The sequence below is a fragment of the Schistocerca americana genome, chromosome 7 (genome assembly GCF_021461395.2).
Source record: "Schistocerca americana isolate TAMUIC-IGC-003095 chromosome 7, iqSchAmer2.1, whole genome shotgun sequence".
Taxonomy (NCBI): Eukaryota; Metazoa; Arthropoda; class Insecta; order Orthoptera; family Acrididae; genus Schistocerca; species Schistocerca americana.
The window spans coordinates 425,003,714-425,147,892 of record NC_060125.1 but is presented as its reverse complement, the minus strand read 5'-3'; the positions used below and the strand labels follow the sequence as shown (position 1 = coordinate 425,147,892).

General features: G+C 42.0%; 1 protein-coding gene across 1 annotated transcript; it reads right to left on the bottom strand.

Annotated features, from left to right (window-relative positions):
• Positions 1–61,606: 61,606 nt before the first annotated feature.
• On the bottom strand, positions 61,607–141,879 carry LOC124622366 (sialin-like). The gene is made up of 9 exons (XM_047148044.1): positions 141,781–141,879; positions 123,401–123,585; positions 119,931–120,164; positions 119,764–119,851; positions 111,211–111,455; positions 94,323–94,478; positions 94,105–94,234; positions 81,342–81,583; positions 61,607–63,063 (listed from the first exon to the last, which is right to left on the bottom strand). Exons 1-9 carry the CDS (start codon positions 141,812–141,814, stop codon positions 62,908–62,910), a joined length of 1,470 nt encoding a protein of 489 aa, XP_047004000.1. The 5' UTR covers positions 141,815–141,879; the 3' UTR covers positions 61,607–62,907.
• Positions 141,880–144,179: the final 2,300 nt, after the last annotated feature.

Below are 144,179 nucleotides of genomic sequence, written 5' to 3'. Positions count from 1 at the left end.
CCTTCCTCTAAGAAAAGAAAGCTTACAAAGAGGGAAGGTGAGCAGATTCCGATTAGATAATGTAGGAAGAGAACAGATCTGCAAGGGCATAACTTGTTGTAAAAGAGAGTGTTATCCTGTTGGAATATGGTAAAGGAATTGTGGAGTGTTGTTACAAAAGTTGATGTTTGAGAAAAAAAAGGGTGTTAGTTAGCATTTGATTACTAATGGATAGCGAGTAAGATGATTTTGCATGAAGATGCATGGTCATAATGGAAAATGAATCTATCCCAAAAATGACATGAAATTTACCGGAGGTGACTAACAAAATAAACCGATACAGACGACAACCAAAATATTACTAATACTGATGTTACCAGGTGTGAAAGGTAAGAGTGAACAGGCATATATAATGGATTACTTTTGAATGCATTACGGGAACAGCAGTGATCAATGTCTTATAAATAATTACTATTAAAAACAGTCTTGATCACGATTTATTTAACAAGGTGACCGGTTTCGACCACTACTGTGGTCATCTTCAGACCATTGAGTAGGAACCTCTTTCTGTTGGAGAATCACTCCAACAGAAAGAGGTTCCTCCTCAATGGTCTGAAGATGACCACAGTAGTGGTCGAAACCGGTCACCTTGTTAAATAAATCGTGATCAAAACTGTTTTTAATAGTAATTGTATATAATGGATTTTGTAAATAGTTATATGAATTTGAATTTTTTATCTTATGTGATTTTGAAGTCATGCTCAAGTTTTGAATTTGGTGTATTATTTGCTATTGTAAAAGACTTCTTAAAAATTTTTGAAGAAGAAATCATAAAGTTAAGCGTATTTATGGAACCTGATAAAAGCTGACATAAAGACTTTGCCATAGTTGTCAAGTTTTGAGAAAAGATTTAGTGGATAGGGAATAATCAGAATTTATCCCAATTAAGTGATTTCAGTGTATGCCTTCAATAGCAACGCATTATTTTGCTGAAGTAGTTAAACACTTAAAAAGAAGATGCAAATTTTCTAGCAGTTCAAGAGTTAATTGTTCTGTTAATTTGCTTTGAATAGTTAAAATATGATTAATTAAAGAGTATAGAATAGGAAGAACAATTTTATACTATGTGTTGAGATGGTTATATATATTAGTAGCTTAGACCAAACTATGTTTTGTAGGTAAAAACCACTGTACAATATGGACTGGCCTGAGAGTGGACCAATGTGCAATGTTATGGACGCCAACAAACCAAGGTGTTGTGACATGCTAAGAGAAAAATCGTGAGGTAGAGGACACTTATGCAGTGCAACGTGTAAGGTAGGAGTGATTTCATAATTACACCAGGACTCCAATCAAAGTGCGGGTGGAGATTCAATGAAATATTGAGTTCATGTAAATAAGAGCAAGTAAAAGGCGAAAATTTAATTGTAATGGACAATAACTATTTTATGTAAAGTCACAATTTGTGCAAAGTTTCGTTTTGAAGGAAAAAATTAATTAGTTCAGTTGTAAAGCGTTGTAAAAAATCCTAAAAAAATCAAAAGTTTTGTAAAATATTAGACATAGTTAGGCTAGTATGCCAAGTCTGAAGTAAGAATTCTGTAACTTAGATTTCAAATTTCACATTTGTTTTTAGAGTAGCAATGTAGTCAAATTATAAAAAGTTGTTTTCAACAATTTTAATAATTACAGAGGGAGTGAGGCATAGTGCCTTTGCATCGCTCCTGTCACTTGTTAGGACGATATCGTTATAGGCCTGAGTCATCGACAGATGTCACCAGCTGACATGGACCTGAGTTACAGAGCTGCACGTAGTTGTACTAGTAGGCGGCAGAGGTCAGCAGTTGACGGACAGTGCTAGCAGTCGTAGTCAAAACAATGTTGTAAAGTTATGTTTGACTAATATTTAATGTATTTGCATAATTATAATTGTTTTATATGTGTAGTAATTAGCAGTGTGAGTGTTGTATGAGTGAAGAAGAACAGAAGTAAATGAAAATTGTTTTGTTTATTCACGAAGTACCAGTTAAACTACACAAGGGATTTACTACAATTAAATGTGCAGTCAGTTTATGGTACTAATAAATCGTGAGTAGAACAAAAATTAATCGGTAGTTTCGGAAGGAGTAATTTTATATTTGATACTTTTCTAAATGTATTTATTTAGCAATTGCCATAGAAAGAAATGATTTACTATGATTGGTCATGGAAGTAAATTGCGGGTTAGCGCGGGATAATACTGCAACCTGATTTGCTGTTTGTGGTATCAGCCAATCAGAAAAGTGCAGGCTCGCGCCAATCCATGCTGGGGACAAAGCCTTTGGTGTGATCTAGGTAGGTCGGGGCTGAGGGTTCGAACTAGTAACACGTCACTGAAAGCAGCTCCGACGAAAGTACTATAAAATCGCGGAAAATTGCTAATTACGAGTTCGCGAAGTAGTACAAAGCGTATTTAAGTGAACGGTATAGTGGAAGTCGTGTGGAATTTCGGACGGAATATCAAAATTATTGCTTTTGACTGTTAGTTAAAACCGCGTGGCGTGTTGTGCGATCTAAGACTGGAACAGGTATTACATGTAGAGCAGAGTGCACAACATTTGAGCGAGCATTTTCATAACTAAACGATCCAGTGAACTCTATTAACTTCGGTGACGGGTGTAAATACCATAAACTGGCTACGTGTGTGATTGTGGTGTGTGTGGGAACTTTACATTGTGTAGCCACTTAGTACGGACTTGGCAGTATTAACTGTGATCTTTATCGTAAAAATACACCTGAAAATTTACATTGCCAAGTTAAAACTTTTATTTCAGTAACTGGCTACATCCCGTTTACCGGAAAATTCTATGTATGTTGCGCCCTGCAGTAGACAGTAGTGGTCTAGTATTTTCTACTACAGCTTTTAGCTAGGCAAATGAACATTGCTGGACACTGGCAGGGCAGTAAAAAGAAACGTGCAGCGCCGCATGATGACGATATCCTCCTGAGTGGTCCCCACTCGAATTTCCGAATAGGGGCTATTTTACCTCAGAGATATTTCACTCAAGAGGACGCCATCATCATTTAACCATACAATAGAGCTGCACGTCCTCGGTAAAAATTACAGCTGTAGTTTCCCTTTGCTTTCACCTGTTCACAGCACCAGCACAACAAGGCCATTTTGGTTGATGTCTCAAGGCCAGATCAGTCAGTCATCCAGACTCGTGTCATGCAACTACTGAAAAGACTACTGCCTGTCTTCAGGAACCACACTTTTTTTTGTGTGGCCTCTCAACAGATACCTCTCCACGGAAGGAAGCCGAACCAGCAAATTTATTTACATATTTATCAAAAACGCAAACCATTTTATTAAAACACAGAAAATGACGCTAGAAAATCTTTGCAGCTACCCCCAGGATTAGTTAAATTGACTTCTAAAGACAACTCTTAGTAGATATTGCACAACTTTCAGAAATGAGTGAATGAAATTTTAAGAAATGTTTTTTGAGAACAGCATTAAGTTACAAAAAAAGTTGATAGATACTTAGCATAGAGATCTAAAGAAATCACAGGTCTATAAAATTAACCTGTGTACTCCACATTACAAGTTTCAAAAAACATATTGATAATAGCTAACAGGTCATCAACATCAGCTATCCACTAACACATGACTGTTTGCAGATAATTAGAAGGAAGACCACTGGTTCCAAGCAAGCAGAATAACCTGACAACATTAAATTGAAAGTGTGATATGAGTGGGTGTTGCAGAGCCATGTGATTTCTCGTTCTTCATTTAAGTGTGGGTGGCGATCGCCAATAGAGGGATAGACACTCTCAGTGAAAGTACTTATCGTAAACAGGCCTCTTTAGCTGGTCCCACAACATAAACAACGGATACATGAAGCTTCTCTGTGGCATACGAACTACTTACTAACAATCTGCATTTGCAACACAAATAGACACTATAAACACACTTGAAAAAGGCGAACGTCGCGCATTAAGCACCTGATTCCAAAATAAACGACAGATTTCAATTGTAGGGGCAGACAAAGCTTGTCAAACAGCTCAAGCACTACTAGTTTCACAGCCCGCATCTCGTGGTCGTGCGGTAGCGTTCTCGCTTCCCACGCCCGGGTTCCCGGGTTCGATTCCCGGCGGGGTCAGGGATTTTCTCTGCCTCGTGATGGCTGGGTGTTGTGTGCTGTCCTTAGGTTAGTTAGGTTTAAGTAGTTCTAAGTTCTAGGGGACTGATGACCATAGATGTTAAGTCCCATAGTGCTCAGAGCCATTTTTTACTAGTTTCACAGAAACGCAACTTAAGTTACATCATTCAAAGTATTTGTGAATGACGATGTTTACGTGTCGCGATGGATAACCAGGATGGTGAGTTAGAATGGCCATTGGGCGACACAGCAGAATCATGCACACGGTAATCGAACACTCACAATAACTTCTTGCCGATCGAAACGCATGTTGAGAACTGCACGGCCGAGGGTTTCTATCAAGTAGGTGTTATGACGAGTATAGTAAGAATCAGAAACCAACGGGTGCAATTCATCAGATGCTGCTGCACTCGCTTCTTCAAGCTGCCAAACAGTAACCCAACGCGGTACCACAATGGACACAGGTTTCTTGCAAGTTCAAATGCTGAGAGCAAGTCGGATTTCGTGTATTGTGCAGAGATAGCTTTTTCAGTCGCCTGTCTTATGGCACAAGTTGACACTCAGTCCCACAGAACCCACATAAACGCAACTTTTATCAGTGGGCCGAAGACACTGTTGGCCATGACGTCACAGCTTTTTCTCCAGCCGCTGTCAAACGCACCGCTCAACTGCCTGTCACTTCGAGAGCGCCTCACGGCCGCGACAGCACTTAAATGCTGACATGTTGACCTGCCCTCTGCAGGCGAGAAACTACTTGAGAAGCTACTGTGGCCAGAGAGGCTAATAACGAGCGGGAACTATCGCTATCAAAACGTGTGCGCACGGCACAAGGGCCTTTAACATTTTCTTGGGGAATGTCATGTATCACTTCTGGTTTAATCGATGACTTTACGTTAGGTGTTGCTAACTGTGGCCTTTCTGACAGTAAACCACGAATCCAGTCGCACAACTGCTATGATATTAAATGAACAGGCACTTTGCTTATAAGCCACTTGTGGGGAACGGTATCAATAGCCCTCTGGAAATCTATATGGAAAGAAAACTCGCTACTGTGTTTCTCAGACCACTCTATCACGCTCTTGGCTTTGTGACATAGTGCATTGCCTAGTTGAAAAATCCCACTGCCGTCAGGAAATGTGATCGGTATGAATGGGTGTACGTGATCTGTAATCAGTGTACGATACTCCTTTGCCATCATGGTGCCTTGCACGAACTCCACTGGACCTGTGGGTTCCCAGGTGAATGTACTCCACAGCATAATGGAGCAGCCGCCAGGTTGACTCCATCTACAGTACAGGTGTCAAGGAGCTGTTCCCCTGGCAGACGATGGGTTCGCGCCCTCTCAGCGGCATGATGAAGAAAGATTCGGGATTCATCAGACCATTCAACGCTCTGTCACTTTGCCAATGTCCAGTGCCAATGGTCAAGTGCCCATTTTAGTCATACTTGCTGATATCGTGATGTTAACATTGGCACATGCATGGGTCGTTGGCTGCAGACGACTATCGTTAGGAGTATTTGTTGCACTGTGTGTTCAGACACACTTGTACTCTGCCTAGCATTATAGTCTGATGGCAGTTCCACCATAGCAGCCGCCTGTCCTATTTTACCAGTCTGAACAGCCTACGACGTCCAGCATATGTAAGTAGTGGGACAACCTTCATCCCACCTCACGTTGAATTGTTGGCAAATTTACTCAAGATGGTGGATCCAAGATGGCGGCGATAGATATAGCAATGTCGCAGTGACATCATGGCAGGAAGTTCAAATTTTGGTGGGAAGATACATCAATTGGGCTACCTCCACTAAACCAACCCCTCCTCTCCCCCCTCCCCCCTCCCTTCCCCAAGAAAATGGGTAGAAGTTCAAATTCCAGCATAGTTATGCAACACACACCAAAACTACCACTAATCTAAGAAAATGACGGGAAAAGAGGTCACTTGGGCCACCTCCACTAACCTAAGTCATCCGACCGCCGTCTCTTCCTAGCAACTGGCGGGGATAGGACACAGCCTGTGCTGGGCTGCTGAATAGGAGGGATGTAATTCTTTATTTTGCATGCAATGTTTATTGAAACAATTTGAGGCAGTAGCTCCATCCATTGTGTTCACCTTGAGGTCTGGAGATCAACCGACCTAGTACACAGCACTGCCACCATAGGGCACTGTCGTCCCTCCCATGACATAATCCAATATGGTGGTCTGGGGTGGGGAAAATGGCAGCAGAAGAACTCAGACTGTTCTGGGCTGCTGGAGAGAGGAAGGAGTGTACTTTATTTATTTTGTAACAATTTATTTATGGACGGATTTCACATAGTTTACTTACTACATTGATACAAAACACTCACCTTGCCGTGCTTCAGGTCGCACTAAATAGTGTACAGACCTGCAAACTACTCGTAAATCACCGAAATAATGCAGTACACCGATGTGCAGAGATGCAAACAACTCGTAAATTGTCAAAATAATGCATGTAAAAGGCTCTGCATACATGTTTGCTAATTATCAGCTGTCGAAATCATGCATTACACAGCCTGCACACCCATTCACAAAATAATGCAACAGAAACGAAAACAACTCATAAATTCTCAAAAGATAATGCAAGCATAACGCTTTGCAAACATGCTCAAAACCCTTAAATGGCGGAAAATAATGCAGTGCACAAACATTCATTGCACATAAAAAAACGGACTGTCGATGTATCAGCGAACTGCCCCCCTACAGAACTCGAAGGGGCGCACACTGGGCAACGTGCTCACGCTGGTCCCATACACAACATAAGCACATACACAGAAATACAGAAAACAGAGCAAACACGCCGCAAATATGGAATACGTGGGGAGGAGGCGACTCGATGCAATTGAGTACAGTGTTATACTACGCCTCCCGACCAGTGCATTTGCGCTAGGGGTTTGCAGCTATACTACATTTACAAGCAATTTTAGAACATGGGAAGAGACATCATGTCATGATTGCATTGGTTCTAGTGTCTTAAAAAATCGATAGAATTGCAGGAAATATGTATAAATTGAGAGAAAATACACTGAAATGCAGGGAAATTGAGGATGTACTTGTGTGTCTTCTGGTTGGTGCAGAAGAATTCTTGTACTTGGGAATGAGTATGTGACAGCCAGAGGAATACGAGAAAACGTTGACATGGAAGCACTGGGAACCAGGGAAACCGTCATTTTTTCGTTGAGGCAGCATGCTTCTGTATGTCTATTGAGGTAATAGTGACACACATGAGTTGACTGCTGTCTTTGATGCTTTCCTGGAAAATTAGATAACCATCTACCTCTAAACTTACATGCATCTGCCTTAAAGGAGGACGTAGAGTGGTTGGAGTGGTTGGTTGAGATGGAGTTGTGAGGAGGTACGATTTAATGGTGAACTGTTAACGCATTCTAGAGAGAGAGAGGGAGAAGTTGCTGCAGGTCATTTGATCATTTTTTCCTGATGTTCTGTCAGGAAGCATCAGTTGTGTGACATAGCCTGTATTTTACTCGTATACAACTGCATGTTCTGTGTGGGTCTAAGAGCAGTGTCTACTTGCAATCATTAACAGTGAACCTCTTGGTCATCAGAGGACTTCCACTCCACGTGTGATGAAACGTGAGCATCCTGTTTAGACACATTCCTCTAAACGAACGAAGATTTATGTGATGTACTCCATTCCCCTATCGCATTTGGGTATAAAATCAAGACTTCAGGTTCATAACTAAGATGATTTTAAGTTTGTGATAGGTGTTTTTGAGGCACTGCAATCCCTGTGTACGCATTTGCTTGGCAGATGTCCTGTTTAAAGAGTTAGTGGTGGCATGGCGCGTAATTTCACATGTTGGACGCCACTGCTACACGTTTATCTGTTTCCTTGCAAGAGGTATTCTCCATTGCTAACGATCATTTTATATGGGACTGATGTGGGCATAGTATAATTTCTGAACCATGATCGGATATGAACAGTGGACGCTATACAGCTCTGGAAAGCTATATTGTGCATGTATCACACAGAGTTGATGTTCTAAGAAAGTAGTTCTTTCATTTTACAGTTTACCATAGATTATCGTAGAGAAGCCTGCAAGAAAGATATATGTCATGCGCTGGAAATGTATTTCTTACATTGGAATATTGAGAACACTGCATTTCACATGACTGATAGATCTGAAACTCAAGTGATCCAACATTATAACCTGTTTCAAGCGCAGAATCATGTAGCTTTAGGATTGCGTGTGTTTATGTTCTCTCTTATCAATACCGTCCTGGTACTGACCCCAGACACTAGCACAATACTTTAAAATTGATAGCTTAGTTGATTTGCATAAAATGCTGCGAACTCCAGCCATCTGGAGCTCCATCACGCATAAAAATCATCCATTTCTTGTTCTTGTTAACCATCTGCTATTACATAACAACACTGGTCAAAGACAGTGTGAGGGGTCTCTAATTTTATCATAAGACTGAGAGAATCCTCTGTGACTCCCATCCACATGGAGATACTCGTAAATTAAGCAGAATTCCCAATATGCTACAAATATGTAGATGGCTGTCAGGTATACATTGAGGATGTATATGTTCGGGAATTAACATTGAATGGACGTACTGCACAGTCATCTATCTACATTCGCAATGATACTCATAAAGTAGAGAAGGGGCGAATTAGCAATGATACTAAAATTGGGAAACATGCTGTCGCATCGTCTGTCAGTGTTGAAATTACTGTAAAATTGCTAAAACATTTCGCACTATCGACTATGATGCTTATTATTACAGTACATCAATGGTGTCTTTTCCATCCCATCTGTCCACTGGTATGCTGTTGATTACCACATAATGATTGACTAAAATCACTTTTTTGAGATGGAGAAAGAGATTTGGTGGAGGGGCAAAACCCTCTGGGGTTGGCTAGCACCAAAGCAGTGATCGAGTACATGACTGCAATATGAGGAATCAGTCAAAACAGAATGCAGAGCCATCAGCTATTCCGTCACTGTGACAGATGATTTAAATGTAGAGGTCATCAGTCACCTTTGGACAGCAGTTTGGAAACTCTCCACAACGCCACCAAACTCTTCCAGTTCCTTTATATTGTAACTGTCTTTTATTTAAAATCATCCAGCATCTGTGGTGTGTTAGGGTAGCAGCAGTAACAACATGACTTACAACATGCAATGTCTAGTTTTCTGTGAGAAGCAATGGATCAGAATCTGTTAATGTCAGTTTGGAACCTGACACAGACCTCTTGGCCATGGCAGGTAAAACAAAATGTATGGCACTGTACAAAGTGAGTTACTGCAGAAAAAAAACTGTTTCAAACAAGGATGCATGGTCACAGGTAGGGTCTCTTCAACTTATAGTATAGTTTGTGGAATACAGTCATCCTCCTACAGTACAGTCGATGCAACTTTACACTTGTCCATGCAGTGTATCAATAGCTGTATATTTAATAGGATTGTCACATGTGCTCAATGCCGGCACACAGACAGTATTTGTTTTTGATATATGGGAGGAGAGAGATGTGGTAAAATCTTATCGCGTTCTCTATCAGATGAAGTTAGTGGAACTTTTGTAGTTCGCAATTTTTCTCTGTTGGATGTTACAGAATAACGAAGATAGCATGTTGGGGTGATAGACGTGAATGGGCCCTGAGGGACATGGCTCTGCTTCCGACAGCAGTACTTGTATGTAGTTTGTGGATGCACTGCAATGCAGTAGCAAAATCCTCGTCCTTCCCCAGTTCCCGTACTGTCATTTATGAACAGGCTTCATTTGGCACTGACCTTACACATTGTACACTGTTGGCAGAACTATGACTACATGTTCCCATTTCCACCAAATGGTCAAACCAAGTCTTGTTGCATTAACTCAGGTCACTCTGTTTCTACACGTGTTGCAGAAGGCTGTGGATATAGCTCTCTCTGACTTCTGCACAGTTCTGATTTAAATTGGAACGATCACAAGCGCAAAGTTGCAGAAATAGCAGCAGTTGCAGAAGGTATCGGGACCATCTAAAATTTTACTGTAACAGATAGGTTCGAAAATGGTGACTCGTTTCAGGATATGAGAGTGCCAGAAATATGATTCACTAGTGGCTCTATTCATTAAAGGACTTCTCCATAGGATCCAATGCAGTTATGTGGTTGAATGGAAAGACTTGATTCCAAATCCCAGACATCATTCCCACCAGAGAGCGTAACACTAGATATCTGAAGAGCTAGTGTACATTTCTTATGACCTCAATCAGCATACCATCTACTGTTTGTGATCCTCATTCAACCATCACCTATAACCCAGTCGATATAACACTGAACTTCTGATGTCGCATTGAGACAGAATGTATTACAAATACAAGAGGAATATCTAGCTGTGGTGTGAGGGCGTTGCAAGTACCACCTCTATACCACATTCCTTAGCCAAAACAATTTCTAAATTCAGTGATTTTATCATGAGGTTGCACCATCGGCGATGTGTAACCACACTTTTGGTCTGATACTATACACTCCAGCGATCACTGTCTATATTCAGTGTCACGGTATTTGTCTGGAATAACCACTTCATTTGGAGGTAATGCCATACCTCGATTCATAAAGCTGGTATAGCTTTTAACATGGATTCTTGTGTGCTCCTGTAGAACCAAGACCGATTGTGATTGTAATATGGTCGTTGCGATCGTGTTTTTTTAACATCTGGCGGTTTGTAAGACGATTACACCTTTCTTTCTAAGGCACAGTGGTACCACTCGGAAGAAAAACTTATCAGACATGTCCACCCATCGCTGATTTTCTCTCAGTATTATTTCGTATCGCCAGCAATCAATTATTGGCAAAGAATTATACTTAGTTGTAGGGGATGCATGATAGGTTTGCCTTGAGCATCAGGTTTATAAAGTATGTGTGTGTGTGTGTGTGTGTGTGTGTGTGTGTGTGTGTGTGTGTGTGTGTTCCGACATGTGCAAGGGAAATGACTATGTCCAGTCATAAGGAAGGTATGGATTTGAAGTGGAGTACGGTGACAGCAAAGGGAAGAGTATGTCAAGTCATAAGAATGGTACAGATATTTCTATTTCCAGAGCCACAGCCATCAGCAGGGTGTATTTCAGATACTTCGCTCATTGTCGAATGTCGTCCAATTGAGACCGCGATCGTAATATTTAATTGTAAATCTAGTGATATGTGGCCTAGGAGGATTCTATCTATGCATGCTTGGTGTGCAGTGCTGGTGACCTGTGGCGAGAATGATTCACATTTCCGGCTAATGGTACGAGCTGTCCAAGTGGAGAGGCCTGTTGAGATACAGTAATGTGGCTGACTTAACTGTGTCGTCCTCTAGACGGCTGAATAGCGAACTAATACTTAGTATGTGTTGGACAGTTTCCGTGATCACTTGTAAATTTGAGAAGATTCAATATGGACATGTGTTTGTGCTGGACCATTATTCCCTTCCAAGTAAATTGTCCGATTGACTGCTTCTGCACATTTCGTGCCTTTATTTAGTTGAGAGAACATCTATTGTGCGCATCTAGCAGTGAAAGACAGGTGGAAGGCACATTTGCTGGTTCTATAGACATGAGAACCACCTTAGTTGACCTTGTAAATTATAAGAATGATTTGGAATCCGTTATGTCACTGACATTGGTAATCGCAAGTGGAAATATAAGTTTCCTCTATTTTTTTTTTTTTTTGGAGTTCTCACATAAAGGTCTTTGCAGACGGAATATGTTTCTATTTCGTCAGTGGTTCACAGCACGCTACCCCTAGCTTAAGTTTCAGGTTTCTAGAGAAATAATTTCCAGTCTATATCTTCGGAATTATTCTGTGCAAGCAATACTACTGCAATGCAGCGATATTGCTGTGTGCTTGATATCGAAAAGTATTGCATAAATGGTATGATATTCTGGCAAACCATGTGAAATTACATATGTTCTTGTAATCCCAGAATCTGGAGATGGTGTAGAAAGCAAGCAAGCACACAGGTCGAAGCCAGAAACAGTAATGCCTTTGTGCCAAGGGGAAACAAGCCCATCTTTGTACAACAGTTTAGAGAGAGACTTTGGTCCACTGAGGGCGCTCTGGTCACTTGTCAGAAGTGGATGACTTGCGACTGCCCGACCTCACGGGAAATGTCTAGTGCTGTCTTTGCGGTATATGTACGAGTGTATGGCAGTCGATAGTTATATGAATGGTGCCAAAGGGGCGAATTTGTGTGGCGCTGGAAACGAAATGTATGTTTACTACATCGACATGGTCTACTCTGATATATTGCCAGATTGGAGATCAGTTTCACACTCTAATATTCAATCTTCCACTCTCAGTGGCAGAGCAGTGTAATTGCATCCCACAGTGCATGTGCTATTGCTGTCTGTCTTTGCATTATATGTACAAGTATCTGGCGGTCAATAAATATATGAATGATGCAAAAGGGGAGACTTTGCATGGCACAGGATACGAAGTGTATGTTTACTACATCGACACAGTATGCGGTGATATACCGTCGGATTGGAGATCGGTTACACGCTCTAATACTCAAGATTTTGTCCTCAGTGGAAGAGCAGTGTAATTAAGTAAGAGTCTTTCCGTATTTGACATTCTGCAGACCAATTTGCATGGTTTAACTGTCAGTGCAATATGGCGATCTGTACAAAATTGTTTTCCCATTGAAAGTCACGTCTGCAGAAAGAAAAAGGTGGACAGTGCTCTCACACCAGCAGCATGAGTCATTTGGCGGGTAAATTCAGTAAAAGCCAATCAGAATGTTCCATTCATTCATAAGACATCCTTTGTGCTGGGGCATAGTAGCCTCTATATAGTGGTGAGAACATCTGCATTTTGGAGATGTTTGTTGAAAGCAGGACTTAACTATTTCCAGGAAGGGTAAAACATGATGGACGGGGTGCCTCGTTAGGACCATCAGGAGGAATGCATTCGGTGTTATTCTGGGCTATTTTCGTAAACAGGTTCTGTTAAGACAAGTATTTCCATGCGGGCCATCTGAGACATTATGAAAGCTCCTGCAAAAGCGACCGTTAACTATTTCTGTGAGACTTTGCAATTTCCGAGAGGTCGACTTGGCACTTATTAACATAGTTCTGTGACGTCAGTATAACATTGAGAACCTTTCAGATGTGCCTGCAATAGTGAGTTGCTACACTAACATTTCACGGTGGTGTGTCAGCTATGCTGGGCAGGTAAATACATGTACAGCTAGATGCAGCTCACACGTCCCATTAGGATTGCTAGGAACTATGCACCCTGTGCTATTCTGGGAACCATTGGAACAGATTTTTATAGTGTGACCTGTGACATCGGCATCGACAGGTAGAGAGGCATTGCATGAGCAATGATAAACATGCACACGTGTCCAAGAGGCATCTCGTGTATGGGACTGGCGTGAGTGCTCCACCCAGCTTGCGCCCCTTGGAGTTCTGTAGGGGGGCAATTCGCTGATACGTTGTGGTTGAGAATAGTACAAAAGCATATTTTATGTGCAATGAGTATTTGTGCACTGCATTATTTTCTGCTGTTTCAGCATTGTGGGCATGTTTGCGTAGCATTATACAAGCATTGTCCTTTCACAAATTACGAGTTGTTTTTGTGTCTGTTGCATTATTTTGGGTACAGGTGTGCAGGCTGTGCATTGCATGACTTCGACAGTTAACGATTAGCAAGCGTGTTTGCAGAGCCTTTTACATGCATTATTTTGACAATTTACGAGTTGTTTGCGTCTCTGCACATCAGTGTACTGCATTATTTCGGTGATTTACGAGTAGTTTGCAGGTCTGTATACTATTTAGTGCGACCTGAAGCACGCCAAGGTGAGTATTTTATATCAGTGTAATAAACAAACTATGTGAAATCCGTCCCTAAATAAATTGTATGTATTATTTCGACAGTTTATAAATAGTGAGTGTGTCTGCACATCAGCGAACTGCATTATTTCGGTGATTTATGAGTAGCTTCCAATTCTGTAGGCTGTTCAATGGATTATTTCAACAGCTTAAAATTAGCAAGCGGGCTAGCAGAGCATTATACATGCAGTATTTTGACAATTTACGAGTATTTTGCGTGTCTGTACATCGGTGTACTGCATTATTTCGGTGATTTACGAGTAGTTTGCAGGTCTGTAGGCTGTGTATTGCGATCTGAAGCATGTCAGAGCGAGTGTTTTGAAACAGTGTAATAAATAAACTATGTGAATCCGTCCCTAAATAAACTGTTACAAAATAAACTACACTCCTTCCCCTCTCCAGCAGCCTGGCACAGGCTGCATCCTTTCCCTGCCAATTCCTAGGAAAAGGTGGCGGTCGGATGACTTACGTTAGTGGAGGTGGCCCAAGTGAACATTTTTCCCATCATTTTCTTAGGTTGTAGTAGTCCTGTTGGAATTTCTACTTTGCGCCATTTTATGGGGTTGTAAGGGGGAAGGGGAGAGGGAGGGAGGGGGACAGGAGGGGGTTGGGTTAGTGGAGGTACCCAAATTGACCTATTTTCCTGCCAAACTTTGAACTTCCTGCCATGATGTCATTACAATGTTTTCACATTTATCGCCGCCATCTTGGATGCGCCATCTTGAATAAATTTGGCAACAGTGCAATGTGTGGTGGTATGAACGTTGTCCCACTACTTATGTAGTGAGGAGTGGCTGACCAACCCATGACATCTGGGCATATTTTCGAAGTCATGCAGTTTCTGAAATGCTTGTCCCAAGTCACGGAACCATTACGATCTCCTCTCGGTCAAATTCGGATAGATCGCACGCATTCCCCATTATACATATGCACAGCACACTCACTGACACCAACAGTAATTCTTCGCTAGGTGACGCTCCTGTCGCCTGGACGTTTTTATATCGATAGTTTGTCAGCGGTCGTAATATTCAGGCTGATTATTGTTAAAAAATGGTTCAAATGGCTCTGAGCACTATGGGACTTAACATATGAGGTTATCAGTCCCCTAGAACTTAGAACTACTTAAACCTAACTAACCTTAAGCACATCACACACATCCATGCCCAAGGCAGGATTCGAACCGGCGACCGTAGCTGTCGCGCGGTTCCAGACTGAAGCGCTAGAACCGCTCGGCCACCATGGCCGGCGTTTCGGTTTTCAGTCTCACTACAACCACCACGTGGTCACTAATCCCTAATCCACCATGATGCTAGTATCTGCTCAGAAACATTTTGTGTCATCCCTCTCTCCATAGGAAGTTAGCAGCAGTCAGATAGAGAATTACCGTACCATACATAGACTGCCGTTAATATTGCAAAAACGGCTACCTTTCGAATTTTTCTGTGTTGAATCGCTATTATGCACTATCGTTATTGATCCTACTTGTCGCGTATCGCAGCGATCTGGCGACAGATCCCATTCTTCCAATGTTTTGGAGAGGCAGCTCGGGGTTACTCCTAGCGTCATTGTGTGGGAATCATGGGGTGTGATTTCAGGTCATGAGCTGGTAGTGACTAAGGGAATTCTGAAGTCACGGCGGTACACGACGGACATCCTACTTCCTCATTTGTTAGCTCCCATGCGATAGTATAGTGGTATCGTTTTTCCACAGAACAATGTTCGTCTACAAACGGCACGCATATCTGTGGCCAGGAAGATCCCAAAACCTGTCCTCGACAGAACATGTGTGGGTCCAGTTCCTTCCGGGTGACAACGATCTCTCAAAACAGTTGTGGAATATCCTGCTTCAGAGAGGACATAATGGATCACTGATGTCATTCGCAATCAGAAGAGCGCAGCCAGGCCAGAGAGGGTGCAACGTCAACTGAAAAAGGAGTACATACTGCCAAGTTGTTTATAAAGTGGACTCGATGTTGTAATGACTGATAAAACGTCACATATCCCCTCAATCCACAAAGTTTCATTTCTTTTCCCCATCCTCGTCTGGGTGCTTCACTCTTTTTGCTAGTCAGTGTATTAAATCAAAACTGTCTACACTCCTGGAAATGGAAAAAACAACACATTGACACCGGTGTGTCAGACCCACCATACTTGCTCCGGACACTGCGAGAGGGCTGTACAAGCAATGATCACACGCACGGCACAGCGGACACACCAGGAACCGCGGTGTTGGCCGTCGAATGGCGCTAGCTGCGCAGCATTTGTGCACCGCCGCCGTCAGTGTCAGCCAGTTTGCCGTGGCATACGGAGCTCCATCGCAGTCTTTAACACTGGTAGCATGCCGCGACAGCGAGGACGTGAACCGTATGTGCAGTTGACGGACTTTGAGCGAGGGCGTATATTGGGCATGCGGGAGGCCGGGTGGACGTACCGCCGAATTGCTCAACACGTGGGGCGTGAGGTCTCCACAGTACATCGATGTTGTCGCCAGTGGTCGGCGGAAGGTGCACGTGCCCGTCGACCTGGGACCGGACCGCAGCGACGCACGGATGCACGCCAAGACCGTAGGATCCTACGCAGTGCCGTAGGGGACCGCACCGCCACTTGCCAGCAAATTAGAGACACTGTTGCTCCTGGGGTATCGGCGAGGACCATTCGCAACCGTCTCCATGAAGCTGGGCTACGGTCCCGCACACCGTTAGGCCGTCTTCCGCTCACGCCCCAACATCGTGCAGCCCGCCTCCAGTGGTGTCGCGACAGGCGTGAATGGAGGGACGAATGGAGACGTGTCGTCTTCAGCGATGAGAGTCGCTTCTGCCTTGGTGCCAATGATGGTCGTATGCGTGTTTGGCGCCGTGCAGGTGAGCGCCACAATCAGGACTGCATACGACCGAGGCACACAGGGCCAACACCCGGCATCATGGTGTGGGGAGCGATCTCCTACACTGGCCATACACCACTGGTGATCGTCGAGGGGACACTGAATAGTCCACGGTACATCCAAACCCTCGTCGAACCCATCGTTCTGCCATTCCTAGACCGGCAAGGGAACTTGCTGTTCCAACAGGACAATGCACGTCCGCATGTATCCCGTGCCACCCAACGTGCTCTAGAAGGAGTAAGTCAACTACCCTGGCCAGCAAGATCTCCGGATCTGTCCCCCATTGAGCATGTTTGGGACTGGATGAAGCGTCGTCTCACGCGGTCTGCACGTCCAGCACGAACGCTGGTCCAACTGAGGCGCCAGGTGGAAATGGCATGGCAAGCCGTTCCACAGGACTACATCCAGCATCCCTACGATCGTCTCCATGGGAGAATAGCAGCCTGCATTGCTGCGAAAGGTGGATATACACTGTACTAGTGCCGACATTGTGCATGCTCTGTTGCCTGTGTCTATGTGCCTGTGGTTCTGTTAGTGTGATCATGTGATGTATCTGACCCCAGGAATGTGTCAATAAAGTTTCCCCTTCCTGGGACAATGAATTCACGGTGTTCTTATTTCAATTTCCAGGAGTGTATTTTAATTGAACGTTGCACTTTGTAATATTATTGCATGGCTTCGGTACAAAGGGCATATCGATGTCAATTATATGGATATCTGTAATGAACTTTTCGGAAAAGTAGTTGGAAAATGTTGTGAGAGTGAAGCATGTCGGTACGGTGCAGTTTCATTTCCATTGCCTTTTAATCGCTGAATGCCGTATATCTTTACTTCTTGTAATTAATTTCATTTTGCGATAAGGAATCACCAGCTCAGATGAGATACGCAAGTACTTGATAGCACTGGATGCGATATCACGAGATGTGATCGGAACATTCCATTGTATCTCGTAACTGTATTCGAATACAACCGGCTAAGTACGTACTAGTAAAATCTACAAAATCGAGAACAAAGAAAGTTGTTACAAGATGTTGATGCATGTGCTGCGACAGGTTCCCACGGGTGCAAGATATACACTGAGGTGACAAAAGTCATCGGATACCTCCTAATATCGTGTCGGACCTCCTTTTGCTCGGAACGGTGCACAACTCGACATGGTATGGAATCAACAAGTAGTTGCAAGTCCCCTGCAGATATAATGAGCCACACGGCCTCTATACCAGTCCATAATTGCGAAAGTGTTGCCGGTTCAGGATCATGTGAGCCAACTGACCTCTCGATTACGTCCCATAAATGTTCGACTGGATTTATGTGAGGCGATCTGGATGACCAAATTTTTCGCTCGAATTACCCAGAATGTTCTTCAAATCAGTCGCAACCAATTTTGGCCCGATGGCATGGTGCACTGTCATCCATAAAAATTCCTTTGCTGTTAGTGAACATGAAGTCCATGAATGGCTGCAAATGGTCTCCAAATATCCGATCATAGCCATTTCCAGTCAATTATCGGTTCAGTTGAACCAGGAAACCCAGTTCATTCCATTATGAAGTTACCACCAGCTTGCACAGTGCCTTGTTGACAACTTGGATCTATGGCATTGTGGGGTGTGTGCCACTCTCGTACCCCACCATCAGCTCTTACTAACAGAAATCTATACTCACCTGTCAGGCAATGGTTTTCCTGTGGTCTAGGGACCAATAGATATGGTCAAGAACTCATGAGAAAATTTTCAAATGTGTTTGAATTCGTAAGGGACCGAACTGCTAAGGTCATCGGTCCCTAGACTTACACACTACTTAAACTAACGTAAACTAACTTATGCTAAGAACAACACACACACCCATGCTCGATGGAGGACTTGAACCCCTGGCGGGAGGGGCCGCGCAATCCGTGACGTGGTACCGAAACTGCGCGGCCACTCCGCGCGGCGGAGCTCATGAGAAGCGACGGCGTGCTGTTAGCAAAGGCACTTGCGTCGTTCATCTGCTGCCATAGTCCATTAACGCCCAATTTCGCTGCACTGTCCTGACGAAAACTTTCGTCCTAAGCCCCACACTGATTTTTGAGGTTATTTCACGCATTGTTGCTTGTCTGTTAGCTCTGACCTCTCTACGCAAACGCCGGTGATCTCGGTCGTTAAGGGAAGGCCGTCGGTCATTGCCTTGTCCGAGGGGAGAGTCGATGCCTGAAATTTGGTATTCTCGGCACATTCTTGACACTGTGTGTCTCGGAATATTGAATTCCATAACGAATTCCGAAATGGAATGCCCCATGCGTCTAGCTCCAACCGCCAGTCCGCAATCATAGCCTGTTCATCCCAATCGCGTGGCCATAATCAAGTCCCGAACATTTTCACTTGAATACAAATGAGAGCTCCACCAGTGCAGCACCCTTTCATACCTTGTGTATGCGATATTACTGCCATCTGTATAAGTGCGTGTCGCTGTCCAATGACTTTTGTCACCCGAATGTATACATCAACGCCAGTTTCTTATTACACACGCAGTACATCCGTCGGTTGAAAAAGTATATACAGATCACATAGTAGATGGTAATATGTAGGGATTTCAGTAAATAAATTCCACTTGTCGTTCCACGTTAGGACAACTGCGCAACAGTAGCGGCGCACCGTCAGAAGAAAGTTAATGTTCCAAGTTCCTGCAGACACAATTCTCTTGTGTTAGAGGTAAGAGGTACATCATAGTATAGGAGTGAAATGGCGCTGCAACTGGCAAAGTACTCCAAAATGAAGTACGCGGTACAGTACGATTTCTGTAGACAAAACGACTAAATTGAACACAGTCACCGTGAACTTTTAGTGATTTGTGGACCAAATGCTATGTCGCTTTCTGACGGAGTAAAATGGTGTCAACAATTTTAGCAAGATCGCACAGACGTGGGTGGTGCCGATCGGGAACTCCAGATTTTTCACCATCTTTTCAACACACTGAAAGAACGTCTGGAGTAAAACAGAATTTTCAATTATGTAGACATTCACATCGCCGTTCTTGAATGGCTCCCTGACCAAGGAGCGGATTTCTGTTGTCGAGGAACGTGATGACTGCTAGAATGTTCCGACTGTTGATTACACAGACTTCCTGATTACGTTGAAAAATAGCGTCATGTATCGTGTCATTTTGAGCGGTAGTGCAACACTTGGCCTGTTAGAATAATGTGTAATCGTTACATCATTAAAACTCCAACGAGAACAATTACTTTAGATTATTAAGACCAAAAGATAACTTGTTCTGTAATTATACTGTGGCATAATGTTCCAGTTAGATGTTTTCCATCAGGTAAAAAGTAAGAATCAATTGAAGATATGCGCAGAAAAACGGGCTAAACCTCAAACAAAAAAATTAGAGATAAGTGTTGCCATCTGTTGCTGGGTATTGGAACTATCAAAATTGGCATTGGTCTCACCCGTAAATATCACTTATGGATGAGACCAATGTCAATTTTGATAGTTCCAGTACCCAGCAACAGATGGCAACACTTATCTCTAAGCTTTTACATTTGAGGGCTACCCTGTTTTTCATGCGCTTATCTTCAATTGTATATATATAGCACTCCGTCTTCAGGCCACAAGTGGCCCATCGGGACCATCCGACCGCCGTGTCATACTCATCTGAGGATGTGGATAGGAGGGGCGTGTGGTCAGCACACCACTCTCCGGGTCGTTATGATGGTTTTCTTTGACCGGAACCGCTACTGTTCGGTCGAGTAGCTCCTCAATTGACATCACGAGGCTGAGAGCACCCTGAAAAATGGCAACAGCGCACGGCGGCCCAGATGGTTACCCATCCAAGTGCCGGCCACGCCCGACAGCGCTTAACTTCGGTGATCTGAGGGAAACTGGTGTATCCACTGCGGCAAGGCCGCTGTCCAATTATATATATGGTGCCCCAGAAAACTTTCCCACTTCACATATTTCCAAAATGAAACAAAATGTGAAAAATGTAGTTAGCCAGACTGAAGCGACTAGAACCGCTCGGCCACAAAGGCCGGCCAATGGGCAGGAATTCACAATTCCTACAAGTAAATAAACATCACTTTCAACAGAGGTACAATAAGTGATGGCAGACTTGGATTCACTGCTCTAAACCTAATATCTTCTGAAATACTTCGACTTTAAATAATGGAAACGGTGTCACAGTGTCTGCTCTCATGCTATAATGCCGTACTGCCGGCTGTCTACACTGTCGTCAAGTCTACTGTATCCAACCCTTGCTCTGCGCAGTTCCTATCCTTTGAAGTCTACATATTTCAGAAGGTATGAGGTTTAGAACAGTGTTAAGAAGTCTGCCGTCACTAATTGTACCTTAGTTTTCGTTTTAGCAGAGAAAACATACATGTGCCCTTTAGTGCATTTCCGCCCATGTGTGAACCCCTATCATAGAGGCATTCCTGGTCGTCTGTATTTTTCACATTTTGTTTCGTTTCGGAAATATATGTGGTGGCACAGTTAGGCGGGACACCCTGTATATCATCTAAAAACGGTCAAGGGTATTTTGTCTAGTGTTACAGCAGATATTAGCAATTTCGTTTCTGCGATGTGTAGCTAGAGTGACCACAGACAATTACTACTCATTACGTCATCCATGAAATACCCAGGGTAAACAGAGGGCGTTGGTTAGCTTCCCATTAGAAAGAAAACGATTTTTAAAACGGAATTTTACGTTCCTATGTGAGGGGGCACACATTAATCTAGTGTGACGTGGACATGTACTAAAACGGACTGTAAAACACAAAGGATAAACAGTGTTCCAGCAGCAACTGAGCAGCGCTGCTTTATGGCGGCAGAGCCAGCGCCGACCAGGACACTGCTGTCGCTGCTGGAGTACTGCTTGTTCTCCATGTTTTATTGTCCCTGTTAATACATATCGATAAAACGAATATCGCCCTAGACTAATTTGGGACCACTCTATCGAACGAGCACGTAAAATTCCGCTTTAGGAATCATTTTGATTATAACATGAGCCGGCCGAAGTGGCCGTGCGGTTAAAGGCGCTGCAGTCTGGAACCGCAAGACCGCTACGGTCGCAGGTTCGAATCCTGCCTCGGGCATGGATGTTTGTGATATCCTTAGGTTAGTTAGGTTTAACTAGTTCTAAGTTCTAGGGGACTAATGACCTCAGCAGTTGAGTCCCATAGTGCTCAGAGCCATTTGAACCATTTGATTATAACATGAAACAAACCACTATTTTCCATTGACATTGGGAATCGTATGAAAAATATAACGAGCGGTACTTTTGTTAGGGCTGACTCCCGCTGCACACGGTAAAAACGAAACTGCATTTGAGAAAAAGCGCCACATGACTCTTAGGAAGGACATCCTGTGTTAATAAAAGTATTCTACAGCAGCGGTAGTTCGGACAAAACAAAAAAAGAAAGTCTAATAAGTTGGCCTCTAAAATCGTTGCTTCTGTGAGCATTTTTTCATCTTCGCTACTTTGAAAATATCTGCAAGTTCTTTGCTTTTCTTACTCTGAGCGGTGATAGTATGAAGCAAAACAAGAAAAAAATCCAGTAAACATCTGCTCTGAAATGTATACCTTAAGAGCTGCGAGCACTTCTCAGGAATAAAGATAGCAGCAAACATGAACAAGTGCTCATAGTTCCTAAGGTTTGCATTCTAGCGCTCATGGCGATTGCACATTTTTGTCTTCTGTTGGTTCACGCTCGCTACGACATCTCAAAACTTGGAACACTTTGTTAACATCCTGCGTAGGTATAGCATCACTATTATTGCCTAACGGGTCTCCGATGGAAGAGAGTTATTAGTGCAGCTGTTTTTAGATATTGTGCTGGTATTTGGTGGTAATACTAATGGGAAATTGGCGAATCAACTTGCTTATTGTGTTGAGTTGGGAGGTCTCTGATGCGTACCCCGTAGCAATGACCCAGGGAGTTTCTGCGAGCATAGCGTATTGCGATAATAGTAAATTCGTAATAGTGAATTCATGCGGTTTGATTGCCTTGGAGTGCCCCAAAAGAGATTTTCAGCCGCTCGTTTGCGAATTCTTTCTATTGGGCACCCTTTGGCAATTTTCATGTTCTTAACTTACCCCGGTAATCCTACCAGTAAAATAGCACCTATACTTTAATGTGGATCTGAAACACCTGTCGTTCCTAGCATGCTTCATACCCTTGAGAGCTGAAAGCTAGCGTAAAAAAATTTCTTTCTCTGATGAGCACTTAATCCCACAAACTTAGAGTGCGCACAGAAATAATGTGTTATTCCTGTACAGAGGGGGCGGGAGGGGGGGGGGGGACAGCATGAGGCGACTTGAACCAGTGCAAAAAGTATCCCGTTGCTACCTAATGAGGCAGCAAACAAAGGCAGTCGGGTGGCGGCGTCAACTGGCGCTGTCTTGCGGCTGACAGCAAGCCGTAATGGACAAGACACTATTTGCCTGCCCTCAGGGAGATGCAGTCCTAACCATAGGCCTCCGCAGCCGACAGCCGACGGATGTGCCAATGTTAACAACACAACATCGGCAACTACGACTGAAATGGGTCATCCGCATTGGGCACTGATGCATTGGCAGCGCGTTGCATGATCTGATGAATCCCAATACCTTCTTCATCATGCCGATGGCAGGGCGCGAATGTGACATCTTCCATAGCTCCTTGACACCTCAACTGTGGGACAGGGACAAGCTGGCGATGGCATCTCTTTATGCTCTGTAGAACACTGATGTGGGTATCAGTGCATCCAGAGGAACTCGTGGAAGGCACCATGACGGCTAAGGAATATTGTAAAGTGGTTGCAGACCACATGCACCCCTTCATGACGGTCATGTTCCCTGACAGCAGTAGGATTTTTCAACAACTTGATGCGCCGTGACACAAGGCCAGGAATGTCATGGAGCGGCGATTTCCAATAGATGTGCTGGTCCCCTACTCGCCATATCTGGGATGTGATTGAATGTGGCATCAGAGCTTATCGCCCCTCTCCCTCACCTACACCTCTGTATGTAGATGTGCTGCCAACCCTCTCCAGCGACTTACTAAGGCCTCAGTGCTTCCATGCCACGGTGCTTCGCCGCTGTTATCCGTGGCAAAGGTGCACATATCGGCTATTAAGTAGGTAGTCATAATGTTCTGGTTAATCAGGGATTACTGTACACCGCCTAACAACAGAAGCGAAACACCCAGAAGACATGGTCGAATGTAGCTGTAACTTCGTACAGTACACATACCCACCATAGGCGGGTAGATAAATGATTATAGCTCCAATTCTCTCTAACACGTAGAATGGCCACGACAGTACATTAATGTGGTTCGTATTAAGGGTTGTTACCAGGCTTGGCAGTCTGCATAACGATCGCGATCATCGTCAGTTGTTGAGTGAAGACCGCGCTGATGACACATATTCATGTGATGCAGCGTTATTAGTACTTGACAGACTTTCAAAAGGGGCTCGTTAAGGGTGTCCATTCGTCCTGCAAGTAGAATCGTGCAATGTCCAGATGTGACAGTGGCCCGATGTTGTACTGCATGGGAACGTGAATTCAGGCACACTGGTTCACAAATTACAGTCGACCACATCTGACCATGATAGAAGGTTGTATACATGGAAGAACCCTGGAGATACTAAAAGGTATCAGATAGATTATATAATGGTAAGACAGAGATTTAGGAACCAGGTTTTAAATTGTAAGACATTTCCAGGGGCAGATGTGGACTCTGACCACAATCTATTGGTTATGACCTGTAGATTAAAACTGAAGAAACTGCAAAAGGGTGGGAATTTAAGGAGATGGGACCTGGATAAACTGAAAGAACCAGAGGTTGCACAGAGTTTCAGGGAGAGCATAAGGGAACAATTGACAGGAATGGGGGAAGGAAATACAGTAGAAGAAGAATGGGTAGCTTTGAGGGATGAAGTAGTGAAGGCAACAGAGGATCAAGTAGGTAAAAAGACGAAGGCTAGTAGAAATCCTTGGGTAACAGAAGAAATATTGAATTTAATTGATGAAAGGAGAAAATATAAAAGTGCAGTAAATGAAGCAGGCAAAAAGGAATACAAACGTCTCAAAAATGAGATCGACAGGAAGTGCAAAATGGCTAAGCAGGGATGGCTAGAGGACAAATGTAAGGATGTAGAGGCTTATCTCACTAGGGGTAAGATAGATACTGCCTACAGGAAAATTAAAGAGACCTTTGGAGATAAGAGAACCACTTGTATGAATATCAAGAGCTCAGATGGAAACCCAGTTCTAAGCAAAGAAGGGAAAGCAGAAAGGTGGAAGGAGTATATAGAGGGTCTATACAAGGGCGATGTACTTGAGGACAATATTATGGAAATGGAAGAGGATGTAGATGAAGATGAAATGGGAGATACGATACTGCGTGAAGAGTTTGACAGAGCACTGAAAGACCTGAGTCGAAACAAGGCCCCCGGAGTAGACAACATTCCATTGGAACTACTGACGGCCTTGGGAGAGCCAGTCCTGACAAAACTCTTACCATCTGGTGAGCAAGATGTATGAAACAGGCGAAATACCCTCAGACTTCAAGAAGAATATAATAATTCCAATCCCAAAGAAAGCAGGTGCTGACAGATGTGAAAATTACCGAACAATCAGTTTAATAAGCCACAGCTGCAAAATACTAACACTAATTCTGTACAGACGAATGGAAAAACTAGTAGAAGCAGACCTCGGGGAAGATCAGTTTGGATTCCGTAGAAATACTGGAACACGTGAGGCAATGCTGACCTTACGACTTATCTTAGAAGAAAGATTAAGGAAAGGAAAACCTACGTTTCTAGCATTTGTAGACTTAGAGAAAGCTCTTGACAATGTTGACGGGAATACTCTCTTTCAAATTCTAAAGGTGGCAGGGGTAAAATACAGGGAGCGAAAGGCTATTTACAATTTGTACAGAAACCAGGTGGCGGTTATAAGAGTCGAGGGACATGAAAGGGAAGCAGTGGTTGGGAAGGGAGTAAGACAGGGTTGTAGCCTATCCCCGATGTTATTCAATCTGTATATTGAACAAGCAGTAAAGGAAACAAAAGAAAAATTCCGAGTAGGTATTAAAATCCATGGAGAAGAAATAAAAACTTTGAGGTTCGCCGATGACATTGTAATTCTGTCAGAGACAGCAAAGGACTTGGAAGAGCAGCTGAATGGAATGGATGGTGTCTTGAAGGGAGGATATAAGATGAACATCAACAAAAGCAAAACGAGGATAATGGAATGTAGTCGAATTAAGTCGGGTGATGTTGAGGGTATTAGATTAGGAAATGAGACACTTAAAGTAGTAAAGGAGTTTTGCTATTTGGGGAGCAAAATAACTGATGATGGTCGAAGTAGAGAGGATATAAAATGTAGACTGGCAATGGCAAGGAAAGCGTTTCTGAAGAAGAGGAATTTGTTAACATCGAGTACAGATTTAAGTGTCAGGAAGTCATTTCTGAAAGTATTTGTATGGAGTGTAGCCATGTATGGAAGTGAAACATGGACAGTAAATAGTTTGGACAAGAAGAGAATAGAAGCTTTCGAAATGTGGTGCTACAGAAGAATGCTGAAGATTAGATGGGTAGATCACATAACTAATGAGGAAGTATTGAATAGGATTGGGGAGAAGAGAAGTTTGTGGCACAACTTGACCAAAAGAAGGGATCGGTTGGTAGGACATGTTCTGAGGCATCAAGGGATCACCAATTTAGTATTGGAGGGCAGCGTGGAGGCTAAAAATCGTAGGGGGAGACCAAGAGATGAATACACTAAGCGGATTCAGAAGGATGTAGGTTGCATTAGGTACTGGGAGATGAAGAAGCTTGCACAGGATAGAGTAGCATGGAGAGCTGCATCAAACCAGTCTCAGGACTGAAGACCACAACACAACATCTGACCACCACAAGGGAGGAACGCTGTATTACGCACCAGTCACATTTTAACCCTCTGACAGCTGGAAACAAGTAATGAACTATGTGGCAAATTCTGCGTCATGCTGCAGCGGTGGCCAGAGATTAGCAGCAGTCTGATGTGGGAATTGCCATCCCATTTGTAGAATGCTGTTAACACCACAATACAAAAGGCAGCATTTGAGTTGGTACTGTGACCAGGAAAGTATGAATTGCTAATGAATAGCGTCGTGATGGATCGTGGTTCTACACTACTGTGGATAACCGTGGCAGTTGGCTAAGGAGGTGACCTGGAAGAAACCCTATACTTCCATTGTTTTAGAGAGGCACAGCGGTGTTATTCTTTGCGTCATGGTGTGAATAGCCATTGAGTATGATTGAGGGTACGGCGCAAAAACATAACCATACCTCCAGAACGCTCTGCATCTTCATGTGTTACATCTTATGTGACAGTATCGTGGATTAGTCCCTGGATGTCAACCAGAGCAACAAATCTATCAGGGACATTTCAACCCTTTTAAAGGTACACGAATCAGTTGTTGGTGATTTATTCATGAATTGGAAATGCAAAGGAACAACCACAGTTAAACGAAGAACAGGCAAACACCAAGCACAGATGGACAGAGACTGTCGAGCATTGTGGTTGATGACTGTGAGAATTCACATCAAATCAGCAGAAGGTATAGTGCTTCAGTTTCCCCTCAAAAGCCACACATTTCAGCTGTCAAACGCTAAGTGACTCTTGATGTGTTGTAAAGAGTGACACCACCGGATTGTGGTTGACTGGAAACGAATGATTTGGAGTAATTAATCATGCTATATCCTTTGGTAATCCAACAAAAAGTTTGAGCTGTGGCTACTGCCTGGAGAACGCTACCGGCAATCACGTAATATATAAACAGTGAAGCCCTGACGAGGTGTTGATGCGGTATGAGACTGTTATTCATACTTAGGGGGTGGTTTCCTTCTACCCCTTAAGAAAACGTTAAATGCGGAAGGAAATAAGCACAATTCACCGCATTTGTGCTGCATAATAAGAGGAACAGTTTGGAGGCAATGATTGTTTCAGCATGAGTATGCATCCTGTCATAGGCAGCAACTGTGAGGCTATGGTTTGTGGACAGTAAGGTATTTCTGGACGTGACCTAATTGAACACTTTAGAGGTGACGGACGTGAACGGCAACAAAAGCTGGCGTAGAATATCGTCGACTTACTGCTGTGTTCCTAGGGTGCCGCGGGTGACCATCAAACGGGTCCTGCTTTGAAACGAAATGGCACACAGATCATCACTCCTGGTTGTCAGGCTGTAGTGATTTGATTTGATTTTAACGGGGAAACTAAAAATGGTTCAAATGGCTCTGAGCACTATGGGACTTAACTTCTGAGGTCATCAGTGCCCTAGAACTTAGAACTACTTAAACCTAACTAACCTAAGGACATCACACACATCCATGCCCGAGGCAGGATTCGAACCTGCGACCGTAGCGGTCGTGCGGTTCCAGACTGAAGCGCCTAGAACCGGGAAAACCAAATCAGCTTAGGTCTAACCCGCCACTGTCCGCACCGAAACTATCTGTTTTCTGTGAGGAAATACTTGTTTGTTTTTTCTGAATATAAGAATATCATAACAGTCCCTTGGAGAACAGACGTGGCTACTAATTTTTGCTGTTTTTTCGATAAAAGAAAAATCTGAATCATTTGGAAGGTAACTGCACCGTGGCACAAGGAACTTCAAGTCGATAGTTTCAATGTTACCACTCAGGTTTTGCAGGTACTTCATAAGGCAGAGAACAGCTTTGATGTTACGGTTTTGATCGTCGCATGAGTCAGAGTACTTGATAGTATGTTTGGCGATGTTGTCGTGGACAGTCACGTGTTTTATTAGAGAAGATGTTATTGCCTGCGAACCTCTTGAACTTCGAGTTTCAGGAAATGTGTATACTTAAGATTTTTCGTTATTAAACACATGAACACCAAAATCATTGAGCCGTGGCTGGCTCGCGCTAATGCCATTTCTCCTTTTGGGCATTTTGTCACCATCGAGTGGCGTCTTACTCTTCCCTCAGTTACTATCTGAACGAGTTGATCACTTGCCTCCATCAGTGGCAGCAGCAGCGTTTATCGATACTAGTACTGCTTTAACTTCTTTGGTGTGGCAGTTATATTTTTGTGTCATGGTGTGTGTGGAGTTGGTCGGTTGCGGCGGAGCAGCGAGGAAGTCTCCGTGGCGTGTAATCAAGCCAGGTCCGCTGGCGGCGTGCACGGTCGGTCGGAGTTGTGTGGCACTAGCTACGAGAACTGCTAAGTTTGTCGCCCACCGCACCTGCATGCTGGACTGAGTAATCAGTGAACCTGTCATGAAAGCTCAGCTGTCGTGACATCTCTTCGTTCATTGCTGGTTGTTGCATCCTGGTCTGTCCCCGCAATCACCAAAGTGATGTTCTGTTAGAGTCAGCAAAATTTCTCAGCTGTCTCCCTGTATTGTGTTTAACCTTTGAATGACTATAATTTATTAGTGAAGTGCACCAGCGGTATCTTCTCCTCTCTATTTTATGTTTAGTATAATTATGGCCTTCAGCCGAACTTCATAACAACTTAAGATTGGGCCTTCAGCAGTGGTTCATTTCAAATTCTTGTTGCTATGTATTCAGGCCGTCAGCCACGTTTGTTTCAGAATCTGTGGCTTTAATATGGCTTGTTTGTAAGGTTTATCTTTAATTATCTTGAATTCTTGAAATGGCCTTCAGCCGTGTTCTGTAAATGCTTATCTTAAGGTTGTCTTTAATTATTCAGTCGACAAGATACTTCAAGTTTTCTTAAGTTGTTTTTCTGTTGTACTGTGTAAAAGCTTATCTTTAAAGCCTCTCTTTTATTACATAAAAAAAAATTATTGGGCCTTCAGCCGAAGAATTAACTTGAATTTCCTTAATATGGCCTTTAGCCGGTATTTGCAAATGTGTAGCTTTTAAAGAATTTCCTTAGCTGATCTGAAATACTATTTCGGCCTTTAGCCAAGAAGATATTGTAATTTTTCTCAAGTAAGGCCTTCAGCCGTTACTTTAAATCTTGGTGTTTTAAAAGCAATCTTTTAAACTTATTCTGGAGAAGTTACTTGGGGCCTCAGCCGTAAATTGATCTTTGTTGTTTTAAAGAGAAAACTGTGCATTGATTTGAGGAATAAAGCTGTGTGTGGTCTTGTATAACTAACAGTAATTGACCTTGGCCCCCTTTCCACAATCTGATCTGCCTGTACTGCGAATCCAGATTTCAATCACAGACATACAAGTTCCGTTTGTAAGCCAACTTAGGAAAGCCTAAGCTTTCTGTAGATCGAAAGTTAACACATAGTATTGAGCAGAGCATCTACTCCGATCTTCTTTTAAACGTTCTCGGACCTTTAGTGCCATTCTTATTTGCAGCTCCTTCTCAGTTCCAATTATTTTCCTTTCTTCTGGAAATTTGTTGTAAGATCTTATGGGACTAAACTGCTGAGATCATCGGTCCCTAAGCCTAAACACTACTTAATCTAACTTAAACTAACTTACGCTATGGACAACACACACACCCACGCCCGAGGGAGGACCCTAACCTCCGACGTGAGGACGGTGACAAGGCGCCCTAGACCGCGCGGCTATCCTGCGCGGCTTCCTTTCATCTTCGTTTACCAATAAAAGTATAATTTGGAATCTGTCGCACACTTGGAACGTTTCTTCACCCGGCCGTTAAATTTGCATATTGAAGGTAGTCTAAAATATTTGGTATTATAGTTTCCCTTTTACAAACGGTTTCTGCTTTTCGCCACACCATAACGCATATAAATTGTACATTTTCTTTATAGTAAGGTGTGAGTTCAGATGTTTTCTATTAGGTCCGTGAGTCCTCGTCTTGTTGCTGAAGTAAGCAGGAAATGATTTTATGTGGTTTACAACATCGCAAATGCCATCTTCATTTGATGCGATTGGCTTTCCTCTTCCATCCATAATACAACTCAAGTCATCCTTAATGCTGCAATTATGAATTCGACTGTAAGACAATTGGAAAGCATGCCCGAAGTTCGTTTTCGAACAGCTTCTTTCTTGATTCTGTTAAGAAATGCAAAACTTTGGCTTCTTGGACGTCTCAGAACACGTCTTGATCTGATACAGCCAATAAATATGTTTTTCTCAGTCTCATCTCTCGAACTGTAAAATGATTTGAAAAGTGTTTACCACTCATCTGTCGATGTTTTGTCAGTGCGTTCACTTGCACTGCTACACTCTTAACCATTGAAGATTTTTGCAGCGACTGCATTGCCTGATCTAGTTATATGCTCTTCACCAAAAAATCTCTTTTTCTTCGCAGCTGCCCACTTCCTACTATGAGGGTACCTTTTACGTTTATGGCCTCTAATAGGCACCAGCATAGGCCCAGCCTCAGTGTCTGGAAAAGCAGAGTCACTGTTTTGCTTATTTAAAATGTTTAGTTTTCGACGTCATTGCCATGAGGACTTATCAGAATTTTCATCTAAATCTGAACCGTTTCGTCATCAAAAAATACCCTTTAGCTGCTGTTTTCACTCATTGTAGCCTATTTCTTGATCGGAATAGAAAAGAAACATAAGAAATACCACGCACAGAAATACTGTAAGGCTTGAAAACACAAAACAGTGCCAAAATTATAATCCAAATTCAGTTCAACATCGGCTGTGGTGGAGCCATGAAGTTGATCACTTTGACCGAGCGAGGTGGTGCAGTGGCTAGCACACTGGACTCACTTTATGGGGGACGGCGGTTCAAACCCTATCCTCATTTGGGTTTTCCGCGATTTCCCTAAATCGCTTCTGGCAAACGCCGGGATGATTCCTTTGAAAGGGCACAGCCAACTTCCTTCCCCATCCTTCCTTAATCCGATAGGACCAATGACCTCACTGGTTGGTCCCCCTCCTCAAATCAGCCACCTAAGCAAGTTAATCACAATGGCCACTGAAACCACTGGTAAAACGTTCCGTTGCCACAACAGATAGCGCATTCTAACGACAAAACACTAAACTGTGGAGTTAGTCGTTGTGGTCACTCACTACGATTGCATGTGTCACATCTTTCGAAAGTCAAAAACCGAATTTTGGAAACCGTATTTTGCTGTTGTGTTTACATGTTAAGCTCTGAAGCGGATTTGCTAGCCCGATTCCGACTTAGAGGGCACAGTCGCAATATCCCTTCACTTAAATATTAACGGCAGACAGCTTCATTCTCAGTCTGATATTCCTGTTTCACCTTCATTGCACACTAAGCCACAACTTCCGTATTAGTCGAATATTTTGGAAACAAGACGTAACTTGACAGACCAAGCATGTTTCAAAAACAGTTTTGCGTTTACGTGGGAGAGAAAATCGATTGTGGAAGTGGAAAAGCGAATGTCCAGACTCGATTTTGGAGTATTTACTTGACCAACCAGAAGCGGTGTTGGTAAATCGGTTTGCGAAATCCGGTTTTGGAAGCACATGTAAACATAATGACTCCAGTGTATTCAGTGATGGAACCCAACTATGTTGTTACGCTTTTTCAACTGTTGGCGTTAGTTGGCTTGGCTTCTAAACGCTTCATATACAGGGCATCCACGAAAAAAAGACAGACTTTAAGGAAATGTTCATTATACAGTAATAAATAAACAATGTCTAGTAAACATGGGCTCTAAAATGCGTAAGTTTAGAGGTATGAGCACTTATTCATCTTCAATACTATAAAATTTGTGTTCTACTGCAAGGTCTTTGCTTTCCCTATTTTGGCAGGTTGAATTCTTGACAAAAAAAGCCTACTAAACATGGTATCTAAAATCCATGGTATAAGAGTTATGAACACTTTTTCATCTTCGCTTGTGTGAAACAAATCTCTACTATTGAAGAAGTGCTCATAGATCGTAAGCCATTCATTTTAGAGCCCACGTTTACTACGAATTTTTTCTTGTTTTGGTCCATACTACCTCCTTCCAAAATATGAAAAGCAAAGAGCTTCCAGTAGAAGAGATGTGTTCACAGTATCGAAAATGAACAAGTCTCAAATCTCTTCAGGTAAACGCTTTAGAGCCGTTGATTACTATACATTTTTTCCTTGTTTTGGTGCAAGAAACCTGTCCCTAAAGTTTGTCGGTGATTTTCTTATGACATCATGTATATCTGTGTGAAATGCACTGGCGGAAAAAAAATCGTAACACTAAGAAGTAGTTGCGCGACATAAAAGAAAGTTGGTAGGCGTGTTTCTACATCTGGAAGATTATGTTTATTCAAATTTCGTGAAAGTCGCATAACAGTGGTGCTAGTGGCGCCATTAGGAGGATGTAAATCAGGGCGGTTTTAAATACAGGCAGTAACAATCATCAGTATTAGTTACCTTTCAGACTGGACGTGGTAAGTTGATGTTAGTCAAGAATGCCTTTAAGGCGACAAATACGCCGTTATCAACACTTCACTGACTTTGAACGACGTCGTGTAATAAGGCTACGAGAAACTGGATATTCCTTCTGCGATATTGCGGAAATACTTGGCAAGAATGTAGCCATTGTCCGTTATTGCTGGTAGCAGTGGTCACAAGAATGTACGGTCACAAGACGACGGGGCTCCGGTTGGCCAAGTGCCACTACCAAGAGGGAAGACCATCGTGATCGACGTATGGTTCTGGCGCATCGTACTCCATCTGCAGGAGCAATTTGAGCAGCAGTTGATGCCACAGTGACACAATGAAACGTTACAAATCGGTTACTTCAAGGACAGCTCCGAGCCAGACGCCTTATAGCGTGCATTCCACTGACCCTAAACCACCGCCATTTGCGACCTCAGTGGTATCAAGCGAGAGCTCACTAGAGGGTAGGACGGAGGTCCGTTGTGTTTTCAGATGAAAGATGGTTCTGTTTAGGTGCCACTGATGGCCGTGCGTTGGCTAGAAAGAGGCCAGTTAAGGGCCTGCAACCAACCTGTCTGTGTGCTAGATGCGCTGGGCCTACACCAGGCGTTTTGGTCCGGGGTTCGATTTTGGATGACAGTAGGAGCACCCTTGTGGTTACCCCACGCGTCCTGACTACAAATATGTAGGTGGATCAGGTGACTCGACCTGTTGTGCTGCCATTCATGAACAGCATTCCAGGGGACGTTTTCCAACCTGATAACGCTCACCCACACACAAATGTTGTTAACCAATATGCTTCAAAGAGTGTCGACAAGCCTTGGCCTGCTCGATCCACCAGATCTGTCTCCAGTCGAGCACATAAGAGATATCATCAGTCAACTCCAGCTTTATTCAAAAACAGCACTAACACTCTTTGCATCAACAGACGAAGTGCAACAGATATGGAACTGCATCCCACAAACTGACATCCGGCACCTGTATAATACATTGCATATACGTTTGCGCGCTTGACTCAACATTCTGGCGGTTACACCGGTTATTAATGTACCAGCATTTCACATTTGCAATGGCTGATCTACAGCTTATATTAACCTATGCTCTGCAATTTTAATCACCTACATATGTTGCATATACATTAATTATATTTTGGTGTTGCGACTTTTTCGTCAGTGTATGTGTGACATTTGTGCACCCAGGCAAAGCCCAGGGTGAACGCTTATGAACTTGTACGCTATGTGATCAAAAGTATCCGGACACACCTACAAACATACATTTTTCATATTAGGTGCATTATGCTGCCACCTAATGCCGGGTACTCCATATCAGCGACATCAGTAATCATTAGACACCGTGAGAGAGCGGAATGGGGCGCTCCGCGAAACTCACGGACTTCGAATGTGGTCAGGTGATTGGGTGTCACTTGTGTCATACATCTGCACGCGAGATTTCCACACTCCGAAACATCGCTACGTCCATTGTTTCCGATGTGGTAGTGAAGTGGAGAAGTGAACGCACACTTACAGCACAAAAGCGAACAGGCTGACCTCGTCTGTTGACTGACAGAGACCGCCGACAGTTGAAGAGGATCGTAATGCGTAATAGGCAGATATCTATCCAGACCATCACACAGGAATACGAAACTGCATCACGATCCACTGCACGTACTATGACAGTTAGGCGGGAGGTGAGAAAACGTGCATTTTATGGTGCAGCGGGTACTCATAAGCCACACATCACGCCGGTAAAAGGCAAACGACGCCTCGTTTGGTGTCAGGAGCGTAAACATTGGACGATTGCACAGTGGAAAAACGTTGTGTTGAGTGACAAATCACGGTACACAATGTGGCGATCCGATGGCAGGGTTTGGGTATGGCGAATACCCGGTGAACGTCATCTGCCAGCGAGTGTAGTGCCAACAGTAAAATTCGGAGGTGGTGGTGTTATGAGGTGGTCCTGTTTTTCACGGAGTGGGCTTGCACCCCTTGTTTTGCGTGTCACTATCACAGCACTGGTCTACAATGATGTTTTCAGCACATTCTTGCTTCCCACTGTTGAATAGCATTTCGGGGATGGCGATTGCATCTTTCAACACGATCGAGCACCTGCTCACAATGCACGGCCTGTGGCAGAGTGGTTACACGACAACAACATCCCTGTAATGGATTGGCCTGCACAGAGTCCTGATCTGAATCCTATAGTACACCTCTGGGATGTTTTGGTACGCCGACTTCGTGCCAGACCTTATCAACTGACATTGATAGCTCTCCTCAGTGCAGCAGTTCGTGAAGACCGGGCTGCCGTTCCCCAAGAAACCTTCCAGCACCTGATTGAACCTTGTCTACGAGAGTGGAAGCTGTCATCAAGGCTAAGGGTGGGCCAACACCATACAGAATTCCAGCATTACCGATGGAGGGAGCCACGAACTTGTGAGTCATTTTCAGCAAGGTGTCCGGATACTTTTGATCAAATAGTGTATTTCTGCTCCATTGGATCCCTGTTACTTCAGTTCCATCCTGTCAGTGGCATCGCAAACGTCTCAAATCTGCTAGTAGTTTGCAGCAAGGAGGAGCAGCGTGCGTTGATTGGATTTCTTTGGTAGGAAGGGGTGAACGTGACTGAAATTTATCGTAGAATTGTACAATACGGGGACGTGGTGTGTCAAGTAAAAGTGTTTATTTTTTGATAGAAACGCTGGCAAGTGGCAAGACAAGCGAGAGACGTGAAAAGGGAACAAGACACCCATCGACGTCCACCATGGTCCAAAGATTCACTAAGAGCAAAAGATGATTTCAGGTGCATTACCATCGCTATTCTAGCCTACTCTTCGGATATCAGTCATGATTCTGCACATCAGATCATCCGTAATGAAGGACTTCCATAAAGTTTGTGCACGATTGGTACCAATACGGTATATACAAAAACTCAAGGCCCGACGTGTTGACATCTGCCAATCTTTACTCATCATTTCACCAGGCAAGGAGGCTCATTGGTTGGGTTGTTTGGGGGAAGAGACCAAAAAGAGAGGTCATCGGTCTCATCGGATTAAGGAAGGAAGTCGGCCGTGCCCTTTCAAAGGAACTATCCCGGCATTCGCCTGGAGTGATTTTAAGGAAATCACGGAAAATCTAAATCAGGATGGCCGGACGCATGATTGAAGGGCGGCTCGTTGTTGACCAGGATAGTCAGCGGTGATGATATGTGGGTTCACCACTATGAGTCAGAATCAAAACGCAGAGCATAGAGTGGAAACACCAAGGAGACAAAAAAATTCTGGACTCTACCATTGGTCAGGGAAAGGGTACAACCATTTTCTGGTACGCAAAAGGACTTGTACTGGAAAGTACAGTGCAGTGTCAGAAAATAAGCTATGAGCCAGTAGTTCACAGCAAACTACATCTGTTGTCAAAGAGAGTGTAGCTATTGCTTGACATTGCCCACATGCACATGGCTCGCCACACCACTGAAACCGTTAGTAAAGTAGGTTTTGAGCTGCTAAGGAACGTTCCCTATAGTCCAGATCTTGCTATCCCCGACTTTCCTTTCTTTGGAAGGCTCAAGTATGCTTTGCATGGTGGTCGATTTTTCTCAGATGTGGGGATGCAGAAAACGGTGCAAAAGTGGCTATGGAACTAGACGAAAACTTTCTTCTTGGCAAGACTACTCGAGCCTGTGGACTACTTCACCCAGCGCATGAAGAAAAAAGAGAATGTCTTGAAAAACAGTGCACGTAACAAACCACCTTTTTCTGTAAATACGTTTCGGAATGAAAAGCGCAGATAATTTTTTACCCTCGCTCATAGGTTCTGAATGGTATCGAGATGACATCCTGGTACATATCATAATATGAAATATATTCCTTTCCATTTCTTGCATATAACGCGTATTTCCTGTGAATGAGAAAACAACGTCCTCGAGTGTAGACTACGATACACAGCACAGTCATGAGAAATTAACAGTCTTGTATGAGACACTGTTACGCCACAGTCTTAACAACTATTCCAAACGATCAGTATTCGCCTATGAAAACGACCCAGATTCATATGGTCCTATTTCTAGCCTATTCAAACCAAAACGTGAGCAAATTCATGCTACAGATATTTTTAGATTATAAATGGTATCAAAAATACAAGTACGACCTGTTAATTATATGATGTAAGGTATCAGTATTGTGACTGGTATGAATTCATCTACTTCAATTCATCTACTTTAATTCATCTGCTTCAATTCAAGAACAACAGAAAATATTCGCCAAACTGAAGCACTCTAGGGTAATAAGTGATGCTAAGAAGTTCCTTTCATAAGCCAATGTCCAAAACAAAAATAGAATTCAGAATGAGATTTTCACTCTGCAGCGGAGTGTGCGCTGATATGAAACTTCCTGGCAGATTAAAACTGTGTGCCCGACCGAGACTCGAACTCGGGACCTTTGCCTTTCGCGGGCAAGTGCTCTACCATCTGAGCTACCGAAGCACGACTCACGGCCGGTACTCACAGCTTTACTTCTGCCAGTACCTCGTCTCCTACCTTCCAAACTTTACAGAAGCTCTCCTGCGAACCTTGCTAGGTCGTAGCCATGGACTTAGCAGAAGGCTATTCTAACTGTCTCTTGGCAAATGAGAGGGAGGCTTCGTCCGTATTGTCGCTAGCAATGTCGTCCGTACAACTGGGGCGAGTGCTCCATCGTATATCGAGACCTGCCTTGTGGTGGCGCTAGGTCTGCGATCACACAGTGGCGACACGCGGGTCCGACATGTACTAAATGGCCCGTGGCCGATTTAAGCTACCACCTAGCAAGTGTGGTGCCTGGCGGTGACACCACATTCCTCCCCCTCAAATCGGCGAACGGTCGTGTGATAAGGCTTCCGCCCGCCGTGGGGAGGACCCCATGTTGACGTATGCGATGAGGTGGGGAGCCTAACAACAGGCGAGGCTGTGCCACCCGCACCCGGCCATTCGGTCCGAGGGGATCTAGGAAACGCCTGAAAATCTAGTCCAGGGTGCACGTCAACATGCGGGGTATGCGCCCGTAATGAGACAGGAGGGGCCGAAGGGTCGACCTCCATTGCATCGGGGTACCCGACGCGCGATGACGTCATGTGGTCCGGAGCGGGCAAGAGGTCCATGGCGGAGGACGGCTGGTCATGGGAAGCGATCGGCGGCGCGTGACCCAGGGAGGCGCTTGGCGGCTGCAGCGAAGCGTCGAATGCGGGCGGCGCCGGCTGGAGAACAGGCGGCGGCGGCGGCGCGTCGCCATGGGGCAAAATGGAAGGCATCGTCGGTAACACCTGGGGATGAGGCGAGCCAGTAGATGGGTCCCCAGGGCGCTGACCGGACGGCACCGTCGCTGAAAGCAGACGGGGAGCGGCAGAACCCGTGCGACGACAGAGGCGCAGCTGATTGAGATGTCGACGCACCTCACCAGAGGCCCCCAAAACCAAATACATCGCGCGGCCGAGGCAGCGAAGAATGCGCCCTGCGAGCCAACGCCGTGAACCTCGATAGTTGCGATAAAATACAACGTCGCCTGGAGCAAAAGCAGGAGTCTGCCGCTGCACAGGAACCTGATGCGGCGGATACAGCAAAGACATCAAGGTGCCATGAGGACGACCGTGGAGCAACTCAGCCGGCGAGCGACCATCTCGGGGCTGAGAGCGATACGAAGACAAAAAGAGCAACAATGCGTCCTCCCGAGAATGCGACTCTTTCAGTTTCAACATCTGTGACTTGAAAGTCCGGACCAATCGTTCAGCGGCACCGTTTGACTGAGGCGAAAACGGCGCGGATGTCAGATGTTGAATACCATTGGCCTGGCAGAATGACTGAAATTCTGCGGACATGAATTGTGGGCCATTGTCGGAAACAATAGTCTGCGGAAGACCTTCAATGCAAAAGATAGCAGACAACGCTTGGATGGTGGCGGAGGACGTCGTGCAAGACATCCGGACAACAAAAGGAAAATTACTGAAGGCATCGACCAGAACCAACCATCGAGCATTCCAGAATGGACCAGCAAAATCAATGTGCAAGCGTTGCCAAGGGGAAGTGGCTTTTGGCCATGCAAAGACTTTCCGCGGCGGTGCGGATTGTTGTTCGGCACACGCCATGCAAGAAGAACACATATTCGTAATCGCAGCATCGATTCCGAACCAAGTACAGTGCTGACGAGCAAGTTGTTTCGTTCGCACTATACCCCAATGTCCTTGGTGAAGAAGCCGTAAAACAGAGGACTGTAACGAACGTGGTACCACGACTCTAGACTGATCATTATCAGAACGCAACAACAAAACACCACGTCGAACAAAAAGTCTCCTTGTGAGCAAGAAATCGGCGAACCAACGGATCCTCGATCCGAGACTTTGACAAAGGCCATTGCGTAGCAACAAAACGCAAAACAGTAGCAAGGACAGGGTCAGCAGCTGTGGCTGTAGCTACACGACGAAAATCAATCGGAAACGATTCGACCACTTCATCGGTTTCCGAATCAATGAACATGCAAGCAAGATCGGAAGAATCGAATGCTTTATCCTCAGCAACAGGCAAACGGGACAACGCATCGGCGTTTTCGTGCTTAGCCGTGGACCGATACAAGATATCGTAGCGGTACTGCGAGAGGAAAATAGACCAGCGAATGAATTTCTGCGCTGTACGTGGAGGTACAGGCTTGGTCGGATGAAAAAGTGACGTCAAAGGTTTGTGGTCTGTGATGATGGTAAAGTGACGACCATACAAGAAATCATGGAACTTAGTAACACCAAACACGAGAGCCAAAGCTTCTTTCTCTATCTGCGAGTAATTTCTTTGCGCAGACGAGAGCAATTTTGACGCAAAGGCAATAGGGCGATCATGGGAGCCAACTTTGTGCGCAAGCACAGCACCGATCCCGAAATCCGATGCATCTACTATCAACAAAAGGGGTTTCTGGGGATCGAAAGGCGTGAGGCAAGTAGTAGAAAGCAACGCCGATTTCAACTGGCGAAAGGCGCGTTCGCATTCCGTCGTCCAGACGAACGGAACACCTTTACGGCGTAAGCGATGAAGCGGAGCTGAAATGGAAGAGGCATTGCGCACATATTTATGATAATAGTTAATTTTACCCAACACACTCTGTAGCTGCTTCACATTTTGAGGGGAAGGCAAATCTTGTATGGCACGGAGGTGCTCTGGACTAGGATGTATGCCTTGGGCATTGATGACATGGCCCAGGTACGGTAAGTCACGAGCAAAAAACACACATTTGTCCTTCCGCAAGCGAAGACCATTTTGTCGCAAGACCTGAAATAATGTTCGTAGGTTCGCAAGATGATCTTCTGTCTGTCCGGAGATCACTATATCGTCCAGATAGTTTGCTGCAGTAGGGACCGACGCACAAATAGTTTGTAAATATTGCTGAAACAATGCAGGGGCGGATGCACACCCGAACGGCAGTCTTTTGAACCTGTACAATCCAAGATGCGTGTTAACCACCAATACGCGCTGGGATTCGTCGTCCACCGGTATTTGCAAGTACGCATCGGCTAGGTCCAACTTTGAAAAATATTTTCCCGGGCACAATTTAGCAAAAAGATCTTCCGGGCGGGGCAAAGGAAAAGTAGCAGTCACTAGTTGTGGATTCACTGTGGCCTTGAAGTCCACGCAAAGTCTCAATTTTCCGGAAGGTTTTGGCAAAATTACTAAGGGTGAGGCCCAGAGAGAAGCTTGCACACGTTCAATTACACCCTGTGATTCGAGATCGTTTAATGTTCTTGCGACCACATCACGCAATGCGTGGGGAACATTGCGCGCTCTGAAAAATTTCGGTTGCGCGTTTACTTTCAGTTCCAAACGTGCTTCATAGTTTTTAGCGCAACCTAAGCCCGGTGCAAAAATGTCTGCAAATTCGTCACACAGGCGAGAAACACTGTCTGTAGGCACAGTCTGATTCACTGATAGGACCTGATTTACTATAGACATGTTAAACAATTGAAATAAGTTCACTGCAGTAGAGGAACGAAGAACGTAAAATGACAAGTTTTGTTTGGCCTTTGTATGTGGCAAGAAGGCTGCACTGTCCTAACACAGGTATATTCTGTCCTGAATAACTTTTTAACTGAACATTTGCGGCACGCAACGGAGGTTTGCCCAGTTGTTTGTACGTGTCGTGATTGAGCAACGAAACTGCAGCTCCGGTATCGAGCTGGAATGGTATGATCTTGCCATTAAAGTCCAAATCTACAAAAAGTTTATTGTCCTGCTGACGACAACAGCGACTGTTTTGGGCAATTTGAACAGACACTGGTACAGAATCACTTGCTAATTGACGATTTCCGGAGACGTCGACGCACAGTTTTTGTGGGACGAACACAGTCACTGTTAGAGAAAGTGTCACTGGACGAAGTGGAATTAACTACATGAATGTCCATGGGCGAAGGTCCACGAGCCTGAGTGTCCTTGGATCGATTCCGGCGTGAAGCAAAGGGCCTGGAATGGTTGTGATTGTCTGAACTGAGCTTTTCTGGCAAACACTTTGAACATGTCCCTTCCTATTGCAGAAAAAGCAAATAGCTTGGCGTGACGGACAACTTTCACGCGAATGTCTAGTAGCACACCGCGGGCATGATCTCACTGCATTTGTGTGCTGGCGCGGCACACCTGGCTTAAAGCGCGGCGGCAGCTGCTTCGACGTGCGCGAGGGCAATTTACCGGGCCGCGCAGCTCGCCCGGCGGGCCGGTTGATGTTACACACGGCTGGCGAAGTTTCAAAAGATTCCTGAGCACAGTCTAGTGTGTCTTGTCTATCCAATATGTCTATCACTTGTTGAAGGGAGGGATTTACTAGTTTCAAAATTTGCTCCCGTATGCGAACATCAGAAACGTTCTGTGCAATTGCATCACGCACCATTGTATCTGAATAAGAAAGGCCACAGTCACAGTCAAAGGCACAGTCCCTAGTAAGTCCTTGTAATGTTGCTACCCACTCCCTATTAGTTTGACCGGCCGTACGTTTCGTACGAAAGAAAGTATACCTTTTTGCAACCACATTAACTGTTTCTTTGAAATAGGCATCTAAAGCAGACAAAATTTCTTCGTAGGACAGAGTTGCTACGTCGCGTCGGGGAAACAATTTCACTATCACACGGTAGGTGGACACACCGACACAAGAAAGCAAAAACGGCTGCCGCTCATTACCTTGAATTCTGTAGGCTGCTAGATGAAAACCGAACTGTCGGGACCATTCCGTCCACGACTCGTGTGCCGGGTCGTAGTGCCTAAAAGGCGGTGCAACTGCGAGTTGTGGCTGCGGTAGCGGTGAAGCGGCGGCTGCCGCATCGGTTTGAATGGCACGTTGACCCTGGACGAGCTGTCCAAGGGCATCCAATAACGCCTGCGTCTGCTGATTCTGCAAGCGATAAAATTCGGACAGTACATCTGGCGAAGCCATGACACAAGTAAATGTAAGCAATTAGAAAGAACTCTTTACTCGTCGCCAATCTGTTGTGACGTAACAAGACTGTTACGCCACAGTGAAGTAGCCGAAAGAAAGGCACGCGTACACACACGCCGACTGGCGTCAAGTCTGGAACAAGATACGTTATGACTGCTATCAAGAAAATACGTAGCTTTGGAATATACTTAACTTTATTTACTCCTTGTGATACATCTCTCTGGACTATACAAATGAGACTCGTAAGATACATGCACTGTTGCAATTGGCGCCTTGCTAGGTCGTAGCCATGGACTTAGCAGAAGGTTATTCTAACTGTCTCTCGGCAAATGAGAGGGAGGCTTCGTCCGTATTGTCGCTAGCAATGTCGTCCGTACAACTGGGGCGAGTGCTCTATCGTATATCGAGACCTGCCTTGTGGTGGCGCTAGGTCTGCGATCACACAGTGGCGACACGCGGGTCCGACATGTACTAAATGGCCCGCGGCCGATTTAAGCTACCACCTAGCAAGTGTGGTGCCTGGCGGTGACACCACACTTTCTGGTCTTTTCAGGTCATTAACATGGAGTGGCAAGTCCACACGAAAAAGCAACTGTGACACCTTCTGCTTCTTGCGTATAATCGATGTGCCATAGCCCCATAAGTTGCTCCAGAGTTCTGTGAAGTAGATGCCAAAGAAGCGATACCTCTTAGGACTGCTAAAAGTGGTTTAAGCAATTTCAAAGAGCAATTTCGACCTCAAGAAAGACATGCGTGATCTACCTCGAACTGCTAGCTCGGGACGAAGGAGTGAAGGCGGAAATTTACGTCCAATAACTGCAACGACTCAACAAGGCTATCTAGCAAAGGCCTGTGAGAATATCATAGTCACGAATCTGAAATTGATGAACAGATGATATGTTTTCTTGACGGTGGGCCAAATACGCTACCGTAAAATGGATGAAAACACTTTCGTATTAAACTCACCATCAGCATTATTTGCCTGTAGTCCCTTTAATTTGATGTTATCGTAATCTTTTTACCCTCGTTTTCTTCGTTTTATCCGATCTCCGGCAAATTTATCAGACCGTCCATTCTGAGACTACATTTACATGAATACTTTCACTTACTGATAGTATAGACTACATGTAGACCTGCTTATTGACAGTATAGTTGCAAACAAAGGAACATGTTGTAATTACTGTGATATAGTTTACTCAGGCTCACATTTTTTTAAGAATAAAACTAATAATCTGTAAGGTTACATGAACGTAATTTGCAAATATATGACAATGTAAAATTTTTGATAAGTCATTCTGTGGGTGGCTGGTTTGTGGCAAAAACATTTTTCTGTATTTAGCGCTTTTTTCGCAATAGTTGGTATTCCACACTAAACTGCTCTTACTTCTCCCCCCCCCCCCCCCCTTCCAATCATTTTGTGCGAATAACTATTTCTCTGATTGATGGAAAGCAACGAAAAATCATACCTAATAGAACAATGTTTGGTAAAGCAGTATGCTGATTAAATCAAAGTTTTCCTTGATAACTACTTTATTTAACCAGGTTGCAGCATAACACAACATTTACAGGTGGTCTGTTCTATTTATGCCTACGATATCTTGAAGAATTCTAACGTATATAATGTTTGAGCTTTAGATCGAAACCTCCGTGATTTTTTTAAATACATGTTTCTTTTCCATTAAAGTTTATATAAAACAAGTGTTCAATTTTCCTCATTTTGTTTATAGAGTAAATGTAGTAAGTCTTATTCTAACGATTATGCTTCGTTTAGCGAATAAGAAAAATTTTCGGTGGCAGAGTGTTGTGCAGTGTTGTGACAGCGCAGTGTCGTTTTTAGAATGATCAAATAAAGAGATGTTTCGAGAGCCAGATGATTGGTAGAAAAAGCGGTGAAACAAATTTGAATGCTTAAAATAAAAGATTGTAGGTATTAAAGTGGAGCAAGATAGTATAAAGAGTGAATTAGGCAGAGACAGTATATCATATGTATGTACGAAAGGTTACAATATACTAGAACAATGCCAACTGAAAAAAGATGTGTGGAAGTCTGTCAGTGATGGTAAATGAAACAGCCAGTAGCAGCCCCTCGTCGTAGCAGACGGTTGGATCGGAGCCCAAAAGGATGCCAGAAATGGTGGAGCTGTAACGGATATGTTGGCTTGGAGCTTGAGTGCGTTGGCGTCGTAGTAAAACCTTTCAACAATTTAGCTGATCAAGGATGTTCATCATGAAAGACATTGTACATGTTGTTAGTTAAGTATGAGTGCGGAGGTGTAATCTGCCGAACTTTCAGAAACTGATTCCGAGTTTCCTACTTTATACGGAACATTTCCAGTAGGAACAGTGTTTACTCACTAGCTACGAAATCCTGTGAACTTCGTCGTGGCAGTAGTGTAGAGCCTATCATAAAAAAAGGAGCTTGGTGAAAACTATGCATGGATAGCTTCACAGTTTATTTCAATAGGTATTGTTTTTTGTATCTATGGTGGACTGTCCTACTGAGATAGTATAGGTGTCGACTGGATATAGAATGCATTTTGAATTGAGACGCACCCACATGCCTTGCTCATACTGTGGCATCAAGCAGTCAGGCCTGCAAGATGAGTGGTCTGCCAAGCGAGTGGATTCATTCTTATTTATCCAGTAACATGAACTCTCGTACTCACAATTAAGTAACAAATTATCCTCATGTATGAATAATACGCAACGGAAACGCATATCTGACTATCAGTGATTTACAGAACTCTGACTGTTCACTACGCACTGGCAATACCACATTTTCTTTCTGTCTTTTATTTAACGGCTTTTATCAAAACGTGGCCACCGCACTGAATATGAATGGCGCACACATTATAAGTTCGGGACGTCATGACAACATACAATTCGAAGGAAAAGTCCACCAATCTTTTTCTTTTCACTACCTTATTTATTCCGATAAATTCTATAACCTAAACACACAAATTCTATAACCTACAACAATAACACATGAGAAATTCCGCCCAGTGGGCATGGCTTTACATTGGTGAATCTCTATATTATGGTCTCGTAATTATTTAACGCTACAGTGCACTTTCTGGATTCGATGGTGGATCTTTTATTATATCTCACACTTCGACTCTCACAATCATCATCACGAAACTTTCCTCCAGATCGAGCGGTACAGAAGGAACAAGCATAATCCACTAATCTTTTGAAACAACCTTGCTACTCTCCCATGCAAACCACACATACCCGAATTACATGACATACATCACACTACAACATGGAATACAATACACTAAATAGTCACAACACTATCACTTTCAGCTTTCCCACTTCAATTAGTATTTATCCCAGTTTCACACGACACTGCCCCACTTTGTAGTTCTACTTTCCTACTATGAACTCTGGAGATATATGCACGTCTTCCTGTGCAATGCAAGCCAAGTGGCGTTGCTGGATAGACGGCCGACTCACCTTGCTTCTCTCTCAGAGTTTGAATCTAGCGTCACACGGAATCATATCACGCAAAGTAATATTAAGAACATATTCATCACACACGCGAGTCCTCAACTGATACCATGGACGAGTACTTCTCTTTATCCTTTGTCTCATACACAGATTGAGACTCACACAGTACTCACCACGTGGAAGTACTCGTCTCTAATTTCAAGTCCTGCACACGCCATTTCTTAGATATTTCAACTTATGGTACACACGCTATTTCTTAAATATTTCAACTTATTGTACACACGCTAGTAATTCAGCTCAACTTAAGCACACGGAAGTATTTCAACTTATTGCTACACGTGGTTTCATTGTGACCGTTGGTCACTTCCGAAGATTACTACAATCCCATTAATATTACCTGCCTGACATTTAATTCTCCCCACGAAAGTTCCTAAAATAGAGAAATTATTATTTCAAACTACTCTTAAATTTTCCACATGCATACCATGTCTCCACTCTTTTGTCTTTACGGAGCACAACTAAAACAGGTCTTAACAGCACAAGATTCAGTGGCAGAGTGCTGAAACATTGCCGTTCTTGTGGACCTCTCGCACCTCTGCTGAAGTGGGGGAGCACCTTGCTACCGTATTGGTCAGCCACATTTCAGGCGCTCAAAGCTCAGGTAAATTTCATCTCTTTGGTCCCACCAAAGGTGGCCAAAGGATCGACTCAAAGATGATCATATATTCACATTCACTATCTGCGGTTAGCAGACGACCATACATTCATTCATTTCACAGATCTCACCAAACTGGATGTAGGGATTTACTTTGTGGGAGTGCACATGTGATCAGTTAAATAAATAAATTGTCATTCTTTCCCACACTGGTATCCGGCTTCGCTGTATTAATTGAAATTGAGTTATTTTACAAAAAAATGTGTTGTTCTGACAAAAATAATGAAGTATTTTGTACCTATTTTCAATGTCCGGCGGTACTGTACCCTTTCAAAACCGGCTACCCATGCAGAAAAAAATGGCACGGTACTATCCTGCAATGCGAGGGTACTTCTGAACATTTTTTTAAGAAAGCTGTATTAGAAGAAACGTAGCAAGTCATCAAAATACCCAGGAGGAGACCTTAGCCCCTGGTGACCTCAATCAGACGACCAAATGCTGTTACTTTACCAAATTATTGACACAGTTGTTGCATTATTGTACTCTCCACAATGTGGAGTAACGTACACATACAAATTTACAACAATCCACATGACAAATAAAACATTACATCATACAAATAAAAAATAATGTTGAGGTAAAAATTTGCTTAGTTTCTGGGATCTTCGTTATTTTTATGAGTAATCCAGACTTCACTAATTCTATGACAAATAAAAAAAATACTAATTGTACTCATGAAATTTTAAATAGCTCACTGTCCAACCACAGAGCAAGTAATCTGACATTCATAAATTGCGTTGTAATAATCTTTTACACGGCAATGTCTAAATACAAAACAAAATCAACAAAAGAAAAAATTGCGTACACTAGTTCCACGTATAATGTCAGGCTCCATACCATTACTCTAAAATATACATCAAACCTACAGAGAAATAAAACTGAGAAGAAAAACAATGATATATACCACAAGTTACATACTGGTTACGTAATATAGTTCGTCTAAGACATCATGTCATACCTCATTAACTATCATCACCTAAGCAATTGCCACAACTACTCGACTGTGAGTTTAACCTTATCCTTGTCCACCAGTACAAATACCTGCTGCCGGCCGAAGTGGCCGTGCGGTTAAAGGCGCTGCAGTCTGGAACCGCAAGACTGCTACGGTCGCAGGTTCGAATCCTGCCTCGGGTATGGATGTTTGTGATGTCCTTAGGTTAGTTAGGTTTAACTAGTGCTAAGTTCTAGGGGACTAATGACCTCAGCAGTTGAGTCCCATAGTGCTCAGAGCCAACCAACCAAATACCTTCTGCTGAGCTAGTCAGTCCATCAACTTTGATCAATACACGCTATAAATAGTTAGCAATAAGTGCTTGAATCCACCAGTAGCTCTCGTATCTTACTCTACTGCTCATTTCTCTATTGTTACACATTTAGACGACAAGAACTTGCATTTCGACTACCCTTCATTACACTTTAATGTGAAATATCACCACTGTGATAATGAAAATAAGTGGCTTCAGTCAACACACCAACAAGATCATTACTGTCCACGACATCAAAATGCATCAGTTAATTCCGATATTTGTTGTGCAATGCAAACCCTTGTCCCCTGTGACAACCTTACTGATCAATGCTACAAGAGCCGCTACGTTAGTATTACGCCACTGGCTAATAATTAAAGCATCATTGTACCAAATATTCTAATAAACATGCTACGTGAACTTGACAACCCAGAACAAACAAACAGAAAAAACACTATCTGTTCTAAACACAAATGTTAATGAAATAAAATTACACTTGCTGTCCCTTCAGGAATGAAACATATAAAAAAAAAAAAAACATTTACGCAATTACAAGTACAAATACATTATTCCCTATCTTGCGAGTCACACGGAATCATTTCATTCTGCCCGCATCTCGTGGTCGTGCGGTAGCGTTCTCGCTTCCCACGCCCGGGTTCCCGGGTTCGATTCCCGGCGGGGTCAGGGATTTTCTCTGCCTCGTGATGGCTGGGTGTTGTGTGCTGTCCTTAGGTTAGTTAGGTTTAAGTAGTTCTAAGTTCTAGGGGACTGATGACCATAGATGTTAAGTCCCATAGTGCTCAGAGCCATTTGAACCATTTCATTCTGTGATTTTTCATGGGGTCTAAAAAGTTGCTGACAGGTTCCCTAAAAACACTGTCTCGGTGTCAAAGCTCTCCCATGGTTACCCAGACGAAAGTCTTTAAGTCACTCAAATTGGCATTTTGAACACGCACTGAACAGTAAACAGTATCTCACATTAAACACAAATGTCATAGTCACTCTCAGCGTACCATCCACACGAATCTGGTCGTCCAGAAATGGCCCTACAACTACTATTACCCACGGTTCTGTCCTTTCAGTTCATGGTGTAATTAAAGGTCGTAAGTTCCAACAAACAGCACTTATTCCCGCACCAATTCAAGAAATGTCTCCTACTACAGACGCAAATGTCAATGTCCCACTCTAGTTTCTTGCATTCATACAATAATTAGTCACCAATCGACAACTGTCCTCTTTAAGTATACCAAGCGTCCCACATGCAATTCACAAAGCACACTTAACAAGTCACTGCCAAAAGTTTATGGATCCCACCGTTCAGTGGTCAAGATAAAACAAAACGATCGTCCTTTCTGCTAAAGACAAAATCTTTTCCACCACTCACAATGCGGAAACACCAGTCCTTCACTTTCCACCTTATGAGACATACCAGCAGTCATCTTGTTTCACGGCTCCACAGTCCACTACTAGTTAATAGTTGCTGTTACAAAATGCCCGCCAGACTCTGCCGTGCGTCGTTCATTCTGCCGTCGCTCCGCCGTTGAGCAGAAGAAACCACCCACTGTTGCCTTCGCGGGATACTTTCCCCAGTCGTAAGGGTGGCAGAACTTACGAATGGCCAGTGGTACGTGCGTGTCGCCCCAGGCCGTTGACCTGCTGTAGCGGGCGCGTGGAGTGTACCCCGACCGGCAGTGGAGTGGGGAGTGCCGCGGCTTTGTCACCTCTCCCATGGCGATGTCAGCTTCGCCCCGCTAGCGGTATGGGCGTTACGACACCCAATCAGTCAGACCCTTCCGTGCATCTCGCAACATTACAGACAAAAGGATGTTCTTACAGTATTTAAATACTCATTGATTACACGTATGATCTATTAGATACATTGGTAATAAAATAATCTTTGTTCTAAAAAACATAAAATTATACACCCTAGTTTTCTACACATACAACATCAACATTTATCTCTTTTCTATATACAGCCCACACTTGTGCTATTGATTGTACCTGTCGTCCCTCATACAAAACATGAAAGTGTTAAAAAAAAAAAAAGGAATAAGAAACAATCTATACAACTCATAATTACAATATAAAATAGTAGACTACTCTAACATCCTATCACAGTGGAAATATTAGAAACTGTTGATTCTAAAACTACAATATACAATGAACCTTTGTGCTTGTGACAGACTGAAATTAATACCCCTTGAAAGTGTTCTAACAAAAAAATAAGAAATAATCTACACAGCTCACAATTACCTACCACATGTTATTAAATATTAAACTACTTTAACATCCTAACACAATAAACATTTTAGAAACTGATGACTCTAAATCTACAACATACAATGCACAGACTGAAATTAGTATCTCTTTATATATTTTACCTTTTTATTATATTATATATAACAAAATTTCTAGGACATGTATGTACCATCCACACGATGCCAGATCCTGACCTGCCATCGAGATTCATCCAAATCAAACAATAACACAATAGTGTTTTAGTTATGGATCGGTAGCATCCCCTTTACAGGAGTGTGCGCATTGATCACACTACTCTACGACTCTCACTCACCAGACATCACATTTTCCTTCTCATTCAATCCATTAATACACTAACAGAATAGGTCTAGAAGTCAGCTAACCTTAACACCATCACACTCACGACAACATACCATACCTTTGCTCCCTTATACTCAACCACATAACACATGAAGCTGTTTCGGAGATAGCTTTCCAGTCTCTGAATTCGTCCTTTCACTCTGGCACCTCTCTCCATCAGCTTACCTCTGCATTCACTTTACCGATTATTCATCCCGCTAAATATCAACTTAGAATTGCGACATTTCATCTAAGGACAAGAACAAAAAATACACAAATTATTCATCCTGCAAAATAACTGTACACATTCTTGGTACCGTTTTGAATAGTTATACTGGCACCAGGCTTCAACAACAACAACAAAAATTACTTTTTTTCAAGTTGCAAATGTTATGGTAAGAATTAGATTTACACTTATATTACATCTTACGTCAGTATTCCACAACGTTCACCACCTGGATCTCATACTCCTTTTATGTCCCTTCACGCTGTGCAGTTGTCCTCATCTCGTGATTCGTATTTCGGCTCTCCGTCCGTCCACTACTTCATCATTCCCTGGTTTTCCTTCGCCATTGGCATCAATCTCTATGCAGCATACACAGGCCTCTCTGTAACATACATCTAAGACATCTCCACATTATAAATTCTACTCACCTTTATTTACCACTGTCTCATCACGTCGAATCTCTCTTTATTAATCACACTGCTTCACGTCGATTCTCTCCTTAAATATCACCTTTATCCACTACTATTTATCACGTCGCTTCTCTATCTACCATCTTTATCCACTCATTAATCATCACGTCGTTTCTGCTTGATCCTTATTCATATGACAAAAAATACGTACATACACCACCTTGTCGACTCCTGTTCATCACTCATTCGACCAGTCTATTCCGTCATACTTCCTGACATCCCGCCTGATAATTGTTATGTTCGATTTGACCCTGCACAACGTTACACACCACAAATAAATACACTGACTATCTATCATAAATTGCCTACTTTAGATCTATCCTTAACTTTTCCATAATTTGATGTTAGAAATGTGATGAAGCCCACGAGATTGTTTTCCCTTGATCGTCTCAATCAGTACAGCATTTTCATGGACAATCCGCCTCACTCTGAATGGTCCACTATACACCGTAAAGAATTTGCTAGTTAGGAATCTGTGCTTCTTTGATAATCGATGAGTTTTAATTAGAACCTTGTCTCCTACTGCCTATTCGATCTTACGGATCTTTCCTTTCTGCTTCTCCTGCCTATCCTTAGCTGCTTTCTTAATACGCTCTATCGCAACCTTGACAATTTCTGTGTGCCTCTGCTTTCCTGATCGCGGAAAATCTACTAGCTCCCTGACTCGATCTGGTGGTGGTTCATTCTTTAGTACCGTAATTCGTGATAAACCAGTTGCTCCATGTGGTAGCTCATTGAGGATGTCCTGAAAATCTTTGAGAAAAATACTCCAACTTCTGTGTTGCCTATGGCAATAGAGCTTACACAATTTTCCCAGTTCTTTTACCACTCTTTCACTGGGGTTACTTGCAGCATGGTATCGGGATATGAACACCGGTTTTATCCTTCTTCTCTTCAGTGTGGTTAGCCATTGTCTGGATCTATATTGTGGTCCATTGTCAGCTATGAACTTTTCTACAGTTCCTACTTCTCGCAAAAAGTTTTTAACGATCGCTGCTGCCACTGTCCTTCCCGTCGCACGTTTCAATGCGGTAAAAGTCACATACTTTGACACCAGTTCCACTGCTACTAAAACATATCTATATCCCTGCACTGACTTAGGTAGCGGGCCAAACAAATATGTTGCTCCGAATTCCCTCAATCTACCTGGCACTATCGGAAAAAGCGGTGCTTTGCATGAGATAGTTAACGATTTTACCTTCTGGCACAATTTGCAACTACCAAGCGCGTTCTTGATCCTCCTCTCCATACTAATGAAATAAACTGATTCCCTTAACTTCTTACAGCATTTCCTTGCCCCGTAATGCCCGTAACTTAGGTGCGTGTACCAGATCAACTTGTTGACTATTTCAATTGGTATACACAACACCCAGTCCTGTGTGTTCGGATTTCTACGGTAGAAAAGGACCCCGTTCTGAATTGTATAAAAGCGCGCTATATTGGCATCTAGGTTCGCTCTAACTCTGTCCTTCACCATTCTCCATGACGCGACTTTATCCTTCTCTTTCGCGATGTTTGTGAGTACCGCCCCTATGTATTTCTCGAACGGCACGCCCTGCATATACAATATATCATATCTGTTCTCGTTTACCTCCTCATCAAAGCATTGACCATGACCTACTGGGTTCCTTGACAATGCATCTGCCACTATATTCTGTGGCCCAGGAATATACATGACCGAAAACTGAAACTCCTGTAAATAGAGTGCCCACCTAGCGAGTCGTCTATGGTTAAGTTTGGCCGACATCAGAAACTGTAGTGACTTGTGGTCAGTATAGATTTTAGTATGCCTCCCATACAAATAGTATCTAAACTTACTAAAACCCCATACTATTGCCAAAGCTTCAAGCTCAGTTACCGTGTAATTTCTCTCAGCTTTGCTAAGCACTCGGCTCGCAAAGGCAATAGGTTGTTGTATTACTTCTACTCCTTGCTCTTGCTCTTGGAACAATGTTACCCCAAGTCCACAACGGGAACTGTCCGTGGCCATACAAAACTCTTTCCCTAGGTCTGGATGCCCGAGAAGAGGTGCCGATAGCAGTGCCTTCTTTAACGCCTCATACTCTTCCTGTGCGACAGGGTCCCAATTCCATACCGTTTTCTTTCCAGTCAGCTGACATAGTCTGGGTGTCGCTGCACCCCCAATCTTAATGAACCTCCTGTAAAATTTGATTAATCCTAAATAACCCCGTAGCTGACGTTTTGTTCTTGGCACCGGAAAATCTCTGATTGCTTCGAGTTTGTCTGGATTTGGTCTTATTCCCTCTGGTGTCACAATGTGACCTAGGAACTCGATTTCTTTTCGTCCAAATTCTGACTTTCCCAAATTCACGGTTACCCCATGTCTCTCCAATGCACCGAGCAATATGCTTAACGTTCTATTGTGGTCTTCCCAGTTTCTTTCGGTTATCAGGACATCATCCACGTACTGTGTTACCTTATCTTTTATTTCATTAGGAATGACAGTATTTAGCGCTCTGATAAATGCCGCGAATGATACATTTAACCCAAATGGTAGTTTCCGGAATTGATACGATTTCCCGTAGCACAAGAAAGCAGTGTATTTTCTACACCCCCTATCTAACTCCACCTGCCAGAAACTCATTCTCAAATCAACTGAGCTGAGAACTCTGATCCCGTGGAACTTTTGTAGCAATTCGTCAAGTGTCAGCGGCCGATCTGTCTCTGGCTCTATTATCTTATTAATCCTTCTTGCGTCCAAAACTAATCTAATTGATCCATCCTTTTCTTCAACACAAACTAAAGGGCTGTTGTACGGACTGGATGCTGGTTCGATAATCCCTTGTTGTAGCATGCTTTCGATCTCAGCTTCCACTCTTTCTTTATACACAACAGGTATCGGGTACACTTGGACCCTAAACTGTTTATGTGGCTTGACCTTGAATCTATACACAAAATTTCTTATTGTACCCGCAGCATGTTTAAATACCTTTCTATCCTCGTATAAAATTTTCTGCAATTCCCTGTAGACCGTGGTCCCTCGTAAATGCCAGATTTTCTCCCTGATCTCCTCCTCCAAACATTTATGAATTTCCTTCTTCTCTTGTTCGAACCCCGTATTCTGTGCCTGTCTACCGGACTTTACCGCCAGACATAATGCTAAGTGTGCGTTATCTTTAGCATATAAGCAATCGTCGAATCTTAATGTAATTTCCTCTGAATCTCGTTTCAACTCCATCGAACCATTTCTCATGTTAACGACTGCTTTATATTGGTTCAAAAAATTAACGCCTAATATCCCTTCAACAGTTAGAGATGATAAAATCATGAACACTGTACTAAACCTCTTCGCCTGGCACACAAAGTCTACCTGCGCTTGTAACTTCACCTCAATTCCCTTTCCTGTAATTGCCCCTCTCACTGTTGTCCTTTGCAATGGCAGCGTTGGCCATGGTTTTGTAAGACTACAACACATAAACACATCTTCCCTCAAAACACTCATTACACTGCCTGTGTCGATGACACAAGGTACGATTATATTATTTATTTCTACGCTAATTATTGGGTGGACATCACTCCCCATATCTCCTACCTCCTCTAACAGATTCTCCCTTAGTTTTCCGTAATCGATATACCTAATATTTACATCATTAATAGTCCTGGTTTGTACCCGTCTATCATGTAGTCACCTTCTTGTCCCTCCGTCATTGTGACAGTGATTGTCCTGTCGTGAACCCAATGACTGCCTATCCTCTCTTCGCCCATCATTTTCATTTTCCCTTCTTCTTCCATCTCTGTCCCATCTTCTATTTTCCCGGTTTGCTGGTTGATATCCCCATGAATTCTGCCCCCTATTTCCTCGCCATCTTCCATTTCCGTCATTCCTCTGATTCCATGCTCTCCTGTCAGTCTGATAGTTTCTGCCGTTCCTATCCTCAACTCTGTCTGACCTATGAGTCGTGTCGCCGTTCACAATGTTGCTCTCATTACCCAGTTCCTGTAATAAGTGCTGAAATGACGCGGAATCGTCTACGCCTCTGCCTGCTATCACTATATCTCTGCGCAATCTCACTGGCAACTTCGTTATACAGATCCTAATGAGCTCCCCAGTTTCGTATGGCACATCCAAATACCTATTTCGTCTCAGCATTTCCTGATAGCACGACACTGGATCTCTTATACCACCTTCGTTACAATTTGCTATCATCAATATGCTTTGCTTAACCTGGTCCTGCTTACTTTTCGACCAGAATTCATTTAAAAACTTGTCACAGAATATCTTGTAGCTACTACAGTCTTTAATAACTTCCTGCATTTTCGCTCTAGCCTCGTCCCTCAAATGGTTACACACAAACTTCATTTTGAGGAGCGGTCCCCACGATGATGGCAATGAATCTTGAAATTGAGACAGCCACAGGCATGGATGTTGGTAATTATCAGGATCCGGAAAACAAGTGTACGTTTGTACCGACACGAAGTGCCTCCTACATTCTTCTTCCGCATTTATGTTTTCCGACCTTGGACTATACGCAGTTGGGTTTGCCACCTGTTTTATCCGACACAACCGTTCTTCTAACTCTCTGAGTTCGTCTTCCTCTTTCTGCCTATTTTCGTTTTTTGAATTTATCTCACTCTCCCTCTGCAGTCTACCTGGTGGTGTTTCACCTTCACTTCTGCATGCTAATTGCAACTGTGCAAGTTCTTCCCTATGTTTCCTATTTGTTTCTAATTATGCCTCTTTAAACTGTAATAGTGATTGTATCTCCTCCTGGTCGGCATAAACCTCTCGCTGCGTACTGTCAGAGCCTGTTTCGCCTCTCATACTGATCTTTTCTACATCTGCACTAATCGTATTCATTCTGACCACTACCTCCGCAACTTCATCCCTGTGTTTATTTAGCGCCACTTCCTGCCGGGTGACTTGAGCTTCCACGCTGTCTAATGCCCCTTGTTTATCTGCAAGTAAGTCCTCCACTATCTCTTTGATTCGCTCATCCGGCAACACGTCCCTACGTTCTGTAATATCGCTCTCTATTGCACTTATTCGTACCTCCAAATTACTGGCTTTTTCTTTCACGGCATCACATACTTGCTTCAACACATCCAGATTCATCTTCCCCTCATCTAACCGATTATTAACTGCGAACAGACGCTCATCGATAACTGTGTGTAGCTTCCTCATTACCTCTTTATTTCCCTTATCCATTGCCTCCAGTCTTTCCTTATTTGCTTCCAATCTTTCCTTAGTCTCCCTATCTCTCTCCTTATTATCTCTATCCATAGCTTCCAATCTTTCTTTATTTGCTTCCAATCTTTCCTTATTCTCCCTCTCCATCGCTTCCAATCTTTCCTTATTTGCTTCCAATCTTTCCTTACTCTCCCTATCCATCGCTTCCAATCTTCCTTATTACCTCTATCCATCGCTTCCAATCTTTCCTTATTTGCTTCAAATCTTTCCTTATTCTCCCTATCTCTCTCCTTATTATCTCTATTCATCGCTTCTAATCTTTCCTTATTATCTTTATCCATCTTCTGTAAAAACTGCAGTCGCACATTGCCATTTGCTACTTTCGGTGCACTCACCTCGTTCGCCTGAGAAACCGTAGCTTCGCTAAGGGTAGCTGCACTTTCACTGCATACCTGACCTAGTCACGGCTCGCCCACGTCGTCGGGAAAAGCCCCCGATTTTGAACAAAGCCCGCCACTCAAAGGATCACCTAGCAGCGGTCCACTGAACAATTCAGCCCCTTCCGAGTGTTTGCCGTTCCCGCTCATTAGCCCATGGTCGACACCTACTTCCTGCTGCACTGCTACGTTCACCCCAGAATCGCTATTCTCCATGGTGACTACACTTTTCGACTGCGACCTAGTTACTATGGACATTACGCAAAAAAATTATACAACGATCTTCCAGCCTTGGACGATATAGCAATTAATTACATAAAAAAATAAAAAATCCTCACCAATCCAGAAAGAAATGGCAAACAAAAATAATATTACTTCTTAGCGCTATCACAATATATTCCATCAAAATAAAAAAAATCTTAACAGAAAACCCTAACAGCAAAATATCCTGGCAGGGTCGAAATTATGAGAGGCACCCACATGCCTTGCTCATACTGTGGCATCAAGCAGTCAGGCCTGCAAGATGAGTGGTCTGCCAAACGAGTGGATTCATTCTTATTTATCGAGTAACATGAACTCTCGTACTCACAATTAAGTTACAAATTATCCTCCTGTATGAATAATACGCAATGGAAACGCATATCTGACTATCAGTGATTTACAGAACTCTGACTGTTCACTACGCACTGGCAATACCACAATTTCTTTTTGTCTTTTATTTAATGGCTTTTATCAACACGTGGCCACCACACTGAATATGGATGGCGCACACATTATAAATTCGGGACATCATGACAACATACAATTCGAAGGAAAAGTCCACCAATCTTTTTCTTTTCACTATCTTATTTATTCCGATAAATTCTATAACCTAAACACACAAATTCTATAACCTACAACAATAATACATGAGAAATTCCGCCCAGTGGGCATGGCTTTACATTGGTGAATCTCTATATTATGGTCTCGTAATTATTTAAGGCTACAGTGCACTTTCTGGATACGATGGTGGATCTTTTATTATATCTCACACTTCGACTCTCACAATCATCATCACGAAACTATCCTCCAGATCGAGTGGTACAGAAGGAACAAGCATAATCCACTAATCTTTTGAAACAACCTTGCTACTCTCCCATGCAAACCACACATACCCGAATTACATGACATACATCACACTACAACATGGAATACAATACACTAAATAGTCACAACACTATCACTTTCAGCTTTCCCACTTCAATTAGTATTTATCCCAGTTTCACACGACACTGCCCCACTTTGTAGTTCTACTTTCCTACTATGAACTCTGGAGATATATGCACGTCTTCCTGTGCAATGCAAGCCAAGTGGCGTTGCTGGGTAGATGGCCGACTCACCTTGCTTCTCTCTCAGAGTTTGAATCTAGCATCACACGGAATCATATCACGCAAAGTAATGTTAAGAACATATTCATCACACACGCGAGTCCTCAACTGATACCATGGACGAGTACTTCTCTTTATCCTTTGTCTCATACACAGATTGAGACTCACACAGTACTCACCACGTGGAAGTACTCGTCTCTAATTTCAAGTCCTGCACACGCCATTTCTTAGATATTTCAACTTATGGTACACACGCTATTTCTTAAATATTTCAACTTATTGTACACACGCTAGTAATTCAGCTCAACTTAAGCACACGGAAGTATTTCAACTTATTGCTACACGTGGTTTCATTGTGACCGTTGGTCACTTCCGAAGATTACTACAATCCCATTAATATTACCTGCCTGACATTTAATTCTCCCCACGAAAGTTCCTAAAATAGAGAAATTATTATTTCAAACTACTCTTAAATATTCCACATGCATACCACATATCCACTCTTTTGTCTTTACGGAGCACAACTAAAACAGGTCTTAACAGCACAAGATCCAGCGGCAGAGTGCTGAAAAATGGCCGTTCTTGAGGTCATCTCGCACCACTGCTGAAGTGGGGGAGCACCTTGCTACCGTATTGGTCAGCCACATTTCAGGCGCTCAAGGCTCAGGTAAGTTTCATCTCTTTGGTCCCACCAAAGGTGGACAAAGGATCGACTCAAAGATGATAATATATTCACATTCACTATCTGCAGTTAGCAGACCACCATACATTCATTCATTTCACAGATCTCACCAAACTGGATGTAGGGATTTACTTTGTGGGAGTGCACATGTGATCAATTAAATAAATAAATTGTCATTCTTTCCCACACTGGTATCCGGCTTTGCTGTATTAATTGAAGTTGAGTTATTTTACAAAAAAAATGTATTGTTCTGACAAAAATAATGAAGTATTTTGTACCTATTTTCAATGTTGGGCGGTACTGTACCCTTTCAGAATGACTGCAAACTGTTCGCTCCATTTTCGATCTGCTGGTCAATATCCCAAACTCATTCCAAAGCGCCATTTCAAAAAAACAGAGTAAATGAACGTCGAAAAGTAAGGAGTTTGTGGGAAAACGGTATGCAGTAGACTCTATCATTGAGGTTACTACAACATAGAGATCACCATAAGTTAGTAATGTCCATCAGATTAGGAATAAACTGGCTAGTGATCGGTGAGTTAATACTTAGTGCATCAGTTTATTCACCTAATACCTCGCTACAGGTTTAAAAACTGAGGGATTCCAGTTTCTGTGAAAGAATTCCATCTAACTGAAACTCATTTTATTGCTTTAAAGATCTCAGTAAATAAAATAGGCACTTCAATTGCTACAATTTTGAAAACGCTTGTGAACTACACTCTTTGTCTGTAGTTCTGTAGTTACGTTATAATCTGTTCATATGCATGTATGTCGTTCTAGACTTTTTCGAGTCTGGAGATTGGTTTTCAGCATTGATACTTCTCCAGTGAATTCGAGAAGTATGGAGTACATCGTGTCGTTACTGTTAACAGAATTATGAGTGGTATTAGTTTTGAAGCCCAAACGATTAACTGGTCAGTCGTGCCCATGACTGCTTGAGGGACTGAGTTGTGCGGAGGTCCGAGTCTGGAGGCCGTCGCCACTATTGAAATCATCTGGGGGGAGGGAGAGGGAGTGTAGTGGAGGAGGAGCCATAAAACTCATACATGTCAAGCAGCAGGAGGCCGTCTGGAGTCAAACAATGCGTACACACTGGTGGCTGCAACAGCGTTTGTAGACGTCCTGAACTGAGTCATGCATAAACGCTGTGTGTAAACATTTTAATCTAAATCAATTGCAGTATCGATAGTATTCGTACTATCCATGACTTCGATTTCCACACAACTTATAACGGCTTCAATGATCTGAGTGGAAACGATGACAGAATCTTGGCTGAATAATAGTAAAATTAACTGAAGTATTTCAGAATAAAAGGAGACTTGGTTGCAAACTTATTTAATATCAGAAACGTGTTTCGCCCTTTTGGGGCATCATCACACGTCTATAAAACAATCCTTCTTTTAATTTCAGTTCTTGTAATTTAATTCACTAAATCTTAAAAAATTCTTTTAATTTTAATGCTTCATTTAATTAGGTCCCCTTTCCATTTTACATGATTTTATGGTGGATGGGTAACTTATCCAGTTGCTTTTGCGCCCAGTTTATGACAGATGAGTTACATTTCAACTACTTTTGCGCAAGTTTCTGTTATATTTTGTTTATTCTATCTGCACAGTCGTACAAGATAGGACCATGAACCTTCCTCTATTTGTTTCTGTCAGATTGTTTTCTTATTTTGTAGACAGCCTGAAGATGCCCCAAAATGGAGAAACACATTATTGATATTAAGTAACTTTGCAGTCATGACTGCTTTTATTCTGAAATAATTCAAAATGGTTGCTGTACCACACTACCATAATGGAATGGACACTTTTCTTACAACTTTTAAGTCCTATTAGCTAAGAAATATCAGACTTGGGTATCCGTTACATTATGAAGTTGGTGACATAGCTGAGTACAAACGGATTAGTGGAACACAGGAAGATTGATGATTCTTTAACTGATAACTATAAAATGATAATACAGTAAACAGAACCAGTTAAAATTGAAGAAATGTTGCATTTTCCTTTAAATGTTAGTGGGATAAGAAATATATCACAAAGAAGCAAATGAAAGTCTGTAGATAATAGTTGAATGGCTTGTTAAGAATTTGTGCTTTGTGTACTTCTTAACACTACAGTTCCCTCCTTTATAAGAGTAAGTATATGTTTTTGATCTCAGTAACATTTTGTGTTGTGAAGTACTCAATTCTACAAAGTATTGGGAAAGAACAATAGATGAAAGCATTATGCTGGCTTAAAAATCTATTTTCATAGTTTTGTTAGGATAGTTATTCAAACTCCAATAATCACTGTCATAAACACACTCTCATATCATACTATGGCAGTTGTATTTATGCTTTTGAGACTTTTTGCTGTTTACAAGATTCAATGTTATTGTTACAATGAAACTGACACTTTGAACAGTTCGCTTATATGCAATATTATATATAATTTATCCATAGAGAGCAGAATAATCAATTTTTCAAGTCTATGACGCACAGAAAACTCCATTTTGGTAAAGACAATAAATCGATAACTTAGGATTATTTGTATTCATATAAATAGTTCATTATTTTTAAAACTAAAAAATAAATATCATTCTTTGTAAGTCAGTTTGTCTGCAATAGCAAATATAGTTTTTACTATCAACATTTCTTGAAATGACAATATCTCAAATTAATAACACATTAAGAAAATGTTAATTAATATTCACATTTGAATTAAATATTAGTACAGTACACTGCACAACAGTAAATTTGGCAATTTGTTACTTTTAAGATTATCATAACGGGTAACAAAGTGACGAAATTATGTGAGTGTTATTGGGCATTTAAAAATATTTTGTAAATAACACACACTCTTACTTATTTACTAATCATGCCAAAAATGTCTAGTCTTGAAAGTCATAACGAAATTATTGTTTACAGAAGAAGTGAGTTACGCTAGTGCATATAGGCAATCCTATGCTGTCCTTAAACTTGCTGCCATTGTTTCCAGTGTCATTCAATAAAACAAAAAGGAGAAATCTTGGAGGGATGCAGATATATGTACTAGTAGGAAGACAATCAAAATTGAGGTTTTCGTTAATCTGTTGACAATCACTCTGAACTAAAAACTTATATACTGAAGCACTGAAAGTCACTGAAATCATTTAATTATCAGATAGATGACATGCATTTATACATTTATAGAGTCCGTTAAATATTCGTACTGTGGGTTCATTACATGTGATTCAGTTAGACGACTGTTTTTGTTAAAAGCAGGCCATAGACCTCAAATCCTGCAATATTCTGTTTTCACAAGTCTGCAACTTGTGTACTGCAGCACAAAGCTTTTTTAAAGATATCTTACAATACTGAACATCAAAGAAAAGAGAGAAGTGACTAAATTGTAGACTTCATTATAAAAATTAAATAATTAATGCTCATTAAGGTAATTGCACACTCATGACAATAAACACAAGGGTAACCCAGGTTTTACATTATTATATGGCTATAGGCGGTTTCATTATAGATAGTGAAAGACTTGAAATTCAGATTATAAATGATATCAAAATTTTTATGCTCTATCCTCATTGATCAGTTGTTGCACTACTCTGTCCCAGTCAAGAAAGAAACAATCTCTCTCGAATTTTAAGAAGGTGGATTCAGCTACGATATTCGCAATGCAGAAGAGATTCTCATAGCTTTTCTTACAAATATATCAAAAAAACATAACATTAGATTTTTAATAGAAATTCGGGAACATTTATTCTAGCATTAATAAACATGTCAGAAGTATTGGTGTGTCAATAGCACACATTCTCCTCTCTCGCTTCTTAATGCATTCTTCTTGATCTGTTCACGTCGCTGCTAACTGACTGGTAGAACGAAAACACGACATAGACTGACACAAACAGTTGCTTTCCATGTGCACTGATTCGTATTCAGTCACCCAGCATTGACTACGTCCTTGTGACGTGATTTAATTGCATCTCGGCAGAAGTACGACCAGTTTCTTATTGGTTTAGGCTGCGTTTTGCTACCTCGTATGTACCACACAGCATCAGCACAATTCAGAATCATACTTATTGGCCCAGTTTCTGTTTCCTCTTCTTCTCTCTGCGCTCTTCCCATTTAATTTCCTGGTCGTCAACAGAACCAAAAATGAGGAACACGAAATACGGTATAACTGACAGTGTCATCGCCACGTAGAAGACGTATTTCCACTGCTGTATTGTTTGCTGTAACAGAATTACAAAACAAATGTTCATTAATGCTTCTTGATAAAATAAGGCATCTCAGGTAAAATGCTAATCGCAGTTGCATAAGATAACTCCTGAAACTGAACAGCATAAGTTCAATCAAAAGCAGTAGGTATTCAAAGAAGGCGATGTGCAATCGTCAAGGCAGTAACAGTTACAGAAGAAGAAAAATATATATGTGGCATAGATAATAAATATAACTGGACTGCAAGAACTGAACTGGAATATGACAAGCAAAGGTTAAATGCAAACAAGGGAAAAAACTACACGAAAATTCAGTGCTATAGAGGATATAAACTCGGTAACATCTTACAGAAAAGAGGTAATATTTCACTTCATCTATTATGTAATAAGACACAATATAAAATACAGAGACTGGCTGGGAGATAGCATTGATTTAAATCTATAGGCTAAATCGAAAATCTATGCCGGACAGGGATTCGAACTCAGGTCTCCTGCTTACTAGTGAGAAGTGCTGACCGCTGCTCCCTCCGTACACAGTAGTCATCGTAACAGCACGACTTAAATCAATGCCCACTGGCAGCCAGCGTCTGTAATTCTTATGTGTCTTAATTTGTAGTGGCTGCTGGATCAATTTTTTGTCCAAAGGAAAAGACACCACCCATATATGTATAACTGAGGCGAGGGAGTCAGTGATCTCTTCAGAGCACACCAGGCCCGAACTCACACGGGAAATCGATGAAATATGGGAGAGGGGCACTACAACAGTGGTGTGTGGATGAGTCGAGAATTTGGGTCTGGTGGAAGGTGTACTAGGGTAGTCCGATTGCTACGATGACCACTGTGTCCGGACGCACTGTTCTGTGCATCAGAATAGTATGCAGGATACTTGGGTTCGAATCCTGATCCAGCACAAACTTTCGACTTCCCCAATGATTTAAATCAATGTCCATTTGCAACCAATGTCTGTAATTCCTTTGTATCTAAATTCATAGTGACTGCTGGATCAAAATGATTTCTATTATTTTGGACATGTGTAAAAGAATAGACACCGCAGTCATGTATTTATGTAAGGACTGTGGTAAACTACTCCTACATGGAAACAAGGTTACTTTAACATGATGAAAGCTCTTCAGTTTCATTTCGTCTTTGTATTACTGTAAAATAGAAAGAAATAATCATGTGTAGTTTATAAAAAAGTTGATGTAGGTCTGCAGTTTCAGTTAACAGCTACAATCGATAAACGTGTGCTCTAAGAAGACTCAGCTAGATGTCTGACTGAATCGATGGAAATCGACTGACGCCAATCAGAATCAACAGCTTTGTGGTCGTCGCCAACGCAAGCTATGAAAGACCCATTGCTTTCAACCTGAACACAACGTTGAGCTGCTACTGTGTGTGGGTTCAGGCAAAAGATTATTATACTTCAGTTTCTTCCCAACGACAACATGCGGTCATGTAGTGATACTACAATGCAAAATGATACACTGTGCGTACTCATGTGAGCATGTTATATAGGGTGTTCCAACTTTAGGGAGAACAAAATGTACTGTTTAAATATTAGAGCAAGAAACGGTGGCGCTTCAGAAGGATCATTTCAATACTTAAATATGATCTGGACGTTGACAGACTGACTAGAAAATTAAACCCGCATTGTTTCAGTTAAGCTTTACTCATAATTTGTGTTGTCGTGCAATACAGCCCGATGAGACGCAGTAGCAATTGATACCTCATGTATAACGAGGGGCATTCGGTAAGTAATGCGACTCGTTTCTTTTTCTGAAAGCAGGTTGGTTCCATTCAATATTCCGATACACCATATTATTTCCCCCTCTTTTGGCTACAAAACCATATTTTTCAACATAATCTCCACCCTACTAAGAGGGCCTGAATGCCCACATGGTACCACTCTACTGGACGACGTCAGCGGTAACATCTTACTGCAGCAGTAACCTCCACACATCCACGTGCTGCTTCCTGTGGCCAAACAGACAAAAGGATGACAGTCGGAAGGCGCGAGATGCGGGTCGTATGGTGGATGTGGAGCAACAATCCAATAAAGTTCTGTGAACTCTTCTCGGGTGCGCAGACATGTGAGAGGTCTTGCATTTTCATGGAAGGAGATGTCGTTTGTATTTTTGTGGCGACAAACACGCTCAACCCTTACTTCAGTATCCTGAGGGTAGCACAATACACTTCAGGATTGATAGCTGCACCATGAGGGAGAGCATAAAACAGAATAGCCCTCTCGGAGTCTCAGAAGACCATCTCCACGACTTCACTGGATGAGAGTGCGGCTATCAACTTCTTCTTTTTCTTCGGAGGAAGGATGATGTGGCGCCACTCCATGGATGGCCGTTTTATTTGCGGTTCGAAGTGATGAACCCATTTTTCATCTGCTGTGACGATGTTCGACGAAAAATTATCGCGAACAGCCTCGTAACGTGCAAGCAACTATGAACAGATTGTCCTTCAGTCCTGTTTTGGTCCTCTGGCGACGAGGAACACAGATGATAAACACCTTTGAGCACCCCAACTGGTGGACGAGTTTGTCAGCACTATCAATAAAGACGTCCAGTTATACAGCGAGGTGTTTGATTGCTATCCGCCGATCATCTCGAGCGATAGTGTCCACACATTACAACACTGCAAGGGTCACAGCTGTCTTCGAGAGATCAGACAAAATTGCGCGAGCTTCTTGCGATTACACTTGTTGCTGAACACTTCCTGTTTCCTTAACTAACGTAACTATCCGGCGAACGGTCCGGACACTTGGATGATGTCGTCCAGGATACCGAGCAGCATACATAGCACACGCCCGTTGGACATTTTCACCACAATAGCCATACATCAACACGATATCGACCTTTTCCGCAATTGGTAAACGGTCCATTTTAACACGGGTAATGTATCACGAAGCAAATACCGTCCGCACTGGCAGAATGCTACGTGATACCACGTACTTATACGTTTGTGACTATTACAGCGCCATCTATCACAAAGCGAAAAAAGTGCTCTAACTAAAACATTCATATTTCTTTACGTACTACACGAACGAGTAATAAAAAATGGGGGTTCCTATTTTTTAAAAAAAAACGCAGTTGACATCCGTTTGACCTATGGAAGCGGCAGCTAGCGGGCCAACCATAGCACCATCTGGTTTCCCCCTTCAAACTAGACAAGTTTCGTTCTTTGTAGATTTTCGTTTGACGCTTATTTCGTGAGATATTTGGCCCGGTCACGAACAATGGACCACCCTGTATATTCAATAAATCACATATGCACATAAATTATGAACAGATATTTACATATAAATAATAATTGTTGCTTGGCAGTATATTAATATAAATGAGTACGTCGTTGCGCCTCTATAAATCTGCCTATGTTCAGTATGTAACGAAATGCCTGGAGTTACCGAGCAATGACGAAATGCGTCCATATAGAAACAGATTATCTCACCACTCTGAGTAGCGCGAGAGGAGTCAGAGCTGAAGTACAGTATTACAATATCTGCTGTTTTTTCACCGCAACTACGTATTGTTTATCGATAGCGTTTTATATCATGTCTTTGACAGCGCCAAGAAGTTATGGTATCGCCTTAGCGTTCAGATGATCCCTTAAAACTTGCTTGCGTGATCACATCACTACAAAATGCGTGCTTTTCACTTCATTTTGTAATTACGGAAACAAAATCACATAACAGCCTTCTGCACGAACTGGAAACGCAGTAGGATGCGGAAATTTCTGATGGAAGTGTTTCTTTCCACTGCTGTTCTGTGCTGGTGTGTGTATTTACGTTATTTGTGGCGCAGGATAAAAGCAGAGGCCACATATCGAGCAAATTCCCATCTTTACGTTTTTATACCGCATTTTATCTCATGTAATTACATAGGTAAGGGCGTAGTGATCTTTTCTCATGCAGCATATTATGTGAAGAGTTTTGATGTATGTAATCCACCAAGGTAAACTTCACCTAAAAAAAAAAAGGACAAATTTAAGTAGGACTCACGCTTTGAAGATTTCGTCAAAACATAATTTCTGTTAATAAATAACAATAATATTTCCGTGTGTCTCAACGGCCTGGTGCATGTCTTTCAACTGGACGCCACTTCTGGTCCTTTCATGTCCCTAGCCTTCCCAAAAGATACCACCGGAGAAAGTGGACGTGTTGTTTAACGTGGTATCCGAACCACTTGTTGTTTCGGGCAACATCTCATATTGTTGAGAGCTTAAGAGAAAGTTTAAAGGAAGACTGAAAAATACATGATCTGATCGAGACTCGTTCCCGTGATTAATCGTGTTGCAAGCACACACCTTACAGCTAGTCCGCCGAGACCTCCATCTATTGAATTTCATAACAGTTTGCGGTTATCAAAATATGTGACACATATGACAGTATCTTTTGATTGTATTGATTTGAGTCTTAAACTTTTTATATATACAAAGAATTTAAACAATAGTGTCTGACATAAATTCCATTTTCACACCGTTACACATTCCCGAGAAAAATAGGCCTTAAAAAAAGGACAGAGAGCCGACCTACAAATCAAAAAAATTAAAAAATTGATTTAAGGAAGTAATGGTAAACTATTTTGTATTATCCTCATAAACTTAAAATTATGGTTGCCGCTAACAAAAAGCAGAGCATAGACCAGTGTGAGTTCTCAAAATGCATCTAGTGCCACAAAGATGATGTTTTGTGTTAAGCACTGCATCGAAGGGCTGTGGCTGTCACAGTTCGCATCTGTTAACAACCGAGATGCCATGTGGTGACAAGATACGAAAAGGCAACCAAGAGAACTGCAATCGGAGTTGCTACTATACGAGAAAGCCCGTCTACATTCTGCTGATTTAGTTAATGTAGGAGGAGAATAGGCTGTTGATGATTAATTTTTCTCCTACATCTTACTTTAATATTCTATAAACCAACGAGAAATACCATAAAATATGCTCTGTTCTAATACAAATGAATTACAACTTACCAAGATACCCCTACGACTAAACACTAATTTAATAAAACGAATAGTATATGTAACACGACTCTACCCGACATCAGGGCTTAGGAATACATAACGCGCTTTTGACCCTAGATGTCTGTGTTTACTTGGAGTCCAGTGTCCTAACCAGGAAGCGTTTCGGGATTACCACAAAAATATGTACACCTCGCAGTGACAGTCAGTCTAAAAATAAATCCCGGTTACCAAATCAGTCAACGCCACAAACTGATCAGTTGAATTGTGTATTTAGAAAAATTAACGTGGAAGGAGGAACAAGAATTCTGGTCAGGTGAATACAGGGTTATAAATACAAAATCAAATAACGGTAATGCAGGAGTGGGTTTAATAATGAATAAAAAATTGGAACACGGATAAGCTAGTACGAACAGCATAGTGACCGCATTATTGTAGACAAGATAGACACGAAGCTCACGCCGACCACATTAATACAAGTTTATATGCCAACTAGGACAGCAGATGACAAACAGATTGAAGAAATGTATCATGAGGTAAAAGAAATTATTCAGATAGTTAAGGGAGATGAAAATTTAATAGTCTTGGGGGACTTGAACGCGACTGTAGAAAAAGGAAGATAAGGAAAAGTAGTAGATGAATATGGATTGGGGCTAAGAAATCAAAGAGGAAGCCGCCTGGTACAATTTTGCACAGAGCACAACTTAATCATAGCTAACACTTGGTTCAAGAATCATAAAAGAAGGTTGTATACGTGGAAGAAGCCTGGAGATACTAGAAGGTATCAGATACATTATATAATGGTAAGACAGAAATTTAGGAACCAGGTTTTAAATTGTAAGACATGTCCAGGGGCAGATGTGGACTCTGACCACAATCTATTATGAACTGTAGAGTAAAACTGAAGAAACTGCAAAAAAAAGTAGGAATTTAAGGAGATGGGACCTGGACAAACTGAAAGAACCAGGGGTTATAAAGAGTTTCAGAGAGAGCATCAGGGAAGGATTGACAGATACAGGGAAAAGAAATACAGTAGAAGAAGAATGGGTAGCTTTGAGAGATGAAAGCCGGCCGCTGTGGCCAAGCGGTTCTAGGCGCTTCAGTCTGGAATCGCGCGACCGCTACGGTCTCAGATTCGAATCCTGCCTCGGGCATGGACGTATGTGATGTCTTTAGGTTGGTTAGGTTTAAGTAGTTTTAAGTTCTAGGGAACTGGTGACCTCAGATGTTAAGTTCCATCGTGCTCAGAGCCATTTCAAACATTTTTAGAGAGATGAAATAGTGAAGGCAGCAGAGGGTCAAGTAAGCAAAAACAAGAGGGCTAGTAAAAATCCTTGGGTAACAGATGAGATATTGAATTTAACTGATGAAAGGAGAAAATATAAAAATGCAATAAATGAAGCAGGCAAAAATGAATACAAACGCCTCAAAAATGAGATGGACAGGAAGCGCAAAATGACTAAGCAGGGATGGCAAGAGGACAAACGTAAGGCTGTAGAAGCATGTATCACTAGGGGTAAGATAGATACTGCCTACAGGAAATTAAAGAGACCTTTGTAGAAAAGAGAACCACCTGTATGAATACCAAGAGCTCAAATGGCAAACCCATCCTAAGCAAAGATTAGAAAGCAGAAAGGTGGAGGGGTATATAAAGAGTCTATACAAGGGCGATGTATTTGAGGGCAATACTATGGAAATGGAAGAGAACATAGATGAAGACGAAATGGGAGATATGATACTGCGTGAAGATTTTTACAGGGCAGTGAAACAGCTAAATCGAAAAAAGACCCCGGTAGTACACAACATTCCATTAGAACTACTGATAGCCTTGGGAGAACCAGTCATGACAAAATTCTTCGATCTGGTAAGCAAGATGTATGAGACAGGCGAAATACCCTCAGACTTCAAGAAGAATATAATAACTCCAATCCCAAAGAAAGCAGGTTTTAACAGATATGAAAACTACCGAACTATAGCTTAATAAGTCACGTATGCAAAATACTAACACGAATTCTTTACAGACGAATGGAAAAACTGTTAGTAGCCGACCTTGGGGAGGATCAGTTTGGATTCCGTAGAAATGCTGGAACACGCGAGGCGCTACTGATCCTACGACTGATCTGAGAAGATAGGTTAAGGAAAGGCAAACCTACGTTTCTGGCATTTGTAGAATTAGAGAAAGCTTTTGACGATGTTGACTGCAATACGGTCTTTCACATTCTGAAGGTGGCAGGGGTAAAATAAGGGGAGCTAAAGACTACTTACAATTTTTACAGAAACCAGATGGCAGTTACAAGAGTCGAGGGGCATGAAAGGGAAGCAGTAGTTGGGAAGGGAGTGAGCCAGGGTTGTAGCCTATCCCCGATGTTATTTGATCTGTATATTGGGCAGGCAGTATAAGAAACAAAAGAAAAATTTGTATTAGGGATAAAATTCTATGGAGAAGAAATAAAAACTTTGAGATTGGCGATGGCATTGTAATTCTGTCGGAGATAGCAAACGGCCTGGAAGAGTAGCTGAACGGAATGGACAGTGTCATGAAAGGAGGATATCAGAAGAACATCAACAAAAGCAAAACGATGATAGTGGAATGTAGACAAATTAAATCAGGTGATGCCAGGGTATTAGATTAGGAAATGAGATACTTACAGTAGTAAATCAGTTTTGTTATTTGGGGAGCAAAATAACTGATGATGGTCGGAGTAGAGAGGATGTCAACAACTACTGCCCAATCTCTCTTCTGACTACCTTATCCAAAAATCTTAAAAAATTAATATACTGTACAGTGGCCTCACACCTTTGTAAAAATAAAGTTTTAACAATATGTCAGTTTGGTTTCCAGAAAGGTTTTTCAACGGAAAATACACTTTCACTAATGAAATATTAAATGCTCCGAGTAACCGAAAGTTACCCGTTGGGATTTTCTGTGATCTCTCAAAGCCTTTCGATTGTGTAAATCATGGGATACTTCTAGATAAGCTCAAGTACTGTGGTATGAATGGGACAGCGCTCAAATGGTTTAAATCATACCTAACTGGAAGAGTGAAGAAAGTTGAAATAAGCAGTTCACATAATATGCAAAAAACTGGTGATTTCTCAAACTGGGGAACAATCAAGAATGGGGTGCCGCAAGGTTCGGTCTTGGGTCCTCTGCTGTTCTTAATATATATTAATGATTTGCCATTCTATATTGACGAAGATGCAAAGATGGTACTTTCTGCCGATGATACAAGTATAGCTATCACACCCAACAGACAAGAATTAACTGATGAAATTGTAAACGATGTTTTTCAGAAAAGTCTTTAAGTGGTTCTCTGCAAATGTGTTCTCATTAAACTTTGACAAAACACTGTATATACAGTTCCACATAGTAAATGGAATGACACCATTAATAAATATAGACTTCGATCAGAAATCGGTAGCTAAGGTAGAATATTCAAAATTTCTAGGTGTATGCATTGATGAAGGGTTGAACTGGAAAAAACACACTGAAGATCTGCTGAAACGTCTGAGTTCAGCTACTTATGCTATTAGGGTCATGGCAAATTTTGGCGATATATATCTCAGTAAATTAGCTTACCACCCATATTTTCATTTTCGGCTATCATATGGCATCATATTCTAGGGTAACTCATCATTGAGTAAAAGAGTTTTCATTGCACAAAACCATGTAATCAGAATAACTGCTGGAGTTCATCCAAGATCATCCTGCAGATAACTTATTTAAAGAGCTAGGGATTTTCACTGTAGCCTCACAATATATATATATATATATATATATATATATATATATATATATATATATATATATATATATATATATTCACTTATGAAATTTGTTATTAACAATCCTAACTAATTCAAAAATAATAGCACTGTACATGACTACAACACTAGGAGAAAGGATGATCTTCACTACTCAAGGTTAAATCTAACTTTGGCTCAGAAGGACGTAAATTACGCTGCCACAAAAATCTGACAGATTGCCATATAGCATTTAAAAGGAAATTTAAAGGATTTCTGAATGGCAACTCCTTCTACTCATTAGATGAATTTTTGGATATAGTAAGTGGGTAATTTCCCCACCCCCAACCCAAGAAAATATTAAGTGTCATGTAATATTTTGTGTAATGTAATATCTTGTATAGACACCTTTTACTAACCTGACACGTTCCACATCATTACGAAGCGTCGTATTCATGATCTATGGAACAAGTACTAATCTAATCTAATCTGATATAAAATGTAGACTTGCTGTGGGAAGGAAAGCGTTTCTGATAAAGAGAAATTTGTTAACATAGTATAGATTTAAGTGTCAGGAAGTCTTTTCTCAAAGTATTTGTACTGATTGTAGCCGCGATGCGTAGATCACGTAAGTAATGAGGAGGTGCTGAATAGAACTGGAGAGAAGAGGAGTTTGTGGCACAACTTGACAATAAGAAGGTATCGGTTGGTAGGAACGTTCTGAGTGATCAAGGGGTCATCAGTTTGTACTAGAGGGAGAGTAAAAATAGTAGAGGGAGGCCAAGAGATGAATATGCTGTGCAGATTCAGAAGGATGTAAGCTGCAGTAGTTATCCAGAGATGATGAGGCTTTCACAGGATAGAGTAGCATGGAGACCTGCATCAAACCAGTCTCTGGACTGAAGACTACAACAACAACAAGAAGAAGATGTGTGTCGCTATGAGCAAAAATATTTAAGTTTCAACAAGGGCGTGCAAGACCGCAGTTTCTTAAATTTTTCACCTTCAGATCTGGGGGGGGGTTATACTTAAGATGGTGAAGTTAAGATTTCCTTATTGACTTTCGATCTGGAAGCTTACAGCTCGGCAATAGATGAAGTAGAAGGGGCACAAAAAAGTCTAGTCTCTAGGGAGATAAGTACCTAGAGCTAATGCAGCGTTCTATGTGCAACGCAGTCAAATTACCGTTTAGCTAACGAGCCAGTGCTGGCAGCGCGCTCTCACTGCAGTACTCTTCATTAATAGAGACAATTACTAATTTTAAATATGAGATTAGTTATAGATTCTTCACAGATTGATCTTTCTGGACTCAAATAATAAATTTAACACCCGAATGTTACACATTGAGAGAGAATAAGTCATGGTATTTATCGGAAATGACAACGAAATGTCAAGTGAATTTAGCAGTACAATTCGGCACCAGACCAGGAAGTAAACTGCCGATCACATAGTCGCCAAGCGTATTCTACAATGTTGCCAATTCTCCATTAGACTAGCGACAGGAGGAATAAATTGGCTTGGCTGATGTGACGGATTGACTACCGTTAGAGAGTCTCGCCTTTCAAAGAGACATGTATGCTACCTGTTACGGTATCGACCGGCAATCGAAATGTCTGAGGCATAGCCCATAGCTTTATTCTCATTTCTGTAAGGATGATTTTGATCTAAAGCATAGTTACGAATAATATCCAGACTCACCGACTGTATCTGAACAACATAAATAAAGATCAGGGGAATTATTTGGATGGCCTTTCTCTTCAGTAGCTGTTGTATCTAATTCTGCTTTTTATGTCTTGCGTGTGTTGCATATATGCAGTTCATTCACCAGAGGTGTTTCGGTTTTTAGCATCACCTGAAACTGCTAGCATAATGACAAAATAACATTCTTTTTAATATTATTCACTTAAAGCAATTTTCCTTTAGTATTCGTTCATTCACACCGAGTAACATACAATAACACGAATGAAAAGACAGTGTAACACTGATTAGAAAACACGAACACTCACAAAGATTTTTCTCAAACTGCGAATAACGTACAGTTTCAAATCAGAAAAGCAAAGAATGCAAGGAAATCTTTTCAGTGACCAACAAACAGTTCACAAAAAGCTGTGAAGGAAATGTAACAAGCGAATGAGTGGAGTGCAGTGCAAGTTCGATGATGTCAGATAATATGGGAGACTATATTGCTGATGATTAACTTATTTCTTATTTTTATCTGTTGTATTCAATAAACTAACGAAAAAATAGTATAAGGTATACACTTTACTAACACAAATGAACTGCGACTTACCATGGTGACCTTACAACAGACATCCTCTATAATATAACAATTACTCATAACACATACGCCCCAAAATTGTCACGAATTGACAAGATATTAATCAGTTTTGGTGTCCGCAGCTTCTGGTCGTGCGGTAGCGTTCTCGCTTCCAGCGCCCGGGTTCCCGGGTTCGATTACCGGCATGGTCAGGGATTTTCTCTGCCTCGTGATGACTGGGTGTTGTGTGATGTCCTTAGGTTAGTTAGGTTTAAGTCGTTCTAGTTTCTAGGGGACTGATGGCCGTAGATGTTAAGTCCCATAGTGCTCAGAGCCATTTGAACCATTTGAACCAGTCAGTTTTGGTATAAAAACCGTATGTTATTGCTTGCAGTCCATAGTCATACTGAAGTCGCGATACAGAACTACCGTCAGAATACGGAGATGTAGCAGTGTGGGCAGACACTCCTAGAAACATACCGGGCAATGGAAACAGAAGCCTTAAAAATTGGCCTCATAGTAAATGTAAACAAAACAAAATATATGGTAATGTCACAATCTGAGGCCAGAAGAACCCCTAAAAACCTAAACATCAATGGGAAATGCTTCAATGGAGTGTCCTCTTTTAACTATTTGGGAGCCCTAATAACAAATGATAACAGTATTGGAAAGGCTATAAGGGAAAGAATACAAGCAGGAAACAGAGCTTACTTTGCAAATATGCAGCTTTTCAAAAGTAGCCTTGTTACAAGAAAAACTAAATTGCTAATATATAATTCCCTAGTCCGCCCAGTTATCACATACGGCTCAGAGGTATGAACATTGACAGAACACGATAAAAATGCTCTAAGAAGCGTTGAGCGGAAAATACTACGCAAAATCTATGGGCCAATAAGGGAGGAAGAAGGCTGGAGAATACGCTACAATGCTGAATTACAGGAGTTAATACAAGGCAGGGACATAGTAAAATTTGTTAAATCACAGCGAATACGATGGCTAGGACACTTGGAGAGAATGGCAGAGGATAGAATGCCAAAGAAAATGATGAAAGGTATGATCCATTCAGTTAGGCGAAAAGGGAGACCTAGAAGAAGATGGATCGATGAGGTAATAATGGATATCAGCAATATGGGAGTCCGGGGGTGGAAAAGAGCAGCAAATAACCGAGAAGTGTGGAGGAAGATTGTTGAAGAAGCCAAGGCTCACCAAGGGCTGTAGAGCTACTGAAGAGAAAAGAGAAGAGAAGAGCAGTGTGGGCAGACACGTAACGAAATCGAATTAACAAATTAATCACTGCCCCAGTTAAGTTATTCCAGTTGGTTCTTCATTAAAAAAAAAAAAACTAAGAAGTATCTCTGCAGAAACAGAAAAGGCAGCAATAGCAAGTGTGAACATCTGTCGGTTTTTCGCTCTTAGATCTACTGTGTACTGAATCTAGATAGAAAAAAAAATTGAGAGGGAGAAGTTTTCTAAAGATTCCTTTACTGATAGTTGATCTGGCTTAGGGTAAAGCTGTCGTAGAAGAAGTAAAAGTTTTCTTTCCAGAAAGATTTCAACCGATAGCTACCATAGGCTTCCCTTTAAAGGGTGAACACTACCTCTGTCCTAGTGGACAACTGTCCCATGCACCTCTTTCTTGACCTCAATGACGGTCAAGTTGGATAGTTAGCAATGTAAAAGGTGAGAATTGTATTTTCAGTTTAGAACTAGCTCAAAGACATAAATATTGTAACTCTGTTTCATCTCTTGAGTGAGAAACATTCACAATATTTAATCATAAAGACAGAAAAATATCAAACGGATATAGCAGGATAATTCTCTGTCACTGCAGGAACTAAGTCAAAGTTCGCAGTTAGAGGCAGAAAGAATGTTTCCAGTGTTTAGCTGTACCCTAAGCGCCTTCTGCTTTATTTGAATTACTGTAACTAGGAGACGAAGCTAAATCGTAGTTATGAATAGCTCTCAGATTAACTGACGGCAGCCTGAACGTCATAAATTAAGATCATGGGAAATTATTTGGGTGTCCCAACTCTTCAGTAGCGTTTGCATTCATTATTATTTTTTTCTGTCTTGTGGGTGTCGCAAACTGAAAAGCTCCTTTGCTGGACGCAATTCAACAGCAGCTGTTTGTTGCATCATCATAACCCATACTCAGTTTCTAATAGGGAAAAAGATGAACACTGTATGTTAATTGCATCGACAACCTATGACCACACACACTACACAGCCGCCCCCGCATGGTTGTAAATAAATTATTTACACTGTCTGTTGTTCTTTTATCTGAATCTAAATTCTTTGTGGGGCTAAATACCTTTGTTTGACAATTGTTGCTGCAAGGCCTAATCGTAACAGCAGATTTAGTAATAGATCAACAAAGTCCTTAGATAACACATGAGATTCTGACATAAACTGAGGTAGATTGAATCTCTTAAGTCGTAACAAGGCATTTGGAGTAGACGACGTTCATTTGTTGACATCATCGGTAGACACACTATTCCATCGGATATGCAAGATACGAAGTGGACACTAACCAGCTTTCGGTACGTGTAGAATGTTGTTAGACCCTTTTGCCATACTTACAACGGGAAGGTGATGTGTTGTTCCAACTGGATAATGCTCACCCGCACACGGCCCGTGAAAATCCACACGCTCTGCAAGGCGGACTTGTCTGCAATCGAGTACATGTACATGTGTGATACGATGGGGCGAGAAGTGAGTCGTGCGACTCGTCAGCCAACAACTCCTACAGAACTACGTGAACAGGTCCAACAGGTGTGGCATAACGTATCACAGGATAGTATTCATCATCTGTACGTTCGACTGGACGCCACAGTCAGCGTCTGCTTTCTCGCCCATGGAGGCTACACAACATAGGGTAAGGTGGTACAATTTCGATATAGGTACAATTCCGACCAACATAAGGTTTCACGCCATATGTCAGTCTCGTAGTGTTGGTAGCACTTGCCTTTGTGTGGCTTTGTAGTGTAGCAGGTTTCTACAGCTCCTCCTGTTTTTTCCAAGAATACACAACTTTGTGCTACGGAGATATAAATTTTTTTCCTGTTAAGAGGTAAGTGAAGCTACTTAGTCTAACGCGCTCTTATAAATTTCCTAGTTTCCAGGTTCTTGCAAATTCTATATTAGCGAGGTTAGAAACTTGTTTTCCGTTCGGGCGTGTTCTGAGGCACCTACAGAGAAAGCCCCTGTGACATCTGCTGCCATCCCTTGGCACAATTCGCTACTATTTACTCGTAGTTTCACTCACGCCAATAGTACATTTTCGATCAGAAAAATGGTACAATTTCGATACCCTAGAACAATTTAGATCAGTGCAGTTTTTTAGTTTTGTCCGTCACGACTGGTTACCATAGACATATTATACACAATTATTGCAAATAAATTCTGTATATTTAAACATTTTACTATGCGATTTTTTAAAGCCAACTCTTATTTTCTAGATGCCACAAAAACGAGCAGAAAAGAAAATCTACAATAAATGGAGTCCAGCTGCATTAGATGAGGCAATAAAGAGTGTAGTGAGTGGGCATTTGAGCCTTCGAGCTGCTTCAGAATTATATGACATTCCTTCCAGCACCTTACTTGGTAAAGTGCAAATTAAAATGAAAATGCAAGCTGGATCAACTCCAACTAGTCCTTTAGAAAACAGAATTAGTCATCCAACGGTACTCAGTTCTGAAATGGAAGATGCTTTGGTCCAGAGAGCTTTATTTCTAGAACTGCAAGGATTGGGTCTGTCGCCACACCTGTTAAGAAAAGCTGCATTTCGGTTAGCTGAGAAAAATAATTTGAAATATCCATGGAACTTAGAAAGCAAGGTTGCTGGAATCGATTAGTTTAGAGCATTTGTTAAGCGACACACTCACCTTAGCCTGAGAAAACCCGAGGGTCTTTTGTGAGCCAGAGCTGAAAGCTTAAATAAAGCAGAAATAAGTAAATATTTTCAGAATTTAAAAGAAATCTTAAAGGAATAATATTTGTTTAAATAAAATAGAGTGTATTTATAATATGGATGAACCCGGCTTTCCTCTTAACAACAGACCTACAAAAATAGTAAGTCGTAAAGGAAAACGAGAAGTTGTTTCACTAACAAACGTGGAATGGATGAATCCGGCTTCCCTCTTAACAACAGACCTACAAAAATAGTAAGTCGTAAAGGAAAACGAGAAGTTGTTTCACTGACAAACGTGGAAAGATGACAAAATGTGACTATTGCTGCATGCATGAATGCAAGTGGTACGTAGTTACCACCAATGGTAATTTTTAAAGGACTGAGGAAACGCCCTACATTTCAAGAGGCTTACCTCCTGGTTCCATTACGGAGATGAGTGAATCGGGATACATTAATGAAGAATTGTTCATGGTCTGGGTTCGACACTTCAAGAATATACAAAACAATGGGTAGCCCTATTACACTTCTTAATATTGACAACCATGGCAGCCATACCAGCTTAGATGCTGGAAAATATTGTTGGGAAAATGGGAGAGAAGTTTTGGGATTGCCTCCGCACAGTAAATAAGTACTGCAGCCAATAGATAGAACTTTCTTGAAGACCCTAAAGGCTCAGTATCACAGAAATGCAACTGACTGGATGCATCGCAATCCCAATGAAAGCATTAGAACAGAACGATTTTGTACTATTTTCTGTGATGCCTGGAGCAAAACTGCGTCCGTTGGATGCGCAGTCAAAGGGTTCCTATGTCTTTTGCAAAGACATTGTTCCCGAGGAGAATTTGCACCTTCAAGGCTCCCGGTCCTTCATTCACCACCAGTCAAGCTACTAACAGCATTATGGGAGAAGAACCCTTATCTTCAAAAGATGTAACTAAAGAACACGGCAAATCCGTAACGGCAGGGTCTAGTACCATTTCTCAGCACGATTCTGTCAAGGACATTTTGCCAGTTCCACAGAAAAAATTATCGTCTCGGAAGAGGAAAACACTGACATCACCTAGACTTACTTCAGATGAAAACCTGGAAGACCTCCGCAGCAAGAGAAAACTTTTTCAACAAGGCACAAGGAAAGGAATGAGAAAATGCAACAAAAACAATAAACAGAAATGTAAGTCTGTGAGTAATGATGAAAGAAGTGTACCAAGCTTCAAATAGCCAGAAAACAACGAGAATAATTGAGGAATTTGTTTATTGAATTATTATAGTGCAGAATCAGTAGCTAAGGGTGGCTGGATTCGTTGCCAAAAATGCAATGCTTGTACAACGAAGTATGCGTTGGTGCCGGAAGGAAGAAGTGCTTTTTATGTGGAAGATGCCAGTGATCAAAATTGTACCAGGAAGTGATTACAATTGTACCTAGTGTGGTACATTTTCGATCGATTTTTCTCAATTCTGTAACCTTTTTTGTGTTTATACCAACATTTGTAATTGCCTAATATTTGTATTACATATTCATGAAACATTCGAAAACAAGTGCCATAGCTAAAATTATTTCTTTTCTCATTATATTTCTAGTTACAATAACATTTGTCCGAAATGATTGCAACTGTGCCACCCTCCCCTCGCCTACTAATATGGGTGTTTCATCATGGGTCGGTATTTGGCATCTCAGAACCGCATGTTCTATTGATATATAAATGTAATCATTTCATGTACACCATATGCACTGTTGCAACAATAATTTTTGACTGTAATGGAAACATCTAAAACGGTGCACTATTTTTTACAGCAGCGCATTTCCACTTTTTACAGTTTTGAATAAGTAAAACCCTCTGATCATGGCACAGAGGTGCTGAAACTATGAAAAAACATTGTTCTGCATAAGAGGTGGACTTTATTTCCAATAAGTTTTAGTGCAAGCACGGCAAATACAAAAGCTGAAAGTCCAGAAGAGGAGGAATCAGTAACTTTACTGAAGCAGTTAAAATTTATTCTCACCCCCTAGTCATTTCTGAAATCAGTACGGCATTTGGATTGCACATGTGCCCTGATATTCAGTCACGAGACTACTTGACTGAGCAGGAACTTTCAATGAATTCTCCTTTTAGCGGACTTTTTGGGCAACATGAAAGCAACCACCATCAGCAGAAATAGGGTATTTTTAATCCTTGCAATATTTTACAGTCTGGAAGGTAAGTCACCATTGTCGAGACTACAAGAAATACTTTTCTGGATCAACATCGATGTGACTATTATACACTCTAAGACAAAACTCATGTTTTCGACGGTCATTGAGGCTCAGCTGGAAGTGGAACACATCACTGAAGACTACTGTACTCCAGTCAATAAGATTCCATAGTGAAGACGTGTCTGAGGACGTCCCGGACAGCGTTGGGATACAAACCTGACTGCCACCCGCAATACGATCCGACGATCAGGAGTGGTGGTCTGGGGTGCCATTTTTTCATAGCACAACCCCTTTGGTTGTCATCCGTAGCACCCTTACAGCACAACGGTACGTTGACGATATTCTGCGTCCCGGTTTGTTGCCCTTCATTGCAAGCCACACTGAGCTTACATTCCAGGACAATAATACCCGCCCACGCACAGCGAGAGTTTCCACTGCTCGTCTTCGTACTTGCCAAAGCCTTTCTTTGTCAGCGTTGTCACCGGATCTCTCCCCAATTGGAAACGTGGAGAGAATTATGCACACGGCCCTCCAACCATCTCGCTGTTTTGACGATCTAAGGCGTCGATTTGACAGAATTTGGCATGATATCCCTCAAGAGGACATCCAACAACTCCATCAGCGAATGCTATGACGAATAACTGGTTGCTTAAGGGCCAGAGGTGGACCAACGTGTTATTGACTTGCTCAGTTTTTGAAGCTGTTTCTCTTGAATAAATCATCCAGTTTTTCTCAAACTGTAATTATTTATTTCTCTGTTCATGAACGTCTACCGATTCCCGTGCTTTTCTAATGATTCTTTCATGGTGCATCATATATATTTTACAGTGTATTTCGTGTTCTTATGAACAGACGTGAGGTTAACGTTTTTTTTTTCCCCACTCTGTGAGATTATACATCCTCACAGTACGTGGTCTGCCTACGAAGGAGATCGCATTCTTTTCATTCAAACATTCATGCATGCTCCCTTTTCTTCCCCTTGCGCAATGATAGCGTCTTCTACTCTTGAATATTTCAGTTAAAGAGTAATCAGATAATGTTATGAATATCACTCTTGGGACAGCGTTCTGTACAAAAAGGGGAATATTTCCAGAACATTTTACGGAGTTCCCGTATTTCATGTGCCCAGGTCAGTTCAAAGAAAAAGTACAAGTTTTTCCGTTGTTTTTTTTTTTTTTTTAAATCCATGTAGTACTTTCAATTAGCCAGTTTTCAAGTACTTACCCGGCCCGATACAAACGCGCTGGTGACTATCGGAGTGACGATCCCAGAGCAGTTGCCCAGAGTCAGGTTGAGACCAGCCGCACTTCCGTAGGCCCGTGGGAACAGGTAGATGTGGTTGAGGTAGGAGCCGCCGTATATGGCGCAGCGGAACACCATGGTGAAGATGAACAGCGTGATGATGGCCGGTATGTCGCAGTTGATGAGGGTCAGCGCCAGGAAGCAGATCGCAGGCCCCATGCAAGCTGCCAACATTTGAAGCGCATTGTTATTACTCTTCTACTCTTTCAAGTTGTGCAGGACGTCCTGTCGTGCTTTGTACAACATGTGGCAGACGAAAACGAACATACTTCAGAGTAACGACCCGGACCATTCAGGATTACAAGAATTTTAAACTGTTAGGGATGGGAAAGGTACTAGTGACACTAAACTTAACATATTTTTACTTGCTTTATTTTACAGGTACATTTTATTTATAACTGAAGTTAACAACTTTGTAACGTACTCTGAGGTGACAAAAGACATGGAATACCTCCTAATACCGTTCGGATCTCCTTTTGCCCGGCATAGTGCAGCAACTCAACGTAGCATGGATTCATAAAGTCGATGGAAGTCCCCTGCAGAAATATTTAGCCATGCTGCCTCTGTTGCCGTCCATGAGTGCGAAAGTGTTACCGGTGCAGGACTTTCTGCACGAACTGACCTCTCGATTACGCCCCATAATTGTTCAATGGGACTAATGTTGGGTGATCCGGATGGCCAAACCATTCGCTGGAATTGTCTAGATTGTTCTTCAAACCAATTGCGAAAAACTGTGATATGGTACATTATCATCCATAAAAATTCCATCGTTGTTTGAGAACTTGGAGTCCATGAATGGTTTCAAATGGTCTCCAAGTAGCCGAACGTAACCATTTCTAGTCAGTGATCGGTAAACATAGCCCGCACCATTATGGATCCAACATCAGCTTCCACAGAGCCTTGTTGACAACTTGGGTCCGCGGCTTCTTGGGGGTCTGTGCCGCTCTTGAGCCCTACCACCAGCTTTACCAATTGAATCTGATCAGGCCACGGTTTTCCAGTCCTCTAGGGACCCAGGAGAGACGCTGCAGGCGATGTCATGCTATTAGGAAAGGCACTCGCTTCCGTCTGCTACCGTAGCCAACTGACGCCAAATTTCGCCGCACTATCCCAACGGATACGTTCCTCGCACGTCCCACACTGATTTCTGCTGTTGTTTCATGCAGCGTTGCATGTCTGTTAGCACTGACAACTCTACGCAAACGCCGCTGCTGTGGATGGTTAAGTGAAGGCCGTCGGCCACTGCGTTGTTCATGGTGGGAGTTAATGAGTGAAATTTGGTGCTCTCAGCCCACCTCTAACACTGTGGATCTCATTCATAAATAGAATATTCCATGCGTCTAGCTCCAATTACCATTCCGCGTTCAAAGTCTAATAACACCTGTCGTCCGGTCATATTCTAGCCGGAAACATTTTGACCCGAATCACCAGAGTACAAATGACAGCTCAGCCAATGCACTGCCCTTTCATACCTTGTGTACGTGATACTACCCATATATGTATGTGTCTACATAGCTAACCCATGACTTTTGCCACCTCAGTGTATTTCGTTGCTGCTACAGACAAATCTTGTCTTGCTAACTGGAGTTAGTGGCTTCTTCAGTAACGTGCACAATGTAATTCGAACCCAAACAAATAAATCTTCCATAGTCTGCACATTTAACCGGACTCCGTGGTTTTGAACCGACTCCGTGGTTTTGAACCATCGCCACGTCCAACAATCTGGTTAGTCACCTTTTACAGATACAACAATACCACTGTGGCCAATATGTCGGTCCAGAATAGCTTCCATTGAGGTATTGTATAAGCGGTCGTGAGAGATTAGTCAGTATTACCAACAGCTCAAAAACCGGTCTTTAGAAACCATATCCAGAGTCTGAGACCTGTAATTAAATGATGCAAATGACGCGTAGCATCTTTGTTTTTTTCGTTTACATTTAATACACCCGGATGGTGTAAGTACTTTAACATTACGTAAAAGTGGTCCCATCACTATCAGTTCCAAGAACAAAAAGGCGTTTAGATGATAGGTTAACTCCCAACAAGATTTCTTATAAACATCGTTTGATTGCAGATGGCAAGCTACCTGTAATAAATAATACACAAGTGGTCCTCAAAAATCATGCTCGCCAAGTGTAAAGGTATCAATAAAAAGAAACGAATTATTGTTTGAACCAAATGTCGACATAATTTTTTAATTATTTAGTAAAAATGTTCACATTGTAGATTAAATAAAACGGAAACCCACTAATGATGGCAAAGTGGTGTTGAAACATGCTTGGGAACTTGGAAAAACGGTGTTTTGCATAAGTGGTGGACCTTACATCCTACAATTAATACGTCCCCTCGTCGCTCTAACATTTCACGAAAAGCATGTATCGATATGTGTAACCGTTTACGAAATAAAAGGGATGTTACCTCTTACGAGACTCATCCTGTATGTAGATAGTTTATAACTTTTCTTGTAGAATGTGGCAGACAGTATGGCGATCTCTCTTACCATTGTAATGTGCACTGCTTAAGCAGGAGTGAGGTTTTAGATCGATTCTTTCAGTTAAGAGGCGAAATAACATTTTTCATGACTAATCAAAACCAGCATGTTCCTCAGTTGTAAGAAAAAAATTGGATTTGTGACTTAGCTTTCCTTGGTGAATTAACAGTTCACTTCAACGATTTAAATACCTCAGTCCAACGTAAGGGCCTCATCATAACACATACCTGCTACAGAATCAAACCATTCGAAACGGCATTGGACCTGTGGACGAATCAACTGCCGGCTGGAACACTGTGCGTTTTCCGAAGTTGTACTGGCGTATCCAGACACTAGTCTAGCCAAAGAATATGTGTAAATTCTACAGTATCTGCTTAAACAGTTTGAGTCCAGGTCTGAAGATGTAGAAACACTTTCCACTACGTTTCATCACTTAACAACCAGTATGCAGTGGCTGTCAACAACGTTCGTACCTCGTACCAAATGCAACTACTAAATTTACGGAGAGACTTTTGTTCAAGGACAAATATAATCACGAGGAAGGGGCTGATTTCTGCAAGTTGGTCCCCAAACCAGATTTCCGAGGTTGTATGCACTTGCTGTTCGGATACTATGTATGTGCGCAGACAGTTCTTTTCTGTTATCAAATTAGCGAAGTCCCAATCCAGAAGCACCACCCCAGATCACAACCTAACATTACCTATTCGATTACAAATATTCCAAACATTATGATTTAACTTAGGTAAAAGAGATGAGGAAAAATGAAACAGAAAAGTTGGAAAAATGTCCACGTAATACTTCTATATAGCTCTCTACTGTTCATATTATAACATGTCTGGCCTTCACGTCAAACTAGAACGGTTATGTATTTTCTCATATCGCAGAGCCGAAATGCAAATGTTTACAATCAGTGATCATTACGTAATTGAAATAGTCAGTATCAAAATGACGAATCCAAAACACTTGTTGTGCCATTAACACCACATCTGAAACATTTTGTCAGATTAAAACTGTGTTCTCGACCGAGACTCGCACTCGGGACCTTTGCCTTTCGCGGGCAAGTGCTCTACCAACTTTTTTAAAACATTTTATTAAAAAAAGAAAAAGATAAAGGAAGGGGTACAATACTTTATTATATTTGATTTGTTGTTCATTTTGTTCTTAGGTTTTTATTTGTAATTTTTTTTTGTTCTATTTTTTTTTTTTTTTTTTTTCGCTCGGGGGTGTCCACTGCAGTCAGACGGCGGGATGTCCTGGTTGTCTTGTCGTTCAGCGAGGGTGAAACACCCTATAATTATCGTTGATGTCTCTCATCAGTCCATCATGTGCAATATTTGTCTCTTCTCACACCCGGTACACCCCAATGGTCTGGAGGGCGCGTGAACAACGGCCCCAAGTAATGCGCAAAGAGCGTACCATACGACGCTTTGCGCCGTAAAATCCTGTAATTACTCGTTAAATAATGCCAGTAATCTAACAACCCTGCCGCTCTCATTAAAAAAAGTATGACAATTCGGTACCCTTAACCCACACCGTGGCAATACGACGAGTAGCAGGGAAGTAAGTGATGTCTGGATGGATCAGTTCGATGGACTCTAGAGACTGAGGCGTCCGTCGCAGCAACAATGCCAACATGGTCCGTGTGAGGAGCCAGCAGTCTGTAGCCGTACCACTTATAAAACGGTGCATGTTGGCGTCGACAGTGGCGCATCTGTGGCAGAGAGGATCCTCGGCAAGATATATCATGTGTAAACGTTGTCGGGTGGAGAATTTTTCAGTCGTTATCACATACTACAGCACCTTGGCTGTGGTGGGAAGGAATGGGGAGTGAACGTTACTCCACATCCGCCTTCAGCCAACTGCCGGATGCCGGCGTTCAACCACATTAGCAGACAGCGTCCGTTGAAAGTAGCGGTAGAAGTCCTTGGTGCTAGGATCCCGCGTGGTCGGCAAGAAATCCAACAGGTAACTTATGTCGATCAAATAGGTACGAATGTGACACAGTACTGGCGTGATATGTCCAACAGGAATCGGTGGGCGGAGGGATTGAGGCACCAGCTCCTGAATCAGTTCAAAATGGTTCAAATGGCTCTGAGCACTATGGGACTCAACTGCTGTGGTCATCAGTCCCCTAGAACTTAGAACTACTTAAACCTAACTAACCTAAGGACAGCACACAACACCCAGCCATCACGAGGCAGAGAAAATCCCTGACCCCGCCGGGAATCGAACCCGGGAACCCGGGCGTGGGAAGCGAGAACGCTACCGCACGACCACGAGATGCGGGCGTGTTCCTGAATCAGTGTACAAGGGAGGGTGTCCTTGTCCGAAGTACGTAGGCGATGCATCGTAAGCAGAAAGAGACCGCGCACCCTGTTGTGCACGTTTATCATTCCAATGCCGCTTGCATATGTAGGCAACGTTAGCGTCTCGTAACGGTTCTTGAACACCCTACCCTCGCTGACGAAATGATCGAAGGCCGCCTGGAACTTGGCAGCTACCGTAACGGCCTTCGGGAGAGCGTGTGTGTAATGATTAAATTTCTGAGCGAGGTAGACGTTGACAAAACGTACCTGCATGATCAAGTCAAGTGTTCGAAAGTTATGGAGACGAACTTGCGTGCGGATCACATTAAGTAGTCTGCGATACGTAGCTGCTGCTGTGCGCTGCACGTTCCCATGGAAGGTCACTCCCAAACACTTTATTGCCGGGACTTTGGTAATGGGCACTGGCGTACTCGTTTGCAGTCCTCTGCCCATCTCTGCCCATATCCATGCAGTGCGACTTTCGCAGGTTGATTCGGCTCCCGGGAACCTCGCCGTATCGTTGAAACCACGCGATCGCTGTACATATATCTTCTGCCGTCCTCGCCAAGAATACTACATCTTCCGCATAGGCACAACATTTCAAATGCACATGTATTCCAAAAGCTGTCCAAGACCATGAAGTGCAGGCTAGAGTGCGACGGGGAAGAGAAAGGCTGACCGGGGACATCCTTGTCGCATTGAGCGCTCAATGGTAAACAGTAGCGGTAGCCATTGGCCAGAACTGTGGAAGGGGTGCCGTGGATGAGACGGAGAACCACACCTGCCGATATTGGGGACATTCCCATCTTCTCTAAGACAGCCTGCAAGAAACGCTGCTCAACTCGGTCAGATGCGTGGTCTAGGTCAACCGCCACGAGGGCGCCTTCTAAGCGGCATGCCGACATTTGCGCCCTCACATCTCTATAAGAGCTTAACGCCGTGTGTATGTTACTGCCACCTTCCAGACATGTTTCGTCGGCATGAATGGCATCTTTGCCAATAGCGAGGAGACGAGCACGAAGAATGCGGGGGAACAGCTTGTAATCCGAATTCAATAACGTCATCGGCCGGAAGTCTTGCGGTCTGCACCCCCGGTTGGTTTTGGCACGGGTATGAACATACCGTCAAAAAATTCGGGGGAGGGGGGGGGAGGGGGGGGTGACGCCAAAGTCCGTATCCAGGAGTTTAGAGCACATCTGCCGCCAAACTTCCCCCGTCAGGTCAGAAATAAACCCGGTGTGGCCGTGCGGTTCGAGGCGCTTCAGTCTGGAACCGCTTGACCGCTACGGTCGCAGGCTCGAATCCTGCCTCGGGCATGGATGTGTGTGATATCCTTAGGCTAGTTAGGTTTAAGTAGTTCTAAGTTCTAGGGGACTGATGACCACAGATGTTAAGTCCCATAGTGCTCAGAGCCATTTGAATCATTTTTATAAAATTCAAGCGGAAGGCCATCAGGTCCAGGTGACTTTTTTCTTGCGCCCCGCGAGAGGGCCGTGCTTGTTCCTTCCCACGTGACGGCCTCCAAGAATGTAGCGTCGCCCCCTATCCGAAGGCGGCAGGTCGTGGAGGACGTCCTCAGTGTCATTGTCACGCCGTTGATCTGCTAGGTAGAGAGTGCGGTAATAATCTGTGAGGACAGGAGAGAGGGGTTGTGTGTCTCTGCACGTTGCCCGTCCGCCGAAATGACTGCCGTGATCTCTGACGGTGTCTCCGTTCTCTGACGATGAGATAAAGAGTGGCACGTTCCTCTGAGATGGAATCTTGCAATCTCGATCGAACCCGCGCGCCGTCCAGTCTGTCAGCCGTGATCTGCAGAAGCCGTGCCTGTGCCCGGTGGACGGCCATTTGGCGCTGTGGCGAAGGTTGTTGCGACGCTAGTTCCCGCAAGACCGTGTAGTAAAACTCAGAGGTGGAGCGAAGCCAAAGCGCCCAGTCTCGTCCATACGCCATGAGCGTGCGGCGAAGATCTGGTTTGGCGTAGTGTGTCCACCATCGTGCCGTCACTCACACCTATTCCCGGAGAATGTTAACGTTAAGAGTCCAAGGTTCTCTACTACGGCTCTTCTGTTGTTGCGGCAGAGTCACGGCGCAGATGAAGGCCTGATGGTCGGTGAATGCACACAGCTCAGCACCGACAGTTGCTGCCCGAAGACCTCGCGAGACATAAATCCTGTCCAGCCTCTTGGCTGAGTGGCTAGTGAAGTGTGTATATCAGCGTCGATCCCCGTGGATTAGTGTCCATGTATCATGCAAAGCGAGATCTGTGAGCATAGCATGAAGGGCTGGACATGGGACATGGTGAGGGATCTGATCCTCAGGACGTAAGACGCAGTTAAAGTCCCTGCCCACCGTCAGGCGCTCTTTAGCGCCTTGAAACAATGGAGCTACCTCAGTGGAGTGATAGGTTGTTCACTCTCGACGCTTCGTAGTACCAGACAGGGCATACGGATTCACAAAACCGGCCTGCGCCGATGGTGAGCGCAATGCCTCTCGCTGATGGCAAAAACTGAATACCCGTTGGTTCGATGCCATCGAGTAGTAGTATGGCCGTACCACCACCACCGTCGGAAGTTGGGTTGACGTAAGACGCGTATCCATAGACATCCAGGCTCAGATCAGGCCTTACGTCTTGAAGAAACACGATATCAATGTCCGCCGCCCAAATCGCGTCCTTTAACAACTGAATTTTGTTCGTGGAACTAATGCCGTTGACATTGACCGTACCTATCCGATACACCTGGGTCATTTGATAGTAAGATGGCGTATCCCGCAGTCTTTTAAGCCTGTATGCGCCTCGTCGTCCGCCCGACTGACCCTGTCACCCGCACCGTATATATTATTGATCGGCTGAGACAAGATGTCCGTCCGACGATCCGCCGGCCGCGGGCATCTGGTTGTCGCTCGAGTCTGGTATCACTCTTTCCACCTCCATCTCGGACGCCCAGTCACCAAGCTGGAGGTGTGGTACGTTAGCTGACGCATGACGTTCATCCGATGTCTTAGCCGAAAAGTCGCCAGGGGGCTCGTCGGTGAGCTAAGCATCGTCGACTTGGCTTTGTCCTTGGGCAGACGTTGCCAGCAGCGAACCAGGAGCCGTTGGTGTGAGGTCCACAGCCCTGGCCGCAGATGGATTTTCCTCATCCTCCTGCAACGTGTCACCATCTCGCGAACCATTTCCTGCAGACATCCTCCTCTTCTTTCGTCGCTTGGGCGACTTCTGCTTGCGGGAACGCGTGTCCGCGTCCTGTGGGTCACGACAAACAGTAGACACCTCCCGCATCTCCGGGTCCGAGGTCGAATCGATTTGCTGATGCTCTCATTCCTCACACGGCTAAGGTGCAGACATGGTCACTGCTGTCGAGCACGGCGACGGTTCCGACGGAGGCTGGGTCGTCGTGGGCGCGGAAACCGGGCCCGCGGGGGTCGGCGTCCGATATGTTCCTCACTGCCTCAACGTATGTAATAGACAGCGTTGTCGGTAGCAATGGAGGCATCGTGTCTGCACGTGGTATTTGGACGAGGCGTCGCTGCAGGCATCCAGAGCGTACATGCCTTCCCGTCCCCACCCTGAACAAGTCCGCGGTTGACCGTCATAAATGACGATCGCTCGACAGCCACCAACGGTCACGTACGATGGGATGTGGTTAAGCAGTTCGATTCGCACCTGATGCACTCCATTCAGTACAGGATATGTCTCGAACGTATGCCACTTTTCTTCCACGTGACTTAATACTTCACCGTGAGGCCGCAGCGCGTTCACGACAAGCGTGGCCGGAACTTCAAACGGCAACTCGTGCATGGTCGTCGGTCACGACACTCACGTTGCTGTCCGAGAAAACAATATCCATCGGTGGAATGGCGAAGAAGTCGTTCGAAATCTGCTTCATCGACAATTTTCAGGTAAACTGTGCTGGAGACAACCGAAAGGTGTATACCGATAAGTCCCTGTGGATCCACGTCCGTTACTTCACGCAGGAAACACTCTACTTCCTATGCCTTAGGTGGTGCGTACTGGGCATCGAACATTACTTTAATCGTGGCCTTTCTATAAGAAAGCGCCATCGTCGTTTGCGGTGATCTGTTTACACTTCAATACCACTACCCGCGCGAGTAAACAACGGCCCGCTTGCGGAGCGCCGCACAGAGTCCGCTTCACAACACGGCTGAGACCCGACTGCCTGGGAGATGTTTCCCGAGTTCGAGTCTCGGTCTGGCACACACTTTTTAATCTGCCAGGAAGTTTCATATCAGCGCACACTCCACTGCAGAGTGAAAATGTCATTCTGGAAACATCCCCCAGGCTGTGGCTAAGCCATATCTCCGCAATATCCTTTCTTCCAGGAGTGCTAGTTCTGCGAGGTATGCAGAAGAGCTTATGTAAAGTATGGAAGGTAGGAGACGAGGTACTGTCGAAACTGAGGCTGTGAGGAGCGTTCCCGAGTCATGCTTGGGTAGCTCAGTTGGTCAAGCACATGCCCGCGAAAATCAAAGGTCTTGAGTTCGAGTCTCGGTCCGGAGCACACAGTTTTCATTTGCCACGAAGTTTCATATCAGCGCACACTCCGCCGCAGAGTGAAATTTTTATTCTGTAAACACCACATCTATTCACCGCCTTTCCTAAATCGTTGCATTCCGCACGCCTGTTTCCATGCAGAGGGCGGTGACGTCACGTGATGCACATTTCTTCCTTGGGAGTAGAGCTACTTACAGCGGTGTGGACTGATGCCACGCTTGCGCTACTTGTACTCCCATGACCTAGAGCATAGTGTACCTAGAACCACACGATGTTTTTGGTCGGTACTTCAGTCTAGGGACTGATCTTAGTATCACGCGACCGAACGAGCACTAGAGACTGACAGAAGTAGAATGAGATTTTCACTCTGCAGCGGAGTGTACATTGATATGAAACTTCCTGGCAGATTAAAACTGTGTGTCGGACCGAGATTCGAACAGTTGGTAGAGCACTTGCCCGCGAAAGGCAAGGTCCCGAGTTCGAGTCTCGGTCCGGCACACAGTTTTAATCTGCCAGGAAGTTTCATATCAGTCTACACTCCGCTGCAGAGTGAAAATCTCATTCTGGAAACATCCCCCAGGCTGTGGCTAAGCCATGTCTCCGCAATATCCTTTCTTTCAGGAGTGCTGGTTCTGCAAGGTTCGCAGCAGAGCTTCTGTAAAGTTTGGAAGATAGCAGGCGAAGTCCTGGCAGACGTAAAGCTGTGAGGAGGGGGCTTGAGTCGTGCTTGGGTAGCTCAGTTGGTAGAGCACTTGCCCGCGAAAGGCAAAGGTCCCGAGTTCGAGTCTCTGCCCGGCACACAGTTTTAATCTGCCTGACAGAAGTAGTTTCCACCATTTGCAACAGTTTTAGTTGTTGTTAGACTTGAAGTCGTGTTTTGCGCAGCATTTGTAAATGTTTCACGTTCTATGCATTTAATTGCTGTGTAATATATTAAGGTTATTTCGAATAAACTGTTAAATCCTTGGGTACAAAATTTTGTGCTGTGTAAAATGCTGTAAATGTTTAGAAATACTTATTAACGTGTGGGCAGTTAAGCAACACCTCGTCGCTCGTCCACTATCGTGTGTCTTAAAATAGGTGTTTCACCATAGAACATGTGAGAGTTGTAAATGGACTGAGTTTCTTTAATGTCTTAACAACTTTACCTGTCTTGACAATGAAAATTTGTGTCTAGTAGCTTAAGTAGCAGAACATATTTAACAGGAAACTGGTTTTTGATAACACTACTGCTTAATTTGACTTAACTTTCGGTTATTGGTTCGTAGAAGAGTAGTAATGAATCACATAGATGGTTAGATACATTATTGAGAAGTTTTTCTTGGTTGCAACGCTTTTAAATTTCAAACAAATGTTTGTTCAAAGTCCTTGGAGTAAGTTTCTACAATTCAAAAGACCTTAATCTTCTGTAGCAATTCTTTTAATTTCTTAAAAAGCCTGCATAAAATAAATGCCAGAAAGCAAGTCTCTTAAACTTCTATTACAGAGCTGGCTATAGGTGAAATTCTGAAACGCGTTTCGCGGTACAGCACTCTCCCATACTACACACTTGGATATGCAAATTCGCGTTTCATCGAAACCGCATGACGTAGGCGGGAGTAACGCCAGAAAAAACTACGTAGCGGATTTCTCATTCAACAGTTACATATAAATGTTAGGTGTATCTCAGCGAACCACCCCTCTTCCCCCCGCCCCCCCCCCCCCCTCGGCCACCAAACGACTGCTGCCCAGAAGGACAAATAGACTGATCGTAAGGCCATGCAGCATCGTCAAGGCCCTTGATTCAAGAAACAAGCTTCTTAATGTGGTCGTATCGATGTGTGCAAGCTCCAAGGAGACTCAATTATTGCATTCATCATCGTTATAAGGGTCCAACACCTGGCTTGATGGTGTAGCGTACTGTAGGGTACACCGGACGATCACCTGTGGTTCGCATAGCCACTATTTTGGACAGCAGCCATTAATCATCTGCCTTGTTAAGGCCAGTGGCTCCGCTCTATCTTCGACGCCTCTGTGACGTTATTTCCAAGAAGATAATGCATGGTTGAATGTTAGCCGTGCTTTCCTGACATGGCTCGATACGAGGTGTGGTCAGCTGTTGTCCAGGCCAGCATGTTTTCCAGACATCTCAAACCCAATCACAAGACTGTCCATAATATCTGCCCACATGTTAATACCAAATCTGTACTGAAATCCCTGAACATGCGTGGCACGAGGGTTTTCGTCTGCCGAGACATGGCTATTTCGAGAATTCAGAACACAGTCCCTATTGATCTTGCATTCATCTATGAACGGAATTCAACATGAAAACAGGGATGTGTCAAGGTAGCGTTGGGGAACCACGTGCAGTAGGCAAAGTATTATGGAAAAGCGACTGGCCCATAGCGCGTACGCTTTGTAAATGGTACGAATGTAAATGTTGCTCACGGAGAACGTCTCAAACTGTACTGTTATTAATACCTATTGCACGCGCAATTGTGCGAGTATCCGTTGACGGGTTGTCTTCAACGCGATGCAGTACATCTTCTTCAAACTCGGGTCTGCAGCATTGCAGTGGAGCACCAGAGTCTTGCCTCTTCTGGGTGAGAGTAGCTGTTTCTCGGAGCTGTTGCGTAACTTTGGCAACAAACATTGTGCTATGGCGTGCAACGTTGTGGGAAACGTTGGGTAATACAACCCACTAGCTGGTTCTCTATTCCAAGAACGTGCACCAAACGATGTTTACTGTATGGGAGACGCACATGCACTGAATAGGCCTCCCAGAAAGGCATACGTCATTCTGTCTACCCTATTACATACCAGCAGAATCGACTCTCCAGACTTTTCTCTCTCCCTCAGCTGACGTGGACATGTTTACACAGCTGAACTGAAACCGTTCTCTACAACGGAAACGGTACGTTTCCGGGCATGGGTTCCTATTCAGAATATTATGTACTCACTCAACTCTACAAGTCCTAGTACTTTATAAAGGTAATTTCCGAACACCCTGTATAATCTATGGACGTGGAGGGACCCACTTCAGTACGCGTCATTCCCGTAATGCCATCATGACGTAATACAGCCAATCACACGCCGTCCTCTGTACAGAAAGTGGGAGCCTCGCCTATATTTACGACAGTCAGACTTAGCACTGAACGACGATAAGGAGGCAATGATCGGAGTCTCGGGATTTTATCCGAATTTGACATGGCAAGTAAACCGAGAAATTTTTACTCAGTATTGATGATCTACTATTTTAGAGCTATTAGTAAGGCGCTATTGGGCGGACGACATCCGTTCCTTGTTAAAAATTTATCTACTAAGCCCCCTCTACAATTCCAAGAAGTCTGTGATACAATTTCCGAAACACCTTGTTTCGCTAGGAGGTCTACTTACATACTGCGTCCCATATTCTGAAGATAGTCATAATATGTACGCCTCTCTGTGTTAATTTCTCTGTCAGGAAGCTGTAGATACTGCAGCTCATCCAACCAAATAGATAAGGCAGAGCTGAGATGAGGCCAGCCTGAAACAAATGTGGACAAATGTGATGTATACTCGTCCCCGACGTTGACAGTGTGTCTGTTTCCCAGCTGAGGTATAGAGATACTCACCTCGTCGATGTCGTAGTGAAGTATATTTTCCATGTAGGTTGGCAACTCAGACAGCAGTGTGTAGCTGACCCACGACCCTCCAATTGAAATTATATTGTGCGCCCACATAGCAGGACAAGTCAGGATGAGAGGCCACGGGTTCCGAATGAGTTCATCCTGTTGAATTAAGAACATTTACAGTTTTTATCTCCAAAGATTACAGTGTTCGTTCGCTAGACTGCGAACTCCTAAACTCCTAAAACTTTTCTTGTAGAAAGAACTGATAGTGGACATATATAGGCGGACTCGACATTTGTTTGCGGATAGTTTCCGAATGAGTGAAAAATTTCATATTACAAGAGCTAATCAGTCGCGTGTGACATCTGTGGAATGGCCGATTTACGTCAGCGACAGTATTTTCTCTGAAATCGTGTATCTTTGGCTCAGTTGTAGAGCGGTGGGTCGTCGAGTGTTGAACACGGAGTAAGCTGGCAGAACTATTAGCGTAATATACGAGGACGATTTTGCTGAAAAAAATTGTTACGAATTATTAATCTAATGGAGTGACATACAGAAGCAGCATTTATGGAACACATAGAATGGATTTGCATTATGGATATGTTTTTAAGGTCAATGTAAGTCATTTCAGTTTGAATACCCATAAAACTTTTGTAAAGAAAGTAAAGTTTACGGTTTTCTGTGAGGTTTATTTTCTTGTGAAACCAGAGTTTAAAATCCTGCATTGTCGTTATAATGAACGGATTAGCATTTTCATTTCAAGCAAGAAGTTTTTTTAATATGAGAAAATCATCCAGATCTTCCTCCTAGTAGCGTAATTTAGCTGACGCGATTCTTTCAAGCTGTGCTGTTACTGCTGATTATTTGGTACTTTTTCAGGTGAGATTCTTTTCATATCTCGTTAGTTCTTCCTCGTCTCACGTTTCCACTGCACAAATTCTAAGCATTTTCTTTTTAATTCAGATTTTTAAAGTACCAGACACCAGTGCACATTTCACAGTGTTGCTAAGTAATTTCAGTGTTTCAATTTTTTTGGACAATGCACAGTTTGATTTTGGTAGTGGTTATTGAGTAACAGTTTTGAATTAATTTCCTGCACAGTAACCGCCAGTTACTTTTGTCTTACATAATGTGTGTACTGAGACACACTGTTAGCAATAGTTATTTTATAACAGAGGACAGAAAGTACATTCAGTATTGAGTAAAAGCAGGCAAACATTTTAATGCTCATGAACGAATGAACGATCGAGTCGCAGGAAATAAGTTTCACTTGCCTACAGCTGCTTCGGGCTGTCCGCTGGCACGTTTGAAAAGATTTTTTTTTTTTTTTTTTTTTTTTGTTTACTACAGCACACAGCACAGTGCATGTTTTATATACTAATAATTTCATGTTCCTTTCCTTACAGTTAGTTTTTGTGTAATTCTTACATGCGAAATTTATTTGTTTTCATATACTTGACGTGTTACCAATATTCATTACGTATAATAAATATTCACTACATGTGGATTTTGCTGATAGGCAACGGTTACGTCAAATTTTCAGTTACTGGATTTTTCCAAAATTTATTCTGAGCGATAAACCATATTACAGTTTTAGCATTTTTGGTAAAGGTTGTCAATTTCACTTTGTTACAACAATGAATACCAGACGCGTGTAGCGCGGTGACGAACAGCAATAGAATCTGACGCAGCACAACAAAAGCATTTCATGTAACTCATAAAATAATGACCAGTTACCGTTTAGCAGCAATACAGTAAGCGACACATAACGTAATGCAATTACGCAAGCGCAGGGAAACGTGCCTACATCAGAAATAGAACAAAATTCCGAAACGAGTAATACTGAACAAGAATCGGTAAGTGATAAGTCGCCAATTCATAATAAGCAAATCGGACCGCAAAATAACACAGATACGGAAATGAAGTCGAATAACACAGATTCAGGTTTTGCATCGTTTGTTTCCGGTAGATCGGACTCTGTCACTATGTCGAACAACAATGAATTCAGATTAAAACGTAATATCGATGTTTCAAAAACTGCTTGAACAGCTTAAACTGTCGCAACTGCTACAAGAACGAACAGGCGAGCACGTCAGAGAGATGTAAGACAAAATAATTCACAGTTTGAACAGTTGAGGGAAGACCGTAAACAGTCACAAGAACAAACTGATGGGCACTTTAAACAGACACAAGAAAAGATTCAAGAGAAGAAATGAGGAAAGATTTTCAACCAGTGTTTGGCGGTATTGATAACCGATTACAAGTTTTAGTAACCGAATTGAGCAAATTAATGACACATGAAAAACCGATGGCGCAGATACAATGGCGAAAATTAGTGAGGTCGTCCCCAACGAAATAGTTACCGAGATAAAAGAGCAGACCGCATTATTACAAGATAACGTCAAAGAAATTAACAAAAAATTCGAAACATTACACTTACGATCAGAAGTACAGAAATAAAAGATAAGTAACATCTCCAAACAAATTGATGAACTATACACAAAAATGACAAATTTGTTTTCCAACAACGAACGAGGTTCCGAAGATACTGTGCTTGTGCGCTTCACGGACACAGCCGAATAATAATGTTTGAAACATTTCAAGGAAAATCAGATAAAAATTAATAAACAACAAAAGGATGACATTTCAACCGTACAGTCACAACTTTTGCGTACTGAAGAAAAATTGAACTGAAAAGAGTTTAAACGTAGTAAAACAAGTCAACACAGTGAAAACCTAGAAGACAATAGTAACTTACGGCGTTTGTGAGATTACCAACGTGAACAGTTTCACACGTCAAGGCATGACAGTGAACAAAGCGCTTGGTGCACCGGAGAAAACGTTGCGCCAAGGCGCTAAGACACATTTGATTATAAACTTGTCCTCGTACGCACATTCGAAGTTGTCTGAAATTTCACGAGCGAAATTCATCCTAAGGAGTGGTGTGATAAAATTATCTATGTGTTACCACCAAATAGCCCCTTAAACACAAGCTAGAATTTAAGTGTGGATACCTAGAAAATGAACCAGCAACCTGAATGCGATCGATTATAAGAGATTGTCAGTCAGAAGAGGACTTTTACCAAACATTTTAACTGCATATTACTCTACATCAAAGCAGGATAGAATCAAGCACAGTACGATCATGTTTCGTAACTTTGAACAATCGGAATTCTCAAGTCCCGCACAGTATTTCGAGAATTGATACGGCGGAACTAATATCTATACCATGCGCTCAACCCACCTTAGTTATTTAGAATTTATCTCACGAAATAACCTACCCATTTACGTCAAATAATGGGTTGTTTTGGGGAAGGAGACCAGGCAGCTAGGTCATTGGTCTCATCGGATTAGGGAAGGACGGGAAAGGAAGTCAGCCATGCCCATTGAAAGGAGCCATCCCGGCATTTGCCTGGAGCGATTTAGGGAAACCACGGAAAACCTAAATCAGGATGACCGGACGCGGGATTGAACCGTCGTCCTCCCGAATGCGAGTCCAGTGTCTAACCATTGCACCACCTCGCTCGGTGTCAAATAATGTTGGCAAGCAGGTGTAAGGACGATTTAGAAGAATTTTTGACCCTTTTGAAAGAACTGAAACTAGACAGTGATTATGCTCCAACAGAAAATTTTCTGTTTATCATAAGTTTGATAATACGAATGCTCATACTCACGACATGACAATAGAAACAACGTAGATAATATAATAGATTTCATAAACAATCACAAACGCGATCGTAGACACTATCCTTACGAAACACAAGTATGGCACCAAAATAACTATAAAGACAGGTACAATTTCACAAGCCTCGATTCGAATTCTTATTTTGAAAATAAACATCGTTTTGGAAACAGTCGTAAATATAATAACAAGCACAATAATATCAGAATAACAGTCAGCAAAACAAGTCTATATGGCAGAACTCTGGTAGACTGTCACCACAATGGCATGTAGAGATAGTCGAAGTTAGATTACTGACACACAACGACGGTCAGCGACAGGATAAAAAGAATAAACAGTAACTTCAGGTCTAAGCAGCTGAAAGAAAAAGGCAGCAAACACAACACTCTCCTGCCATAACTGTTAACTTCATGCTATTCGAAGAAATTAGGGACATTCTGCTGAAGGAGAACAAAGTTGGACCAAATCAAACTGTGCGCCCTGTAATCAACATTTGCATTGCTTATACTAATTTTACCGCAGTTTTGGACTCAGATGGGGCAATTCAGTTATCAGCAAGTCAACATATAATAACTGTTCAAAAACAGTACTTTCCGTGACAAACCGTTGATGTTAGACAGTGACCTTTTCGGAATTTACTTGTCAGGGACAAAGTTTTGCTATGAATTTCTCATTGTGCCATTGGTCTCTACTCAAATAATTTTAGGTGTCGATTTCTTCAATTAATACAAAGCAGCAATGAACTTTAATGATGCAAAAATTAATCAAACAATTTTGAACCATCATATCGTTTTAAAATTTGAAGACTGGTTAAGCTCACAAGAAGAAAAGATCAACTGCCTATGTTTCCTACATAATGATTCTTTTCGATGCTCACTCCATTCTGTTGACAGTAATACGGCTTATTATTGTACAAACTACGACATCTATGACAGGTAATCAATTTAACTACACTAATCCAGCGAAAGATCGAGGAGGTAGAGAATTTTGATGAACATGATAGAAAATAACTAAGCAAAATTTTACAAGAACATGTGGTAGTGTTTACTAAGAGACCTGGCACCAACAAGGGATTTCAGTACCAGTTTCCAGTTAGAGAGCACAAAAAATTCTGTATAAGACCTTATGTAATACTGGTTCTTTACCGAGAAAAGGTGAAGGCTGAGATACAGTTGGTGTTAGAAAACGGTGTTATTGAGCCAGCTGTCACCTCCTACAACAGTCCATTGCATGTCAATGAAAGAGAGATGGTTCAATTACGTTGGTCTTGGACTCTCATCAGATTGATCGTAATTCTTCCAGAAACAGACAGACCTCAGATGCTTGAAAAATTGTTACAAAATTTCTATGGCGTACATCTACTGTCATCTGTAGATTTACACTCAGGTTATTGGCAAATAGAGTTACATCCTAACAGCAAGAAGTACACAGCATTTTTGTGCTTTGGAATGTGTCCCGAGTTCCGTAAACTGCCCTTTAGTTTAAACGTCTCATCAGCATCAATTATTGATGGAATAAATATTATTCTTCCACACCATCTAAAGAGATATATCAACACCAATTTTGATATTTTGATAGTAGACCAAACTTGGTCAACACACAACAAAATCTTTAAAAAAAATTTGAACATTTTTGAAGATTCAGGTTTGACAGTAAACTTAGAAAAATCAAATTTCGGTAAGATTAGTATAAAATTTTTAGGCCATATCATTTCACCAGAACATATCAGAGCAATCCCACCACCTACTAGTAAATGACAAGTCAGAAGCTTTTTAGAAGCAGTAAATTTTTACCATTGATTTTTTAAATTCAAAATATTGACTACACCAACATTAAGGTCTTTGGCAGGCAAAAGCACCATTTGACACTGGAATGATCAAGCACAATTAGAGTATGGTACACTAAAAGAGGCATTGCTCACTGCACCTATTTTAGCTCATCATGATCTCAATAGATTTCTGCTTATCTACAGATTCTTTCAAAATAGGACTCAGAGCTCATCTTTTCCAAGAGCACATTGAGAATGGTATCATTTTCCAAAAGACTATTGTGCTTAGTAGTAGTGTGTTAAGTAAATCAGAAAGAAATTATGCAGTCACAGAATTAGAGGCCTTAGCCATTGTCTGGTCATTTACGAAATTAAGATACTGTGTACTCATCAAGCATACAAAAGTTTATTCAGACCACAAATCCTAACAGTTTTTAATGACCTGCCAGTTCAACAATGAAAGATTACGTCATAGGACACTGACTTTGGAGGAACCTAATTACACTATCTGCTACATTCTTGGAAAAGACAGCATCATTTCTGAAGCTTTACCTTGTACCCCAGCTGGTTTATCTGATAACAACACAGATACTTTACAGGACATAAATTTAACCTTGCTTTATATACAAAAAGTAGCTTTCGAAAACTTTATCTCAAATTCAGTACTCAACATAGCATAAGAACAAAATGAAGATTACATTAGGAGAAATCCCCCAGGAGAAATACAGCTGTCAGACAATTTTGTCAGAAATGATATCTTCTGTAAACGTAGCACTGTAAATGGTATAATTTGGGTGGTGTGTGTTCCAGAGGAATTTTTCAATAAGTTGATATGGTACAGGCATTTAAGCTATGTGCATTTCGAACAATGGCAATGTTTCCTCACATTACAAACCATATGCTATTTTAACAGCATGGAGAAAAGAATACGAAAAGTACTTATGAAGTGTAACCTCTGTCAAAAAGCCAAACCTTCCACCATCTCACATTGTGCCCCACTGTTTCCAAGCTAAAAGCTAAAAAAATTAGCAACTGTAGATTTATTAGGACCACTAGTTAGATCCAGAAATTATTTTTCTTATGTTTTCATTGCAGTGGAGTTGACATCTAGACATCTAAATTTATATCACTGACCCCTTTGCGTAAGGCTGCAGCTAAAACAGCGTCCAAAGCATTCATTAAGAACTTGTTACACCCCATACAACATGTTGACAAGGTCATATCAGATGAAAATCATCAGTTTTGATGCAATTGGACTGCATATGTTAAAGAGATACAGATCCAACCAATATTTATTTCATTATATTCTCAACTTTCAACCCCATCACAATGTATAATGAAAGAGATTAACAAGTTGTGCAAATCTCATCCAGTATGAAGTAAAGGTAAGTCTCCTACTCAAAAATTCTTCCTTTTCTGCAATGGAGCGTACAGAATTAAAACAATAGTGCATGAGAATCCAATAAAAGTTGAAACACTGTTAACAAGGAAATCCAAATGAATGCACCATGTATCACACATAAAACAATTTGGTTACTAAATATTATGTTGTCAATACATGATATTGTAGACAGTGAGATGTGCGTAATTTTATGTAGCTCATTAGATATTCAATGAAATTTTGTTTTCTACTACATTCGTATGTGACAAACAAGTATATTGAGAGTGTCGTATACAATTCCATGAAGTATGTAAAGGAACAACGATAAACATTAGTCCAGTTCTTTGGCTTTGTGTGACGAATGGTAGTAGTAGTACAAGTGATTTTCTTAGTAAGCAGCTAACTATGTAGTTTTTCTTATCTATCAATTTGTGAAGACTAAGCAGAGAATAAGTATCATATTGGAGAGTAATGAAGTTTTATGATGTAAGAGGTTATTTGTGTGTTGAAGCTGTTGGTATTATATTTTGATGATGATGGATGATGAAGTATATGACGAGTAGTATGATATACATTATGATATTTGAGGTAATGGTGAATAGGGATGGGTTAGGGACTCTGTTTTCTGTTGGCACATAATGCTGGAAGAATGGAACATTTAATAGGTTGCAAGCTAAGAAGTGAGTAAGTGTTGATGTCATATGAAATGCTTGAATGATATGAAATGATTTACACACTCTATATGAAAGTTTTTGCTTGAACATCTGAAAGAGTTGATGTATGAGTTAGTAAAATATTAGATAGAATACAGTTCGCCACTTAGTTACTTTCACTGGCCATCAGTACTACATTTCTTGTGAGTGATGTTTTTTGTGCATGACAGCAGTATTTCTTGCAAATTTTTTAATTACTTTTGTAAACTTTAGATTTTGAACTAATCTTTATCCTTTTCTGTTCACCAAACGTCTTGAAAGTTCATGAAGAAAAATGTTGACACTCTGAAAGATCATTGGGGGAGACTAACTCAAAAACCAAGAAAAATGAGAGAGTTATCCGTCACAGAAACGAGCAAGTTAATAATTACTAACAGTCTTTTCCAGCAAACACTTTTAACTTAATATAAAACACTTATTTAGTATAGACAGTACCAGGGTACACCATTCTAAGTAAAGTAGTTTAGATAATCATATATTTTTTCATCTTTTATGTCTCAATGTCATCTTTCTTCACTTCCTGGCAGATTGATTTATGTTGATACGCAATACATTTTTCACTGGTTAAACCAAGTTTTGTTAAGATGTGATACACTGTTGAATATGCTATGAAAACTTACTTTTCTTTGATTTTGTGTTTTTGGGTGTTCCTTTAATGATGAAATTTCTTTAAGATGTCATGTTGTATAGTTTTCTTGACGCTCCCTTTGCTTGCAGTTAGATGATTTGCTTTTTCCTGTGCTGTGTGAATGAGGGTGATGTGCTACTCTGCCGGCCGAAGTGGCCGTGCGGTTAAAGGCGCTGCAGTCTGGAACCGCAAGACCGCTACGGTCGCAGGTTCGAATCCTGCCTCGGGCATGGATGTTTGTGATGTCCTTAGGTTAGTTAGGTTTAACTAGTTCTAAGTTCTAGGGGACTAATGACCTCAGCAGTTGAGTCCCATAGTGCTCAGAGCCATTTGATGTGCTACTCTAATTTTAGCTCAAATGTTCAAATGCGTGTGAATTCCTAAGGGACCAAACTGCTGAGGTCATCAGTCCCCGGACTTACACACTACTTAAACTAACTTATGCTAAGAACAACACAAACACCCATGCCCGAGGGAGGACTCGAACCTCTGGCGGGAGGGGCCATGCAGTCCGCGACATGGCGCCTCTAAGTGTGCGGCCACTCTGGGCAACCTAATTTTAGTGTGATCTCTATACTTTAATCAATGCATATATAAGATAGAAATTCATGAGTTAACAATAAGCTACTAGGGGTATATGTTAAGATGATGGTTAACCATGGTGGAAAAAATGAGAGTTAAATAAATGATCTGAAGAGATAATGCGAGATATAAGGTTTGATTAAAAAATATGGTTTTGTATGAGGTGGTGATCTGAAAAGTGTGCAGCTAATGAAAAAAGGTTTTGAGTTTCTGGTTTTAATAATGTGGATATCCTGAAGTTTAGGTCTGAATTTGAGCGATGTTTGAGGTATAATGGTAATACTATGGAAGTTACATGGTTGAAAGATGAAATTTTAGGAAAATGTGAGTGATAAATAATAGATTTTGGAAGTGGTTTCTGTGCAATTTAAGAAGTTGAAGGGTGGAAGTAATTTGAGGAATTTTTAAAGTATAGATAATGAAATATATATTTGATGCAAGCATGGCGATGTTTGACTATTTTGGGTGAGCATGACTTGTTGACACATGACTCTATGACAGCTCCCTTTTCCCTTCCCTAAACATATGATCATGAATCCAAAGCAGATATCTGAAATTTTAAAGCAGTGATAATTTTAGTACCAAAGAATATACATTACAAGTGATAGGCTACACATTTTTTGCTTTCCATTGTTTAAATATAAAGATGACAATTTATAATATGTTCCATAAAATTTCAGGCGTGTATGTATGTGTCATACCTTTTGCTTTATCATGAAAAGTTTATTGTGAATATTTGAATTTTCATTATTATCTACATATTGTATAAGTGCGTATTTCATGTTTTATGTAATCTCTTAGATATGTTTATGAAATTCTTTTTTGTGGAAAATAATCCTGTGTCATGTAAAGAGATTTTGTATCATTTTCATACTTCATAATATTTTTGCAAGTGCGAGGGATAAAACAATTAGTAAACACTTCTCTGAGATTAGGTATAACCTTCTTTCTGATTAATGACTGAAGGACTGTGTCATTATGTGCACTTTGATTTTCTGTGCATCACTTAGTTTTATCTCCAACATGTGACATTAGCAGGCAAGAGACAGTTTACTTGTCAGCCAAAAAACCTCAGTCGGTATTGCAAGAGACAATTTTCAGTGAGTGTGGGAATTTATATTGCACAAGATGTTAATTTGTTATGGAAGGTATTATGTTGGTCAGCGAAGGACGTCTAGTAACTTTCCTGATCTTGAGTCTTCACCATTGCTAACATGAGTTATTGTTGGCAGAAGACAATTTTTTACTGGTCGCTCTATCAGACTTCAGCTACTGTTGAATGTTCCACTCCCAGAGGTGTTTCTGTTGAACGCTAGGCCAGACTCAAAACACTGTTTGACGTTGCACTTGAAGATAAGTTTTTGCTGGTTGTTTGGCTGAACTCCAGCCCTCACTAGTCATTCTACTGCGATATTGGTGATGTTACTTCACTAGTGGACATCAAGAGACTGAAATGTCAGTCTCATACACAAATATAGTGCTGCATAGTGATTGAGGCAAATCATGGACTGTTCAGATGTTTTTTGTGATAGGAATTTATGTGGACTGCAATGACTTCCATTCTGCAATGACATTTTTACGTGATGAATAGGTGTTTCAGTTGTATGCTTAATCAGAATTTGACAATACCCTGTGCACGGACTTTTAACGAAAAACCACAAGTTCAATTACTTTATGTACATGTTTTCAATTTATATGCTTTGTAAAATTTTATATACACTCCTGGAAATGGAAAAAAGAACACATTGACACCGGTGTGTCAGACCCACCATACTTGCTCCGGACACTGCGAGAGGGCTGCACAAGCAATGATCACACGCACGACACAGCGGACACACCAGGAACCGCGGTGTTGGCCGTCGAATGGCGCTAGCTGCGCAGCATTTGTGCACCGCCGCCGTCAGTGTCAGCCAGTTTGCCGTGGCATACGGAGCTCCATCGCAGTCTTTAACACTGGTAGCATGCCGCGACAGCGTGGACGTGAACCGTATGTGCAGTTGACGGACTTTGAGCGAGGGCGTATAGTGGGCATGCGGGAGGCCGGGTGGACGTACCGCCGAATTGCTCAACACGTGGGGCGTGAGGTCTCCACAGTACATCGATGTTGTCGCCAGTGGTCGGCGGAAGGTGCACGTGCCCGTCGACCTGGGACCGGACCGCAGCGACGCACGGATGCACGCCAAGACCGTAGGATCCTACGCAGTGCCGTAGGGGACCGCACCGCCACTTCCCAGCAAATTAGGGACACTGTTGCTCCTGGGGTATCGGCGAGGACCATTCGCAACCGTCTCCATGAAGCTGGGCTACGGTCCCGCACACCGTTAGGCCGTCTTCCGCTCACGCCCCAACATCGTGCAGCCCGCCTCCAGTGGTGTCGCGACAGGCGTGAATGGAGGGACGAATGGAGACGTGTCGTCTTCAGCGATGAGAGTCGCTTCTGCCTTGGTGCCAATGATGGTCGTATGCGTGTTTGGCGCCGTGCAGGTGAGCGCTATAATCAGGACTGCATACGACCGAGGCACACAGGGCCAACACCCGGCATCATGGTGTGGGGAGCGATCTCCTACACTGGCCGTACACCACTGGTGATCGTCGAGGGAACACTGAATAGTGCACGGTACATCCAAACCGTCATCGAACCCATCGTTCTACCATTCCTAGACCGGCAAGAGAACTTGCTGTTCCAACAGGACAATGCACGTCCGCATGTATCCCGTGCCACCCAACGTGCTCTAGAAGGTGTAAGTCAACTACCCTGGCCAGCAAGATCTCCGGATCTGTCCCCCATTGAGCATGTTTGGGACTGGATGAAGCGTCGTCTCACGCGGTCTGCACGTCCAGCACGAACGCTGGTCCAACTGAGGCGCCAGGTGGAAATGGCATGGCAAGCCGTTCCACAGGACTACATCCAGCATCTCTACGATCGTCTCCATGGGAGAATAGCAGCCTGCATTGCTGCGAAAGGTGGATATACACTGTACTAGTGCCGACATTGTGCACGCTCTGTTGCCTGTGTCTATGTGCCTGTGGTTCTGTCAGTGTGATCATGTGATGTATCTGACCCCAGGAATGTGTCAATAAAGTTTCCCCTTCCTGGGACAATGAATTCACGGTGTTCTTATTTCAATTTCCAGGAGTGTATTTGTGTATCTTGTTAAATTTTGGTAGTTTTCACATTGTAGGACAACATAAAAGCGTATTTTATCAAATGGGGGGGGGGGGGGGAGGATTATGAAAGGTGGACATATATAGGTGCACTGGACATTTATTTGCAAATAGTTTCAGAATGAGTGGAAATTTCATGTTACGAGAGCGAAGCAGCTGCGTGTGACATCTGGGGAATAGTCCGCTTATGGCACTGAAAGCAGTATCTCTGAACTTGAGAATCTATGGCACAAGTGTAGCGCAGAGGGTAGTCAAATGTTGGACATGGGGTAAGTTGGCCGAACATCTAGTATAGTGCATATTGGAGAAGGATTTGGCTGAATAAAATTGTTAGGAATTATTAATCTGATGGAAGAACTTATAGACGCACCATTTACGAAACAGAGCGAATGGATTTGCATTATGAATATGTGTTTATGGTACTAATTATTGCTGACGCGTACCTCCCCACCTCAGCTTAGGTCATTTCAGTTTAATTCATTTCAATTTGCATAATCTTAAAGGCACTACCTTGAAAGACTTTGGAAAGTAAGTAAAGTTTTCGGTTTTCTGTGATTTTTATGTTCTTGTGAAATAAAAATTTAAAATCTGCCATAGTCATTGTAACGAACGAATTAATATTCACATTTCAAGTCAGAACTATTTTTTTTTAGTAGGAAAAATCATCTCACTCTTTCTCCCAGTAGTTTAGTTTTAATTTAGCGTATCTTATCTGGCGTGATTTCTTCATGCTCTGCTGTTGCTGCGATTACGCGGTAATTCTTTAGGTGAGGTTCTTTTCATATTTTGTTGGTTCTTTCCTTTCTCATCTCACATTTCCACTGCGCGGATTTTAAACTTTTCTATTGAGTTTAGATTTTTAATGAGTCAATGAACAGTGTGTGTTTCATAGTGTGGTTATGTAATGTCAGTGTTTCAAATTTTGGACGTGCACGGTATCGATTTAATTTCCTGTACAGTGAACGCCAGTCAGTTTTCTCTTTACGTGAATATGTGTACCGAGACACGCTGTTCGCAGTAGCAATTTCAGTTCAACCTTTTTATAACAGAGGGCATCACATTCAGTTTTGAGCAAAAAGCAGGTAAACATCTGAATGCTCGTGAATGAACGAACGATCAAGTCAGAGCAAATAACTTTCAGAACATTCGTCTCTCAACCTTCTCAGTTATTTCTGTCCACATACTAGAGCTTGAAATAACTGGATGTACACATTTGTGCCGGACCAGGAGTCGAACTCATGTATGAACGTTTCGTCGAGACGTTGAGGAGTTAGGAATCTTGTGGAAAACAGCGGTGATGGAACTAAATCGTCTCAGAAGGGTCAAATCCCAGCCCGACACCAAACTTTTCAGTCACTCAACTTCAAATAAAATGTTGCCCTGTATTTTGTATGATAACTGGTTTATTAAATAAAATAAAATTTCTACGGTAAGGAAGCTCGCTAGGGGCAGAGTTTCTGTTTGCCATGACTTCTGTGTGTCATGGCCCAATCTAAACCGTCTCTACTCCAGCCGTAGTGAATGTGGATTCCGAACTACGGTGCAACCTGACGTTCACTTGGCGTTACCAGAGGTGAAGGAGGGTGGTTAGTGCCTATAAAAAACAGTTGCATGAAGTGGGAATCAGTAATGAAATCTCGGTAATTAAGTCTCGCGAGCAACATGTTTAAGGGATTAACATTGCAAGATCACAGGTTAACGTAATCGCGAGATAAGTCATTGCAAATGTGAAATGCTGATACACTAACAACCAGTGTAACCGTCAGAATGTTAATTACAAGCATGCAAACTGGTATGAGTTGTGTTGTACAGGTGCCGGATGTCAGTTTATGGGATGGAGCGCCATGGCTGTTGCACTTGGTCGCTCAATACAGGGACGGTTAATACTGATTGCTAATGACACTGGAGCCGTCTTCCAATGATGTCCCATATGTGCTCGATTGGAGACAGATGTGGTGATCGAACAGCCGAAGCAACATGTTGACACTCTGTCGAGCATGTTAGGTCACAACAGCAGTACGAAAACGAGAGTTAACGTGTTGGAAAACCCCACCTGAATGCTGTTTATGATTCGCAGCACAGCAGAAATTTTGTCTAAGATACTTTATGTCCTCCTACATTCACTCAACTTCGACACCTTCCTGTACACCACAGCATCATTAGCAAATATCCGTAAACTGCTGCGCACCCTGTCCGCAAGATCATTTATGTACACAGAAAATAACAACAGTCCTATTGCTCTTCCCTAGGACACTCATGACAGTACCTTTGTCTCTGGTGAGTACTAGCCGTCGAGGACAACGTACTGGGTTCTGTTACTTAAGAAGTCTTCGAGCCACACACATATCTGGGAATCTATTCCATTTGGTCGTATATTCGTTGACAGTCTGCAGAGGGTCACCGTGTCAAATTCTTTCCGGAAATCTAGAAATATGGAATCTGCCTGTCGCTCTTCATCCATAGTTGGTAAGCTGAGTTTCGTACGAGCGATGCTCTCTAAAGCCGTATTGACTCGTGGACAGAAGCTTTTCGGTCTCAAGGAAATTTATTATATTCGAAATAAGAATACATTCAAGAAAAACTGCCGTGTCACGAATGTTGCGGTCAGTCTCTGAAGGCTTACTGAGGAAAATACTAATACACCTCTCAATATGCCAAAGACCAGATTTGCCTACATTGAAAAGGCGAGCACCCAGCCTCATACTGATGCGACATAAGTGTCCCATCGCTTTGAATAGAATTCTGGAAGAAGACCGCAATCACTGCCCGAATTCCTTGATGTACTGTTGCATTTAAAGCTCTATATCATGCTTGCAGAAGGCAAGCTACAGCTTACAATATTCTTGTCGTGTCAGCAGCTGAATGATACAATCATTTTTACACAGTATTTCAGCGGTCCATTTTGTCGCATTCTTCAGGCGATAACGCATTTTACTAATCCAGAACTGGTTCCTGCTGTTAACACAAACGGAAATGCTGACCTCCCAGGTGTGGGATACCAAGCACGTCGCGCTATACTTCCAGTTGTAACTACAACTGTGGCACAACGCGTTTAGCAGGCGTTAACTGTTAGTCGTTGGTCTCATCATTTCGTGCTGGACACCGCAGTACTGACCGGCAGAGGGAAAGAGAGCGTGTTTAGACTTTGCGCCAATCTCCTAGATTAAATTTCAACGTCTCTGCAGTGTCTCATGGAGTGAGGGTATGTGACAGCGTTGATGGCGATCTATTCGTTAGATGGAGGCTTCAGGTACAATTATTTCTTTTTTTTATCTGTAGTTCTGTTGACGCCGTGTGACTCTGACTGTCGCTTTATCTTGGTAGACATTCGCTCTTATGGAAAAGACAGCGACTCAGGAATTTTCAGAGGTTCCGCCCTAGATGAGAAACTCGATGAAAAATGGTAGGATGTACCAAAACAAAGATCTCTAAGAGAAAACTACGACATGGCACTTCGTTATGTGATAGTAGTTGACGAAGAATTTGAGCTGATGGAAAATTCAATGAACCCCTATAGCGAAAAGCAGCTAAACTATGAACAAAAACTATTTAACTGTCGGCTGGCTTTAGCACATAGGGATGCTGAGTGTATTTTCAGTATAGCGTGTACTGAGTGGAGAATACTACGTAGACCATGAGATGTCAATGTGGACGACGCCGAACACAATGTAAAGGTAATTACAATAGTTCACGACTATGTTGGAATAAGAGACGAATTACACACCAAGATCTCTTGTAAGGATATCTCATAAGATATAAATGCTACCCATAGTGGACGACTCATTTCATCAGTGGTTGAGATTCAGGCTAAATTGACCATCTATTTATTAAGGTAGACTTGAATATGCAGACTGAATGATGTGAACAAAAGTATAGGCCTCAGCTGTTAACCATTAAGTTTTTCTTGCCTACATTTTCTTTGAATCTTTTCCTCATAGAATATCAATTCTTCTCAAGCTCGCCGTCCCAAAATTATATTTTTGACATTTACGACGCTATATTTCTTCCAATTCATCCATCAGTAGCTCGAAGTCAATATTCTCGCCTTCGGTTTCACTTACTTTCCGCAATGTCCAAAAAATAAATTAGTGTCCATGGGGTGACTTGAGCTCAATAATGGGAGATTCAGGCATCATCTCTACCGCCTCAACATGATCACATCCTGTTAATTCCAATGCGATTGTGAGGCAGATGTTGATCACACTTTCTTCGGCTAGTACAGAAGGGATCAAGAAACTACAAAGCTAATAAGTATCTGATTGACCTGTGTAAATGCTTTACCAGCAAACATTAAGATTATTTTACCAACAGAAGACAAAAAGTGTATAAGCTCCTATACGATTTTATAATAGAGAGTCAAACAACAACGTAAGGAAATAGAATTTTTTTACATTATCAATACCGGTGGTGAATATGTTAATTTGCTTAGATCATTGACTTAATTTCAATTGCAATGGAGGTAAGATATGATTTTTGTTGTCTATGGGTCTGGGGCTGGTTATATGGGTGATGTTCAAAATCCATTAACAAATTTAACAGAAAAAAGCAAAACAAAAAAACACACACACGACAGAAGATACGACGGGGACACACGGTCAACTGAACAGCACACTATTGTAACCGTACATTAACGCATGTTCATCTGCACGTATAAATTCGCGCGCTCGTGTGATCGGTTGTTGAATGTTTTGATGTATAAACGGGCGATTTGAAAATGCGCATCGGTCTTCCGTCGTGTGAACTTATCATTAGCCCATCACGTCTCCCAGCCACAATACTACACGAGACCTCCCGTCTTTGAAATAGTTTTGGATGCCTGAAGTAAACATTTTTAGGTTTAGTAGCAATTACAGGCATGTCTATTATGTTAATTGCGGCTTATGTGATTGCAGTTAAGAAATGTTGTGTATTTACAACCTGCGACGGCATGCCGCAGCTCTCAGTTTCAAATCTCCGGCGTCAGGCTACTTACCTCCTTTTCAAGCTCCTTCTTCTCTTTGCTTTCTGTCAGATCTCTACCAGTGTGAGTCAAAAGAAAGTCCTTTTCTTTCTCTGTGATCCTAGGGTGCGACTCAGGCTCATCGTAGATAAAGTACAAACATGGAATCACTAGAGCTATTGCGACGCCGCCGAAAATGTAGAACACAGAGTACCAGCCCAGGTTCTTCACAATGGTTCCAGACAATGCCATTGATATTACAGTGCCCAAGTATGCCGCTGCAAAATGAAATGAAAGAAATTAGGTACCCATTATATCTTATATATGCTATTAAGAACACATTTTTATACATAAAAAGTGCAGTTTGGGTAAGACCATTAAGAAAAACTGATTAAATTTTAAAAACAGACGAGTTGCACCATCATTCCCTTATGTAAGTTCCTTTGTTTTGCCCAAAATTATAATTGTTGAGTATATTTCATCAAGTAGGAGATAAATGCTTTAAATAATCCGGCCCCTCCCGCCGGAGGTTCGAGTCCTCCCTCGGGCATGGGTGTGTGAGTTGTTCTTAGCATAGGTTAGTTTAAGTTAGTTTAAATAGTGTGTAAGTCTAGGGACCGATGACCTCTGCAGTTTGGTCCCTTAAGAACTCGCACAAATTTGAACATTTCTTTTCAAAATAATGATCTACTTGTTACGGACAAGTGTACATGAGACCGAATATCACAGAATTGTGGTACCTATAATGATAAAACAGATAAAAAATTGAGACCTCAGTAGGCGAGTAGTAATGAGCTCAGCAAGCCACGTTAAAGTTAATTGTGAAGAGACTCTACCCATCAGATTACGCGACATTGATCAACAGCCATGACGGGATAGGACCCAAGTTTTTTGTACTGCGAAGATGGCCTACATATTCAAGGCTGTAAGTGATGTGATGCTATCGTGTTGAAAAATGTGCTAAGGAGAATGTCGAATGGGGAGTATCGCCTTCCACTCTACCACTCACAGCGTTACATGTGCTACCAATGAAACACACATGTGCATCGCCCCTGTGTAACTTCATAACCGTCTTAAGTGTAAGATGAAAATATATCAATAGAAATATATTAATACTGTGACAAGCAGTGAATTCCTGTTTTTGTTTCTCTATGTAAAACAAGTTTCGTAAGCAAAATCATAGTAAAAGCGTTTGGTCAGAGTCTTTCTCTGAAGAGGCCAAACGGAAACGAACTTTGTATATTTTTGCTGTATAATAATATAAATGAAACCGTTCTTAAGTCTTCTCGCCATTGTGTGACGTCTTTTACTCTCTCTCTCTCTCTCTCTTTTTTTCAGAGTAAGCACACATGCTTATTTGCACCGTAACTTTAGATAAAATAGAAGATTATTTTGGAAATGTGTAAATGGAATTTAATAATTGCAGTATCATATCCCACGATAATAAGCATAACTTTGTATGAATATATCCATGTTTCTCTTCAGAAGCCACAAAGGAAGGACTGATAACGAATTATTCGTGGGTAGAACGACCAAACACATTACATTTTCTCCCCTTACTTATTCAATATCATAAAGCAGAAGCCCCCTGAAATCGAGTTACCGATCATATATTTCATTCCTTACGCAAATTTTTTACGTAAGAATCATGTAAGGCTGGTCGGTCAATTACCTTCGAACAACGACGTCCGCAGTCGCTTCAGTGGCTTGATATTAATAGGCGGTAACCTGATAATTGCGTGAAAACGTAATTTATACCTTTTGACAGTAATCATTAATTTCATTTATCTATTTTTTGCTAAGTTTCCCATCTTTAAAGGTTTTCCTCGCCCATCATGGAATTGCATAGTAATCAATATTTTTATTGTCGTGCCGTACTGGGAAAAGTTTTCATAATAGCAATATCTTAGCCCTTCCTCTTGTACTATAAATTCTAGAGCGAAACGTTTCACATTCCCCAAACACAGCAGTTGCTATTTTAAGTAGTCACACTTTGTAGTATCTTTGATTCACATCTAAAAATTATGAGTTCCATCTTTTCTCGCAAAGAACTCCAAAGTTCAGACAATTATCTAAACTAAAGCACATATGGTCAGTGACCAAAACACATGTTTGAGAGGAAATGGTTCACAATTCTTCCGAAGCCACCTTGCTCTGTTTTTCCAAACTCTCTGTCTGAAGATGGAGAGGAATTGCTGGGATCGATCCTTTTATGAAGTGACAGGTAGTCCCTTTCGCCAATGTTGTCCATTCTAACTAGTGCTCTGTCTTTTCATGGTCCAAGTCTCGATAAGATGTTAAATTTCATTCCTACTTGCTATCCTTCCTCTTCTGCTCATGAGTCTTTTAAACCACTGCATTCGCATACACATTGTAACCTAGTTGTAGTAGTAGTAGCTTTATTTATCCGTAGATCTCTTTTTACAAGGCTATAGGACATGTCAAAGCATTTGCAAATTTAGATCAATTTAAAAGAAGCTAATTCGTATACACATATATTTACAGACTTTTAGTTAGAGACAATCATTAGATTTAATCCTGGCATAGAATACTTTTTTTTACAAATAACTTATTAAATAATGTAATGCCACATTGCTCACTCATATCTCACTATCAGTCACTGCCCACACTATACACACATTGTTTCATAACACTTCACTCACTACACACACACACACACACACACACACACACACACACACACACACACACACACTGCTGATCTCTGGGCCATTTTCTGTACCACAACTTCCCATTTGTTATCCTGAAAAACTGAGTCAGCATCCCTCCACAATGAGTGAGATGTTGAGCTGAGAAAGAGGAAGGGGTGTTAGTATTGCGCTATTCATACTTGGGGGTAAGTGTTTCTAGAAAGGAAAAAAAGAAGGAAAAAACATAAAGTGAAGGTGTTATGTGGAATGTTGGATATTTTACATTTTTATTATTATTATTTATTTGAATAACATCTTTTTATCAAACCCCTACTCTGTTTTAGCCAAATAATCCTTCAATGTGTAAAATGTATTGCATAACAGGTACTTTTTAGGAGTCTTTGTAAATAAGTGTATTTTGGCAATTTCTGTAATCTCTTTCGGTAATTTAGTGTACAGTTTTATTCCTTGGTAGGCAATGCTGTTTTAAGTTTTATGTTTATTTTTTCTTGGTAAATGTAAGTTGAGTCTATCTCTTGTTGCATGATCATGGACAGAGCTGTTTGTGCAGTAATTACCAATGTTATTTTTGATGTGTACGACTGACTGGTAAGTGTATTCACATGGAGCAGTTAAAAACCCCCGTGTTCTGAACAGATCTTTACAATGAGTTTGACTAGTCTTGTTGGTTATTATTCTTATGGCTCTTTTATGGAGTTTGAAAATTATGTTCATATTTTGTGCATTTGTTCCCCAAAAAAGAATTCCATAGCTAAGAATTGAGTGTACATATGAATAATATGTAACTAAAACACACTGCATGTTACACACTGATGATAGGATTCTAAGGGCATAACATGCTGATGACATTCTGTTTGCAAGTGCCTTTGTGTGTTCACAGCACTTCAGCTGAGAATCAATATTCATTCCTAGAAATTTTGCATTTGTTACACAGTCTATAGAGGTGCCATCTACATTTAATTTAACAATTTCATTTTTCCTCTTCAAACTGAAGTTCAATGTAAGTTTATTACTTATTGACCAATCATAAACTTCCTTGAGAGTTTCATTTGCTTTTTCGGCAAGGAGCTCTCTTGTTTTCTTAGTGACTATAATATTGCTGTCATCAGTGAAGAGGATTTTTTCGCCATGACTAGCACTACTGGGAAAGTCACTAATGTATATCAGGAACAATATTGGTCCTAATATGCTACCTTGCAGAACCCCTACATTAATGTATTTTGGTTCTGATAAGTGATTTACTAAATGTTTAGATCTATTTGAAGTATGCATTATCTCTACTCTTTCTACCCTATCTGTTAGGTAGGATCGAAACCAGTTGTTAGCTACCCCTCTTATTCCTAATGCTTCTAATTTATTTAATAGAACCTTGTAGTCGACTGTATCAAACGCCTTAGAAAGATCCAAAAATATGCCTGTAACACACTCATCTTTATCAAGAACATCAAGTACAACTTTTGTGAATTCTACTATGGCTGACTCTGTATTTTTGCTACTTCGGAAACCAAACTGTGATTCGCTTAAAAGATTGTATTTATTTATGTAATTCATTAATCTGTCTTTCATAATTGCTTCTATTATTTTTGAGAATTCTGATAGTAGGGAAATCGGCTGGTAATTTTCTATGTTTCTGCATTACCTTTCTTAAGCAAAGGTACAATTCTTGCCTGTTTTAACTGCTCTGGAAATATCCCTGATGTGAAGGATTCATTTATTATATTTGTTAAGGGGCCTTGTATAATTCCTATGCATTGTTTCAGTACACACATTGGTACTTCATCTAAGCTTACTGACTTTTTATTTTTTAGTTTTTAAATTGTTTTATTGAGTTCATTCTCTGTGGTTGGAAGTAACATAATTGTATTCAGTGCAACATTATTTACAGATGTTATATTTATTTGAAGGAATTTTTGCTGTAGCTTCTCTGCAATAATTGAAAAATGCTCGTTTACATGGTTTTCTAAGTGCTGTGGATCATTTATTACTTTATCTCCCTCCCTTAGCAGTATGTTATTCTGTATTTGTTTGCCACTCCCGTTTCCTTTTTTATAACATCTCAGACTGCTTTGCTTTTACACTCTGCATTATATATTACTTTGTCATTAAATGATTTTCTTGCAGCAACCAGCACCTTCCTATAGATGTTCTTGTATCTATCATAGAAATTTAAGAATTCAAGATCATTGCGAATCGTTTTCATGGAACTGAGGTGCTGAAGTGTTTGGGAGGACTTCTTAATACCTGCTGTTATCCATCTGTTTTTGTGATATGTTGATACAGACATGAATAGTTTTGGAAGTGCCTTTTCAAAGTTCAATTTAAACGATGTGGAGAATTTAGAGAATTTCATATTCACATTGGTTTCCTTATACACTTCATCCCAGCTTTGTTTTTCTAGTTCTTTCGAAAAATCTTTTATTTTGATTTCTGATAGATGTCGTTTGTTGGCTCGTAGTTTAGGGAATGATTCAGTGCCTGACTTTACTGCTGTTATTTGACAGTGATGGTCTGATACTCCGAGATCTTTTACAGCTAATGTGTTCATCACTGTTCGTAAGCGCAAAGCTCGTAGCAAGTACCGTATATAGAAATGTGTCCTCAGTTGTTTCACGCACTGAACTGTTGAAAAATAGTAGAAGATGTTAAACGGAGTTGTTTGAGACAAATGGCTATTTGTCGAAATGAATATTCAGTTTTTTATTTGCGTAAACAACTTACACTCCTCAGCAATAACCTAAAATCATAGCAACTGTTAATCGTGACGATCTTCAGTCTCAGTGCATGTATGGTCTGTTATAGCATAATTCACTGGTTCAGATGAATTCTGGATTCAAAATTTCGCTCCATTGTTTGGAAATTTGTTTCTTATTTTTGTAAAGAGCGGGTAGGAGGGGGGAGGAGGGGTAACTTCTGTTTCACCAGTACACTCCACACGGCAGTAGTGGCAGTGTAAACATTCTGACTCACTTCGTTTACATGTCAAAAAATATTAATTTTTTACATTCATGAGGTCACGTAATCCAGATCAGTGACCTACCCATGATGTCACCATCCAAGATGGCAGCATCAACGCCCTTATCTGTAACTTAACAAGCCAAGTCCTCCTTATCTATCGTTACATAAAAAACCCACAAATATAAAACATACATCGTATTGTGCTGATATTCTAACACACTCATCCAGTTAACACTATAGTGACCATTACGTGGACAAGTATGCTAGGATATCAGCACAACACGGCGTACATTCTGTATTTGTCGGGTTTTTATCTTTGGCTTGTTGATGTCCCTTGCTTCATATTGTTGCAAAATGCCGCAACATCACTATTTGACTTGCAATTTTGTAAAAATCATGCAATTCTGTTAATGTGTTAAACATCCGATGATGACATCACAGAACTGTCGAAACTGGTAATCAATAAAAAAATTTACAAACTATCTTGGCGTACCTGATATTCCAGAATAATATGGATTTTTTTTTAATTTTAAATTTTTATATTTTTTCTAAGTTTTTCATCATCTTGCATTTTTTAATTTTCCGCCACCACCAGCTACTGCAGTGCGACGATTGTGGCTCCGACCAGCAACAAAAACTTCAACTGTGGATCATAATAGTTACAGAAATAACAATGATAGCGTCCTTCTAGGTACACATTTCATTGGCAACAAGGTGATAGGTGCTTCATGGCGAATTTTCCCCCAAATAATCTACCTTATTTCCTCGAATTCTATTATGCAAATAATTTTTAGTCGACAATCTCGGCCAGCTGCCTGTGGTTTGCTGGACTGAGTCCCTCGTATGTTTGTATCCACAGTGATAAAACATCTTTCTATTAAGATGACATTAGTTGCCAAACACTTCTCTGTATACTCATTGGGTTTCCCAAGCATTACATCCTGCTCAATTATAAAGAAAGTATAATAAGTATTTTCGTAATTTGCTGAAACAAATAACGCTACACCTTCAACAACCAGTTCTAAACTGTAAACAGTGGTAAAGTCCACAGTAGATACCTCACAGTCGATTGTATATTCTTTATTGAAGATGCGTCACCAATGTTGATGTGACATACCGTTGAAGAAATTTTCTCGGGTTATCAGCTGAGTCACATCATCGTGTTGTCGCTACGACTCGACGAGTTTTCTACTCGTCATCTTCAGGCGAAGTGTCTTTTTCGTTTATTGTAGCTGGAATGCAGACACTTCTGCCGAGCGGCCAACAGATGGGCCAATCATGTGCCTCCGGAATAAACGTCGCGGCCAGTGGCGTGGTGCCACTCACCCCCCTTTCCCCCTGTCCCCCCGTCCCCTCACGGGTGGTGCGGGTTCTGGACATCGAGTCTTGGTGCTTCTTGCCTGTTGCCCTGCTGCATCTGCCGCTCGCATTCCATACCCATTTTTCCCAACACTGCGTTCCATGAGGAGCTCAGCTGGAAACCAATGTCCCAGTAGAAAAGATCGTAGTGTACTCTTATTTCCACCGTCTCTTTGCTAATCGAATCCGAGAACCCTCTGGACACTGCACAGTATGTTATTCTCTTTTAAAAAAAAAAAAAAAACATGCGATACTGTACTCTGCCACCGCTTTGACAGAACCGAACTCTTCCCATATGTTCTGAACTTCACTGCGAGATGCATAGCTGCGTCTATCCTAGTTACTGCATGCCACACTCGCAACGGAAGCTGTAATGTCTAGTTGCTGTACCCCTAACTGTTCTTCAACTACTCCAAAAGTCTTCCTGATTTTAACCGTTGAGAGAAAAATATTTTCATATTGTGCTTCTCCTTTATCCTGGCAATCTTGGCTGTTGATGCCCCGCGTACAGAAAGAACGCCAAGGGCTTTGTTTCTTCTTCTGGATGTTTTCTTTCTTCCTCTTGCTCGGCTGGTGCAGATGCTGTAACTCGGTAGGCAGACTTTCCCTGATGCATACAGCTCGCGGTCAGTGCACTGGAATGATGAACACAGATTTGCATTGCCCTGGATATTGGTAATTATTGGCGTTTAGGTCCACGTCGATGTATGTCTCCTTGATGTTAGCGGAATGTACCTGGGTATCAACGAGGTTCTTCTTTATCAGAATGTCTACGAGTGGCAGGCATCCGTTTTCTTCCACTTCCATAGTGAACATAACGTTGCCATGTATGCTCTTTAGTTGGCACAGGAATTCTGTAAGTTTTCTTGGTCATAGGGCCAAACTGTGAGTGTGTCGTCCACATACCTGTAGCTGTGGTAACTGTCTCGAACAGTGTTAGCATGCTGACAAAAATCATAAGTAGTAAGTAGGTGAGTATTTAAAACCGAAATTATATTTTCACATTTTGAGGTGGCAACCCTTAAGGTAAAACAACAATTGATGATTAGTAGTGACAATTATTTTCCAATATACTTGGTTCAAATTAATTAAATTAACTGTGCTAGTGGATGACATTTAACAGGAATACTAATGAGGAGACAATTTAACTTCTGTTACAATTTTTTCTACGTGTGTATTGGGTTGCTCGTTTTGAACATTTTGTGAGGTTTGCGTGTGATTTATTTCTCTTGCCACCTTCCACCATCATTATGGCAGTTCTCTGAGTGAGTGATGTCATATGGGACCGCAAAAAAGTATGTCACCATTTTAAACTACAGCAGTATATATAATGGCAGCATTTTCTTTAGATAAAATGCATTAGCTCAAACGGAATTCGTTCGGGGCTCTTTCTAACTTCTCTGACGACAATGAGACAAAGTGATGTTATTAACTATGCACAGCTCCTCAGTGTTTTATTTGGTTATCTCGTGAAAGAAAGCCTTGATTGAAGAATAACTCCTGTGCATGTAGAAAATCAAAATTTAAAGAAAATTTTTAATCCCCACCCCTAAAAAAAAATTATGAATATTGGTCACACTGAATTGACAGCGGACATTACCTGAGAAAATGGGTCCTCCCAGTCTTTGTCGCTCGTTTTCAGGGAACCATTTGCCAAGTAGCACGTGCATTGCTGGTATGATAACACCCTGAAAAGATATTGTAATAGGTTTAGCACTTTATAAATCACGAATTCCAGAATAGGAGTCGCATCCGGACAATACTTACTGAGAATGTGCCTACGAGTAAGCGTGTTATCATGAAGACCACGGGGCCAGCATCGGCACAGATAGGACCCACGACCGTGAAAACACCGGCAGCGAGCAGCCCTGTGATGAAAACCCAACGGGCGCTGTACCGGGCCGCCACGTAACCAGCGATTATGTTCACAGCTGCGTACCCGTAGTAGTAGGAGGACAGTATGTAACCTTGCATGTCCTCATCCCATTCAAATTGTCCTCCCTGAAACACAAAACATGACACACAATCCTTCAGCAGCTACAGGGGAAAGATACGAACCTCAGCTCTAACAAATCTTTTTGTAGTGACGTAACTTCCCATCCCAGTGTCGTCTTACCACCAACGATCTATTAGTTTCATGATGGCAGCTTGATAATGAGTTAAAATGACGCAGATTCGATGAAACAAAAAGAGAAGAACACTTATGGTTTATAGGCCAACATTCTGTCCGTGGAGATGTAGCATTCCTTAGTAAAGTGGTGTCCGCTCAAATCATAAGAAATGGTCAGCGACAGTGTTGAAGGAACCCTCTCACTATTTACTTCACTTGATTTAACCTAACTAAACTGAATCAGGATGTTCATACGAGGATGGAAATCGCACCCCTCCCACTTGTGATGACGATGTTATTCCGGGTGCTGAACATCTTGCTCTTCAGCACCAAAACAAAAGTAATTAAGTGTTGAGGAGCTCAGTTTTGGCTTTTGACTACACAACGCCAACCATTTCCCAAGTGACACACATTAAAATAATTACTGTCAGGCCTGTCAGTACTTGCGTCTGTGCTACAATGGGATATTAATGTGATTAATACAAATATACAACACCACTGTAGCCATTAGCTTCTGCCCAGGGCTATAGAAATTGTCTACATCATACATTCTTTTATTCCAAATGTCCTAGTGCAACATCCTCCTGATCTGTATTCACCAGTGCCCCTGAATCCATTCTACATCGACACACACACACTGAACAGCTCCTTCTTCTTACCGATGATTTCTTGCTAGCAACGTAGTTCTCATTCCAAATATTCCACCGACGAGCAATTATATAATCTCATTCACCTGCTACACCTTGTCTTAACCGAAGTCAGTTCACTGTGTTTTTGAATATGTGTATAGCCTCTGTTCCGCTCAGAAGATAGTCTAAAAGTTTCCCTCGCCCCTTGCTGCTCATCACCGCTTAATCATTTTTCCATTTGTAGCAAGTCATATCAGTGCTTCAGCTCTCAATGCTTTGTACCCGTCCAAAAAGTAAGTTCCGCATGTGTTCTTTCTCAGATCTTCATGCAGTAGAACTCATCCCAACCGGTAATAGCGTTTCCTTTCCCGTTTCCTTTCCCTTATCCATTCCTGAATCTTGCTTCCGCTCTGTAGGCGCCAGGTACTAATTCACACGCCAAAACTATCGTAATATCCATTTCTTAAGCTCCAGTACTCAGTCCATACACTCCTATGTTATCCAACGCGGTCCCCTACATGTCGTTTTCTTACGTTTTCATCGACCCACAGTAATGTGTGACTAGTTAACTATTACCAATAACATGCACCACACGCCATTGTGGAAACGACTAGCGGCAACATCGTAAAAAATAAAAACAGAGGCCACGGGTTGCTGATAATGTTATCAGCAAATATCTTTTCATTAACATCGTCATGCCAGAAATCGTGTGTCACACTGAAATCGTTTTTGTCAGGATTAATTCTTTCTTTTCGAAGCTCTCACTAATACGAAGCACAATGTTTCCCCATGTTGCCTTGTTTTTATTTACTGTTAGTGGATTCTCGGTAGAACTACCATTCTGAGCTATGTAAAGCTCACTGTTCCCTTTGTTTCAAGAAATATTGTGCTGTAAAGATGTGCTGTACACTTCAGAATAAGGGATAAAGCAACTATCTATTATCCTAACCCACCACTGCAACTACTCCATCCACAAAAGGGGTGGTAAACGTGATTAAACCTGTGGGATAGATAACATATAACTCTGCAGTGAATATCTCCAATTCAGTCTTACGCTCATTTCGTCCTTTATTGTGAGACATACAAAACATCAAATTTTGAAACTATATTTCTTTGAAACGTTCAGTCAGTATATAAAATTCAAGCCGAATAAAGGTACCTTCGTGTATCAGGAATATGTGGCTGATTGATTTCGTATTACTCGAATAAACAATCAGATACGTGTAAAAACGGAGAAAAGAAGTATTTATCATGTGGGAAAAAAAATAACATCTGGCGTCCACTCATTTTAATCAAGAAAGTTTTGTTTTCATTTCAAATACTCTTTTATTTGTGCTATTTAATGCACTGAGGTGACACAAGTCGCGGGATAGCGATCGCACATATACAAATGACGGTAGTATAGCGTACAACGGGAATTAACAAGACTTTGACGCGGAACAGTTGTTGGAGCTAGACACATGGGACATTCCGTCTCGGAAATTGTTAGGCAGGTCACTACTCCGAGATCCACAGTGCCCACAATGTGCCGAGAATACCAAATTTCAAGCATTCCCTCTCACCACGGACAATGTAGTGGCCAGCAGCCTTCACTTAACGACCGAGAGCAGTGGCGTTTGCGTAGCGTAGTCAGCGCTAACAGACAAGAAAAATTTCTTGAAATAACCACAGAAATCAATGTGGGACGTATGATAAATGAATCGGTTAGGCAGTGCGGCGACATTGGGCATTAGCGGGCTATGGCAGCAGACGACCGAAGCGAGGGGTTTCGCTAACAGCACGACATCGCCTGCAGCGCCTCTCCTGGACACGTGACCATATCGGTTGGGCTCCAGACGACCGGAAAACCGAGGCCACGTCTGGTGTGACCCGATTTCAGTTGGTAAGAGCTGATGGTACTGTTCGAGTGTGACGCAGTCCCACGAAGCCATGGACCCAAGTTGTCAACAAGGCACTGTGCAAGATGGTGGTGGCTGCATAATGGTGTGGGCTGTGATTTCATGGAATGGACTTGATCCTCTGGTCCAACTGAACCGATAATTGACTGGAAATAGTCTTTTCGGCTACTTGGAGAACATTTGCAGCCATTCATGGACTTCATGTTCCCAAAGTGGCTGGGACACAACTGTTCGCGATTGGTTTGAAGAACGATCTGGATCTTTCGAGCCAGCAGATCGCCACTCTGATCGCCCGACAAGAATCCGGTCGAACATTTATGGGACATAACCGAGAGGTCAGTTAGTGCAAAAAATCTTTCACCGGCAACACGTTAGCAATTATGGACGGCTATAGAGGTGGCATGCCTCAGTACTTCTGTAGGGGACTTCCAACGATTTTGTGAGTCCATGTCACTTAGAGCTGCCGCACTACGCCGGCAAAAGGAGGCAAGACGCGATATTACGATGTATCTCATGACTTTTGTCACCTCAGTGATATTCGATAAATTATGATCGATGACATTACTCTTGGTACTTTATGGTTACTGCAGTTGCACATACCTCACTGTCTGTCGAGTTAATACTTGCAGTGTCTGGCAGGGGACAAGTTTCATCCGCCGAGGTTTCCTGAGCTACTTGCTTGACCATTCCACCAAGAGCCACCGACAGAGTCACCTTCAATATATACTGGGAGAGGATTGCCAGTATACCCATCGCTGCTATGGCATACCGAAGTGGAAGGAGAGCTGAAAAAAAGTAACATGTGCACGTCTAAGGATAAAGTTGTCAGCAATATTTCTTGATGCAATCATCATTTGTATTGTTTATTCTTTTTAATATTTTCAAAATGTGTAACATAAGTACTCTGCAGCATCGTAAAGAATTTCAAACTTTTTTCTCATTTTTCGAATTGGTTTTCACTATAGTAATACATTTTTACAAGATTACATAATAATAAAAAGAAATTATTAATTATGTTTGTAACGATCAGTATGAGCATGCGGAAGAATTTTGTATTCTGTTTGTAGATATCGATAATTGCGGGAATTGCAATTTCTGCTTTGTTCCGTGGAGAGATTAGTGGGGATCATAATCGCACAGTGACGTTGAATTAGGGGACGAGCTGGTCATGAAATATGGTGTGTTTGCATTGGTCCAAGACTAAGAAATCTCTGCTGATCTGCCTCCATCCCAACTTGTGAGGCTCATCCAAGAGCGAGTGAGACCGCACAGCACTGCTCTGGACTGTCCTGCGGTTATATCCAACGTAAACAAAATAACAGAGGAAGCGCACCTCTGTAAAAGAGGTCGATGAGCGGTAAAATAAGCAAACCATTTACTGTCTAGGCAACAACTAATGTTCGTGTGGCAGAATTACTGCGCAAAGCTTTAGGAAACAATATCCAAAACAAGAATCGAATAATAACTTAGTAGTTTTCTGACCCACAGGTTGATTCTATTAGTACTGCACAAGCACACTCGTCATATGCATAATAGGCGTCTTCTGAAAAATATATCAGTTTCTTAAATGAACTATAGTCATAAATATTCTATTTTAGAAATAATTTTTTGTAAGGGATATAAAGTCTCGTTCTTACTGTTAGTAGATACAAGTAAATATTTTTTGTTGTGCTTCGTGCTACAGCTTTTTGTATCCCTTTTCAGAGTTTAGAAATCGGATGCTTAGTTTGCTGTTTTGTACGTAATGATTTTAACTGACCAAGTTTGAAAACTTATTAAAAATAGAATTAAGGCTATAAAGCTCTTTAATTCTTACAGTCATTTTTGTTAAATAAGACAGTTAACATTTTACACGTTTTTCTTTTTCGAGGAATCGATTTTGTCTAGGCTTGGTACAATATTCTGTGAGACTGCTAACCTGAAAGAATTAGTCACATTTTTATCGCCAAGTAATGAACGGTTCGTAGTTTTAGATAGCTTTAAAAGAGAGAAAAAGTGCTCTCAAATATATGTGGAGCCAAACATTGAGAGAACTTTAGCCGCGAGCTTGTGCAAAAAAGGATATTTCTCTCGTGGAAGACAGCTGTAGAAGTCATCCAAAGTTTTACACATAAGAAAGCGGTCCTTTAGGCGGATATCGCAGTGCAGGTCAATCAGCTCTAGTTGAAGCACTTGTAAGACGTCCTCTGCCCGAAGGGAAAACGGGCGAACAAATATATCTAAGGCCAACTGAAGCTCACTTATCTCCAAAAATGTGTTTTCAAACTGTTCTTGTAATTCGCAAATGATTTGAACATAATCTGAAAAATCTACATCTTCTTCAACGCTGTCTAGTGCAGGAGAGGGTCCACAATTCTTCACCCGCAACTGTTTTTCCCACGAAATACTTTTTTTTTAATGCTTCAATCGACTGCCCTAAATCAACAACAGTGTGATTGTCTCCTTGGAGTGAAATGTTCAAAGTATTTAAATAACCAGTAAGGTCACTCAAAAAAGCCAAATTCGCCACCCACTTAGGATCACAAAGTAGTTCTTCTGGACGTCCTTTTATTTCCAAAAAGGTATTTATTTCGCCCCTCAAGGAGAAACACCGATGAAGCACCTTTCCTCTGCTCAGCCATCTTACTTCGGCGTGGTAGGGGATGTCCGGGTATTCCGCTTCGATATCAGCCAGAAATTCTTTAAATTGGCGATGTGTGACTCCATGCGATCTCAGATAATTAACCGTTTGAAGAACTGTGCCCATAACATTTTTTATGTTGACAATCTTTGCACAAAGTGCCTGGTGGTGTATCAGACAATGGATTGCCGCGAATTAGGAACAACCAACTTCAGCTATTTTTGACCTGACGAAACTCAGAAGTCCAGTGCGTATCCATCGTACCGCAAGGGTTCCATCCGTTGTTACACTGGTCAGGCGTTCCCATTTTAAACCCACTGATGGCTCTGAGCACTATGGGACTTAACATCTATGTCATCAGTCCCCTAGAACTTAGAACTACTTAAACCTAACTAACGTAAGGACAGCACACAACACCCAGCCATCACGAGGCAGAGAAAATCCCTGACCCCGCCGGGATAAACCCACTGACTATAACATATTTTCTACGGCTAGAAAAACATCCAAACCCGTGGTTGTGTCTTTTAATGGTATAAGGTCGAGAAATTCTTCTGTGACACGCAGATTGTCGTCGACACCTCGAATGAATATGACGAGCTGAGATGTGTCCGCAACGTCCGCGGACTCGTCAAGGGCGATAGAAAATTAAATGAAGTTTGCCGCTCTTTCCATCAATTGCTGCTCCATATCTGAGGCCATATCTTTAACTCGGCGAGCAACAGTTTGAGGCGAAAGAGCTATTTTTTCAAATTTTTCTGTGGGGTCTGCTGGGCAAATACAAGCCGCCGAGTCGACCAGGGAATGCTTGATGAGATTCCCAGCCGCAAAGGGATTCCCTGCTTTCACAATTCTCAGCGAGCATTTGCAGCTTGCGCACAAACTATGCCCACCTGTTTCCTGCTCCTACCACGGCAAAAAAGAACATTCAATTAATTTTGTACAATCCTGTTTTTTAAACACTTTTATCATTTTAACAATTAATTGTTTCATCCATTGAAACTCAAATAAAAACTACCAAAAAAATATTGGTTTTTGGTGCGTTTTCCCGCAGTTTCTCTGAAAAGCGGCCTTAGACGCTGGCGAGGACAGTGAAATGTGGTCGCAAAATAAATTTTTATCTGTTGGAACATTTGCGTTTTAATTAATTGGAAACATAGATCAAACTACAACATATGTTTTCCCATCCATAAAAACACAAATATACAAAAACAAAGAATGACTCTTAATGACACTTTGCTGCCAGAGAGAGCGTTTGTGAAGGGTTTTCAGAAAGTGGCAAAAAATAACGCTCCTGAAACTTCTTCTTATGTCTGTGCGACGCGATTTAATGCAACCCAAATATAAAAATTAGCCGAAAAGAAATGTTCCTTGTTGCCGACAATCTGATATTCGATAACTGGCACATTGCTAAGTGACATATCGGATTATAAAATATAGTTTTATTTGTCATCTTTATAAATAATAAAGAGTCATACGATAGGAAACACATAGTTCACAGTGATGCCGAACTGATATTTGTGGCAGGTATTAAAGTGCCGTTCAATCGAGTACATTTTTAAACACATGAGGTTCCGATGACATACTAAACATTTGGCATGATTTTCGACAGCAGTACAAAGGAAATTAATTTCCCACTCAGTTTTAAATAGTGCGGACGCGCCGCTCCTCTTTCTTTTTGTCTGCTGCTCTTGACCATCCACCTCGATCCACTGTAGCCTTATGTCTGTTGACTAACGGCATTGTTTCGTATCAATGCTTTTAACCGCTGCTGGTGCGGCGGTCTGTCGTCCGTAAGAAGCGCGCGTACAGGGGCATAGTGAGGCGCGGCGGGCGGTCCGCACGGCCAGCTAAGCGACACGGTTCGGCCACTGCGACAATATACGAAATCAAAAATGGCTCTGAGCACTATGGGACTTAACAGCTGAGGTCATCAGTCCCCTAGAACTTAGAACTACTTAAACCTAACTAACCTAAGGACAGCACACACATCCATGCCCGAGGCAGGATTCGAACCTGCGATCGTAGCGGTCGCGCGGTTCCAGACTGAAGCGCCTAGAACCGCTCGGTCACTCCGGCCGGCCTATACGAAATCGCCCGGGGCGCTGGCCGCGAGCGATCGCGGGCGCTAGCGCCCCAGGGGCACACTTTGGACGAGCCTGCGTCTAGACATTCTAGAAGAAAAATCTTGCATGGAGGTGGCGTCTGGAGTTTTCTCTATTTGTACCATATTGAACTATATAGCAAAAGTATAGATTTAGAAGGACAAACTACCCGTCTAGTGTTTGTTTCATTTTGGGTGAAAATATTTTTTTTTTTAATTTCTGAATTTCTTGTCGACAAAGAGAGGTGTTGTATCTCAGGACCAGTGATGGCGGAACCTCTTAGATGAAACTTCGAAAATATTTCGTAAATTTCCCGGTCATGTTTCAGTATCAGGTGGAGATTTCAACGTAGCACCTGTACGCTAGGAAACTCAAGTGATTAGAGAGGATAGTGGGGACAGGGAGTCGTGTAAAATTGTTCCAAATAGCTTTTCCGGAAATTACCTTGCGCATTCAATCAGAGGAGCGACTAGTGTAGGTAACATCCTAGATCTGCTGGTGACAAACAGATCCGAACTTTTCGACCCAGTGTAGAACAGCGAATCAGTGATCATAAGGTCGCTACATCATCACTGAATACGGCTGTAAACAGGAATACAAAGGAACTTAGGAATATCATTTTGCTTTGGAAGAGCGATAAGAAACAGATGTCTGATCACCTGCGTGGTCAGCATGAAAACTTCATCTCCAGCACAAACAATGTTGAGTATCAGTTGACAAAGTTCAGTAGCATTGTAAAACGATCCACCAATTCTTGGCTGGGTTTTTTCATTGAGATCAACCTCTACCTCTGTTTCTGGATTAATTTCTGCCTCTAGAACAAGAAGGAAGTGGACAAAGTAGTAATAATTAGCAGAAACAACAGCAGAAGTTCAGTATGTCAACCGTACCTCATCCCATTTTCCGACTGTAATAGTTTAATCTCTTGTTGTAGGCAGAGTATGATCCATTCTTTATACTCGCTATAAAATAATAAATTTTTGTCTAGTAACTTAATGTTCGCTTTTGGCCTCACGCCAGCTTTGGGTTTGCGCCACAGCTGGCAAGTCTTTATGGATGGAAAACGAATTCGGCACCGTAGATGAAGGAAGCTGGGGTTCCCCTTCCACACAAGCGCTCTTTGAGTAGATCACCAAGCCATGGAAGATTTTTCTTCTACAGTATGGAGCTCGTTACTTCTTCAAATTCGGTGGTGTGAGGCGACTTGGAAAACAAAATCGTCCTTCAGATTTCAGCCACGCCCCATCTCTTGTGTAATTATGCGTCTTTCCTTTAAGTAGTGAAACGAGGAGCAACCTTTTGTAGTATAGCCCCAAGTTAGTCAACAGAAAATTTTCAAAGGGCCCAAGTTCTACGACGAGCTGGTACTGGAACGATTTGTCGAACAAACAAGTGCTGTCTCGCTTACGTGGATAATCCCACTCAACTAATTTTATATTTTGTTAGGAGGGTATGTTAACAAGTCAATCTCCCACTGTTCCATTGGCCAATTGTAAAAATTCATTTAGGAGGATATGAGTGGTGACTGATCGTTCAGTTGTTGCAAGAAGATAACTGGCCAGAAACAAGCTGGAGCGGTTTTCTTACCCGAAGCTTGATGAGAGCTCAGATGTGAAGTCTGAAGATCATTCTGGGATTAGTTTAAGACGGAAGCAGATGCAAGATTCTCGTGCTAGGCCCCGATGGAGGCAGATGCGAGTTTCTGACGTTAGCAGCCTTCCGACTTCTGGTGCTGTACTAGGCGGAAATAGGCTTCTGTGGGTGATAGCACTGATTTCAGATGTGGCACTGAGCCTGCTTTGGTAAGCGCTGCATTGTGAGATGAGATGTTCGATTCGTTTAGGCATTGTTGATTCAGATCAGTTTCTGTAATTTCACTCAAATATCTTTTATTTGTGCAATCATACTTTGAAATATCAGCGATCTGCAAACGATATTTGATAAAACATAAAAGGCAGTCTGTATTGCATATTCATATTGATTTTAAAAAATTATATTATTACATACGATGCATCTTTTGCTTGAATTCCTGTGGCCCCGATTCGCGAGAGTAGAATGTATTGTCTTACTGTCCCCTTAATGGGATTGATGAGTGATCTTGTTTTGTTTTATTCACATGTGAATTTCACTTAAATTACTTAATTAATTTGTATACCCATGAGAAGCATTATACAGGGTGAGTCACCTAACGTTACCGCTGGATATATTTTGTAAACCACATCAAATACTGACGAACCGATTCCACAGACCGAACGTGAGGAGAGCGGCTAGTGTAATTGTTTAATACAAACCATACAAAAATGCACGGAAGTATGTTTTTTAACACAAACCTACGTTTTTTTAAAATGGAACCACGTTAGTTTTGTTAGCACATCTGAACGTATAAACAAATACGTAATCAGTGCCGTTTGTTGCATTGTAAAATGTTAATTACATCCAGAGATATTGTAACCTAAAGTTGACGCTTGAGTACCACTCCTGCCTACCTTTAAAAGGGTTGAAATGTCCCTGATAGACTTGCTGCTTTGGTGATATCCAGGAGTAGTCCACGATACTGTTCAAATGGCTCTGAGCACTATGGGACTTAACATCTGAGGTCATCAGTCCCCTAGAACTTAGAACTACTTAAACCTAACTAACCTAAGGACATCACACACATCCATGCACGAGGCAGGATTCGAACCTGCGACCGCAGCAATGGCGCGGTTCTAGACTGAGGCGCCTAGAACCGCTCGGCCACTGTGGCTGGCCGAGCTTATTCAGGGCAGCACGTCGATCCCGTTATGGCCGCACTGGAATTGTCGTTCGGAAGAGTTCGTCACATTGTTCACAATATCCTATCGTAGCGGAAAGTTCCACGAAAACTGACAAACCAACACAAAGAGAAGCGCATAGGCTGGAATCTACAAATTTTGCAGCGGTTCTCCGCGGACGGGAACGGTTTTCTACACCGCCCTGTCACGGATGACGAAACACTGATCCACCACTACACTGCCTGCAGTTGTCAATGGAGTGAGTACAGCCATCCTCTCCAGAGACAAAGAAGCTTAAGGTGACTCCATCCGCTGGGAGGGCGATGGACTCAATGTTATGGCACAGTGTGGGTGTCATATTCACGCGGTTTTTGGAAAGGGGGAGGCCATGACCACTAACCGATACTGCACGAGGCCCTGACACGATTGCGCGTAACAGTCATGAGGAAGCCTCCAGGACTTCTTACCGAGGGCGTCAGCTTCCTTTACGACAACGCGCGACCTCATACTTTCACGAAGACCACCACGGTGTTGAAGCAGATTCGTTGGAACGTCATGGGCCACCATCCCTCCACTCCAAGCGACTTTCACCTTTTTTCTCACTTGACGGAGCACCTAGGAGACCGACGATTCGCTTCAGACGAGAATGTGAGACACTTAACGACAACGTGGCTGGATGCGCAAGGGCAGGAATTTTGCAAGGAAGGTATACTCAAATTCATCCCACGAAGCGACAAGTACCTTGAATGATATGGAGGCTATGTCGAAAAATATTGGTTGTATATGTACACTTTTCATTGCAGACTTTGTAATCTTAGTTCCTGATTACCCCCTGTAAAATCCGTGTACTGATATCCAAATTAGATAACTATTCCCCTGAACCTTCGTCTCAAACAGACAACTGAATAACATTTTATAACTGCGCTATGCGTACCGAAATAAGATGCGGCGGTTCACAAGGTCTATTATTGTAGCACTCACAAATCGTGGTCTTAGTGCTAAGCTTCGCTGCATCCAGATTGCGAGTCCCCAGGTTCGATTACCGGGCTGATCAGAGATTTTCTTCGCTCGTGGACTGGGTGTTTGTGTTGTCCTAATCATTTCGTCTCATCTTCATCGACGCACAAGTGCGCAACTCCAGACGGGGGTCTCCCGGCTAATACTGCCAAGCGATCAGTTCTGTTTTTTTTTTCTTTTTCACAACCATTAGCGAAAACCGACATGTGCGAAAAAATACTATAATAGGAGCAAAAACGTTCCATTATACAAGTGACAGCGAGATAATTGCAAATGTATTGTTACGAGCCGCCACTGAATTGAATATGAAAAAAATTTCCTAATAGTACAAATGAATTTGAAATATAATCTTTAAGAGTAAGTTACCATCTAATTGACCTCAAATTTTACCCGTGATGTACCTTAACAAGAAATACAGTACTTTTCAGCACGTTTTATGTTGGAGTTTATTGTTAAAGCAGATGTTCCACGTGCCGTTGTGGCATTTGGCTAGAGTACTGCTCCCGTCTCTGGAGTGAATTGCAAATTCTTACAAACATACTTGGATCACCTCGTAAAACTCGGAAAAAGTGTACAACTGGCTGTTCCAATTCTTCAACTGCAGCAACTGGAGTGCTGTACACTTTAGATAACCCAGACAGGAAAATTCTTGAGAACTGAGGTGAGGTGACTTGTCCACCTTCGAGCACGTTGTTGCTTTTGTCTTAAAGTAGCAGAAAAATAAGCCGTTGTTCGTCATACATGTACTACTGATGAAGTTTGAGCCAGTTAGATGGGTACTTAATCGGGAACTTGAAATTTCAAATACATCCGTATCCACCAGGAAAACATTTTATGCTGAAGTCAGTGTCGGCAATTGCTGCACAAATAGTTCGCTTGCGAAACTACGATTTCAGTAATCGTATACTTTCAGCTGAGTCTTTTTTTTCGCTATCAGTTATATCAAACGTAGCATCGTTCATATTGTGGTCTTGTGCTAAGACTGTTTTTTATGCAGCTCTCCGCACTAATCTATCCCGTGCACGCATCATCATCTCTGCACAGTTACTGCAGCCTCCTAGACATCACTGACGGTAATTTGCCAATACTGAGTTGATCAAAGTATCAGTGAACAACAACAGTCCAGGCATACTGCTGAGGAAGACCTAGCCTACAAAAAATTTGTGTCGTAGACTGACTGTAACTAGGCAGCTCACAGGCGCTTCCCACACTTTTCGACTGGAATAACGTGAGCCCAAATCAGTAAGGATGAAGAAGGAAGAATCGTCTAAAAAAAACGCAAAAATACACTTGAAAGGTTGTGACAGTATGAGAAGTGGCAGTTTTGTTTGGGATATTGGCCCCAGTAAGGTGTAAAGGAGACACTCTGGTTTCCAAAGTTTGTATGCCTGTCAACTATTCAGTCGGCGTGAAAGAGTGACATGGTTGTCGAGCATTGGCTGAGGTGGATGAGTGTACTGGTGTGGAGGCCTGATTTCGGAATGCTGTTGCCGCAACGTCTTTTCTATTAAAATGGTTAATACCCAACAGCATGCACTAAGTTTGGAAAAAATTGGATGTCATATTTAGGGAATAATTCTTGTTTTGCTTTGTACATTTTGTAACTCGCATTGTATAAGTATTCAGTACTATTGTTTCAAGTAATACATAATATAAGATGCATATACAGTCACATCGGTTGCACAATTTTTTTGTCAATTTACCATGGTTTCGATTGCTCTAGGACAATCTTCATCAGAATAAAAAATTACATGGAACACCTGTAATCACACCATGGTTAAAAACTTCTGAACAAAAGTGCTCTCGTCAAACAGAAATCTCACAGGAATAAAAACTAATATGTAAAAGTGTTTAAAAATGTTTAAGAATACAGAATGTGTGTGGACTCAGGAAAAAACCATATTATTCGCAAGCGCTTTTTCTTTTAAGGTAATCGTCGTGAAACAACATTTCTAATTATAATATTTCGAAATTCATGTTCAGTATTCAAAGGCATTGAACTTGTCTATCTTGTCTATAACAATATATACGTTTACGAGTGTGTGTGTGTGTGTGTGTGTGTGTGTGTGTGTGTGTGTGTGTGTGTGTGTGTGTGCCGATTTTCGACGAAGGCCTTGTTGGTCGAAAGCTCACCTTCCGGCAGTCATTTTTGTTGTGCTTATTTGCGTCTCAGCATCTCCGCTGTATGGCTAGTACCAACTATTCCTTTCATAATGCTGTTACATTCCATCCTGAATTTTCCATTGTTTGGCAATGTATACCTGTTTACATTTTCTAATCTGATCTAAGAATACAGGAAAGCAAATTTAAAGACTTTATATTAATCGATATTAAGCACCCATATCCCACTTGCTATTTAAAAGTTTTAAAACGGCTATTTCGGACTCGCATCGCTGCTCCGAGATCCGACTGTCCACTGTGCATCATGCTGGAACGTAACACACTTGCAATGCACGTGGCAAGATTTTAGTAACTGTAAAACAGCAGTACAGGGCGGTTGCAAAGCATAGCTCAGCTATCCGCTGTCGCACAGGTAAGCCAAGTGACTATTATGGTCAAATTTAATATTGTTTTATGAACTTAGGGAATAGTGATTGTCTTTTCGGATTACATTCAGTAAAACAATGATTGGATAGATATACATTCTGATAGTATTTAGTTCAGTGGTTGTGGGTTTTGCAATGGAAATTCAAGTACTGAGATTACGTACAAAGTTTATAAGACTGTATAATATACACCTGCGGTAGGTCAAGTGCTTTGTATTCATGAGGATTGCTTATAATGTACGTAATAATGCACGTAGGTACTTTAAACACTGACGTTTCACATTTAGTACAGTTTTTAAAAAAAGTTACGCCGGAGTCACACATCAAAAGTCCATTTCTAGAAAAACAAAATATCAGCAGTATTCTAGAATCGGCGTATAGAAATACGAAGTGCGACCCGGCCGTAGCGTATTTATTTCCTCTAGGCGGCCAACGTCCATCCCCAAGTCACTTTTTGGTGGTGATACTGTCTGCCAAAGGCGGGACTTAGCGCCGTACAATTAATATCGCCGCCTCTTTTCGAGTCTCCATGTCGCTGGAGTGGCGAGATATTGTCCGTTATATTGTTGAGGGAGTATTGAACAACGCACTCCAATATATCATCCAGTCCATTCTGTTGCAATGTGAGAAGGTATTGCTGCTCCATAGAGTCAATGTCCGTGTACACTCTTCTTGCATTACCCAAGGCTTTCACCAAAATTCTCGTCAGCAGCGCCACGAACGTCTTCCAGGTTATCATGTGTGGAAAGTATTGGAATGGCGTCCGGTCCAGTCTGCGTTATTGGACTCATTCCGCGATCAGCAGTAGTAAAAACATGGCTAGTAACCTTTAAGAAGATTTTAAAAGTGCAGCTGTTGAGAGAACTGATCAAAATACTCCGACAAATCTTTCCTTGTTAATCAGTTATGTGATACGTCGCATAATTTGCCTCGCGTGATTTGCAACCAAGACTTTGTCTAATATACAGCATTTCGGAGGACACCATTAAAGGACATTTTCAGTTAAACGGGTTAAGAAATTTTCGCTGTTTATACCAAATACGCGGACCGCTTGCACTTGTCCATCGCAAGTCACTAGGAAGTCATCCTGAATATGTTGGCCGTGAGAACAGCTCAGGGCCGCGCGGGATTAGCCGAGCGGTCTAGGCGCTGCAGTCAGGGACTGTGCGGCTGATCCCGGCGGAGGTTCGAGTCCTCCGTCGGGCATGGGTGTTTGTGTTTGTCCTTAGGATAATCTAGGTTAAGTTGTGTGTAAGCTTAGGGGCTGATGACCTTAGCAGTTAAGTCCCATAAGATTTCACACACATTTGAACATTTTTGAACAGCTAAGGGCATGTCTACGTGTACCTCTCACCGAGATAAGCAATTACCTGCGAATATTCTAACATTAATGGAAACATGTTTACAACAAGGTTTACACCCTATGGAATGTCTGTGAACCCTGGTTTCATATAGGAAACTGTTAAATTTATCAGAAAACGTAGTGAAGGGGCTGCAGCTCTTTCTAACGTATTACTCCAGAACTCAGTCATTCAGACTGAGCAATCACGATTACACCACGTAATGCGTTATCTTTGCAGGAAAAAGTGAATGTCTTGTCCACTATATCGCATATTTCGTTGTAAATCAGTTTAAATTACAGCAATTAAAACTCACATCATGATAATATAGCAGCACTTGAGCACACAGTTCATCATTGTTTATTCGCCTATAAGAGCAATTGTGACGGTCCAAAGTAGAGCGTTGTCACTAGAAAAACTGTCGCACGACCTCGGTTACAGACAAATGGTAAGTGATTATGTTGTGTTAATTTGAACAGGTGTTTATATATTTACTTTTCAAATGCGAACTCTCTTAAAAAAGATGTTGAAGGTTTTTAAGAGAAGGGAGAAGCGGCGCGAATACAGACGTTGAAGTGCAACCACGGAGAGGGAACTCCTTGCCCAAAAATCACCACCTGCTGCAGAGAAACTGACCTACAGGAGGTGCAACGAAGTCATCCGACCGACCTAACAGTCTCTTGTGGAGCCTCCGTAAGTACCGACCGACTATTCTGCGCCGCAGTGACGAACATTTGTCGGGTGGTTGGCACGACAGCCATAAACAGAGTGTAATAACAGCAGAAATCAATGTGTGACGTACGACGAACGTTCCATTAGGTCAGTAGTTAATGGGCTGTGGCAGCACACAAACGTCCGAGTGTCTTTGCTAACAGCACGACAGCGCCCGCAGCGCTTCTCATTGGCTGGTGAACATATTGGTTGGATCCTAGACGACTGGAAAACTGTGGCCTGGTCAGATGCATCCCGATTTCATTTGCTAAGAGCTGATGGTAGGCTTCGAGTCTGGTGCAGACCCCGCGAAGCCATTGACCCAGTTTGTTAGCAAGGCTCTGTGCAATCTAGTGCTGGCTCCATAATGGTGTGGGCCGTGTTTACGTGAAAGTGAACTGGGTCCTCTGGTTCAACTGAACCGATCATTGACTGGAAATGGCTACGTTCCGCTACTTGGCGACCATTTGCAGCGATTCGTGAATTTCATGTTCCCAAATAGAGACGGTACTTTTATGGATAACAATGCGTCATGTCACCAAGCCACGGTTGTTCGTGACTGGTTTGAAGAACATTCTTGACAGTTCAAGCGAATAATATGCTCAACCAGATCGACCTGCGTGTATCCCGCTGAATGTTGGCGGGACATCATCGAGGGTTTAGTTCGTGCACAAACTCCTGCACTGGTAACACATTTGAAATCATGGACGGCTATAGATGCAGCATGGCTCTTCTGTGGCAGGCTTCCAACGACTTGTTGAATCCATGCTACGTCGAATTACTGCACTACGCCGAGCAAAAGGAGGTCCGATACAATATTAGGAGGTATCCTAAGACTTTTGTCACCTCAGTGTATGGTGACACTTGAAATTATGAAGCTGTATTTCCGGTTTATCACGAGCAGTCGCCTTCACCGTTAGGTTTGTCTGAGCACACCTGCGTGTATACTGAGAAACACGCAGCAAGTTTGTTTGAATAGACTAACGAAAATGCTGAATAACCTAAATTAAATCTTTCACATACAGTCACTTAGTATCTACTGAAAACATAGATTCCTCACTGACTGTATCACATAAAACACTCGTAGAAAATCATATAAGCAGTTATACTCACGATTCACCTTATGCACAGCGTAAAAAAGTAAAACTGCCAAGAACAGAGCAAAAACGATGTTGAACATTATTAAACAAGAATCGAACAAAAATAACGACAAAAATGAAGTTGGGTCCCAGAAAACCGCTCTGATGGTAATTGTGAGACTTCGATCTCCCACGCTTTACCTCCACATTCATAAAATAATAAAATAAAAACGAGTAGAGAACAGTGGACGCCATGCTTAATACAGATTAGTAACAAACAGTACTTATGTTGTACACAAACTCTCTGCATTTCAATGCTCTTAGCGATTACATTCGAAGTGCGGTGTCCTAAACTTCATTCGGTATTTTGTGTTGTTTTACCTGAGATGACTGTATCAGAAAATCCATCAAACAGTTCTTGTTCTTTTCCTAAACTGCACGAAGTTGTGAGGTAACGGGCGAGTTGTGGCGCCCTGAAAATATTCTAAGTTCGGAGTTGGTGGGCACCGCACGGGGCGCGCAGTGGGCCTACCGTGTGGCTGGGAATTCCATGGTGACGCTGTGTCGATGAAGGAGGCATGCCGGGAGTGCCAAAGATGGCGGACTTTGTGAAACCTTACTGGCAAACATTTCACAGTTCATATAGAAATTAATAGCAGCCAGATGAATCATGATACCTCAAAAAGAAACATGTACATCACCATTATTTGCACGACAATTGTGATGGTGTAATTAGATTTTCAATACTTTTATTAGTTTAAAGTTTAGTATCTGACGATAAATTATACAAGTAACACGCAGCAACGAATTTCCAAAATGTAAATGGTTCATCCGATTTTGTCGACCCACGTGTATTTAGAAAGCTATTAGTGTAAACCTAAATAGGTATAAATTACAGGCATGTAACTTGAATGGTACATGAGTTATCGGAGGTCAAAGTGGCTGATTACTATCGATCACGTCAGGCTATAAGTACTCCACAGTTACACGAAAAACGGTAGCAGCATGCTTATAAATATATTTATTTGTCTATGTCTTTCTTTATATCCGATATATAGTGTTCATGCATAAATTGGTTAAATATTTACTGTATTTTAGAAAGCATAGGGACATTAGGCTACTGACCTACCTTTTGTTCTATTCCTCTGATATATGATTATTTAATTTGTTGATGTATTTAATAATGTATGTTAGAGCGTGTTTATGGTCCAGACATAGGGATATTTATTTAATTTCAAGTGAGTTAAATGTAAATCCAGTATTTCGAATGTGTTTCATTATGTTCGTGAGTGTGCGTTGGCTTGGAGACATGACGAGAGTTCTCTAGCCAATCACAGCGATCGTTCCGAAAAGGACACGTGGAGAGACTGTATGGAAGTGGGGGAGGAGGATCGTTTCGAGAGAGGACGGTTAGTTCTGGACAGGGTGGCGCGAGCGACAGTACGTGAGGGAACACGGGACAGTCCTGGACAGGACGGCGCGACGGACGCACAGTTGCGGGAAAGACTTGGAGAGTGGAGCAGTTTGCGCCTGGTCCCGAGAGAGAGAAATATTTCGTAGTGCCGACTTGTGCCCTTGTGAGATTTCCGTGGCTTCTGCAGTCAAAATGTAGTATGCGTTTAGAAGTGAATATCTCGCGAGCTATGTTGTTGCTCATAACTATTTACGTGAAGTAAGAATCTATTGTTTCCCAGTTATTCAACTTATATTTTATTTAATTGCTGGACCATCGACATCAATAAGTGTTTTACAGTAAAAAAGGGCATTCTTAAAGGTACTTCTGCTATCATACTCATCATCTGAAGTCGTTAAAATAGTACCTGCAGAATTTATTTAATTGCAATCTTTCATATATAAATGTTTATGTTACATTCAAAATTCTCAATTGTCGAGTGACAGGAACCTTCGACCATTTGATTCTTGTGTATATTGAAATTGTATACTGTACACTCAGCAGTATTCGGCTTGTAATGCGGCAACTACGTATCCCAGCCCCTAGGCAATGAAACCAGCCAAAACTTTCACTATTTCAACTCTGAATCAGAGGATACGTAGTTGAGGGCCAACACACCATCACAACACACCATTTCATTTCTATTATTTGAAAGCCCGCAAAGTTGAAGATGCCTTTGTTCCGAAACTGACTGCAAATAAACTATAACAAAAAAATGCAGCTGATGCAACTAAATTTCCTGTTAAAGATCCTGCTTCCAACTGTAAGTATTTCTAAGCACATGCCATCCGCTTGCAGACTGGCATATGGAAAACTAAGAGGTAGCAGCGAGAATGGAATTGCCATGCATATAGTTTCTGACACAGAACTTTCGCAAAAGTGAAATTTTACTGCCCCAAGTGGATCAACAGTTAGTAATGTCAACCATTTTAAATTCTTAGGACTGAGGGTAGAAGGAAAGCTTTCTCGGAAGTATGACACTCAAGATCTAATGTAGACTGAGTGCTACTGACGATATTTCACCACAAGAATAATCTCCACTGTCTTTGACGCAAACGAGAAGGCTTATCTACTTTGCTTGCATTAACTGTATTACCTCATTTACTGTTATATTTTGAAACAAAGTATTGAAGGCAGCAGAGGACCAAAGAAGTAAAAATACAAGGCCTAGTAGAAAGCATTGCATATCACAGGAGATACTGAATCAAAAGCCGGCCGAAGTGGCCGTGCGGTTAAAGGCGCTGCAGTCTGGAACCGCAAGACCGCTACGGTCGCAGGTTCGAATCCTGCCTCGGGCATGGATGTTTGTGATGTCCTTAGGTTAGTTAGGTTTAACTAGTTCTAAGTTCTAGGGGACTAATGACCTCAGCAGTTGAGTCCCATAGTGCTCAGAGCCATTTGAACCATTTGAACTGAATCAAACTAATGAAAGGAGGAAATATAGAAATGCAGAAAATGAAGCAGACAAGATGGTATACAATCCTAGTTTTGATTTCCTCCTCCCATCTGTTTGTGTATTTACTTTTTTTTTGCACCGTGAGCGTCCGCTTTCTGTTGTATTGCTAGACTCCATGGGCTGCTTGCACCACATCTGCCTATTAGCAATACGGCGGAAGTACGCACATTACACGGGATCTTAAATTTTATTTCATTGGGTTTACACAACTGGTATCTACCGGATCTTATAGTATATCCGACGGGGTGTTATCCGACCTGGCTCATCCAGGAGACATGCTCTGTACATTTCAACAAGTCCCTTTTGGGTGTACTCAATTTTATTATGACAGCCCACTGGTGTGGTTTGAGTCGTAACATGGATACCTTCCCGAACGGTGGAACTCCGTAATTGTCCATCTACATTATAGAAAGACAACTTTTATAGACCCGAAGATGCGTCTAAATTGACGCGAAACCGGTAGTTCCGAATAAAGCCCCTTTATACAGCTTTGCAGCTTTTGGAAACACTTCATCGTTCTTGACTTTTTAATTGTTGTAATTTTTACGATAATCTGAGTGGATATCGAGTGTCGAGTGTTATTCATATTATAATTCTGTCAGAGACAGCAAAGGGCTTGGAAGGGCAGTTGAACAGACTAGGTGGTTATAGAGCCGGCCGCGGTGGTCTAGCGGTTCTAGGCGCTCAGTCCGGAGCCGCGCGACTCCTACGGTCGCAGGTTCGAATCCTGCCTCGGGCATGGATGTGTGTGATGTCCTTAGGTTAGTTAGGTTTAAGTAGTTCTAAGTTCTAGGGGACTGATGACAATAGATGTTAAGTCCCATAGTGCTCAGAGCCATTTGAACCATTTTTTGAGATTATAGAATGAGCATCAACAAAAACAAAACAAGTGTAAAGAATATAGTCGATATAAATCATGCGATGATTGGGGAATTAGATTATGAAATCAGAATTTAAGAATAGCAGATGAGTTGTTCTCTTTGGGGGGCAAAATAACTGATGATGGCCGAAGTATAGAGAATACAAAAAGCAGACTGGCCTATAGCAAGGAAAGCATTTCTGAAAAAGAGAAATTTATTAATTTCTAATACAAATTTGTTAGGAAGGTTTTTCAGAAGGTATTTATCTAGATTGTAGCTTTGTACGGAAGTGAAACATGGACGATAAGCCGTTAATACGAGAAGAGATTACAACCTTCTGACATGTAGTGCTACAGGAGAATGCTGAAAATTAGATGGTTACATCGCGTAACTATGAGAACGTACTGATCGAATCGGGAAGGAAAGAAATTTGTGGCACAACCTGACTAGAAGAAGGGATCGGTTGATAGCGTGGAGTGCTGCATAAAACCAGTCTTCGGACTGAACACCGCATCATCAACGTGCAAGTGTATGAGTACTAGTTAACTACTCACTGAGAAAAAAACGTCTCTGCCAACAATCTTTTTTTCGTATATGTTTACCGCGCCAAAACCAATACTTACAAAGAACCAGTTTCACTTGCATTTTTACGTTTGCGCTATTTTCCGCTGTTTGAGTCACAAAGCTTTACATTTATCCAAACTAAATGACTGAAAAGGTCTAAATTTGTAAATGAAAATAAACGACCGAAGTGCTTATACTTCAGCCTGATCAATTATAATTTAAAAGTGATTAGATATTTCCATTTAATCCTGCGACTCGTTAGGAAGTCAAAGGTAACGGAATATTTTTGTCAGTTTATAATAGACTTGTACCCTGTGTGTCTAGATTACGAAGGATATATTATGTTAATCATTTATTTATATTTAAATGGAAACTAGGAGTTCTCACTGCTCGTTTATATAGGGATGCTCTTTTAGTACATTTGACAATTCCTAGAGACCAGTTACTCAATAGCGAAACTGCTGCTTGAAAGTACTCACTAAATGTCCAGTGGCAAACAGAAGCTGATGACATGTTGGCGCACACGTAGAAAAACTGCCTGAGACCGTTGGCAGCAGCCGTTCTTTAATGTACAGCACTATCTGCGACGAGTAGCCAGGTAGGATGCACAGTTTGGAAGCACGACTATCGAAACTAATCTTCGGATCAGATCTCTTGCTGACACTGCCGGTAGCTTATCGTCTCATCTGCAAGCCACTTCTTGGTTGTTTAGAATTCCCATTCCTTACAGTGAACGACTCACAGTCAGCCTCTTCAGGCGTTATCTGTATTATGTATTAATGCAATCTCTAACCCACTTGAATTTGTAAAATTCCGATAGTATATCACTTTCAGTGGAGATTCTCATCTTATTTCACAATTTTGACGTGAACGTCCTCGCTTGAACTTCTTGGAACAGCACCCCAGTTTCAGACCCATAATATTACTACCATTCTCTCAATGCTTTGGTTTCGTGAAAAAAGGCAACGTGAAAAAGCGTTGGAATGCCATGACATCGCCGTAGCAACTTTCAGCAACTGCATGGTGGCAGGGATGTTCCGTTTTAGTGAGATGTATGAAATATTCAAAACTATCTCGAGAATGGTAACGACTTTGCTCCACAACAGCGTTTATTCTCGGCAAGATTGCCTCTAATGACCTACTTGTCGGCGTGATGTTAAAACCTAGTCTTTCTTTTCATACCTGGACAAGGCTTCATGCCGTATCCGCCTACGACCATCTCACTAGTGACTTCTTCACTGTAAACTGATCAAGATGCCGAAACATGCTGTTGATCAGGTGCACGTTCGCAAAGCAGTAAATATTTTGGTGTATCGTTCATATTTTTACCTTCAGTGGGTACGTAAATGCTTAGAGTTGCTGGCAGAACGGCGCCCAGAGTGCATTAGTGTTGTCAACTTTTAGTTTTACCAGGCCTGATAGACTATATCAGAGGCATGAACTGTATCAGATGTTGATTGGCCACTGTGAAGCACATGGAGATGCCGCATACTCATGAGAGAGCGCTATCAGCACCTAACAGAGATTGAAAGGTACCTCGCTGCGGGTCTTCATTCGGCCAGCTGGCCGCATAACGCAATATCCAGACTTGCGCAGCATTCGTAGTGACAATGGCCGATATTGGCCTCTAAGGAACTGTGAGAGCAGGTGTAGCCGTTGCCAAGATTTCGGTCGACCACGTGTGACGACCACGACGCAGGATCGCTGTATTGTGTACCAACCAGGTCGAAGTCCCTTCATATTTGCGACTGCGACGCAGAACAAGTAATGGACTCCCTACAACATTCTTTGACATCCCGCACTATCGGAGACTATCACCAATTAGATTAGACACTGTGCTATGGGTAGACTGCCGCTTAACACCACACAGAACGGCTGAGTTTTGAGTTCCGCCATGACTGGGAAGCACGGACTGTTGATGAATGACGTCATACTGGATTCAGCGAGGAATCGCGGTTCTGCACTACCCCAGATGACCATCGTTGACGAGTAGGGAAGCGACCTATAGAGATCCCATTCTTCCATTGTTTTCGAGAGACATAGCCGTGTTCCTTCTGGAGTCATGGGATGGGGAGCCATCAGGTATGACTTCAGCTCACAGGTTGGTAGCGACTGAGGGGTTGGCACAATGGTCTGTCATGGACATCCTGCGTCCTCATGTGTTACCTCTCCTGGGACAATATCGTGGTGTCATTTTTGAAAATGACAGTACTCGTCCACACATGACATGTCTGTGAACTGTATGAGTGATGTTGAGGCACTCCCAAGATCGGTAATATAACCAGATCTGTCCCCGATGGAACATGCGTGTGACTATCTCAGACGTCAACTCTGTCCTAGAGCAAGTGTAGATGATATCACGGTCCTATTACAACAATTATGGGACACTTGCCTCAGGAGAAGATAAAATGGTTTTCGACAATGTTTCCAACCGAATCAGGATATGCATCTAAGCCAGCGGCGTTGCAACGTCACACTCATAAGTGCTACACTACAAAGTTCTTCGTAAATTTGACTCGACATGGTGGTCACTGAACTAACGTCACATCTCTTCTCAATACCCCAGCGGGGTGCACTTTGTAATAGTATTTTATAGCTTTGATACTAAATGCATATTGATGACAATGATATGAAAGCCTGAAACGAACTTTTTTGAAAAATACTGGGGAAATATGCAAGTCGTAAGACCGAAACTTATCGGTGCAGTGCAGTGTTGCTTTATTGCCACGTGGTCATTGATTACAGATATATCTTTTCTTCTCATGGTTTTTTTTCTTATTATTGATAAGAAATCTCGTAATCGGATGCGATACACAAGTAATTGACAACACTGGACCCCGACTCACGAGAGGTGATCGGATGGTTTCACTGTCTGTCT

Bases quoted from the DNA above. Each gene is read 5' to 3' on its own strand.
- LOC124622366 (XM_047148044.1), bottom strand. From the start codon at position 141,814: ATGTCATCAGCTTCTGTTTGCCACTGGACATTTA. The intron at 119,852-119,930 runs GTAAGTATTGTC...ATATCTTTTCAG, and splicing joins TACTCGTAGGCACATTCTCA to GGTGTTATCATACCAGCAAT. The intron at 81,584-94,104 runs GTAAGTAGACCT...AAATGTTGGCAG, and splicing joins CAGAATATGGGACGCAGTAT to CTTGCATGGGGCCTGCGATC.